Raw genomic sequence first — 128,367 nt, 5'->3', positions numbered from 1 at the left:
CATTGATCCGTGTCCCCTGGGGCAGGGCCCAGGTCCCCAAACACTTTTTATGACAATAACTTGCATATAAGCCTTTAAAATTAGCACTTTTGATTATTCATGTTCGTGTCCCATAGACTTTAACGGTGTTCGCGTGTTCAAACTAATTTTTTGCCTGTTCGCAAGTTCACCTGTGAACCGAACAGGGGGGTGTTTGGCTCATCCCTAGTGTGCAGTAGCATTGAAGCCCAGAGAGAGGCAATAAAAGAGAAGACAACAGACTTAATGCTTTTATAGCCTAAGATGAGGTTCAAGAAGATAATGTGTTTTTCAAAGAGAAACCAGGAAATGTTTAAATTGTGGTACAATTGGGCATCTTGCCAAGAAGCGCATATACCAAAGAACATTGTGAACAAGATGATGGAATAACAGAATTGCAGTTGAGGAATCAAATCTACAATAGCCTTTGTTTGGCTGGTGATTTTATGGTTGCAGCCATCTCTGACCCTGCTGAGATAAATTACATTAATAGGTTTAGTGAGAAAGATGAGGAGCAAACGTTTATGCTCATCTGATGCCAGAGACCAGCAACATGAAGAAAAAGATGGCGACAAAGACAAAGATGGGACTGGTGCCAGTACTTTAGCATTAAGTTCAACTGAGAGGTGTCCAATTTGTCTGAACAGTCTTTCCCTGGAGGTTGGCTTTCCAAAAGATTGTTGTCATGTTTTCTGTATATCCTGCATTCTTAAATGGTGTGAAACCTCCTCATCCTGCCCTGTTGACCGCAAACCCTTTCAAACCGTGTATAAAATAGATCCGGTTGGTGGATGTACCAAGATCCATGTCATGGCAAGAACACCAAAAGAAAACTGCAGCTGCAACCTGTGCCAGTGGTGCTGTACAAAAGGGAAGATATGTTTTAGAACAGATGTTATGAAGAAATATGCAAATTAAACCTTGAAAAGTGCAAGGACAAAACATTTGTCATCAGCAAGGCTGATAGCAAGTATGAAGCAATCCTGCTTGAATTATTAGAAATACAAGTGAAAACATGCACTACAATCAATCCTGCCAGCGTTTTCCTAGAGAGCAAAGAAGACCTCGAAGAGGAGGGTGACCACATCTGCTTTAAACTCATGGAAGAAGAAATGCAGCAAATCTCCCCAGTAAAGGACACTCTTCTTGAAAATTGTGATCTGATCCTGTTTGCAGAGGGTTCACACCTGTACAAAGAAGAGTCCCAAGAATGGCATATGCGGTGACAAAATTGGAGGAAGTGATTGAGACCCAACTACTCCCTTCATTACTTTCAGCGCCGGCTGCCAAAGTGGTAGCCCTCACAAGAGCCTGTGAGACCGCAAAGGATCAAACAGCCAACATCTACACTGATAGCAAGTATGCTCTCGAAGAAGTCCATGATTATGAACCCATAAGGAAGAACAGAAGATTCACTGCTGCAGGAGAACCAATTCAAAACTGGAAATATGTTCAAGAACTTTTTGAAGCAGTCACCCTCCCAAAGGAAGTAGCCATCCTGATGGTCAAGGCATATACTGCCAGAAAGACTGTTGAAACACCAACGGAAGCAATCGTGACCTTAGCTACTGATTTTGCAAAGGAAGAAGAAGAAGCCCGTAAAAAATTGAAGGAAAAGAAGAGAACAAATACTGAAAGTAAAAGAGCTGATTAAGAAATTGCAAGAATCTGTACCTGATGATTGGAATGAAATAATGGAAAGGGACAGGAGCAAAGAAGGACCAAGATGGAATCTTGTGCAAGGAAAGTGGAATATGTGTTTCACCTCAAACAGATGATCATGCAACTAGCCCATGGCCCAAGTCATGTAGGCCCTAAGGCAATGGAGAGAAACATAAACAAGGCTGGTTGGTTTATTCAATACTCCAGAAATGCAAGTCAAGACTTTGTTGAGGGATGCATAATTTATGCTAAAAATAACCCAGGAAAACCGACCAGAATAACAGAAAGACATTTGGCCAAGCCACTTTTCCCTTTCCAAGGACTTCAGATTGATTAAATCCAATTGCTCAAATCAGGCCAATATCAATATGTTTTGGAGTGCATAGACATGTTTTCAAGCTGAATAGAAGCCTGCACATTGGCTAAAGCAAATGCCAAGACAACAGCAAAGAGGCTCTTTTCCAAAATAATATGCCGCTTTAGAGTCCCTGAAACCATAGAGAATGACAGAGGGACACATTTCACTGGACAGATCATGCAAATTATATGCAAGGACTTGGCAAGTGAGCAGGCCTTCCGTGCCCCTATCATCCTCAGGGTTCAGAGAAGGTAGAAAAATATAATAGAATCATTGAAGACAGGCTAGCTAAATTAATGCAGGAAAAGGGAAAACGAGTCAGTAAAGAAACAATGGTCAAAACTGTTGCCTCTGGTTCTTTATAACATCAGGGTTACCCCAACTTATAGGTTAGAGAACTTGAACCCTTATGAGATTTTGCTTGGGGGCCCACCTAAGACAGGGTTGTATTTTTCACATCAGACTGCTGTTATGTATAATGATTTTGTTTGTTATGCACATAGGCCAGACAGTTCAAAAAAGACACATACCTAATACCCATTTAATTTCATTTTGAGTTTAAGCAATACAAAGCTGCCCAAAATACCAGTATGTCTAGAAATACCACAAATGTTCTATTATTGTGAAAATACATTTTATGCTAAAAATAACTTAAGGCCTTTGGGAATATCCCCTTGTTTAGTAAGGGAAAGAGATATACAATCTGACATTATGATAGGAAATATGACAAACTCATATTACACTTTGTTTAGAAATGGCAGATTCATATGATGCCGAGATGAGTGATACGAATGAGTAAAAATATGTATCCACATACACCCTAAGAAGTACTTTACTCCACTTAGATGTGAAGTAGTACTGTGGACCCTCTGGTATCATACTAGGTAGGGAAGATATGGTAGTGACCCCTCCATGGGGGTCAAGAGGAGGGAAATGAGTGGAATTATATATATAAAAATAGAGACTATCACTTTAAGAATTTGTAATGCACTTGTTTTATTTTTTTAGACACAGAGTTTTCAGTCTATGATGACGTTCACCGCCAGATAAGAAGCGACAGTCTACTCCCTTTTAGCTCCAAGAAATGGACTGTCTTATCTAGCTGGTCTGATCCAGTATCATCATGGCGGCGCCCATGTTTTCTTTCACTTTCTATCAGTCACATGATGTAACCACCTACTTAACTATTCCCTTGCTGTTAAGAAGATATGAATGCTGATTGGACTAAACTATACGGTCACACCTATAACACGCCTAGACCTTATGCATAGTCATACGTATAAAATTGTATAGCCTGTAGATGTAACCTCAGAAACACTATCGCTTTACTTGCTTTATTGAGAACTGTGTATTGTGTTTCTCCACTGCAGTGAATAAAATTGCACCTATCTAGATCTACTATCTCATCTGAATGTCTTGTTTGGAGACTCCCTAACCTGATATAACACTTCAAACTGGGATGTTCCTGGTCCCACAGTTGCAGTCTTACCTGTTGTGCCTCAGAGGAGCTCTGGAGTTATTGCACTGTTCTCCCAGCTTGATGCATTGCCTTGGACTCACTAGCCCCGCCTGCTGCCAGATGCGGACAATGTGTTTGTTTGGACTTGCTCCCTGGGTGTAGTGATAGCCCTGTGATTTTGACTATTGTGTATTGAGCCTCTGCCTGAATTCTTGACCTTCTCCAGCCTGCTGATTTGGTACTTCACTGCCAGCTCGTGTATGACCTCCACCTGCCTTACCATTCTTTGGATTTCGATTTTGTACTGCTTTGCCTGATCTGCTGCCAACTGGACCTGCCTGACTACGTTTCCATCTGAATCCTCAGCATACTAGCTCCACTTCGGACACTACCTACCACAGGTATCTTACAGGTATTGAAAGGTAGAAATTTCCATATGATGAGTACCTCCCAATCTGACTGATGTTTGGTTCTTCTGCAGTTGGGAAGAAAAACATTCAATACCTTAGCAGTCGTGTGTCCTCACCCTCCTTGGTCAAAACAGGACTCTTTGCTAATAGGGATAAACACCAATCTAGTGAGAAGACTACTCACCCAGGTGGGCCATTCCTACATTGGCCATTAAACAAGATAACCTCAGCTCTCTCCCTGACAATTGGTGGAAGGTTCCCTTGTTGACCTCAGGTGTCAATGAGCTCTATTTAGGTCTATGTACCTGCTAATTGATGTTCATCTCAAAGTATTTATTGCCCATAACATCAACTTAACTGGAACAATGTGCTTGAAGGACTTTGTTCTATCTTTGGGGACCAAAGAGTTTTGGGGGGAATATGTAGCCAGGTGCTGTGCTACAAAATGGAGATGGAGACATTGCCCTTTATTCTCCCTGCCTCTGCTGAAATACTGATATTATGCTGCACCATCCTCCTCCAGCCAGCAGGGGGAGAGCTAAAGCCAAGCAAGCCCATAGACATCTATGCAGAGTGATGGGAATCCTGGGAGCTGTAGTTAGAGACAGCAGCCATATAATGGCTGCGCTATAATGGTTACACTGCATTTCCCAATATACATTGTGCAGTAGAAGGAGTGGAGGGAAGATTTTTATTAAACTACCCAGGAAAGTTCTTCCTCGTGGCATTGAGGGACTTAGAGAGGGAACACCTCTGTCTAAATATTCACCAGCCAGTTAGAGACCAGACCAGTGGAGATGTGAGCCTGAGACTGGGAGTGAGGACACCTGGGCCCGAGCAGCACTGCTCACATCCTATACTGTAACCTATATGCAGTATAGGTAACTGGGCTGTCATTAAGTTCACTGATGCTCTTAAAGGGCCCCAATGATAGCTGGAAGAAGAACATCTCTTCAGTTCACTTCCCGTAATAATTATTCTGCAAGCTCCCTTTTGTTCCCCTGCCCCCAGGGCCGGATTTGCCACAAGGCCACCGAGGCCAGGCCTCGGGGCGGCAGTGGTGCAGGGGCGGCGCCGCTCCTGCGGCGACTTTGCGGCCGACCCCCCTTTCAGGCTGCCCGTTAATGTCCATTAGGGGCACCGGTGCCCGTAGAAAAGATGGCCGCGAGCCGCCCACTACTGCGCATGCGCCGTTCCGAAGCTGGACGGGCTCGGGAAAGCTCGTACGCGCTCGGCCGGGTGGCGCATGCGCAGTAGCATGATTGCGCCGCCCGGCACCATTTTTGAAAAGATAGGTCTCCAACCTGTGTGCCGCGGCGCCTTTGCTGCCGAGCGGCGGAGGAGACCAGTAATGTCAGCGGGGCAGCGGTGGGGGAGAGAGATGACATCTCTCATTGCCCGCACCACTGTTCCGCCCTCCTCCATCTGGTGGCTGCCAGACAGCGTGGCAAGTGACATCTCCATCTGGTGGCAGGCATAGTGGCAAGTGACATCTCCATCTGGTGGCAGGCATAGTGGCAAGTGACATCTCCATCTGGTGGCAGGCAGCGTGGCAAGTGACATCTCCATCTGGTGGCAGGCATAGTGGCAAGTGACATCTCCATCTGGTGGCAGCCAGGCAGCGTGGCAAGTGACATCCCCATCTGGTGCAGGCATAGTGGCAAGTGACATCTCCATCTGGTGGCAGGCATAGTGGCAAGTGACATCTCCATCTGGTAGCAGGCAGCGTGGCAAGTGACATCCCCATCTGGTGGCAGGCAGCGTGGCAAGTGACATCTCCATCTGGTGGCAGGCATAGTGGCAAGTGACATCTCCATCTGGTAGCAGGCAGCGTGGCAAGTGACATCCCCATCTGGTTGCAGGCAGCGTGGCAAGTGACAAGCGATGGTGGCAAGTGACACGCTCAGGGCTTCCAATTATTCTGCATTATGGTGAGTTGAACTATTTCATTTTATATTACAATGTAATGATAGAAATAATGCGTTTCAATCATCCTGACACCATACCAACCATGGTGCCGGGGATGATTGAAGCACTAACACCAGCCATTGCCCTCAAAAATTGCCCGCGAAAAATCCTTACCCCTCGCGGGGGGGCGGCAATAAAGGACCTGGCCTTGGGGCGGCAAAGGGAGTAAATCCGGGCCTGCCTGCCCCCACTGCTACCATCCTCCTTTACTTTTGGACAGTGCATGCTCAGTCAGTCTAGGACAGTGATGACGAACCTATGGCACGCAGGCCACAGCTGGCACTCAGGGCCCTCTCTGTGGGCACGTTAGCTAAGTCGCCGGATCGCTACCCGAGTCACATTTCTCTAGCCGGGGCGCCTGTGATTGGTGCGCTGACACAGGCGTAGCGCAGTAGGCCAGAGCCCGCCTCAGGAAGGGGAGGAGGGGGGAGTAAGCATGTGCCGAGTCCGCAGCCTCTCACCTCAGAAGTATTCTAAGTATGTACAGTGGGGAGAGGAGCCCCAGAGAGCAGAGAACCGACTGCAGCATGGAGCTCTCCGCCGCCTAGGGCAGCCGCTGCGAGTGCTGAGGCCACTGGGGAGGAATGGCCGATCCTCTGTGGAGGACTCTATCCAAACTGTGGGGAAATAGAACCAAGAAGGGGCCACTGGGGGGGACTGGAGACTAACCGAGAAGGTAAGGGGGGGTGGAGGAGGGGAGTGAAGAAGACCCTGACTGGACAGGACAGGGGCTGAAAGATGAACTATCAGAGGTGAGCGCAGGGACAAATAGGAAGTTCTATACCCAGGAAGAGGAGGACCATGACAACTGAAATATGTACTGTCAGAGCTGCACAAGGGATGGACAGAGTGCTGGGAGAGATGAAAAAGGACTGAGCTATTCCCTGCTGAGGAGAGCAGAACAGAGTTCTATTGAAGAGTGCAATATAGCGAGAGAGTGCTCAGAGATTGGAGAGTGCAGTATAGAGTTCTCACTGCTGCCCCTAGAGAATGGGGATAACTGGGGGCCTTCCCGGGCGAGCAACATATGGTGGGGTAAGCGGAGTTATGTCCTCAAACCCCCCCAGACACGGTCACATGACTCCTGACACACCTCTCTGTACAGCTGTTGCAGTTTGTGCACTCGGGCTGAAAAAGGTTCGCCATCACTGGTCTAGGGACTAGTATTGCTGCCGTAAATGCACTCTCACAGTATCGTTTCTGCACTCGGTAGATTCAACTTTTCTACTGCTCACTGCTGCACTTGAGGTAGCCTTGCTACTGTTCATGCTGATCTGGATGCCAAATATCATCTTATGCCTAGTCCTATTAATCACTTTGTATGCTAAATTGTGTTATTATCATTGTTAATCCATTTTATGCTTGCCTAGTTGTCAGCCATATTGGATGACAAGATAGTTCCAATATATTAAATTTGTCTTTACTACCCCTGGTTTGGTGCCTGTTTTCTTTGACATAGCCCTACTATTGGGTCCTACGTTTTACCTTCAGTGATTTCCTGTGATATTGTATGTTTGTACACTCAACCTGGTGTGTTAGAGTGGCTGAGGTTTTTTGGAAAAGGTTGAGGCAAAGAACGGAGGACCCATTCTAATCAGTGGCTCCTATGGGGCTAGTGCTACAGTTAATAAACTGCCTTTTCTCTAAGAGCTTTTCACACAGTGAAAGACCGTGATGTGTAAAGGCAGGAAATGTCATCCTTTATTAAGTGCACACCTATACGTGTAAAAAATGGGCAGATTTAAAGGGTTAGCTCACCTTTACCAAAACAAATTGGCTATGCAGGTAAGGGACACTTGTAACAGTTTGTCCCACAGTAAATACCTGTTTACCTTTTCTCATGTTCCTTATATTTAATTTTACCAATTTGAGTGATATTGATGGTGTATATAGAATGGACAATAATCGAGAAGAAATCTCTTCCCTCCCCCCACATCCAAGTGCTAATGTTTTTCCCAAGTGTAAAAGTTGCTGGCTGTGCCATGTGCAAATTTAGTATTCGGTTTTATTCAGTTTGCTGTGAAGAGATGCTACATCCCTGAACAGCTTTGTTTGATGACTTCATGTCCATCTGTTGCATGATTTCAGTATTATTAGACTCACTGACAACCTATCAGCAGCTTCCAGCAGATGTAAGTGTGTATCCAGCCGTGGTTGTATGCAGGATGTTCTGGCCCTTACCTTTGATCAATTCTCAGTACTTGCTTCCAATAGTTATACTGAAGTCATACAGGCATACTGTACTTATTCCTCACTACAGTATGTATTCAGGGACACATTCAAGCCTATTCATTTATAAACTGGTGAAACTGACTTTCAGGAACATAATGTTTCAAGTAGTACATTTGGGTAGAGTTGGAGGCTTCAGGAAAGAACACCAGAAACATATTAGTAATGAATTATCAACAATGATTGTATTATGTTAGGTGCAACTATTTATGAGGAGAGTTGGAGGATTTATGACTTGTATGGACCATGTTCCAGCAAATTATATCACACTAAGAACTTTATATATAAGCATTGTTCTTTAATGGATTATTCATATTTTGAATTAATGCACTTTAAACTACACATAAAGTACAGTTCTCATCAATGCATTTTTTACAGTCCTCTTAAAATGCACTTTTTATGCTAGTAATGGGTAGTAACTCATGTAAAATTCCCTATATGTGTTTTAAAGGATTAATTCATGTTTTAACAAAATAATAATAATGCACATAAGTTTGCAGGTAAAAAAATGTGCATTTATTATTTTTTTTAATAGGAACCTGGAACAGCAGATCGCGGGTGCAATGCAGGTTCCCTGCAGGCTGTCTGTGTAAGCTGTCTGCTCGTACCTCATATGAGCAGGCAGTTACACAATGTCAGGAAGAAAGAATGAACTACATAGAGTGCTCAACAGCGCTCTGGTAGTTCACTGAAAATTACAAGCAGTCAGCCACAAAGGCTCACGGCAGTTGTAGTGTTTCCATTCACAGAACTGTGAATGAATAATGCGGCCGGGCAGGTGGAGTTCCACGAGGACAGGTACTTTTTTTAAATTGTGACAGCGAGTTTGGGGGGAGAAGATTCCTGGCTCTCAGTCACTGGAGGCGGCGGATCGGGGAGAGGCTGCAGCAGCGGAAACATATTACGCGTTCCACCCTAAGAACGGGGGGAAGAACATGTAATATGTTCCCAAATGTGAACTTATCCTTTAATTAATGGAGATGCACACCACACACTCTTCATTGAAATGCATGAGATAAAAGCATGTGAAATGTATCAAAAATACAGCATAACACATGAAAATAGTATGCTAAAGATACATGCATTTCTATGTGAGGAGGAAAGAATGGACCCAAATTCTATTAAGCAACTACATGGTTCACATACATAAATATTTTAGGACAAATGCAAAAGTTCAAATCACGTAAGAGATTAACACATTTAGGAAAATTGTCTGAGGAAAGCAGCAACATAAGATTTATACCCATAAAGTAAGCATTATTATCGGGAACAGTAAAGCAGGAAATGATACAGAGGTCATGATGGCTGAATTAGTCAAGCGGGATCTGTAGAGGTCCAAAAGCTGAAGGATTACTCCATTGCTCCATCCAAAGCCCAGCTGAGAAAGGAAATAAAACAGCCTGGTAAAATAATCTGAATTACATACTAATGCAGTGCAAAGCTTTGATTTTTAAAAGTAATATTTTAACAAAAATGAACGACAAAGCTGTTAAATTTGCATGTATGTATTTTTTTGAAGTGGATGGTATTAGCTTCCTCGCCATTACTAGAAGCTAGGGTGCCCACGTGTCCCGGATTGCCCGGGATTGTCCCTTATTTCAGATTTTCGTCCCGTGTCCCGGGCACCTTCATTCCGGGACAATACAGTGTCCCAGAATGGGAAAAAAAAACACACCGCCAGCACCAGTCCGACACCGCCACCCTTATAATAATAAACCGTGTAACAGTAAAACACACACATCATCATATGCTTTACAGTTAACTGGTTGCTAGGCTAGGGCCGCCTTCCAGTTTAGTGTAACTTTACACTTACAGTGAGCAGTGCACACTCCCCCTCCGTTCTGCTGCTGTCCCCCCCACCTTCCTCCATTCTGCTGCTGTCTCCCACACTCCCCTCCGTTCTGCTGCTGTCCCCCCCACCCCCTCCATTCTGCTGCTGTCCCCCACACTCCCCCTCCGTTCTGCTGCTGCCCCCCCCACCCCCTCCATTCTGCTGCTGTCCCCCACACTCCCCCTCCGTTCTGCTGCTGCCCCCCCCACCCTCCTCCGTTCTGCTGCTGTCCCCCACACTCCCCCTCCGTTCTGCTGCTGTCCCCCCCACCCTCCTCCATTCTGCTGCTGTCCCCCACACTCCCCCTCCGTTCTGCTGCTGTCCCCCCCACCCCCTCCGTTCTGTTGCTGTCCCCCACACTCCCCCTCCGTTCTGCTGCTGTCCCCCCCACCCCCCTCCGTTCTGTTGCTGTACCCCCCACCCCCCTCCGTTCTGCTGCTGTACCCCCCACCCCCCTCCGTTCTGCTGCTGTCCCCCCCACCCCCCTCCGTTCTGCTGCTGTCCCCCCCACCCCCCTCCGTTCTGCTGCTGTACCCCCCACCCCCCTCCGTTCTGCTGCTGTCCCCCCCCAACCCCTCCGTTCTGCTGCTGTCCCCCCCACCCCCCTCCGTTCTGCTGCTGTCCCCCCCACCCCCCTCCGTTCTGCTGCTGTCCCCCCCACCCCCCTCCATTCTGCTGCTGTCCCCCCACCCCCCTCCTTTCTGCTGCTGTCCCCCCACCCCCCTCCATCCTGCTGCTGTCCCCCCCACCCCCCTCCGTTCTGCTGCTGTCCCCCCACCCCCCTCCGTTCTGCTGCTGTCCCCCCCACTCCCCTCCGTTCTGCTGCTGTCCCCCCCACCCCCCTCCGTTCTGCTGCTGTCCCCCCACCCCCCTCCATTCTGCTGCTGTCCCCCCACCCCCCTCCTTTCTGCTGCTGTCCCCCCACCCCCCTCCATCCTGCTGCTGTCCCCCCCACCCCCCTCCATTCTGCTGCTGTCCCCCCACCCCCCTCCATTCTGCTGCTGTCCCCCCACCCCCCTCCATTCTGCTGCTGTCCCCCCCCCCTCCATTCTGCTGCTGTCCCCCCACCCCCCTCCATTCTGCTGCTGTCCCCCACACTCCCCTCCGTTCTGCTGCTGTCCCCCCCACCCCCCTCCATTCTGCTGCTGTCCCCCCCACCCCCCTCCATTCTGCTGCTGTCCCCCACACTCCCCTCCATTCTGCTGCTGTCCCCCACACTCCCCCTCCATTCTGCTGCTGTCCCCCACACTCCCCTCCATTCTGCTGCTGTCCCCCACACTCCCCCTCCATTCTGCTGCTGTCCCCCACACTCCCCTCCATTCTGCTGCTGTCCCCCACACTCCCCTCCAATCTGCTGCTGTCCCCCACACTCCCCTCCAATCTGCTGCTGTCCCCCCCACCCCCCTCCGTTCTGCTGCTGTCCCCCCCACCCCCTTCCATTCTGCTGCTGTCCCCCCCACCCCCTTCCATTCTGCTGCTGTCCCCCCCACCCCCCCTCCATTCTGCTGCTGTCCCCCCACCCCCCTCCATTCTGCTGCTGTCCCCCCACCCCCCTCCATTCTGCTGCTGTCCCCCCACACTCCCCCTCAGATCTGCTGCTGTCCCCCACACCCCCCTCTATTCTGCTGCTGTCCCCCACACTCCCCCTCCATTCTGCTGCCGTCCCCCACACTCCCCCTCCATTCTGCTGCCGTCCCCCCCACCCCCATTCTGCTGCCGTCCCCCCCACCCCCCTCCATTCTGCTGCTGTCCCGCCACTCCCCTCCATTCTGCTGCTGTCCCCCCCACCACCCTCCGTTCTGCTGCTGTCCTGCCACCCCCCTCCATTCTGCTGCTGTCCCCCCACACTCCCCCTCAGATCTGCTGCTGTCCCCCACACCCCCCTCTATTCTGCTTCTGTCCCCCCCACCCCCCTCCATTCTGCTGCTGTCCCCCACACTCCCCTCCATTCTGCTGCTGTCCCCCACACTCCCCTCCATTCTGCTGCTGTCCCCCCCACCCCCCTCCATTCTGCTGCTGTCCCCCCACCCCCCTCCATTCTGCTGCTGTCCCCCCCGCCCCCCTCCATTCTGCTGCTGTCCCCCCACACACCCCTCCATTCTGCTGCTGTCCCCCACACTCCCCTCCATTCTGCTGCTGTCCCCCCCACCCCCATCCATTCTGCTGCTGTCCCCACCACCCCCCTCCATTCTGCTGCTGCCCCCCCACCCCCCTCCATTCTGCTGCTGTCCCCCCCACCCCCCTCCATTCTGCTGCTGTCCCCCCCACTCCCCTCCATTCTGCTGCTGTCCCCCCCACTCTTCTCCATTCTGCTGCTGTCCCCCCCACTCCCCTCCATTCTGCTGCTGTCCCCCCCACTCCCCTCCATTCTGCTGCTGTCCCCCACACTCCCCTCCATTCTGCTGCTGTCCCCCACACTCCCCTCCATTCTGCTGCTGTCCCCCACACTCCCCCTCCATTCTGCTGCTGTCCCCCACACTCCCCCTCCATTCTGCTGCTGTCCCCCACACTCCCCATCCATTCTGCTGCTGTCCCCCACACTCCCCCTCCATTCTGCTGCTGTCCCCCACACTCCCCTCCAATCTGCTGCTGTCCCCCCCCCCCCTCCATTCTGCTGCTGTCCTCCACACTCCCCCTCCATTCTGCTGCTGTCGCCCACACTCCCCTCCATTCTGCTGCTGTCCCCCCCACCACCCTCCGTTCTGCTGCTGCCCCCCCACCCCCCTCCATTCTGCTGCTGTCCCCCCCATCCCCTCCATTCTGCTGCTGTCCCCCCACCCCCCTCCATTCTGCTGCTGTCCCCCACACTCCCCCTCCATTCTGCTGCTGTCCCCCCACACTCCCCCTCAGTACTGCTGCTGTTGTCCCCCACACTCCCCCTCAGATCTGCTGCTGTCCCCCACACTCCCCTCCAATCTGCTGCTGTCCCCCCCCCACCCCCCTCCATTCTGCTGCTGTCCTCCACACTCCCCCTCCATTCTGCTGCTGTCCCCCACACTCCCCTCCATTCTGCTGCTGTCCCCCCCACCACCCTCCGTTCTGCTGCTGCCCCCCCACCCCCCTCCATTCTGCTGCTGTCCCCCCCACCCCCTCCATTCTGCTGCTGTCCCCCCACCCCCCTCCATTCTGCTGCTGTCCCCCACACTCCCCCTCCATTCTGCTGCTGTCCCCCCACACTCCCCCTCAGTACTGCTGCTGTTGTCCCCCACACTCCCCCTCAGATCTGCTGCTGTCCCCCACACTCCCCTCCATTCTTCTGCTGTCCCCCACACTCCCCCTCCATTCTGCTGCTGTCCCCCCCACCCCCCTCCATTCTGCTGCTGTCCCCCCCACCCCCTCCATTCTGCTGCTGTCCCCCCACCCCCCTCCATTCTGCTGCTGTCCCCCACACTCCCCCTCCATTCTGCTGCTGTCCCCCCACACTCCCCCTCAGTACTGCTGCTGTTGTCCCCCACACTCCCCCTCAGATCTGCTGCTGTCCCCCACACTCCCCTCCATTCTTCTGCTGTCCCCCACACTCCCCCTCCATTCTGCTGCTGTCCCCCACACTCCCCTCCATTCTGCTGCTGTCCCCCCACACTCCCCCTCAGTTCTGCTGCTGTTGTCCCCCACACTCCCCCTCAGTTCTGCTGCTGTTGTCCCCCACACTCCCCCTCCATTCTGCTGCTGTCCCCCACACTCCCCCTCCATTCTGCTGCTGTCCCCCACACTCCCCCTCCATTCTGCTGCTGTCCCCCACACTCCCCTCCATTCTGCTGCTGTCCCCCCCACCCCCCTCCATTCTGCTGCTGCCCCCCCCCACCCCCCTCCATTCTGCTGCTGTCCCCAACACTCCCCTCCATTCTGCTGCTGTCCCCCCCACCCCCCCATCCATTCTGCTGCTGTCCCCCACACTCCCTGTGCGTTCTGCTGCTGTCCCCCACCCCCTCTGTTCTGCTGCTTTCCCCTCACCCCCCTCAGTTCTGCTGCTGTCCCCCACCCCCCTCCATTCTGCTGCTGTCCCCCCCCCGTCCTGCTGTAGCCCCCCATTCTTCCTCCGTGTCCCCCTCTGTTCTGCTGCTGTCCCTCTCCATTCTGGTGTCCCCCTCCGTTCTCCCTCCGTGTCCCCCTCCGTCCTGCTGCTGTCCCCCTCTGTCCTGATGTTGTCCCCCTCTGTCCTGCTCTCCCCCTCCATTCTTCCGGGGGGGGGGGCGCGGGGGGCGGGGTGTCCCTGAATGGCAGTTTGGAAATGTGGTCACCCTACTAGAAGCAGAAAGGTAGAATTACAGTTCAAGCTACAGTGGAGAAAATAATTATTTGATTCCTTGCAGATTTTTTAAGTTTGCCACTTACAAAGAAATGAAGAGTCTATAATGTTTATCATAGGTGTATTTTAAATGATAGAAACAGAATATCAACCAAAAATCCAGAAAAAACACATGATACACATGTTATAAATTGAGTTGCAGTTCAGTGAGTAAAATAAGTATTTGATCCCCAAACAAAACATGACTTAGTACTTGGTGGAAAAATCCTTGTTGGCAAGCACAGAGGTAAGACGTGTCTTGTAGTTGGTTACCAGGTTTGCACACATCTCAGGAGGGATTTTGGTCCACTCTCCTTTACAGATCTTCTCTAAATCCTTAATGTTCCTTGACTGTTCACTTGGCAACTCGAAGTTTCAGCTCCCTTCATAAAGTTTCTAAAGGATTAAGGTCTGGGGACTGGCTAGGCCACTCCATGACCTTAATGCGCTTCTTCTTGAGTCATTCCTTTGTTGCCTTGGCAGTATGTTGTGGGTCATTGTCATGCTGGAAGATCCATCCATGATCCATCTTCAGTGCTCTGGCTGAGGAAAGAAGGTTCTCATCCAAGATTTTACAATACATGGCCCTGTCCATTGGCCCCTCAATGTGGCAAAGTCGGCCTGTACCTTTAGCAGAGAAACAGCCCCAAAGTATAATGTTTTCACCTCTGTGCTTAACTGTGGCGATGGTGTTCTTAGGGTCAAAGTCAGCATTTTTCTTCCTCCAAACACAGCAAGTCCAGTTAATGCAAAGAGCTAAATTTTGGTTTCATCTGACCACAGCACTTTCTCCCAATCCTTCTCTGAATCATTTAGATGTTCATTGGTGAACTTCAGAGGGGCCTGTATATGTGCCTTCTTGAGGAGGGGGACCTTGCAGGCGCTGCAGGATTTCAGCCCATGGCAGTGTATTGTGTTACCAATGATTTGTTTGGTGACTGTGGTCCCAACAGCCTTGAGATCATTCACAAGCTGCTCCCGTGTAGTTCTGGGCTGATCCCTCAGTTTTCTCATGATCATCCTTACCCCATGAGGCGAAATCTTGCAAGGAGCTCCAGACCGGAGGCGATTGATGGTTATTTTGTATTTCTTCCATTTGCAAATGATTGCTCCAACAGTTGTCTTCTTCTTCTCCTTCTCATAAAGCTTCTTGCTGATGGTCTTGTAGCGCATTGCAGCCTTTACATATCATGTGAGGTTTGATATTCAGCAAATTGCTCGCTTTGGACACTATACATCCAATGCAGTTCTAGATTCAATCAACCAATTAATCTCTTCCTCAGGGATAGTCAGATGTCCCTAAATATGACAAGATATACCACTTCTCAAAATGCTCTTTTTCTCACTCTCCACTTGCATATGGACAGGGGTGGTCCCATGCAAGGATCATAGGTCTCCCAACAAGAATCTGGCTATCGTATATATATATGCTGGGCCCACTTTCCACTCTCATTTAGTCCAGCAAATGTCATCCATGTCTGTCCTCAAGCACATCACTCATGATTGTGCCTGACGTCCTTTGACAGCTCCTTGGTCTTGCCTATGATGGTGAGGTTTGAATGGAAGAAAGAGATTCTGTGGACTGGTGTCTTTTATACACATAACGAGTTGTCCTTAGGAGCACCTTCTTAAATTGACAAAACAAATCTGTGTACCACATGAGCACATACTGTATGTAGCCAGTCTGTGGGAGCCATAATTATTGTTGGTTGGTAGGGGATCAAATACTTATTTTACCCACTGAACTGCAACTCAATTTATAACATTTGTTTCATGTGTTTTTTCTGGAGTTTTGGTTAATATTTTGTCTCTATCATTTAAAATACACCTATGATAACAATTATAGATCCTTCATTTCTTTTGTAAGTAGGCAAACTTACAAATTCTGCAGGGGATCAAATAATAATTTTTCCCAATGTAGATGACCTCCCTTCTTCAGGCATGGTGGAATTACTATACTTATGCCCTGTACACACGACCGGTTTTGCCGTCGGAATAAACTCTGAAGGTTTTTACGACAGAGTACCAAAGGAATTCCGCTCAAGCTGTCTTGCATACACACGGTCACACCAAATTCTGACCGTCCAGAACGCGGTGACGTACGACGGGACTAGAAAGCGGAAGTTCAATAGCCAGTAGTCAATAGCTTCCATCTCGTACTTGCTTCAGAGCATGCATGGTTTTTGGTGCGTCGGAACAGCATACAGACAAGCGTTTTTTCTGATAGTAATTTGTTCAGTCGGAAAAATATAGAACATGTTCTCTATCTAAGTCCGTCTGAATTTTCCACAGAAAAAGTCCGATGGGGCATACACACGATCGGAATATACGATGAAAAGCTCCCATCTGACTCTTTCTGTCGGAAATTCCACTTGTGTGTACGCGGCATAAAGCATACCCAAGTTTTTTAAAAGTTAGCATTTTTAACCTTGTAACATGTCACTGGCAAATGCTCACATTCAGCAGACAACTGGTGTATCATCTTGTATTTTGTAGAATCCTTGGTGCTACCAAACCTCTCCTTTTCCACACTCACCTTTGTTTGTTTGAAACAAACAGTGTACATTAGTTGCTGTCACATGCATTACTCTATGCACACTATAAATCCAATAGTCAATAGTCCCTAGTCCACCTTGGAAGCGAGCAAGAGAGGGGGCTACAATTCTATTTACAGATTGAGAACAAATGTAGCCACCCTCTAACCTCATGGAATCAAATATATTTTTCTTTAAACCAGAGTTTAGTGTCACTTTAAGTATTTGGTACTTTTCTTAAGCAAGTAGAAAAGAAGAAGATAGCGGCACTTCCAGAGAGTAAAAACAGGTCTTTTATTGTACAACCATGGGAACGAAAGACATGCAACACACACACTCTACCCACGGAGGGTCAGCAGATGCGTTTCACACTCCTGTGCTTAATCCTTGCTAACTTTTCATAAGCAGGCCATACATAGGTCGAAATGTGGCCGGTTCAGCAGGGGCTGGCTGAATTTCAATCCATGTATGGGCAGACTGGTTGTATGAGATAAAAATTGACTTGTGTATAACCAGTCTGCTGAGTTTTCCCTGAACAATCAATGACGCCGACTGCAGCCGGAAACAGTGATCATTGTATTCTGATGGTGTCAGAATACAATAGCACATCAAGAAGTACACCCCCATCCACACATCCGAGGTTGAATGAAAAAAAAAGAATCATATATGGCCAGTGTAACTACTTCCCAGCCGCTCTATAGTCAAACTATGGCTACAACGCAGTCTTCCAGTTCTGGAAGGGCATCCATGAATGTCCTCTCTGAACCCCATCTCCACACGTCCCCTGGGGTGTGCATCCGGTGTACTCTGTGACCGATGTGTACCTTCGAACACAGATGATCACAGTAAAGGGCCAATCACAGCACCCCTTTACCTTGTGATCAGCTGTGTCCAATAACAGCTGATCACATGTAAAAAGACTTGCCAGTTATTGGCAGTCCTTTCCTCCCATGCTGTGTCTGTGCGAGGAAAGAAGAGCCATTAACCAGCATGTCAGTACATTGTTTACACTGATAATCAGGACACTGACCATCAGTACCCTGATTATCAGTGCAGCCCCATCAGTGCCAATCAGTGCCCATCAATGCTGCCTATCAGTTCCCATCACTGCCGTCTATTAGTATCTCTTCTCTCTTCAGTGCCACCTATCAGTGCAACCTCATCAGTGTCCATCAGTGCAGCCATCAGTGAAAAATAAAAAATGACTTATTTGATACATTTTATAACAGAAACGAAGAAAAATGTTTGTTTGTTTTTTTCGGTCTTTTTTTGTTTGTTTAGCAAAAACTAAAAAACCCAGTGGTGATTTAATACCACCAAAAGAAAGCTCTATCTGTCTAAAAATTTCATATGGGTACAGTTTCGCATGACCACACAATTTTCATTCGAATGCAACAGCACTGAAAGATGAAAAATGGCCTGGGCAGGAAGGGGGTGAGAGTGCCCAGTACTGAAGTGGTTAAAGCCAGCCATATTCAGTTTGAATCTCGGTCGGTCCAGCAGGGACTGTCTAGTGATTCAATTCCTAACCTCCTTTCCTCAGTGTGGATGGGCATGTTGTCCCTAAACATGGGCCTTTCCCCTCTGCTGACAAATATCCATTGCTACTTGTTTGTTCAACATGATAGATGTGTAGGAATCCAGGCAAACACCTAAATATACAGTTGATATATAGTATATATGTGTGTGTGTTTAATTTTGCTTTGCCATTTTATGAGTTACATATTGCGTTCATTATGCACAACTACCTCTTGGTTGAGCTTTATGCCCCATTCACACCTGAGAGTAGCGTTTTTGTGCGTTTTTTCCGGCATTTTGTCGCATGTTTTGTCGGACATATTTGCGCGTTTCCATGCAGCGTTTTCCGGCGTTTGCGAGCTTTGGTGTTTTTTTATTAGCCAATAGGAAAAATGATCATCTGTTTCATCATTTGTTGCTATGTTTTTAGATTTTGTCATCTGCTTCCTGCTCCAAAAACGCCCAAATATGCCCGATTCGAGCGACAAAAAAGGGTCCAGAACTTGTTTGAGCTTCAGGCGTAGGGCTTCAGGCGACTTGGAGTGGAGATGTGAACCATCTCCAAAGAGAATAATATATTTTTTCCCCTCAAGCGTTTTGTAGCTTGAGGCTTCAAGCTACAGAACGCTCAGGTGTGAATGTGACATTACTGTTCCTGAATTGCTTCCTTAGTAACTGATATGCTGATTCATTATTGTGTTGAAAGCAAGAAAACCCAGCACATAAACCCCAATTAATATCTGGATAATTATATCCCTGTGACCTGGGCTGCAAGCCCAAATATTAGAGATGGTTCATAGACTTTAAAAGTATAACAACAACTTACTTTGAAGAAAACATAAAAATCTAAGATGACTGGTGATATAAGGGTTTTTGTAGTTTCAAATATGAGGGTTTTACCTGGACTTCATATTCTCCTCCTCCACCTGGTTTACCATCACCTTCAACATCATACTGTTGAAAAAAAGTGTTAAATATACAATCACCATATATTGATGCATACATTTAGTTTGGATTTTGACATTATTATAAATAATTATCGAAGTTCAGGCAAAGAATAATGCCCTGTACACACAGTCAGACATTGATCGGACATTCCGACAACAAAATCCATGGATTTTTTCCGACGGATGTTGGCTCAAACTTGTCTTGCATACACACAGTCACAAATCCGATCGTTCTGAACGCGGTGACATAAAACACGTACATCGGGACTATAAACAGGGCAGTAGCCAATAGCTTTTGTCTCTTAATTTATTTTGAGCATGCGTGGCACTTTGTGCGTCGGATTTGTGTACACACGATCTGAATTTCCGACAACGGATTTTGTTATCGGAAAATTTTATAGCAAGCTCTCAAACTTTGTGTGTCGGAAATTCCAAAGGAAAATGCGTGATGGAGCCCACACACGGTCGGAATTTCTGACAACAAGGTCCTATCACACATTTTCCGTCTGAAAATCTGACGTGTGTACAGGGCATTAATGTTATTACAGAATATTTGCTTTTGCGAGATGTGATTTCTGCTCCTTGTGCATACTGTAGATAGTCTGTGTTTCTAGACTTTAATTCAATAATAAAGACATGTCCATAATTTAGCCACTTGCATGCCTCCTAAATTGTATTTATTGGGTCAGAAAACTAATTGTTGAAGTGTTTAGTCCATCTTACATTTGCTATAATGATTGGTTATAATACTCGTAGTCATCAGCCCAGAGACCTGCCTATATCTGGGCAAGCAAGGATGTGAGGATCTGAAATGGAAATGCCAAATGGACAAGAACATAAGGTTCAGAAGAGAGAGACGGAAGTAAGAGTAGCATACAACAGAGAGCATAAATAGTCCAGTCTGAGGAACAAGGCATATGTCAAGGATGAAGAAAGGAAAGCTGGGGACAGGTAAGAATAATTGGATTACAGATAATCACTTAATAGAATTATCCCATTCTCTTAAACCACAGTCACCAGTATTAGCATAATGTCTTCAGACAAATCAAACCCACAACCATACAAAACACATTTACAAAATAACTTCAGACATTAAATGAAAAAAAGTATTCTGGTGCTCAGAACCGGAATGTATCAAAATAAAAAAAAAACAATGATCAAAGTGTATGTTAGCTTTCCCAAAAAAAATGTCTGCCCTGAAAAAATGATTTGCTAACAAGGAAGTAAAAGACTAGAAATACATTTAACATGGAAAACAGGGAATTCTGAAGGGATTAGACCAATAAACTCAAATTTTAAAAATCTTAATGTTTATAAAAATCTATACTAAGAATACTAAGCATATTCTTTCTATAGCTGGCCACACACTTACCAATCTGATCATACAGTCTCTCTTATGGAAGGCAATTTTTAAGTTTGAGTTTAAAAGATTCAACCAAAGAATATCAGGCTCTACAAAAGAGCATTACAAAAGATTATGGCGTGGAGTGAGAGAGAGCTGAGAGCACTTCCTGAAAATTCAATTAGACTTTTCTCTTCAATGAACTTCCATGGGGTGGAAGTCGTCTCCCCCAGCAGTCTGCTTCCTCTGAAGGTCATCCATCCATCCGCTGTGGATCCGCATATCACCTTACAGCCACGGTTGTCCCAGATGGAACCTACCACCAGTGCCTTCCAGCAAAGCACCCCTGGGATCGATTGATCCTTAAAGCTCGTATGACACTCCATTGTATGGTGATTGTGTCCACCTCTTCCGGTAAGAGTATTTACTTCTGCCATTTATATATTGATTCCGAATACATGAAGATTTCTCTCGGAATTGGAAGCATCATTCACATTCGCCTCTTGTCTTTTTTCACGAACACTGCACCGCATATGTGGATGAATTTTTATATCACCATGGACACTTTTGTCAGTTGTTTGGGACTGTCTGTTTATTATGTTTATTTTGGTTTATAAACAACACTTGTAGTAACCACCATACACAACATTTGTATACAGGGTATGAGTTTATCATCCCCTTATTCGTTTTATTTAGCGCTGAATTTGTTAACTACTTACATCTCTTCATTGCACAGTTCACCACACTGTTTAATGCTGGCAGCTATAAGTTTATTATTTTATTTTTTGTAGTAGCGCAACTATATATTAGTTTTATTAGACCAATAAACTCAAATTTTAAAAATCTTAATGTTTATAAAAATCTATACTAAGAATATTAAGCATATTCTTTCTATAGCTGGCCACACACTTACCAATCTGATCATACAGTCTCTCTTATGGAAGGCAATTTTTAAGTTTGAGTTTAAAAGATTCAACCAACGAATATCAGGCTCTACAAAAGAGCATTACAAAAGATTATGGCAAACTTTTGACAGACTTTGACCAGTGAGCATTGATAAGTTGCAGCAGATTTTTATTGATTGGTTATTATTGACAGTATACATGTTTTTGAAATGATTGACATTTCACAATCATCACCAACGTAGTGGTAAGAATAACATAAAAAAACACTTACAGGAAAATTTGACTTCACATAGGATACTTCAGACCCTATCACTTTGACCAGTGAGGGTTTAGTGTTGGTGACTATAAAAAGTAAACAATACCTCCCAAACATTGCCATACAACAAGTTAACATAAAATATACACCACATCAGGCAATGCTGCCATCCCAATGTTAACTGCCTATATAGAGCTTCACATAGTTAAGTGTCTATCACATGTTTTATGACCTCATGTGTGCTGCATCGAACAATTATTCTTTCAATGGACAGATGGTCATGCACTAGTGATCTTTAAGAAACCAGATCAGAATCACACTATTTTTGCCTATCATTAAATGTACTATCACAATGTAATACAAGGACCTGCTAGAATCTAAATGGGATGGATTATATAATTTGTTTACAAATCTAACAAGGACTGTACAAGCAGATCATAATATATATGGCCAGCTTTAGAAACCCACCCTGTTCTTTCTACCCAAATTTTGTATAAAACATTTTCAGAGAACTCAGTTTTCTTAAACTACGCACTTACCTTTTCAAACATGGCATTGTACTTCTTGAAGGCTCTAAAATTGGATGTGACCCACTTTTGGGCTAGTTTGAAGGCTATTTCCTGTGCTTTGGGAGACTGTGTCTTTTCCAGCCCTACCGGAAACAATACATATTTTAAGTGTGCTGCAGAGAATGGATGAGTAACACATTGCTGTGTTTGAAAATTGATTGATGAACCTGAAAATCCATTGCTGACTAAAGGAGCTTCAGAGGGCTGGGTGTCTTCTGCAGTCATGGTTGTATTTTCTACTTTAGCTTCCATGGGCCATTTCCATGATCAAAAAGCTGTTGGGAGGAGGGTGGTACTACATGGGGGAGATTTTTTCTTTTTTACTTTTCCTTTTCCCCTTCCTTCTTCCATATGGAAAATATGCAGAAATCAGGGGTAGGAATGAGGAGGGTGGAAGGCATAGGGTGTATTCACTGTGCGTATCTGGGTCGGACTCAACAGTTTCTAAAGCTAAAAACATACATTAAGTATCCATGACAGCTTTATCATTGCACTCGCCACAGTTTTCCAAGTAAAGTATGTAGTATGTAAAAAGCCAATAATAGTATTTGGAAGTGTTAAAATCTCTGTTTTTTTATTGCTGGGAAGTAGAAGAAAGGTGTGGGGTGCTGGCTTTCCTAAAGCAGCAGGAGTTCTCATTCATGTCTTAAGCAATGTAGAGGGAATGAGTATCCTTAGGCAGAGCTCACAGGAATGGTAGCCAAAGGTCAATTAACTAATAGAATGGAAGGGTTTTGTGGGATAATTATTAGGAGCGCTTTATATGCCAGTTAAGCATTTAGAGTGATTATATTTTGTTCAATATTACAAAGCCCAGATGAAGTGGGGCCCTTTTAATCCCCGAAATGCATTTGATTTCTATGATATAAGAGTCTGAATAAAAATGAATCAGGACTTAATACCATCTGCTTTTGGTGCCTTCCTTCATGCACTCTTAGTCGCTACTCTTATGTTTTTGTGCTGTCCGTGGCTCTCTGTATGTGGTAGTGTGTGGGTTATGTAGGACTTACAAGCACAGGGGCAAAGGATTTGGTGTGACTGATGTCAGACTGCCATCATCAATCAAGACCATGGCTCAAAAACAAGGTAGCAGGCCTATTAAAGTTACAATACCCCCATCTCCCTCCATTTTTGGTCAGTGTCTGGACCTGCCTCTGATCTGTTTCATGGGCAGCACAGTGGCTAAGTGGTTAGCACTTCTGCCTAGCAGCAGTAGGGTCATCAGTTTGAATCCCAACTATGGCACTACCTGCCTGGAGTTTGCATGTTCTCCCTGTAGCTGCATAGATTTCCTCTGGGCACTCTGGTTTCCTCCCACATTCCAAAGACATGCTGGTAGGTTTTGGCTCCTGTCTAATGCCGCATACACACGGTCGGACTTTCTGGCAGGAAAAGTCCAACGGAATTGTTTCATCGGACATTTTGATCGTGTGTGGGCCTCATGGGACTTTTTTTCTGACGGACATAGAAATAGAACCTGTTTTAAATCTTTCCGACGGAATCAGTTCCTTTCGGGATAACCGCTCATCTGTATGCTGTTCCGACGGACCAAAAACGATGCATGCTCTGAAGCAAGTACGAGACGGCAACTATTGGCTACTCGCTATTGAACTTCCTTTTTCTAGTCCCGTCATACGTCACTACGTTCTAGACAGTCGGACTTTGATGTAATCGTGTGTAGGCAAAACAGTTTCAGCGGAACGCCGTCGGAAAGTCCTTCAGAGTTTATTCTGATGGAAAGACCGGTCGCGTGTACGTGGCACAAATTGGCCCTAGTAAATATGTGAGTTAGGGGCCTTAGATTGTAAGCTCCTTGAGGGTGAATGTACAACATATGGGTAAAGCCTTGTGTAAATTGATGACGCTATATAACTACCTGTAATAATAATGAAGGGAAGAGAAGTTGCCATTATGCATTTGGTGTACTTGAAACATATGGCAGGCTCTTTTGTGAATTTCATATTTTATTTTGGGTGCCAAAACAGGAACTGTGTTACATCAATTCAATGATGGAGACAATAGTGCTATTCAATGGAATCCACGTGAGCAGTACGAACGCAGTAAGCGGAAAAGTAATTCAAAGAGATCAGCAGTGGAGCAAGTGTTACATTTCATATTTAACCCTTACCTTCAATTACCATGTGTTGTAAAGGTGGCCAGCCATTAGGGAAATCCCACTGCTGTCCAGAGTTTTTGAAAGAAGTTGGAAGACCATTTTTGTAGGTCAATGCTTCACTTTTCTGAAACAAAAAACAGGAAATTTTAACCTGCATAGTGAAGATTTTGTAAATCCAAAGTGTTTAATGTATTGCATATATATATATATATATATATATATATATATATATATATATATATATATATATATATATTAGAGAGAGAGAGAGAGAGAGAGAGAGAGAGAGAGAGAGAGAGGGAGAGAGTACTTTTGCTACATTGCTTTTTGTATTTTTGTGATTCTGTATGAAGCAGTGGGCTGCAATCAGCTTATCTGCATCTTATTAGAAGTGATCTCCAAGCACCGAGTGTATTGTCGCTTCCACTTGCTATTTGAGCTTGTTCCAGCAGGCTGTGCTAGAGAGGTTATATTCTATGCTACAAATGTTTAATGGCCCAGCCAATCAGCAGGCTTGGAGGGCCTGGTGATGTATGCTGGGGGAGCTGTCTAATATTTGGCACACTCTCTGTCCTGTCTCTTCTCTGATGGGTTTTTACCTTGTGAGGATATCACTTGCTCTGTCTCTCTACTCAAGCCTTTGTGTCTGGAAAGAAGCAGAATCTCACCTCTGAGGAGGTAATCCTGAAGATATCAGGTGCTGGAGGATTAAGAAGTGGTGGCCTAGAGCAGGGGTAGGCAACCTTTTGTGCATAGCGTGCCGAAAAATGTTTTCAATTCAACGGAGAGTGACGGTTATATAAAAATAAATGTCAACTTCACACTTTCAATCATGAAAGGAATTGTTATAAAGTAAATGCTGTAAACTACTTGAATATTAATAAGAAATTAATGTTTAGCTTTCAAAGATCAATGGTAAGTGCTACAGGAAATGGTAATCAGAGGTCAACAGAGTGCAATATTTTTTCAATATTCCTGTCATATGTGAGAATATTTGCTCACACATATAAGTAGATCCAAATGCACATAACATTGCCAAGGCTACCTTCACCATTTTTTTTATCTTCACACCTCGGATAAGCCCAAATTCTTCACCTTCATTCAGATCTTATGTGAGCCCCAGTTTCTGCATCTTCACATCCCAGATCAGCCCTAATTCCTTTACCTTCACGTCTCAGATCAGGCTAAGTTTCTGCACCTTCAGATCTTAAATGAGTCCAAATGTATGCACATTCACACCTCAGCTCATGCCCAATTTCTGCACCATCAGATCTCCTTTGAGCCCCAATGCATGCTCCTTCACACCTCAGATAAGGCTGAGTTTCTGCACCTTCACACCTCAGATAAGGCCCAATATCTGCACCGTCACAGCTCAGATCAGGCACAGTTTCTGCACCTTTAGATCTCAAATGAGCCCCAGTGCATGCACCTTCACCCCTCAGATCAGAACCAAATTCTGCACCTTCACCCCTCAGATCAGAACCAAATTCTGCACCTTCACCCCTCAGATCAGAACCAAATTCTGCACCTTCACCCCTCAGATCAGAACCAAATTCTGCACCTTCACCCCTCAGATCAGAACCAAATTTTGCACCTTCACCCCTCAGATCAGAACCAAATTCTGCACCTTCACTCCTCAGATCAGAACCAAATTCTGCACCTTCATCCCTCAGATCAGAATCAAATTCTGCACCTTCACACCTCAGATCAGAACCAAATTCTGCACCTTCACACCTCAGATCAGAACCAAATTCTGCACCTTCACACCTCAGATCAGAACCAAATTCTGCACCTTCACACCTCAGATCAGAACCAAATTCTGCACCTCATATGAGCCCCAATTTCTGCATTAATATAACAATATTTCACAGGCTCCAAAAAAAAAAAAAGGAAGCCATAATGTTCTCACTGAACATGTAATCAGTAGTTTCCTGTGAAAAATTGTTATGCACAAGTACAACAACGTAGCCCTATTTATAAGTACAAGAGGTGTGTATGGCTGCTGCTTAATGCAAAATTCATACCTAACTAAAAGCCAGCTACTACAAAGAGGGCTATATTTTCAGGTGCTGTGGGATAAAAGAAGCATCTGTGACAGTGGCATCCCTGCCCTCTCATATCTCCTTGTCCACTCACAACAGGCCTTTTTTTTGACAGGATACAATGTGTTCTGTGAATGAAGGAAGAGAGATCATGTTGCACCCCCATCGTTTCCGTTCTCCATTCACAGAATGAAATACCTTGTATTCAACTTGAGCAAGGAGATGGAAGGACCTCTGCCGGGTTAGCCTCCCAATATCCAAATTTTTGAAAAAATCTTATGCAATTTGTTAGATCATTGTTAGATCAGGTTAGATCAAGCGTTGTTTGCGTTAGATCTCACACAGAAGAAGCATTATTAACAGTTATTTGCTGGGGGGGCTAACCCGTCATCAGCCCCCCTTATCAAAAAATTGACCAAACAGTTAGCTTTTTTGGAAGCTATTTGTTGGATCCGGTAAGATCAAGTGGTTTTAACGTTAGATCTCACATATTTAGAGACTTATTAAGTGTTTAATGAGGGGGGGCTGGTCCCCCCTTATCAAATTTTCTGGCCAAAAATCATTCAGGCTAATAGATATTCATTAGATCCGGTAAGATCAAGTGGTTTTAATGTTAGATCTCACATAATTTCAGAGATATTCCACATCAAAATAGAGATATTAGGTGGTGATGTCACGTACCTTTCAGTGGAGTCCGAAATGACGAGGGTAGCCTCTTGCACAGTCCCGGTCCTAGAACCCCTGGAGGTTGAGACAGGGCTGCTAGGGCAGCGGAAGGGTGCAGGTGCCTGCTGGCAGGATCAGGAACACCGGAGCCTTCGTGGAGGAGGTGGGATGCTGATCACAGGATTGGTTTAGGAAAAGTCCAACAGGAACACTTGCAGAGTCAGGGGCAGGCAGAAGTTGGCAACGTGCTAGCAGTAAGGTACACGAGCAGGCAGGCTCGTAGTCGCTGACTGGTGGTGGTTGGCAACAGGCTAGCAGGAAAGTACAAGATTGGGAGACAGAGCTGTAGTCAGAAGTCCAAGCCGGGGTCGGTACAGGAAGCAGAGGCAGGCAGAGATGCAGGGGTAATCATGGAAGCCAGAAGTTCAGGATCAAGGTGACTCAAACAAGGCAGCAGCAAGGATACAGGAACGAGTTGAGACAATCCAGCACTGACATTAGTACACTGATCATTTAAATAGGGAGCCTTGCGCCGTGATTCGTTGGCGTGCGAACGTGCCCGCGCTGACGTGCACTCGTTCATATGGGTGCGCCAACGTGCGTGCCTGGTCCGGGGCTCGCTCATTCTTGCTGTACGTTTGAATTAGAAGACCGAAGACTGCTGGCTGGCGCACGGGAACGAGTATTTGTTGCGATGGTTCTCTGACATTGCCCCCTCCTTATGGGCAGCCTCCGGATGCCCATCTGGGACCTCCTTTCAGGATGAGAGTGATGAAAGGCTTGTATAAGTCGTGGGGCATGGAGGTTTGTCTCTGGTTCCCAGGAATTTTCTTCTGGACCAAAACCTTTCCACTTAATTAGATATTGATTCTGTCCCTGCCTTCTCCTGCAATCTACAATGGTCTCAATCTCGAACTCCTCTCCATCCACCATTATAGCTTCTGGGGAAACCATATCACGACCCGGAAAGGGATTAACCACATCGGGTTTCAACAGGGAGGCATGAAACACAGGGTGGATCTTAAATGAATCGGGAAGTTCAAGTTCATAAGCCACTGGGTTAATTTTTCTCTTGACCGGAAAAGGTCCCAGGTATTTAGGTCACAATTTCCTGGACGGACAGGCCAATTTCAGATTTATTGTTGAAAGCCACACATGGTCACCAACTTTCAAATCCAGTTCGCCTCTCCTCCTCCTGTCGAAGAACCTTTTATTATCTTCCTGTATCCTGGAAATGGTCTCTCTCAGCACCTGGTTATTAGTAGCAAGAAAGTTTAGTCTGTCCTGAACAGCTGGCAAAGGAGAATCCGGACTCAGCATTGTCAAGAAAGGGGGATGAAACCCATAGTTTGAGAAGAAGGGGGATTTATTGGTGGCTGCATGGGCAGAGTTATTAAATGCGAATTCCGCCAAGGGCAGTAGTGAGGCCCAATCTTCTTGGGTAAAGGAGTTGAAGCAGCGTAGGTATTGCTCCAGCGTTTGATTGATACGCTCAGTCTGCCCACTGGACTGGGGGTGGTAAGCCGAAGAGAAATTGAGTTTGCTGCCCTGCGCTTCCTATAGTGCTTTCCAAAATCTTGATGTGAACTGCACTCCACGGTCTGAAATAATGTCACTAGAAATTCCGTGCAGTCTGACAACCTCTTTAATGAAAACTTTAGTAGTTTCTGTTGCTGATGGGGCCCCTTTCATGGGGATAAAATGTGACATCCTGGAGAGGCGATCCACCACCACAAAGATGGATGAAAACCCTTCAGATGGAGGGAGATCTACAATAAAATCCATCGCGATTTTATCCCAGGGTCTTTCAGGAATGGGTAGTGGTCTTAATAAGCCCCATGCTTTGCTTTTGCGGTTCTTATTCCTATGGCAGATTGAGCAGGAACCAACATATTTCCTGCAATCCCTTGCTAGGCTAGGCCACCAAAAATGTCTCTGGATCAAATCCATGGTCTTGTATCCCCCGAAATGGCCAGCCAACGGGTAGTCATGGCATACTTGTAGGATGGTAGTACGCAGATTCTGTGGTATGAAAACTTTATTACCCTGCCAATAGAGTCCATCATTTTTCTGAAGGTTCATATCTGGGGGCAGAGAAATTCCCCTGGATGCTTGACGAATCTGTGACATTAGGTCGGCTTGTGTAAGCAGAAAATTTCCAGCCTGTAGGATGTTATCCGTTTGGGGTGAACATACGCGATAGCGCGTCAGGTTTCGCATTCTTGTACCCGGGCCGGTAGGTTCTATGGAAACTGAAGCGTGAAAAAAAAAGAGCCCATCTTGCTTGTCTGGGTCTGAGGTGTTTGGCGGTCCTGAGATATTCTAAGTTTTTGTGATCCGTGAAGATCAGTATTGGGTGTGTTGCTCCCTCCAAGAAGTACCGCCACTCTTCCAGGGCTGATTTTAATGGCAACAGTTCTCGGTCTCCCACATCATAGTTCCTTTCTGATGGCCCTAATTTCTTCGAGAAAAAGGCCACAGGGTGCATTAGAGCCTTAGGTCCTTGGTGCTGGGACAAGATGGCCCCTACAGCACTTTCTGAGGCATCCACTTCCAGGATGTATGGAAGAGCGGGGTCAGGGTGCTTCAGTACTGGGGCAGAAGTAAAAAGTCCCTTTAATTTGTCAAAAGCAGCTTGAGCTGCCTCTGTCCATTGAAAACAGTTCTGTTTCTTGGTGCGTTGAGTGATGGGCACGATGATACCAAAGAAGTTTTTAATAAATTTCCTGTAGAAATTAGAGAAACCGATGAACCTTGTCCCCCTTTCTTATCAATTGGAGATAGCCAGGACATTATAGCTGCAACCTTTTGAGGATCCATTGCCATATCTCCCGTAGAGATTACCAGTCCGAGAAAGTGAATGGTCTGCCATTCGAATTCACATTTCTAGGCCTTGGCATAGAGTCCATTTTGTCTTAATCTAAGAAGGACCTGTTTCACATGGTCACGATGTAGTTCTAGAGAGACCGAGAAAATTAGAATGTCGTCTAGGTAAACGATCATGAATAGGTCTAGGAAGTCTCTGAAGATATTATTTACAAAATGCTGGAAGGTTTCCGGAGCGTTGCATAACCCGAAGGGCATAACGAGGTACTCAAAGTGGCCAAAACGAGTCCGGAAGGACATTTTCCACTCATCTCCCTTTCTGATTCTGATCAAGTTGTAAGCACCTCGTAAATCCAGCTTAGTGAATATCCTTGCAGAGCGGAGTCTCTGGAGCAGTTCTGGAATTAAAGGCAAGGGGTAGCGATTTTTGACGGCAATCCGGTTTAATTCCCTGTAATCCACACATGGACGGAGTGAGTGGTCTTTCTTTTCGACAAAAAATATTCCTGCCCAGGCTGGAGAAGTAGAATGTCAGATGAACCCTTTCTTGAGATTCTCATTGACATAATCTTTCAAGACCAAGAGTTCAGGCTCTGAAAGGGGGAAAATCCTTTCTGCCCCTGGTAAAAGTTCAATCGGGCAATCATAGGCCCGGTGGGGGGGAAGAGTGTCTGCTTTCTGCTTATCAAAAACATCCAGGAAATCATGGTACACGGATGGAACAAGGTCTTGGGATTCAGACACTGGTTTGAGACAGCCAGCAACTGGGGCCGTATGGTGGAGGGTCTTGAGACAGTTTTGGAGGCAATAGGAAGACTGGAAGACCGCCTTGCCTGTTGTCCAATCTATCTGTGGGTTGTGTGCTTGCAACCATGGCATCCCCAGAATGATCGGAAAAAGTGGTGAGGAGATAACGTCCAGGCACAACAGTTCTTGTTGGTTAGGTAAAATGTCAGAGGGCAAGGGTTGAGTTTCCCAGATTTGATGTTGGACCCATCAGCTAATCGTATGGACAGTTTCTGTTGCTTAGATCGCAGAGGAATATTGTGTTGCAGGACAAAGGCATGGTCGATGAAACAGCCACAGGCACCTGAATCAATTATGGCCTGGACCTGAAGTACCCCTCCTGGAAGCAGTAGGGAAACAGCGAAGACTGCTGGCTGGCGCACGGGAACGAGCATTTGTTGCGATGGTTCTCTGACAGGTACATATGGACGGGTTAGCCCCCCCTTATCAAATTTTCTGGCCAAAAATAATTCAGGCTAATAGATATTCGTTAGATCCGGTAAGATCAAGTGGTTTTTAACGTTAGATCTCACATCATTTCAGAGATATTCCACATCAAAATAGAGATATTAGGTGGTACATATGGACGGGTTAACCTCCCCTTATCAAATTTTCTGGTCAAAAATCATTCAGGCTAATTGATATTTGTTAGATCCGGTAAGATCAAGTGGTTTTAACGTTAGATCTCACATCATTTCAGAGATATCCCACATCAAAATAGAGATATTAGGTGGTACATATGGATGGGTTAGCCCCCCCTTATCAAATTTTCTGGTCAAAAATCATTCAGGCTAACAAATATTCATTAGATCCGGTAAGATCAAGTGGTTTTAACGTTAGATCTCACATAATTAGAGACTTATTAAGTGAATAATGAGGGGGGGCTGGCCCCCTTTTCAAATTTTCTGGCCAAAAATCATTCGGCCTAATAGATATTCGTTAGATCCGGTAAGATCAAGTGGTTTTAACATTAGATCTCACATCATTTTAGAGATATTCCACATCAAAATAGCGATATTAGGTGGTACATATGTACGGGTTAGCCCCCCCCCCTTATCAAATTTTCTGGTCAAAAATCATTCAGGCTAATAGATATTCCTTAGATCCGGTAAGATCAAGTGGTTTTAACGTTAGATCTCACATAATTAGAGACTTATTAAGTGATTAATGAGGGGGGCTGGCCCCCCTTATCAAATTTTCTGGCCAAAAATCATTCAGGCTAATAGATATTCGTTAGATCCGGTAAGATCAAGTGGTTTTTAACGTTAGATCTCACATCATTTCAGAGATATTCCACATCAAAATAGAGATATTAGGTGGTACATATGGACGGGTTAACCTCCCCTTATCAAATTTTCTGGTCAAAAATCATTCAGGCTAATTGATATTTGTTAGATCCGGTAAGATCAAGTGGTTTTAACGTTAGATCTCACATCATTTCAGAGATATCCCACATCAAAATAGAGATATTAGGTGGTACATATGGATGGGTTAGCCCCCCCTTATCAAATTTTCTGGTCAAAAATCATTCAGGCTAACAGATATTCATTAGATCCGGTAAGATCAAGTGGTTTTAACGTTAGATCTCACATAATTAGAGACTTATTAAGTGAATAATGAGGGGGGGCTGGCCCCCTTTTCAAATTTTCTGGCCAAAAATCATTCAGCCTAATAGATATTCGTTAGATCCGGTAAGATCAAGTGGTTTTAACATTAGATCTCACATCATTTTAGAGATATTCCACATCAAAATAGCGATATTAGGTGGTACATATGTACGGGTTAGCCCCCCCCCTTATCAAATTTTCTGGTCAAAAATCATTCAGGCTAATAGATATTCCTTAGATCCGGTAAGATCAAGTGGTTTTAACGTTAGATCTCACATAATTAGAGACTTATTAAGTGATTAATGAGGGGGGCTGGCCCCCCTTATCAAATTTTCTGGCCAAAAATCATTCAGGCTAATAGATATTCGTTAGATCCGGTAAGATCAAGTGGTTTTTAACGTTAGATCTCACATCATTTCAGAGATATTCCACATCAAAATAGAGATATTAGGTGGTACATATGGACGGGTTAGCCTCCCCTTATCAAATTTTCTGGTCAAAAATCATTCAGGCTAATTGATATTTGTTAGATCCGGTAAGATCAAGTGGTTTTAACGTTAGATCTCACATCATTTCAGAGATATCCCACATCAAAATAGAGATATTAGGTGGTACATATGGATGGGTTAGCCCCCCCTTATCAAATTTTCTGGTCAAAAATCATTCAGGCTAACAGATATTCATTAGATCCGGTAAGATCAAGTGGTTTTAACGTTAGATCTCACATAATTAGAGACTTATTAAGTGAATAATGAGGGGGGAGCTGGCCCCCTTTTCAAACTTTCTGGCCAAAAATCATTCAGCCTAATAGATATTTGTTAGATCCGGTAAGATCAAGTGGTTTTAACATTAGATCTCACATCATTTTAGAGATATTCCACATCAAAATAGCGATATTAGGTGGTACATATGTACAGGTTAGCCCCCCTTATCAAATTTTCTGGTCAAAAATCATTCAGGCTAATAGATATTCCTTAGATCCGGTAAGATCAAGTGGTTTTAACGTTAGATCTCACATAATTAGAGACTTATTAAGTGATTAATGAGGGGGGCTGGCCCCCCTTATCAAATTTTCTGGCCAAAAATCATTCAGGCTAATAGATATCCGTTAGATCCGGTAAGATCAAGTGGTTTTAACGTTATATCTCACATCATTTCAGAAATATTCCACATCAAAATAGAGATATTAGGTGGTACATATGGATGGGTTAGCCCCCCCTTATCAAATTTTCTGGTCAAAAATCATTCAGGCTAATAGATATTCATTAGATCCGGTAAGATCAAGTGGTTTTAACGTTAGATCTCACATAATTAGAGACTTATTAAGTGAATAATGAGGGGGGGCTGGCCCCCTTATCAAATTTTCTGGCCAAAAATCATTCAGCCTAATAGATATTCGTTAGATTCGGTAAGATCAAGTGGTTTTAACGTTATATCTCACATAATTTTAGATATATTCCACATCAAAATAGCAATATTAGGTGGTACATATGGACGGGTTAGCCCCCTCTTATTAAATTTTCTGGTCAAAAATCATTCAGGCTAATAGATATTCCTTAGATCCGGTAAGATCAAGTGGTTTTAACATTAGATCTCACATAATTAGAGACTTATTAAGTGATTAATGAGGGGGGCTGGCCCCCCTTATCAAATTTTCTGGCCAAAAATCATTCAGGCTAATAGATATTCGTTAGATCTGGTAAGATCAAGTGGTTTTAACGTTAGATCTCACATCATTTCAGAGATATTCCACATCAAAATAGAGATATTAGGTGGTACATATGGACGGGTTAGCCCCCCTTATCAAATTTTCTGGCCAAAAATCATTCAGGCTAGTAAATATTCGTTAGATCCGGTAAGATCAAGTGATTTTAACGTTAGATCTCACAAAATCTCTCCTTAGACCAACAAGCTTAAAGCGGAGTTCCACACAAAAATGGAACTTCCGATTTTCGGAACCCTCCCCCCCTCCGGTGTCACATTTGGCACCTTTCAGTGGGGAGGGGGGTGCAGATACCTGTCAAAGACAGGTATTTGCACCCACTTCCGGCATAGACTCCCATGGGAGTCTACGCCTCTTCCCGTCCCCACCGCGCTGTCTCCTGGGAACACACAGCTCCCAGCAGAGAGCGGGGACCACTAGGGACGCGCAGCACGACTCGCGCATGCGCAGTAGGGAACCGGGAAGTGAAGCTGCAATGCTTCACTTCCTGATTCCCTCACCCAGGATGGCGGCGGCAGCTGCCGAGAACCGAGCGGGTTCTCGGCGTCCCCTGCCGACATCGCTGGACCCCGGGACAGGTAAGTGGCAATGTATTAAAAGTCAGCAGCTGCAGTATTTGTAGCTGCTGGCTTTTAATATTTTTTTTTTTTGGCGGTGTGGGTGAACCCCCGCTTTAAGTCTTTAGCTAGCCCCCCTTCTTGCAAAGCAGGCTGGGCTTGGTAGTTCCACCCTTTGTGGAAATCAATGGGGCTGTATTGTGGGCCGTGGTCCTCTGCTGCTGCTTGATTGGCTCCCTCTCCCTGCCAATAGGGACACAGGAAGAGGAGAGGGAGGGGGAGAAATCCCCCACAGGGACTGACAGGCGTGTCAGTGTCTATCCAGTCCGGCGGTCGCTGGCAGGAATGGCGGGAGGTGCAGGACCACGGGTGATAGAGTATTCCCCGCTACACGCTCCCCCCACCAAAGAACCTTTGGTCCGCCAAGGGAGGTAAAGAGTCTATGACCTGTTACATGCTTTTGATATACACACGGAAAAAAAAACAGGTTAGTGTGCACAGGAAACCATACAATTAATATCTGCATAAAACCCTGGCAGAGGAACATCCCACCAATTAGCATAGGAGGGGAGGTTGTCCTGCCTACAGGCCACCTTAACTGGAATGACCCAGCTAGATGTGCCAGGGGGTGAGTGTCAGAAACTAAGAAATCAGGCCGAGACAGAAGTACAGTTAAATCACACTTGTTTAATAATAAAAGTAAAAAGAACAAACGTAGTCAAAACATAGCCAAAGTTCAGTAACCGGAAAGGATAGTCAGCCAAGCCAGAAGTCAGGGATCAATGTAGTGGAACAGCAAGCAGTATCTGGAGCCAGAAGGGATGTCAGCAAAGCAAGTCTTGAACAGGATCACAGGAGATTGTTTCTGTGATGTTGACCAAGGCAAAGGCAGAGATCCTCTGGACTGAACGGCTTAAGTAGGCAGGACTGACACCTGAGTGGCCAGCTCAGAGAAGGAAGGGCTGAGCCCAGCCCTGACAGTGAGTTGGGATTGTCCACCACCAAATCTGCAGTGGAAGGCTCAGTTTCTTCAAGAGTCATTTTTGCAATGAGAACGACCTCCTCAGAGCTTTCACCTAAAGTATCATATGTTAGTCTATAACCCTTCGCTCTCGCTTTCTTTCTCCTGCGTTCCTGTTGAAGACTTGCTAGGCTGATGTTCCTTCTGGCTCCTGATCCTGCTTGCTGTACTACTACGTTTATCTCTGGCTCTCTGACATTTGCTTGGCTCACCACCCGATCTGGTTACTGAACTCTGGCTTGTTTTGACTACGCTTACTCGGTTTACCTTATTATTATTATTATTAAACAAGTGTGATTTAACTATACTTCTGTCTCGGTCTGATTCACGGTTCCTGATAGTAGGGCAGTTAATACTGTCTCCGTATATTTTTCAGGTAGGAATAGCTGCCATTTTTCTTCAGGATCATCAGAGTGCCCCTTCGGTAGACCAACCCTCTGTGCACCTGAAACCGATCCCACTCTCGGTTCAGCAGATGGATTTCCTTTGGGGAGTCAGCGAGGAGCAAGTCAGGGCATTGGCTCTCCAAGGCCTTCAATGCCAAGCTACAGGGAGGGTCCTCCAACTGGTCCCTCCGCAGGTCTTTGACAGCTTGGGTAGACCTTCATCCCCGACTTGGGCGACATTGCAATAACATCTGGGGACACTAACGGCTGACACTCCAACCTCTTCGGTCCTGGATCCCACTCCAGGTTGATGTTCTGCTCCTTGACATAAGGCTCGTACCCTTCAGGTGTCAGTTGGGCCTATTCTTCTGGAGGGTCTCTGGAACAATGGGGCCTTCTTGACAAAGCATCAGCGTCTTGTTTCCGCGTCTTACCGGATCTAACGAATATCTATTAGCCCGAATGATTTTTGACCAGAAAATTTGATTAGGGCGGGCTAACCCATCCATATGTACCACCTAATGTCTCTATTTTGATGTGGAATATCTCTGAAATGATGTGAGATCTAACGTTAAAACCACTTGATCTTACCGGATCTAATGAATATCTATTAGCCTGAATGATTTTTGGCCAGAAAATTTGATAAGGGGGGACTAACCCATCCATATGTACCACCTAATATCTCTGTTTTGATTTGGAATATCTCTGAAATGATGTGAGATCCAGTCCCCCTCATTAATCACTTAATAGTTTCTAATTATGTGAGATCTAACGTTAAAACCACTTGATCCTACTGGATCTAACAAATAGCTTCCAAAATAGCTGACTGTTTGGTCAATTTTCTGATAGAGGGGGGGCTGATGACGGGCTAGCCCCCCCAGCAAATAACTGTTAATATTGCTTCTTCTGTGTGAGATCTAACGCAAACAATGGTTGATCTAACCTGATCTAACAAAGATCTAACAAACTGCATAAGATTTTTAAAAAAATTTTGATATAGGGGGGCTAACCCGGCCATATGTACCAACTAATATCTCTATTTTGATTTTGAATATCTCTGAAATGATGTGAGATCTAACGTTAAAACTACTTGATCTTACCAGATCTAACGAATATCTATTAGCCCGAATGATTTTTGACCAGAAAATTTGATAAGGGGGGGGGAGCTAACCCATCCATATGTACCACCTATTATCTCTATTTTGATGTGGAATATCTCTGAAATGATGTGAGATCTAACGTCCCCCCCTCATTAATCACTTAATAAGTCTCTAATTATGTGAGATCTAACGTTAAAGCCACTTGATCTTACCGGATCTAACAGATAGCTTCCAAAATAGCTAACTGTTTGGTCAATTTTTTGATAGAGAGGGGGCTGATGATGGGTTAGCCCCCCCCCCAGCAAATAACTGTTAATATTGCTTCTTCTGTGTGAGATCTAACGCAAACAACGGTTGATCTAACCTGATCTAACAAAGATGTAACAAACTGCATAAGATTTTTTCAAAAATTTTGATATAGGGGGGCTAACCCGGCCATATGTACCAACTAATATCTCTATTTTGATTTGGAATATCTCTGAAATGATGTGAGATCTAACGTTAAAACGACTTGATCTTACCAGATCTAATGAATATCTATTAGCCCGAATAATTTTTGACCAGAAAATTTGATGGGGGGGGGGGGGCTAACCCATCCATATGTACCACCTATTATCTCTATTTTGATGCGGCATATCTCTGAAATGATGTGAAATCTAACGTCCCCCCTCATTAATCACTTAATAAGTCTCTAATTATGTGAGATCTAACGTTAAAGCCACTTGATCTTACTGGATCTAACAGATAGCTTCCAAAATAGCTAACTGTTTGGTCAATTTTTTGATAGAGGGGGGGCTGATGACGGGTTAGCCCCCCCCCAGCAAATAACTGTTAATATTGCTTCTTCTGTGTGAGATCTAACGCAAACAACGGTTGATTCTAACCTGATCTAACAAAGATCTAACAAACTGCATAAGATTTTTTCAAAAAGTTTGATATAGGGGGGCTAACCCGGCAGAGGCTGCTGCTTTTATCCCCACAGCACCCGAAATACTGTGTGCTTTCTGTAGCAGCCAGCTTGGAGTTGGGTATGAATTTTATACTAATCAGCGATATCCACTTCTTGTACTTAATAATAGGGCTAAGTTACTGTAGTTATGCATTTTTTTTAAAACAACATTTTCTATTTATTTTTCCGTGTGAAAAAGAAGCCATATGTTCCCACTGGACAGGTGGTTAGGATTTCTATATTAATTTAGGACTGGTTCTCACAGGATTTCATAGGAATGCTTGGGTTCCAGTGTGATTCTTGCATGTTCCCATGTGGTGTATTTTGACAGTCCATTCATTTGAATGGGCTGCCAAATGAACCAGACCACACAGTAGTGCACCAGACTGTGCAAAAACGCACTGCACCAAAACCACATGGTACTGCAGTACCATGCAATTTGGTGCCCGCAAACGCACTTCATTTGCAATCTGTGATTAGGGTGCAATTAACAATACATTGGAACTCAGATGCAGACTGCAAGGGCAGTGCGTTGTAATGCTGTGCAGAAAATGCACATGGAACACACCTTTCCAGCACTGCATTCTAGTGTGAACTGACCTTTAGTCTGTGTTTTCTAAAAGTAGTAATTATCATTAGAAGTTCTAAAGTAGTAGGTACCAAACCCTGTTCTAAAGTATTGATTCCTGCTATTGGGACTATTCCTACTACTACTTTGGAACAGGGTTTGGTACCTACTACTTTAGAATTTCTTTTGGTTCTAAAGTAGTATTTCCCAATAGCTGTTCACGTAAAGATGTGAGATAAAGAAGCTACCACTGGTCCTCTTTAATGTTGCTGCTGAGAAAGAGGAATGGTCCTCAAGGTGTGAGCAGGCACACTGACATGGAAGGCTCAGGCTACAAAACTGCTGCAGTCCTGTAATTTCCTGTCCAAAGCAGAGCACAACAGTGGGCAGGCAGGGATGTCAGACCCAATGCTGCTTCAGGATTAATGCGGGCAAAGAGTGAGGTGTGCGGGAGCTGAAGTGGACGGACGGAAACAGAGGCAGAAGGGAACCATATGCGCTGCCTTCTCTGTAGGTGGGGGAAGCTAAGCAGGTGGGCAGAAACAGTAGCCAGTGGGAACCAATCCATCCATGTTGCTTTCTGTGTAGGTGGGCAGAAGCTAAGCAGGTGGGCGGAAACAGTAGCCAGTGGGAACCAATGCAACCCCTGGCCTAGAGGAAATAGGCTGTGACTATCTGCGGGGAATGACCAGTTGAGTGGGAAGTATACACAGGAACATTTTCCCTTCTGTTCTGCCTTAGAACATAAGGCCTCATGCACACTAGACATTTTTACAGCTGCCGTTTTGAGCATCAGGCGTTTTTTTTCTACACCCAGTAAACTCCCCAGCATGTTATCCTATGTGTCCATGCTCACATAGGAATTTATCAGAGTTTTTTGGCAGGGCCATTTTTAGGCTGGAAAAAAAACCCAGAACTACTGCGTTAAATGTGGTAAAATGTGGCTATCCAGCATATAGGTGCTTTTTTGAGCCTCAAGAGTATAGTTTTGCTAATAAACGCTAAAAAACGCAAACGTAGCAAAACACTAATGCAAAAATGTGGCATATCTTGCATTTTTAACACGGAATTCTACTAACTAACGCTACTGGCGTTTTAAGGACATCCAGTGTGCATGAGGCCTAAAGATTGAGAAACCACTAGAACTTCAGTTGCCAGGAAGCCAAAGAGGTAACTCTAGAAGGTACAAAGAGACTTCTTTTGTTTGAAGGGATTAGAGACTAGTCTGGTGTTTCAGACCATTCATGTTTTGAGGATATCCTGATTCACCTCTTACACTCTATCCTAAAGCTGTTCCTGTTCTGAGTTCACTAAAGTAACTGACACCCATTCTTTTTACACCCTGAGAAAGAACCATCCCTGGGATTAAATGTACCTTAGATCTTATTACAATGTACTGAAAGTAGGAAGGCTCACGACATTCGCAATTCACTGGTCATCTTGAAGTCAATATTTATTGACAATCAGTATCAAAAGCAATACATATGTATCTCTTTTTGACACCTGAATCAATAAAGTAAAGGAAGTCGTTCTATGACACAGCATGGCAGAGGCAATTCAAAGTGAGAGAAATACAAACATTCTTAATATTTGGACTAAAGTATAAAACATAGATATTAACATTTCTCTGTGTGCAGAAAGACCATATGTGATTGCACTGTTTGCTATAAATCAGGCCACCATATCTTGCATAAACCTACCGATTTCTCTCTGAAGCTCTGCTGTGTGCCAACTCCTCCCAGGATAATACCCTGGTGGTCACTGACTTTCTCTGACAGTGGATATGACTAGGGGTTACTAGTTTAACCTCTTTTCCCCTCACCACGTGATTATTACAGAGGAATGCTGAGAAATGTAGTTTCCCAATTTAAGTGATGCAATTGTGCAAAGACAAATTCAACCCTTACTGCCTACCTGGGACAAGCATAGTTTAACCAAGAAAGGAAAACATAGGACTATGGGAAGTGATTTTTTTGTCAATATTTCTTGACAGGCTCTAAACTACATAAGTATGTTTTTGCAGTGCCCACAGTTAAGCTTTACAGTAAATGGGCAGAATGACCCAAAAGGACTGCCAGTGCTGGACCAAGCTGGTAGTCAGGAATATATTTATAGTGTGGAGAGGGTAGGGTTGGTACTATTTTTTTCTTTTTTATATAGTAAGGAGGACCCAAAATATATCTTGGAGTTCTACTTTAACTGTCCATTCCCCATGACCGTGAAATTGTAATTTGGGTAAATAAATAAGTTTGGGGGTCTATAACAAGTACAGAATGTTAATTTCAACAAACTAAATAAAAAATAATAGTAAAACCATGTAACATACCTCCAAATATGAAACCAGTTTGTCAACAATTGTTGTGTCTTCATAGCATGCAGCCCAAAGTGGAGATAAGTTGCTGGGATAAAAGTTTTGATTCCTTTCCTGATGTTCTGTATTGTAGTCCAACCATACTCCTAGATCGGGGTCCCACAGCACAGCCTGCACAGCTTTGAGCCGCTGCTTTAGGGCCTCTGAAAACCTGGAGGCCATTTCTGGCATATCTTGGGACCAAGTAACAGAACATAGGAAAAAGGTTAAAATAACGGTCCAAGGCAAACAGATTACTTTAACCAAAGGCTAGAAATATTCAGAAAATGTGCTTAATATAGCAGACAGAATGCACACCTCTGTTCTCCATGAACACTTACTATCACCTTTCTTGAAAGACAGAATCTGTCTTGTTAGGACCAGAGCAGGTGATCTACTTAAAAGTGGGCATAGCACTTGTGAGTAGGGATGAGCAAATCTGCCTGGGTTTGATTCATGGCCAATTTTGTGAAACGACCTAAAATGTAAAAAAAAAATTAAATTTGAACTTTTCCCGGAACCCCCCTAAAGGCTATGGGGGTTTGGGGGGGATGGTGAGTCTTGATATTCAAATCAATTATTTTTGTGGGGCTAGTCAACAATCTGTTGTACAGCAGGAAGAGTGCCTTTGTACATGGCTTTGAGGGCTACATTGAAGATACACAAATCCTATAAATTACAGGTTTAGGGGATGTATTAAAGCTATATGTGGTGTTAGGAGGGGTAAGAGGGCGCATTGGTAATGCAGGCAGACAACTGAGTGCTCTGCACCTGGAAAGTTGTGAGTGTAGAAGGCTACCAACCATCTGCTGTGTGTGCTATGTCTGTATTGAGTGACCCATGACTTGCCATGCTCAGATGCAGGTATGGTCTTAACTCCTTTTCCCACAGTTTCTTGGGTTTCCGCATGTCCCTGCACTCCTAGGTGCACCTTGGGAATATATGTTTTCCACCCTCTCCAGCTCAAAGAAACCACACCTGATGAGGCAGAGGTGGCTGGGCTTGTGATCTGCAGCCAGGTGTGCAGTACTCCACTCTTAGCCCTGGCGTTCAGGCAGCCAGGCAGGAGCCCAAGAGAATGAAGCTTCTACAGAAGACCTAACAACTGCAGGGATAACTTTCTCTATTGCCACCAGGGCATGCAAATCAAGTGGGGTTGACCTGGGTCTTCAACCACCTGCCTATGGCACCAACCCTGGGACTCCTCCAGCCCACCTCACTTGTGGCGCCTGTTCGCCTGTGTACCCAGACCTACCCCGGACTTTACTGTGGGAGATGCTGTTGCAGAAGCTAAGCACAATTAGGTGTTAAAGTGGATGTAAACCCAATTTTTTTTTTTTTAATGTCATAATGTAGAGTATAAGATTTCCTATCATTTGAGCCCAGTCTTGCCACAAAGAGTTAATCCAGCTCTGAGCAAACCTCTTTTATTGTTCAGTGAGATAAAAATTGACAGAGAAAAACTTTGTCAAATCCTCCCCCTTGCTGTGAGTGACAGGTGATTTGCATATCTCGTGCACTAGCCTAAGACATGCCCCCCACTCCTTTCTTCAGCAGCTCTGCAAGGATTGGCTGTTCCACACCTCACCATGATTTGGCATGCTGAAGTCATGTGGTTAATTTCCTGTCTTTTCACTGGATGTTAGAGATCATAGCAGAAGTTCAGTTAGAAATACACAGGAGAAAATGCATGTTGACAAGGGGAGTGTAGAGGTGGGCGGGGAGTCTACTGACATCACGACTCCACCCACCGAGCTCCAGACAACAGACCCACCCACAAAATCTGCAGTTTTTTCGGGTCTCATAACAGACAGAGGGGAGACATTTGACAGGTAAAGATACATGCAGGAGGCATGTATATCCTTATAGATAACCCCTATGGCAGTAGTTTAGAAAGGATGACATTGGGTTTACATCCATTTTAATGTAGTGTACTGTTTACTAAAATAGTCACTCTCTAGTATCTGTGGCTACAGATCTTATAGAGACTGTACTGTATTGCCACCTAGTGTCCTTTCTGAGTGTCAACACATTGTTCTAATGAGCCCCTGTTTGTATAGCTTCATAATGACTTGCACACCCTTTTGTCATTTTGACCCTGTTTGCAATGTTAATCCTACTCTTCACCTGTTTAGTAAAGTTCAAGTTAATACCCTTTGTCTGATCATTCAACCAATTCCTCTACCTGTCATAAGACCATTTTGGGGAAAATAACAAATGTCCTATCTCTAGTTTGTACAACCCAACCACCACTATGTCCTACAGAACCTGCTCGTCCCCTACTAATTCCCAGGGCCGCTGATGGGAGGGGACCACCGGTCCTTCTGTAGGGGGCCCAGGCCCCGTCACTTATCAGGGGGCCTGGCTAGCCGCTTCAGACATCATGTAGGATGTCACTGTGTACAGTCATTCAGTGTACATACTGTCATATACTGTTCCTGCCAGAGTCCCGGGTATTTATATTCCCTGCTGGGCTGAGGGGGGTCCCCATCTGTTCACCTCTGAAGCCGGGAGACTTTAGATCGCGGTGACCGCTGGGGACTTTCTTTTAATTTTAGGACTTACACACACTTTCCTGTGATGTGAAGAAGTCCCGGCTCTAAGTCCCCGCTGCTGGCCTGCACACTGCCTGACTCCTTTAGCAAGTAAGTGCTCAGGGAATCAGGCAGAAGAAGAGTGCTATCAGGCTAGGGGCAGCTGGCTGGAGCCTGGAAGCGGAAACGATCAGTGCAGGGGAGACTATGTGTGATGTCCACTCAGCAGACAGTCCAGCAGTGCACACACAGAGGGATCACTGGCTCTGGCAGAAGTCACACAGGAAAGGTCTTCTCATGACATGATCACACACCTTTCCCCATGCTCTGGCCGTTGCCTATTTTCATTTACAGTATATATAGCAGGGAGCAGCCAAATGTGATCAACATTATCATTATGATGACAGTCACACTAACACAATGCAGGTGCTTTGAGCCAAAGAGAATTCCACATCCTTGCCGCTCTTATAGTAAAGAAACCTCCACGCAGTTTAAGGTTAAACCAGATGTCTTGTTAAACTCCATTCTGCAAAAAAGTTTTATCCCTTTTGTGGGGACACCAGTACGGTATTTGTAGATTGAAATCATATCCCCTCTCAAGCGTCTCTTCTCCAGAGAGAATAAGTTCAGTGCTCGCAACCTTTCCTCATAACTAATATCCTCCAGACCCTTTATGAGCTTTGTTGCCCTTCTTTGTACTGGCTCCATTTCCAGTACATCCTTCCTGAGGACTGGTGCCCAGAACTGGACAGCATACTCTAGGTTCGGCCAGACCAGAGTCTTGTAGAGTGGGAGCATTATCGTTTTATCTCTGTAGTTAATCCCTTTTTTAATGCATGCCAATATTCTGTTTGATTTGTTAGCAGCAGCTTGCATGCCATTGCTGAGTCTATCATCTACTAGGACCCCCAGGTCCTTTTCTATCCTAGATTCCCCCAGAGGTTCTCCCCCTAGCGTATAGATTGCATTCATATTTTTGCCACCCAAATGCATTATTTTACATTTTTCCACATTAAACCTCATTTGCCATGTAGTTGCCCACCCCAATAATTTGTTCATATCTTCTTGCAAGGTTTCCACATCCTGCGGAGAAGTTATTGCCCTACTTAGCTTAGTATCATCCGAAAATACAGAGATTGAACTGTTTACCCCATCCTCCAGGTCGTTTATGAATAAATTATATAGGATTGGTCCCAGCACAGAACCCTGTGGGACCCCACTACCCACCGCACTACCCACATGCAATCATTGCTAGCAGCTATTATAGCCTCTAGCAGTAATCGCTATGTTCTCCTGGCGGGGAGGCTACCTGCCCACATCCTGGCCCCCCTCCCCCCCACCCCACCAGGAGAACACAATAGCTCTGCAGGAGAGATTCCGCCATCAACACTAACTGTGTTGATGGGGTAATCAAGTGATTTTCTGTCCTTCAACCCCTGGTTGCAGCAAAGTAAATTGCATCATCTATGGCCTGCCTTAGTCCCCATCACACGGGATGGACTCCGCTTTCCTTAGCGGGAGATCTCTCCACTAATCAGAGCAGAGCGGGCAGATGACAGGTCCATGTCTGCTCAGTTTATGCAGAGCAGACATGGACAGAGCCCACTCTTCTCTATCGGTGGTTGTTTGTAAATAGACTGCATTGTCTATCTACATCCCAACTGCCCTCTGATCCGATCCACCTAGATGGAGGAGGACAGACCCCCTTCACTTTTTTTTAATCAGGCCAGATCGGAGGTAGGCAGGTGGAAACAGACACAAGTCCATTTACACCGTAGCTCCATAGTGGTGAATTGAGAGTCTGATTGGGTCCACAAAGGCCCACAAATAAGGGCGTACAATCGGGCCTCTTGTAGGGGATTCAGGCCCTGTTACTTACCAGCAGCTTCAGATTTTATATAGAAGATAACTATCCCTTTTTTAAGGCAGGTGGGTGGTGTCAGGGGTGGGGTCAAGGGCGGGCCAGGGGTGGGGTCAAGGGTGGATCAGGGGTGGGGTCAAGGTCGGGTCAGGGGTGGGGTCAAGGGCGGGTCAGGGGTGGGGTCAAGGGTGGGGTCAAGGGCGGGTCAGGGGGTGGGGTCAAGGATGGACTTTTGAGGATCCTATCAGGTAGGCTGTATGGGGCCCCATGATCTCTAACAGCGGCCCTAATTCCACACGCAGTATCTCCGCCTCCCATTTTAGACCTACCTCTCGTTCTAGTATTTTTTGGGAGGTGGATGGGATGCCTAACTTGTATTAAAACTATGGAGCTAGGGGATGAATGTGTGGTGCTTGTGATGCACCCTAATTACTGTACTGTAATTACTGTAGAGCAATGTGGCAGGGTGCTGCATACAGAAATCAGTTCCAATAACTGGTCTGCAACAAATGTATGCTGCACACTCTAAACTTAAAAAAAACTCATAGGAAGACAATCATAGTATTCCTCCACCTCAAAAATATTTGTTAAACCCAAAATGCTAACCACTGAAAATAAAAGCCCGATATTTTTTTTAACCCTAACAGAACTAACGTAAACAGAAAATAAAATAGAAAAACAAAAAGAAATAGAAAAAAAAATACTGATAAATCACAAAAGAAAAGCAAATGCTGCAAAAAGGGGTTGCACATAAGCTAGCAAGCAAGCAAACTTGCTACTGGTACAGAAAAAAAGAATCTAAAGAAGGACAGGTCTATGGAACTGTGAACAAAGAGTGTACACAAAGGTATGTAGCTCACCACACTGCAATCTACACTCTAGCACAGTATAGTAAAGTATCTCTCCCCACACAGATTTGTTAGCTTTCCCTAACCAGCTCCGACACACACTGACAACATGGCTGCTGGGAGCCCACCTTTTAATAGTGGGAGCTGGCATATCTATTATTCCAGATTATAGGCTCTCAGAAACCAATTTGACCAAGGACAAAGGGTTATGCAATGACTGCGGGCTCAGGCACCAATTTGGACAATAAATTCAGAGTTTCACTAAAGTGTGAGATTCACCTTAAACACATGGTGGATTTAATGCTGAACCTCATCCCTCACTGAAATGTTTGAAGTCTGGAACAAATGCTGTTCACCTGTAATCAAATCACTATTCTCTAGTCATTGTGTTTGTACAACTTGTAAAATTCAGCCCTGCATGCAATTGGCAAGTGTCGTATATTAAATCAGTTTGGATGAGGAAAGACAACAGATTGGTTTATCTTGCCTAGCACTGAGAACTGATATGGTAACCGTATTCTGTGCTCACAATAATTTTTAGGTCTATTTGGCCTCTGTTCTTTTTATGACTAAACTATAAAAGAGAAACATCTCTAGAGATAAAAGTTTAGCTTATGTCAGGTATTGATAGATAAAACTGTCAGCTTATTCAGCCCCAATACAATTTTGTAAATATCAGTCTCTCAGTGCAGACAATTGTATGTAGTTCTGGGCGTTGGGCCACCTGCTCTCTGAACACTCTACAGCAGGGTTTCTCAATCAGGGTTCCATGAAACTTTAGGGTTCCTCCAGGGGTTGCTAGGGGTTCCTTGAGCAATGAGCATTTTTATGCCTCCCAGATAAGTTTCCACTTACACAATTGATCTGTTTAGCTATCTGTAAGAGAGTAATTCTTCCCAATGACCACAAGTGTACGGAGCATTCTTCCCACTGACAATCACACTAATGTATCATGAGTTGCAGATATAATGTTTTTAGCAGGGGTTTAGGTCTTTTTAGAGTCTGGAAAGTTATTTCTGTGTTGAGAAGGTTGAGAAGGGCTGCTCTACAGTGAGGCTGGAGGGAGGGTATGAGACCACTGCAACAGTCTAAAGATTCAGTAATCAATGGCGATATTAGTTGGCACATTTTCTGTGATCATGGTGTAGTCTAGATAAAAGTCTTCACCATCCTTTACTTTTTGCCTGAGCATGAAAAAAAATATCCCCTTTATTTTCAGTATACTGAAGTGACTGGCACCACTTTTTCAATAGCAACAATGCACAGTAAGTATATAGGTATCTATCTGATCCTCAGAGATAGCAGTGAACTGCTCTGGGTGTAGAGCGTAGCTTGAGAATGTTTCAGTTTGTCTTTGCATTCAGCAACCTGCAAATATTTACCCACTTTGCTATTATAGCAAGGGTCCAAAAGTTTAGTTACCAAGTAGTCATCAAGCAATAATCCAGCAATGGTAGCCAGCTTGCCTTAGCCCAAGAAGGTCTTGCAGTGCAAATTGTAATCATGGTCAGCTTAATTCTGCTGCATCTGCACTACATTCTCTTCCTATTCCATTCACTCCCCTCTTCACACATATAACAAAGATTATAATCATAATTTACCCCCTGCACCCCCTCCACCTCTTCCTGGGCTGCTTCCTTCCTATATTGCTCTCAGTGATAAACCAGTGATAGCAACACTGTAGGCAGTTCCTCTTCCTTGTCCCTCTGTGTGAGATTGATTAGGGATGCCTCTTAACATAAATGCAATGACAATGGGTTGAGGGATTGAAAGGAAACACACCTCCTTGATGAGATACCACTGCCTGGGTTAGGCGCCCTGTTTTACTCCCATGGTTTACTAAATAGTCATTGATCACTTTCGTTGCTCATATAGCAATCTGAGCATGTACAAGGTGGAATCAAATGACTCAGTAAATATGGTACTGAAAGGGGAAGGGGGGTGTGGAGGCACCAACTCTGCTGACACTGTTATATGGTAAAGGTGTAATACATACACTTACTGGTAAGTCGGTTCAGATGGGGTGGAGATGTCCATCAGGGGTTGTGTTGTCCTGGGATGTGCTGGTGTGCAGGCTTCACTGGCGGTCACCTCAGGGGATGTTGGTTCCTGGTTGAAAGAGGCTTAACAGCGGTGTCCAGGGTGTGGAAGCTCCACGCTAACCACCCTGGAACGCGGAAGCAGAAGTGACGTCAACCAGGAACCAACATCCCCTGAGGTGAAGGACCGCCAGTGAAGCCTGCACACCAGCACATCCCAGGACAACACAGCCCCTGATGGACATCGCCACCCCATCTGAACCGACTTACCAGTAAGTGTATGTATTACACCTTTACCATATAACAGTGTCAGCAGAGTTGGCGCCTCCACACCCCCCCTTCCCCTTTCAGTGCTATGCTCACAGAGGCCATGGACACCCTCTGAGGAGGGCTGCCTCCTCTCTCTCTCCCCCTCTATTTTTGTTCTAACATCAATGTACTATCAGAACCATCATTATACCATTCCATTCCTGACATCACAAAATCTGAGCGCCGGAAAACCCCTCTTCTTCAAATCAGTAAATATGGTGAAGCTGTATTCACTTTCAACTCCCAATTGTGCAAGGAAAATTTAAAAATAGAATGTTTGCTAGCACATGATTGGATGATTGAAGTGAACACACGCCTACAAAATGTTCTACCCCAGTGTTTTTGCATGAGTGCCTATGGGCTGCATTCCAAAATCCAACACTGTTCACACTGTCCTAATGTTGGCACCTTTACATATGCTTGTAATGTCCCAAGTAATAATTGTAAGGTTTACTGTACTGAATATTTTTAGCAATTAATTAAAATTTAGAGTTATTCAACTTATAACAAGTTTGAAAGTTAAAAAATATCCTTTTGTGTTGGCCGCAAAACCATTATGGTATTGTATGAGGTTTTACACCTATATATTTAAGAAATTTGTAAATGTTTATTTATCATTATAAACCATTTTTATTTATCATTATAAACCAGTAGCCTGATCTCTATTAGTAAAAACATTGAGTAAATATATTGGACTGTTTCTAATATCTCACCTAGATCTTTGTAGAATTTGACCAGTGTTCTCTCCACACGACACAAGATGGCATTCAAGTCCACAGGAACAACACAGCTGGTTTTTGTGTCTAGCAAAGTATTTGTGGAACCATTGAACCAGCGGGTAGAAAAGTCCCAACCAGACTCCGCAGCAGCTGCAATGTCCGAATACAACAACTCTTTTGCTTCTACATATATAAAAGGAAATTTTGTTAGTATACAGGGCTTTTCTGACATGACATCAACAATAATAGGAGAAAGACATAAACAAATTCTTTCATACCTGTTGCTGTAAGGTTTTCAGCAAGCTCAAAATCTTTAGAATAAGACTCGGGCCTGTAGATATTAGAATTTTTTTATTATTAGAGATTTATACCTGAATGTTCTGCTACTACTGTAAAACAAGGTTTCTGTTCAATATGGTAATATAGGATGTACGGATGTACAAGAAACTAAAAACAACTCAAAACAATCAGACATTTAATGTCATACAATTCTCTGCCAGTTTTGCATAGGGAAAAGGTTTTCCTTACTGTGGTCTCATAGGTATAATAAGGGGGTGGGGGTGGGGGTGGGGGGGGTTGCAGGAACCAGAACACCTGCTGGGGGGCACTATGGTCCCGGAACTTCTATAGTTCCAATGTGCCCCAGTGGAGTAGTCATCAAGTCTCAGCTATTAGCCACTGTAGGATATTTTATAATATATATATATATATATATATATATATATATATATATATATATATATATATAAAATCACCTACAGTCACCACCTAGTGCTGGCTCCTTGCAGACTGTTTAGCCGCACCTCAGGAGCCACACAACGTCTCATTTTTTTAGTGTACTTTGGATCTGTTGCTCTATGAATCTGCTACCCGCTCTGGCCCCCATTTCCATCCTGTCTTGCGCCCTGTTACTATATACTTCTGCCTGACCCTTGTCTATTTGATTTCCCTTCTCCTTTGTTTATACATAGATTGTTAGGTAGTTTTCTATTTTTTATGTGTATTTACTGGGTTGTGTATAGGTTGTTGCATGTATGTTTTATGTCATCTGTGTTCTTGCATCGATAATAAATTGTATTTCTTAACTTTGAGTTAAGAAGTTTGAGTCTGATTTCTGTGTAGCTCCTACTTAACTGGTCACACCAGCACTGTAGGATACCAGCATGAAGAATCCTGACCTGTTCTGAGGTTAAACAGTTAATAATATTTTTTGAAGGATGCTCATGAGAGATTATTGGTGGCTGCCAATAATGAGCTCTCCTTTGAGAATGCTAGTTCCTATGCTGTCATTCTGACACAGTACTTTGACTTCAGTGCTTTCACTGACCCAAAACAAGTATAGAGAAAACCTGACCTGATTAAAATAGCACAGATGCTCAGGACAGCTTAAATCCTCACTTTGCAGCATTCTTTGATTTGGTGGTTCACTTGATGCTTATTTAATACAGTTAACCATGAATATTGGCTCTAGATGGATCCTTCCCCAGCAATGTAGAAGTGATTTGATGGCTTTACATCCACTAAAATCACTTCTACTAGAAAATGTACATGGGGGGGGGAGCGGGTACCTGGTTTTGAAGGGTACCCACTCCAACCAGAAGTTTGACCCCCCTCCTTCCCCCATAGTCTTCTGGAACACATCACAGGTCCCAGAAGACTACGGGACCATTCACAAGGTGCAGCGCGGCTCGTGGATGCTGGCCGTAAAGCCGCAAGGCTTCACTTTCTGTTTCCTTAGTAGAGATGCTGGTGCCTGCACCCGGAGCCTGCACCCGGAGCCAATTGAGGAATCAGCTTGCGTGACAACATCCCTGGATCCCTGGACAGGTAATTGTAGTTATAGTAAAAGTTAGCATCTACAGTATTTGTAGCTGCTGACTTTTAATTTTTTTTAGGGGGGGGGGGGACCAGAAACTCCTCTACAAGATGTTAAATAAGTCTAACATTACAACCAGAATCTTCTCACCTTGGCTCCCCTACTGGTACATAGTAACGATTTAGCGTGTAATTGTTTCCATTGAGTGACACCGATATACTCCGGTTATTCATCCAGAAGTCATACTCTTTCAGCAACAGTGGGATGGCTTCTCTTTGTGAGAGAAAGATTGACAGAATTTAAGTTTATTTTCTCTACTTCCACTAGGATAAGTCATACCAGTAGTAATCTATAAAGAATGTACCTGAGAAAGGTGAGGTTCTTTTGGCTTTCCATGTAGCTTTCCATCATTAAAGTAAGGAATGGTGGCTGGCTTCTGCGAATGTAATATATTCTCCCTCCATTAGGGATCATTCCATATCTGTGATTAAAAGTAAAACCTTTGAAACCGCTCTCTACACACATACAGTATATTTCCCTTTCTGCTCTCCTAATATTTGCTTCTTATTTTGCCACTAAACCCAGTTTAATTTCCCCTCACTCAATCTTGGTTTTTGGTGGCATTATTACATGGCTCTAACTTTGGATAGATAGATTTGGCCCAACTCACCGTTGTACCATATAAAGGAAATTTTCTATCATCCCTCTGGCTGTCTGGGTCATTTCAGAGAGAATAAGTCCATTAATCACCCAATACGAATCCCTAAAGCAAAATAAATAGCATAAATCTTAGATTACAAGCTCTTCAATTGATTGCATGAGATTATCAGATTTATTAAAGGTGAACTGCTTATTTTTTACTCACCAGTAGTAAAATTCTCGGAATCTACCTCCAGGTACTATCAGTGGATTTGGAACATAGATTAGCGAATATCGATCCGGTTGGGTTTTTACTTCTTCTTTGATCTGTAACATAATGAGGTTTAATTCTTCTATGCCAGATATTTTCAAATAATAGTTTACAGTCACTGTTAAAGGCATCTTTAAATGTACTATTTATTCTTACCTTTCTACCCAATGACTTCCAAAGGGAATTAAGATTTAGGGCCCACTTGCGAAGTTCAGTATCAACAATACCAGTTAAGAATTTGGGGCTGTTAAAAATATCCGCATTAGGAAAAGAAAGCATTTCCAGTGAATACAGTATTTTGAGTTATTATTGACAGTTTACTTTACAATATTCACATTTTGGTGGCTGTTTGTATGTCAGACATGTGCAGCTAAAATTCTTACTATAGGAGTGTAGATATAATGGAAAATTGTTATCAAATATTTACCATAATTTTCCTGTCCTTGCTACCTCCATGGCAGCATGTGAATGGTAGACTCTACACTCATTCCTACCCCATAGTACCCAACTACCTTAAATTTTGAGACTGATCCAGTCCCCATGTTTCATAACTAACCTACTCAAAATAAATGGGAGGGATCCTATGATGCAATGGAATTAACCAGGAAAGGAATGTCTTTTGCTCAATTTTCTTTGTTCTTCTAGAAAAAACTTTTAATTCAGTTACCATGGGGAAACTGCAATGTCTCTTTAGGGGTTCTTGAAATACATTTGCTGCTTTGCAGGGAACTCTACAGCACCTTCCAATTTATAGCATCTTAACTACCTTACAAATGAAGATACAAGTTTGAAATCAAAACCAGTATATAGAAAGTGGGTTATAGAAAGGCTCTAAAACTGGCTGACCGGTTCTAGAAGAAAAACTGCACATTGCTAGAATAAATGATCCCTGCACAGGGTGAGTCTAAACAAACTCTTGACAACTTGCTTAATGAGTGTAACATCCTGTTGGCCATCATCCTCTTTACCCTTGGCTGTTTGAACAAAACAGGATTCATACAGGGCTTTGCTAAATAACAGTTATGCCGCGTACACACGACCGGACTTTACGGCATACTTTGCCCAGCGGACTTTTCGGCGGACTTTACGACGGACTTTCCAAATGAACGGACTTGCCTACACACGATCAACCAAAGCCCGACGGATTCGTACGTGATGATGTACGACCGGACTAAAACAAGGAAGTTCATAGCCAGTAGCCAATAGCTGCCCTAGCCTCGGTTTTTGTCCGTCGGACTAGCATACAGACGAGCGGACTTTTCGACCGGACTCGAGTCCGCTGGATAGGTTTGAAACATGTTTCAAATCTAAGTCCGTCAAACTTTTGATAAAACAAAGTCCGCTGGAGCCCACACACGATCGAATTGTCCGACGAAATCCGGTACGCCGGACCAAGTATGCCGTAAAGTCCGATCGTGTGTACGCAGCATTAGTCAGTTTTCCATATGCCTGAGAGAAAAAATCAAAACTGAAAGAAGCCCCTACCTTCTTGGCAACGGCTGGCCACAAGGATGAGGTGACAAACTCATGGTTTAGAACAGTAAAGAAATAAATAATTAAAGAAGTAAAGAAATATTTTGGAAGGAAATTGGCAGTAAGAAATACAGAAATACAAGGAGGCAAAGAGTGTACAGCTTTAAGTGGTCCACAGAAGGATTGTCAATCATCCAGTTACAAATATCAGTAAGGTCCCATCAGCTTTTAACTTGAATCAGAGCAGATATAGCATAAAAGAATTAGACTGCCAGTTGCACAAGACAATAAAAAAACAAATCCCTGTGAAACACAGATACTGGGCAAGTTTAAAGGAGAATTTCACATTGTTAAGAAAAGTAATATACCATGAACTTATTCTCTCTGGAGAAGAGACGCTTGAGCAGGGATATGATTTCAATTTACAAATACCGTTCTGGTGACCCTACAATAGGGATAAAACTTTTTTGTGGAAGGGAGTTTAACAAGAAATGTGGCCACTCATTAAAATTAGGAGAAAAGAGGTTTAACCATAAACTACATTGAGGGTTCTTTACTGTAAGAGCGACCAGGATGCTGAATTCCCTTCCACAGGCGGTGGGCATCGATAATTTTTTCAACCTCACCTACTATGTAACTATATGTAACTATGTAACTATGTGCAAGTGCAGTTCAAACCATATAGTAATTTAATGATACAAAAAATTACTTTTCCTTTTCAAACTGCTGTAAGTACAGTGGGGCAAAAAAGTATTTAGTCAGCCACCAATTGTGCAAGTTCTCCCTCTTATAAAGATGAGAGAGGCCTGTAATTGTCATCATATGTATACCTCAACTATGAGAGACAAAATGTGGAAACAAATACAGACAATCACATTGTCTGATTTTTGAAAGAATTTATTTGCAAATTATGGTGGAAAATAAGTATTTGGTCACCTACAAACAAGCAAGATTTGTGGTTCTCACAGACCTGTATCTTCTTCTTTAAGAGGCTCCTCTGTCCTCCACTCATTACCTGTATTAATGGCACCTGTTTGAACTTGTTATCAGTATAAAAGACACCTGTCCACAACCTCAAACAGTCACACTCCAAACTCCACTATGGTGAAGACCAAAGAGCTGTCGAAGGACACCAGAAACAAAATTGTAGACCTGCACCAGGCTGGGAAGACTGAATCTGCAATAGGCAAGCAGCTTGGTGTGAAGAAATCAACTATGGGAGCAATAATTAGAAAATGGAAGACATACAAGACCCCTGATAATCTCTCTCGATCTGGGGCTCCATGCAAGATCTCACCCCGTGGGGTCAAAATGATCACAAGAACGGTGAGCAAAAATCCCAGAAACACACGGGGGGGACCTAGTGAATGACCTGCAGAGAGCTGGGACCAACGTAACAAAGGCTACCATCAGTAACACACTACGCCGCCAGGGACTCAGATCCTGCAGTGCCAGATGTGTCCCCCTGCTTAAGCCAGTACATGTCCGGGCCCATCTGAGGTTTGCTAGAGAGCATTTGGATGATCCAGAAGAGGATTGGGAGAATGTCATATGGTCAGATGAAACCAAAGTAGAACTGTTTGGTAGAAACACAACTCGTCGTGTTTGGAGGAGAGAGAGTGCTGAGTTGCAACCAAAGAACACCATACCTACTGTGAAGCATGGGGGGTGGCAACATCATGCTTTGGGGCTGTTTCTCTGCAAAGGGAACAGGACGACTGATCCGTGTACATGAAAGAATGAATGGGGCCATGTATCGTGAGATTTTGAGTGCAAACCTCCTCCCATCAGCAAAGGCATTGAAGATGAAACGTGGCTGGGTCTTTCAGCATGACAATGATCCCAAACACACTGCCCGGGCAACGAAGAAGTGGCTTCGTAAGAAGCATTTCAAGGTCCTGGAGTGGCCTAGCCAGTCTCCAGATCTCAACCCCATAGAAAACCTTTGGAGGGAGTTGAAAGTCCATGTTGCCCAGCGACAGCCCCAAAACTTTACTGCTCTAGAGGAGATCTGCATGGAGGAATGGGCCAATATACCAGCAACAGTGTGTGACAACCTTGTGAAGACTTACAGAAAACGTTTGACCTCTGTCATTGCCAACAAAGGATATATAACAAAGTATTGAGATGAACTTTTGATATTGACCAAATACTTATTTTCCACCATAATTTGCAAATAAATTATTTCAAAAATCAGACAATGTGATTGTCTGGATTTGTTTCCACATTTTGTCTCTCATAGTTGAGGTATACCTATGATGACAATTACAGGCCTCTCTCATCTTTTTAAGTGGGAGAACTTGCACAATTGGTGGCTGACTAAATACTTTTTTGCCCCACTGTATTCTCAATCAAAAGACAAGCGTCAATATGACTTAGTTGCAATAGGAATTTAGTTTGTTTGGTATGAAACCCCCAGAGGGTTTACTTATATTAAAGGGATGCTGACATGGCAACTTCAGCAAACAATCTGAAAAGGAAATGAAACAAATAGTCTTCTGCTCATAACAGGAAAAAAAGGTAGGAATCTGTAATAAAGTTTGTTAAAATTCTGCAATGTACATAGATCATCCAGATAGGATATTATTTTTTTTTAACAAAGGTGTTACACTTTAAACAGCCACTAGGTAGTGTGGTGGAGGAGGCACCGAGACATCATAGGAGACTCATCACTTATATATTGTGTCTGCAAAAATTATCATTGCCAAGTTCTGGAAATCGGTGGTCATACCTTTTGATCAGCTTAAGTACAAACTCTCCTGGATTATGATAAATGGCTATCTTACAGGACAAAATGAAGCTGTTTGAGAAGGTGTGGGATCCAAGGATCTGACTACTGATCCCAGAACTTTGATACTTAGATTGCCTATTAGGTGGTGAAGTTTGGAGCACGGAGTTCCTTACCCCCTTTCCCTTTCTTCCCCCTTTTTCTTTCTAGGCCATCTGGCCCCTTTTCTCCATTTGTAACTATACTTCTTCCTATTGTTAACTAAGGGAATAGGCTACTATTGGTAGCTTACATGATGTGATCACCCCCCCGTGATGGAGGCTGATCGTCATTGAGAGTTTGATAAGAAAATTCAGGTATTGACACATTCTTTATTACAATTATATAAGGTACAGGTGACCTGTTTTGGTGTGGCATTTTGGAGACTGATTACCTTCAACCTGGGAGTGGGCCACAAAGTGTTACAAAAATATGGAAATGTACCTCTGATACTTGAATACTCTATATTCAATACCAATGGTATTGAATATAGAACTTCTTAAGTCTAACCAGACTATTGGTATACTTCTCTCGCTTCTAGCATTAACTATACCTAGGTGCTCTCCTCAACAGGTCATGTTTGCTTTATCCCATGTGTTTTCCTTATACGTATATTTTTATAAATGGAGAATTTGTTTACTTGTCAATTCTACTGTCTTTGGATTGTTATTTGTAACCTGTTTATTTTTCATCTATTTTGTAAAATTTTCAATAAAAACGATTGAAAGAAAAACAGGCCTGCATTTAGCAAGGCAACAATTTAAAATGCCAACCACAAACACCCATGAGCCTTCAGCCTTACTTGAGGTCCAAAAAGTGGGTCTTCACCTAGGGTGGAACAGGTGGAACAGCCACAACTTTATTGTAGCTACAGTAGGTAAGGGGTGCTGCTTGCACAGCAATTCTTGATGGGGTCTGCGAGGTAAGGAGGACAAAATAGAAATCCAAGGACTGGATCAGCCTGAAAATTTATGGGAGTCGGTGCTATGGGGTATGAGCGAGGGCGGAGTTTACCATTCATCATTTTTCATGGAGTTAGGAAACTCCTGGATTAAAAAAAATGTGTTGTCTGCTGGGACATAAACATAAACTGTTTGAAAATATATTTTTTGCCTTACATTAATTTTAAAAGTCATCAAAACAAATTTTTTTCTGAGTACCTTTCATTCCAGTCTGGTGGGTCCCACTGTTCCAATTCTGTGCCAGGATGATTGAAGGATGTGTTCACCAATGTGATCAATTTTTCCCTATCCACTACTCCACTAGGGCGGCTCAGAAACAGACTCTGAAACTTTTTAAATATCTTGGCTGAAATGTAAATAGTTGCAAAGACATAGTTACAAAATTAGGATGAAAGTATACACTTCTCCATTGAAATCTATAAAAGAAGAAACACACAGATTTCACATTTTTAGAGCTGTAACCGTAAAGAGTCAGTTCTGTATATGAAGTTTTATCTCCTTTTCCTCCAGTCACAAAGAGTGCCTTTGTGACTTTTAGGGGTGCCTTAATGTGAACAAAATCCCACTAAGTTTACTATATGGACCTTTTCTTTATCTATACTAGGTGATCATATCACCCCTTTATCACCACTTCTCATAAATGTTGGAAAACAGCTATTAAAGCGTTTGTTAACTCTAAAAAAATTAAAAATAAAGATCCTGCTCCTTTAAAGCATTTTATACAGCACAGTGATTGTGCTGTGTCATTTGGACCCCTATAACACCTGAAATACCTGGCTGATCCTGACAGTTTCTGCCCTCCCCTCTGTACGCTGACCACGGTATATCAGGGCTGCTGAGCTGTGGTCAGCGTAGTCCCTCTATCAGCCCTGCTCTCTGCTATCATGTGCCTCCCTTTGTCCTACTCCCTGTCTGTCAGCTCTGTGTCACGGCCCGCCCCCCTCCTGTTGCCTAAATAACTGTTAATGCTTTGCATAATCCTCTTGGTTTCATAAGCATGTGTCCCCCTGTCTCTGTGTTTTATTAAAAAAAATGCTGTAAATACCGGATTTTAATGCGTCACTTGGCGATCACGTGACCGGCTGGCTGTCTCCTCTCTCCTCCCCTCCTCCCGAGTGACATCAGTGGAGGATTTTCGGCCCCTCTCGCTCTAGCTATCAGATGGGGAGAAGAGAAGGCCGGCTGGTCACGTGATCGCCGAGCAGTGCATTGAATTCTGGTATTGAAACCATTTTTTTTTAAATAAAACACAGAGACGGGGGACACAGACTTAGGAAACCAAGATGATTATACAAAGTCATGTGGGTTTACAACCACTTTAACTCAACATTTGTCTTTTTAAAGAAAATTAGTTTAGCATTGTGTTAATGCGTCAGCATGTGCTGAGTCACACATTGGGGTTGACTGCATTAGGGCAGCCCATTCATTTTGACCAAAAAACTGACACACAGTTTAACTGACGCAGTGCACCATAATGATACATAGGAGTGTAATACTGTGCATTGTGATGCATTGTGTTTTGGAATTGCACTGCTTTAGTGAATTGAGCTGCCATTCAAAATAAATGGCATCATAACATGCTAACGCAGATATTGTGTGTTAGCATGCCTTAATGCAAGACACCCCATCTGAAAAGTGCAAATGGACTCTAGAAGTATAATATCAGCCTAAACACTTCCTGCTATCTAAGGCTCCATCTGAAATTTCCTCTCATTTACTATTCTGGTGACAGTGTGAGGGAAAATCTCCAACAGAAGCACAGGCACTAATGTGTATTTTTACTAGTGATGCATTGATACCAGTTTTTTAAGACCAAGTAAGAGTATTGATACCTTTTCTGAAGTACTCAACGATAACAATTACCGATACCTATTTTGCCCTTTGATGCAATTATTTTTTAGGGGTCAAACCAGTGTGATTTGTCATGCCATTTGACAGTTCAAAATTGCATGACCAGTTGCACCCCCTTTGCGATTTCATTGCAACTTGCATCAACTTCTGTTAAATGAAGTCACAAGCCGCAATGAAATCAGAGGTCTTATATGATATCACACTGATCTGTGGCTTTGAAAGTGCACTGAAGTAGCAATTTGGACCTCCAATTTCATTGAGGCTTGCGACTTAATTCAACAGAAGTCAATTCAAGTCACAATGAAATTGCAAAAAGGATCAGTTTAAATATCATAGCATTTGCACTCCTGCAAATGGTTAGTATTGGCACAGAAGCCAGTATCAGTGCAATGCTAATTTTTACCATATTGATATCAATAAAATGATTTATGTTTTATTATTAAAGCAGCCTTCTTTATTTCACACTTGTGATGCAACATTTTGAGCCTTTTTGGATTTCTTTGGGGGGACTATCTTGCTTCATGATTTGCTTGGTACTCTGCCCCATATAAAGCTTTCTCAGGAGCTGGTCTCCAGCTTTGAATGCTGGGGGATGTAATGTTATTACCCATATAAACGTAATTCAGCACTGGAGGCCCACTGAAGATGGTCTATAGGCTGAAACACGTATTGGGGCAGAGACTTTAGTGCTGACATCACACCGTTGCATGATATCGGTCAGCAGCGACTTTCTATCTTTAACCACTTCAGCTCTGGAAGGTTTTACCCCCTTCATGACCAGGCCATTTTTTAATGCTCTAATTTAACTGTACAATGCTGTACCCAGATTTATATAATTTTTTTTTACACAAACAGAGCTTTCTTTTGGTGGTATTTGATCACCACTAGGTTTTTTATTTTTTGTGATATATAAATAAAAAAACACCGAAAATTTTGAAATAAACAGGATTTTTTACTTTCAGGTTTAAAACACACCCACTAAAAAAATTGAATTTCGTCATAAATTTTGAGATGTGTTATTTTCTATTATTCCAGAACTCTGCTTTAATATGTATGTATAGCATATTTTTTGTTTTGAACAGAGTAGGAAAGAGTTAAAATGCCTGCCATTTTTTGCTGGCCTCTTCACTTAATGTTCCAGACACACATCAGGACGTTAGAGGAAATCTCCCAATGTTCCCTTTTTAAACAGGTGTCCCAAGACTGGTGTACCCAGTGGAAGATTTCCTTCATCTCTTGTTCTGTAAACATCTCTAAAATGTGTGGTTTTCCCTCACTTTCTCAGTGACAGTACAAATAGAGTGAGAGAACCTCCCCAATGGGAATACTGACAACAATAAAAACTTGTATACCACAAAAACGAATGAACAAAATTATATCTGTGATTCATAAACAAATACATTCAATCATCAAAACTGTATATATTATATATATATATATATATATATATATATATACACACACACACACACACACACACACAGTGGGGATGGAGAGTATTCAGCCCCCCTTAAATTTTTCACTCTTTGTTATATTGCAGCCATTTGCTAAAATCATTTAAGTTCATTTTTTTCCTCATTAATGTACACACAGCACCCCATATTGACAGAAAAACACAGAATTGTTGACATTTTTGCAGATTTATTAAAAAAGAAAAACTGAAATATCATATAGTCCTAAGTATTCAGACCCTTTGCTCAGTATTTAGTAGAAGCACCCTTTTGATCTAATACAGCCATGAGTCTTTTTGGGAGAGATGCAACAAGTTTTTCACACCTGGATTTGGGGATCCTCTGCCATTCCTCCTTGCAAATCCTCTCCAGTTCTGTCAGGTTGGATGGTAAATGTTGGTGGACAGTCATTTTTAGGTCTCTCCAGAGATGCTTAGTTGGGTTTAAGTCAGGGCTTTGGCTGGGCCATTCAAGAACAGTCACGGAGTTGTTGTGAAGCCATTCCTTCATTATTTTAGCTGAGTGCTTAGGGTCATTGTCTTGTTGGAAGGTAAACCTTTGGCCCAGTCTGAGGTCCTGAGCACTCTGGAGAAGGTTTTTGTCCAGGATATCCCTGTACTTGGCCGTATTCATCTTTCCCTCGATTGCAACCAGTCGTCCTGTCCCTGCAGCTGAAAAACACACCCACAGCATGATGCTGCCATCACCATGCTTCACTGTTGGGACTGTATTGGACAGGTGATGAGCAGTACCTGGTTTTCTCCACACATACCGCTTAGAATTAGGGCCAAAAAGTTCTCTTGGTATCATCAGACCAGAGAATCTTATTTGCCACCATCTTGGAGTCCTTCAGGTGTTTTTTAGCAAACTCCATGCGTGCTTTCATGTGTCTTGCACTGAGGAGAGGCTTCCGTCGGACCACTCTGCCATAAAGCCCCGACTAGTGAAGGGCTGCAGTGATGGTTGACTTTCTACAACTTTCTCCCATCTCCCGACTGCATCTCTGGAGCTCAGCCACAGTGATCTTTGGGTTCTTCTTTACCTCTATCACCAAGGTTCTTCTCAACGATTGCTCAGTTTGGCCGGACGGCCAGCTCTAGGAAGGGTTCTGGTCGTCACAAACGTCTTCCATTTAAGGATTATGGAGGCCACTGTGCTCTTAGGAACCTTAAGTGCAGCAGAAATTTTTTGTAACCGTGGCCAGATCTGTGCCTTGCCACGATTCTGTCTCTAAACTCTTCAGGCAGTTCCTTTGACCTCATGATTCTCATTTGCTCTGACATGCACTGTGAGCTGTAAGGTCTTATATAGACAGGTGTGTGGCTTTCCTAATCAAGTCCAATCAGTATAATCAAACACAGCTGGACTCAAATGAAGGTGTAGAACCATCTCAAGGATGATCAGAAGAAAATGGACAGCACCTGAGTTAAATATATGAGTGTCACAGCAAAGGGTCTGAATACTTAGGACCATGTGATAATTCAGTTTTTCTTTTTTAATAAATCTGCAAAAATATCAACAATCCTGTGTTTTTCTGTCAATATGGGGTGCTGTGTGTACATTAATGAGAAAAAAAATGAACTTAAATGATTTTAGCAAATGGCTGCAATATAACAAAGAGTGAAAAATTTAAGGGGGTCTGAATACCTTCTGTCCCTACTGTATATATATATATATATATATATATATATATATATATATATATATATGTATGTAACGCTGGTAGATTTGCGATCTACCATATGTTAGGTAAATTTAGTAACTTGTTCGTTAGGTAGGTTAGGTTTGCCTCTGTTCTAGCTTGGCTGACGTTGTGTGTGTCTCCAGACTGATCGGTGGGTGTCGCTGTTATTGCTGGTCAGTGTTGGAAAGGCAACGTGTCGAAGCGTATGGATGCTCTTCTGTCCCGGAGACAACTCGGTGGAGGTGGTCCTCCGAGTTGCATTCTGGGCGAGGGTATTTATGGGACAGACGCCATATTGTGGGTTCTTTTTACAGCCACCTGCTGGACCTCCTGGCCGACAGGTATGCCCTAGAGAGCAATCTCGTGGTCCTCCGTTCCGGAGGCCCATGTTGCTGCGGCTCATGGGTGGGCCCAGAAGCCTGTCTGGGGCCTACCACAGCAGCCAAGGAATGGTCCTGAGCTGTCTATCCAGAGTGAAGAAGCTGGACAACCGAGGAGATCACAGGGGAGGACCCGTCATGGAAGGATCACGCAGCGTGCTGGTCTGGAGAGGGGCCTGGTGACTCGGTTAGAGGACGTATCCTAAAGTAACTATACAGCATAGTGTTGCTGGGTTGGCTTAAAGGTTCAAGCACTGTGACTGACGTTCATTGCAGAAAGACCAATACATCCTGTGGCAGAGGATAGTACAGGTTTATCCCAAACAAGTCTGTGGCAGAGACTTTTGTGCGTGCTACAGACTGGCTGCTAGGCAAGTGAGAGAGGCCTATCCAGGCGAGCAAAGAGTGTGTCCCATGAGGGAAGCGCATTCTATTGTAATATCCAAATCCTACCAGGATATTTGTCAAGAATCTTACAAGAAGATATTTGAGTTTTTTCTGCAGTTTCCCTTCTGCCTCTTTCCTGCTACTTCCTTAGTAAATTGTTTAATAAAGTATTGAAAACGTCAGAGCTTTCCCCCAACGCCCCACTATGGTCAAACCCCAACTTACCACATATCTTTAAGCTCACAGACCCCCAGGCATGGACTAAATATGGTATTAAATTAATTTCACAAGTGGTGTCACAGACCTCATTGCTTTCTTTTGCCCAGTTATCTTCAATGTACAATCTCCCGAAACATTACCAGTTTCGTTATTTTCAGCTAGCACACGCATTTGCGGCTCAATTTCCCCACGCATCCTGCATCCTGACCCAATCCGAGCTGGAGAAGACGCTCAGATCCGGCTGCGCTGAGAAGCCAACATCATCTCTGTACGCGCACCTGGTGTTTGTGTCCCTACCACCTCTGGAAGGGCTCTGGTCCCGTTGGCAACGCGACATTCCTGCGTTGGATAATGATGACTGGGATGACGTCTGGGATTTCCCCTTCAGGTCACTTGTTTCCATAAGAGACAGAGTAGTACAATTTAAAATTGTTCATAGGGCTTACTTTACCCCACATAGACTACATTTGATGAACCCTCAGCATTCTTCGGAATGCTGGAGATGTGGTCTAACCCCAGGAGACTTTGCACACATCTTCTGGCGCTGCCCAAAAATACAGCAATATTGGGGAGAGGTACTCGACTTGACTAACAAGGTGGCTTCAACTAATTTATCACCGCTGATGGAGATATGCATAATAGGTTTACTAGAAAATATTGTTCCAACCATAGCCAAACGCACGTTGACCAGTTTATTACTTTTCTATGCCAGGAAGTGCATCGCAATACAGTGGAAAAAACCTAACCCCCCCTCAATTACACAGTGGAAACGTTTGGTCAATGAAAGCCTCCCACTATACAAAGACACATACGCTAACAGAGGTTGTCCTTTGAAATTTGACAGGGTCTGGTGCAAATGGATGGAGGTTCTGAATATTTCACATTGAACACAGATTCACAACAGTCCTCAGGTTAATATATTGATCAAAATACTATGTTTCTAGGCTTAGATATCTGAAATCTCAGGCGTAATTTGTCATGGTATCTAGCTGACTAATTCCCTCTGAGGAGAACCATATGTATACCTTGATTACTGTTAATTTAACCTAGCAACTCACGTTGTCATATGTTCTAATTAATCTGGCGCAGACTTGATGTACTGTAACAGCCATGTGTTATTGTATTGTTTGCTGTTTGTCTCAAAAAATCTAATAAAAATATATATAAAAAAAAAAAGTATTGAAAACGTACTCAAGTGTTGGTGCGTGTATCGTCCAGAGGTAAACTCAACGGAACCCTAGACCCGGTGCCGGTAAAACAGAGGGAAGGAGAGTGAAGGTAACAAGCCCGCATAAACCAGCAGCTCCGCCGAGAGTTATTGCTACATAAATATTGTGAAAAATGTGAATATCTGATCACAAAAATTTGAAAAATAAAACATGTGTTTAATAATAGTCCCAATAATCCTCTTCACAAGCTGATTATTCAAATCCCACTTGCGCAAATTCTCATCCGTGGCTTAAAAAACTTTTCACCAATTCATGAAACACCACCAACTTCTGAAATGGACATTCACCAGAAACCAGAAAATATTCCGCCTTTGGTTTATACAGGGTTAACCACTCCACTCTTACGCCGCTTTCTGATGACACTGATTGTATGCGAAATGCGTAGAGGCTTATGGGTAAACGCCGACGTCACTTCCTGACCTAACCCGTACCAGAGCGAGGCTTGAACCGCACGCCAATCCCAGGAGACAAAGCAGCACGTGTTAGCCCCAAAAACACATTGCTGGAAATATTTAGTTCAGTCTTAAGGCACTACATTTGTGACTGCACATTTTATATATTTACCGTATTGATTTAATTAATACATTTTAAAACATGTTGCGCAATGATGGATCTCTGCTTTTTATGAGATATCAAGACTATGTGGAGGTATAAGGAGAAACTATTGGCAACCTATTTGGAAAATCCCAGATAAACCCATAAGAGTGGAGTGATTAACCCTGTATAAACCAAAGGTGGAATATTTTCTGGTTTCTGGTGAGTGTCCATTTCAGAAGGTGGTGGTGGTTTCACGAATTGGTGAAAAGTTTTTTAAAACACGGAGGGGAATTTGTGCACGTGGGATTCGAATAATCAGCTTGTGAAGAGGATTATTGGAACTATTGTTAAACACATGTTTTATTTTTCATTTTTTTCCATCATACACAGTTTTGATGATTAAATTTATTTGTTTATAAATCACAGATATAATTTTGTTTAAGTTTTTGTGGTAAAGACATATGAGCATTTTAGGATCTGCGCAGCTACACTTTTACTGCAACATTACTAACCCCCCAACACTGGTTAGGGGACTTATAACTGCAGCAGATCTGACATTTTTCCTGCAACAGACATGCACTAAATATTTGTATTATTTGCGCTGGTGACACACCTTTTCTTTAAACAATAAAAACTTGACAGACTGTTGAACCCTTCTCTAAAAAGGTTTTGCCTAGCGATGCACTTACAGTAAATATTTCTACATTTAGGCTAACAAATGAAATGTATGTATGTTTTTGCTTTCAAATAACAAGTAAAATCAATACACAAGAGCTACATTTAAGTAATTTAATCCAAGTCTTTCACCAGCATTTCTATTTAGTTTATTATGTAGTTTAGTTGTAACATTTGTGTCTAATACTAAATTATAATTATATAAAACATCAACCTTATTGACAAAAATCAGAAAGAGAACTCACTAGGTGTATCACGGAGGCCCATGTCAACAAAATGTTTATCATCTTCAAAAATCTTGGCCATCTGGACATGGTGAAGGAAATTTCCCGTGCAATAGATCTGACTGAGAATTAATTTGATGACATTTATTTTATTTATCTATTACAGGTACTTATATACTTATATAGAACTGTCAATTTACGCAGGCCTTTACATATATACAGTATTATACATTCACATCAATCCTTTCCCTTAAAGTTACTTACAATCTAAGATCCCTTATTCACATGCATACACATAATAGGGCCAATTTAGACAGGAGTCAATTAACCTACCAGCATGTCTTTGGAGTGTGGGAGGAAACCAGAGTACCCAGAGGAAACCCACGCAAACACACATAGAAAATACAAACTCCAGGCAAATAGTGATTTACTAAAACTGGAGCACTCAGAAGCTGGCGCAGCCGTGCATGGCAGCCAATCAGCTTCTAAAGTCAGCTTGTTCAGGTAAGCTTGAAAATAAAACCTGGAAGCTGATTGGTTTCTATGGAGAGCTGCACCAGATTCTGTGTGCTCCAGTTTAAGTATATCCCCCCATAGAGAGGGAAAATCTCCCTAACGGGGGCACAGACAGCAATAAAAACCTGATAGGCATTCTAATCTCTTTCCACTATATCCTTAATACTTAAAATATCAGGCATGCAACTAGAAAATCATAAAGTTGCTTTAAGCAGTAATTAAAATATGGCTGAACATCCATCGGGTAAAAATAGGGGCAGATTTTGAACAGTAGGTACTATTTTGGACTAATTGCAGTTTTGGCAAGTAGACATTACTCTTTAGATAAAACTGGTTTAACCAGCTTAGTGTGTCTTTACCTCTATAAAACTTTTAAAAAAAAATAAAAAACAGAAAATGACAGAATGACATTAGCATACTTGCTATCATGGTGTTGCAATTAATTAAAATGTTAGTTTTTTTCAGAATAATGTGGACCAGTAAAGATTTAGTGTATCAATGCATTTTTTCCTAGTACATATGAGTATACATTTTTGGTAGGCCTGTACAGACACACCTATACACCTATAAGTGTGCATGTATAAATGCTGCTTTGTGTAAGATTCAGGATCCTGTTCTGAATTCTTAGTCAAATGATCCACATGCCAGAAAAAGGCATTAAAGATTAATCACAACAATCTTAAAATCTAAACTGATGACATTTAAAAGAAAACGCAGTACAAACAAAAATGTCTGCCAGCTGTATTCTTGCAATAATAATGTTATTGTGACATATTGCAGGTTTCCAGTTTAACCAATGCACGATATACGTTGGCAGAATGGCACAGCTGCTCAAATGGGTGTACCCGTACGTCCCTCTGTCATCGCAGGCTAGCGGGTGCACGTCGCCGGCAGCGCGTGCGCCCGGCGCGCGCTGTGTGAGCGCCCCCATGGGTCCCGCAGACTCGATGTCCGCTGGTGGCCTGTGATCGTGACACGGAGAGGCAGAATGGGGATATGCCTATATAAACAAGGCATTTCCCTGTTCTGCCTAGTGGCATGACAGGGATCTACTGCTCCCAGTGATCAGGAGCAGTGATCTCTGTCATGTTCTAGTGAGACCATCCCCCACAGTTAGAACACACTGAGGGAACATACTTAACCCCTTGATCGCCCCCTAGTGTTTAACCCCTTCCCTGCCAGTGACATTTACAGTGGATATAAAAAGTCTACACACCCCTGTTAAAATGTCAGGTTTCTGTAATGTAAAAAATGAGACAAAGATAAATCTTTTCAGTTTTTTTCCACCTTTAACCACTTCAGCCCCGGAAGATTTGGCTGCAGAATTACCTGGCCATTTTTTGCAATTCGGCACTGCGTCGCTTTAACTGACAATTGCGTGGTTGTGCGACGTTGTACCCAAACAAAATTGGCGTCTTTTTTTCCCCACAAATAGAGCTTTTTTTTGGTGGTATTTTATCACCTCTGCGGTTTTTATTTTTTTGCGCTATAAACAAAAAAAGAGTGACAATTTTGAAAAAAAAACAACAATATTTTGTACCTTTTGCTGTAATAAATATCCCCATTTTTTTTAATAAAAAAGATAATTTTTTCTCAGTTTAGGCCGATACGTATTCTTCTACATATTTTTGGTAAAAAAAAAATCGCAATAAGCCTATATTGATTGGTTTGTGCAAAAGTTAGCTTATACAAAGTAGAGGATAGATTTATAGCATTTTTATTATTATTTATTCTTTACTAGTAATGGCGGCGATCTGCGATTTTTATCGTGACTGCGACATTATGGCGGACACATCAGACAATTTTGACACATTTTTGGGACCATTGGCATCTATATAGCGATCAGTGCTATAAGAATGCATTGATTACTGTAAAAATGTCACAGGCAGTGAAGGGGCTAACACTAGGGGGCGATCAAGGGGTTAAATGTGTTCCCTGGGAGGTGATTCTAACTGAAGGGGGAGGGGACTGACTAGAGGAAGTGACAGATCGTGGTTCCTAGCTAATAGGAACACATGATCTGTCACTCCTCTCAGAACAGAACAGGGATTTGTGTGTTTACACACACAGTTCCGTGTTCTGTCTCTGGTGCTTGCGATTGCTCGTGGCCAGCGGTCAGCGCAACCGTCGGCCACGAGCATCGGTCGCCCCCGCTGTGCAGCGGGTTCATGCTTGCGCCTGCTATCCAGATCCTGCGAGCTGACATATAGCTATGATGGTTCGCGGGATCATGCCAACCTACCGCAGTATAATGACGGCGGCTGGTCGGCAAGCATTTAATGTGACCTATGAACTCTACAAATCAGTTGAACAACAAACAGAAATATTTTAGGTGGAGGGAAGTAAAAATAAAAAATAAAATATGGTTGCATAAGTGTGCACACCCTTACACTAATATTTTGTTGAAATACCTTTTCATTTTATTACAACACTCAGCCTTTTGGGGAGTCATTATGAATCAGTATGGCACATCTTGACTCTTCTTTGCAAAAACATTCCAAATCTGTCAGATTGAGGGGGCATCTTCTGTGCACAGCCCTCTTCAGATCACCCCACAGATTTTCAATCAGATTCAGGTCTGGGCTCTGGCTGAGCCATTCCAAAATAGAAGCTTCTTATGGTGCAGCCATGCCCTTGTTGATTTGAATGTATGTTTTGGGTCGTTCTAATGCTGAAAGATGAAGTTCCTCTTCAGGTTCAGCTTTCTAGCAGAAGCCTGAAGGTTTTGTGCCAATATTGACTGGTATTTGGAACTGGTCATAATTCCCTCTAAATTGACTAAGGCCCCTGTTCCAGCTGAAGAAAAATAGCCCCAAAGCATGATGCTGCCACCACCATGCTTCACTGTGGGTATGGTGTTCTTTTGGTGATGCGCAGTGTTGTTTTTGCTCCAAACCTATCTTTTTGAATTATAGTCGAAAAAGTTCAACCTTGTTTTCACCAGACCATAACACATTTTCCCACATGCTTTTGGGAGACTTCAAATGTGTTTTTGCAAAATTTAGCCAGGCTTGGATGTTTTTCTTAGTAAGAAAAGGCTTCCGTCTTGCCAATCTACCCCATAGCCCGGATATATGAAGATTAGGGGAGATTGTTGTCACATGTACCACACAGCCAATACTTGCCAGATATTCCTGCAGCTCCTTTAATGTTGCTGTAGGCCTTTTGGCAGCTTCCCTGACCAGTTTTCTTCTCATCTTTTCATCACTTTTGGAGGGACGTCCAATTCTTGGTAATGTCTCTGTTGTGCCATATTTTCTCCACTTGATGATGACTATCTTCACTGTGTTCCATGGTATATCTAATGCCTTGGAAATTCTTTTGTACCCTTCTCCTGACTGATACCTTTTAACAGGGAGATCCCTCTGATACTTTTGAAGCTCTATGCGAACTATGGCTTTTGCTGAAGGATGAGAACTAAGGATGAGGACTAAGAAAAAGTCAGGAAAGACCTACTAGAACAGCTGAACTTTATTTGGTTTTAATCAGAGACACTCTAAATGATGGCAGATGTGTACTGACTCCTATTTAACATGAGTTTGAATGTGATTGCTTAATTCTGAACCCAGCTACAACCCCAATTATAAGAGGGTGTGAACACTTATGCAACCACATTATTTAATTTTTGTATTTTTTTTTCCCCTCCCTAAAAGATTTCAGTTTGTTTTTCAATTGAGTTGTACGGTTTATAGGTTACATTACAGGTGGAAAAAGTTCTGAACTTATTTATCCTTGTCTCATTTTTTTACATCACAGAAACCTGACAATTTAACAGGGGTGTGTAGACTTTTTATATCCACTGTATACAGTAATCAGTGGCTATTTTTAGCTCTGATCGCTGTATAAAGGTCAATGGTCCCAAAATAGTGTCAAAAGTGTCCGATCTGTCCACCGCAATGTCGCAGTCACAACAAAAATCGCAGATCGCCACCATTACTAATTAAAAAAAAAATTATAATAAAAATGCCATGAATCTATTTTGTAGACGCTATAACTTTTGCGCAAACCAATCAATATACGTTTATTGTGATTTTTTTCCCAAAAATATGTAGGAGAACACATATTGGCTTAAACTGAGGAAAAAAAAATGTAATTTTTTGGGGGGAATATTTATTATAGCAAAAAGTAAAAAAAAATTTTTTTTTTTCAAAATTGTCGGTCTTTTTTTGTTTATAGTGCAAAAAATAAAATCGCAGAGGTGATCAAATGCCACCAAAAGAAACCTCTATTTGTGGGAAAAAAAAGGACGTCAATTTTGTTTGGGTACAACGTCGCACGACCGAACAATTGTCTGTTAAAGCGGCGTAGTGCCATATCGCAAAAAATGCTCTGGTCATTAAAGGGGTAAATTCTTCCTGGGCTGAAGTGGTTAAAGAGAATTCATCTCCAAGAAAAGGGCACTTGAGCATTCAGCAGTGTCTCTCTGTGTTTATTAAAGAATATGTAAACCTGATATTTCATATTCCTGATACGTGCCTGCTGTACCATGTACTTTTAGGAGAAAGTGTCCTGTTCTCTTTGTATTGCTTCCTTTATGTGAAATCCCTAGTGTTCCTGCCAGACCCACTGCTTTCCTACTAAAAAACTGACCACACTAAGTATGAAAGCACATTGTTGTCAGTTTTCTAGCTGTGCTGAGAACTAAGGCCTGCTCTCCTCCAAAATTCAGACTTGTCCTGACATGCCCCCTGCATGTACATTCACTTGGAAGATCAGGGTGTTGCTGTTTCTCCTCCCCCAGCTCTCTAAGCTGTTTTTCCTCCCCCAGCTCTCATATAAGCATATGTAGCTGACAATAGAGGGAAACCACTTATAAAAAAGAGGAAAAATGTATTTATGATTTTTTTTTTATATATATACACAAATGTTTTGCCTTTCATTTCTCTTTTAACCATTTCAACTCCGGAAGGTTTTACCCACTTCCTGACCAAGCCATTTTTTGCAATACGGCACTGCGTCGCTTTAACTGACAATTGCGCGGTGGTGCCATGCTGTACCCAAATAAACTTGAGGTCCTTTTTTCCCCACGAATAGAGCTTTATTTTGGTGGTATTTGATTGCCTCTGCACTTTTTATTTTTTTCGCTATATACAAAAAAATAATTTTGAAAAAAAAAAATGATATTTTTTACTTTCTACTAAAGTAAAAAAAAAAATTAACAACACAAATTTCTTCATCAATTAAGTCCAATATGTATTCTTCTACATATTTTTGGTAAAAAAATCCCAATAAGCGTATATTGATTGGTTTGCGCAAAAGTTATAGTGTCTACAAACTACGGGATAGATTTGGGGACTATTTTTGTTTTTATTTTTTACTGGTAATGGAGGCGATCTGCACTTTTTTTAGCAGGACTGCAACATTGCGGGTGACAAATCTGACACTTTTTGGGGACCAGTGACACCAATACAGTGATCAGTGCTATAAAAATGCACTGATTACTGTATAAATCGCACTGGCACGGAAGGGATTAATACCGGGGGCAATCAAAGGGTTAAATGCTCCCTACGGAGGTGCTTACAAACTTGGTGGGGCAGTGTCACACTGAAGGAAAGGAGAGATCCGCGATTCAGCTTAGGTGAATCACAAAATCTCTCTTTCCCTTCTTGACAGATCTGCCGTTTTGTTTACACAGGCAGACGGCTGATCCGTCTTTCTTGTGAACGTTCGGCGGGTGCTGGTGGCCATCTCAGCCGCCGGACATGCTGATTGACTCCCGCTGTGTCCAATCACAGAGGGAGTGCCTCCGCCAACAGTGCGAGCCCTAAACCGCATGTACAAAATCACGTATAGGTACTTGATTTTGTGCAGCCAGGCCGCCCTGCCGCAGTAAATGTATGTGGGGCGGTCTGGAAGCGGTTAAATGGAATAGGTTGTTTTACAAGGGGAGGATTTACGTATACTTTAAGGATGAATGAAATTGAAAGAATTAATTTCCTCAAACTTGTGGCAAAAATCAGCAAATTTTGCTAAATTTTATCATTTTGGAGAAATGCATTTGAATCAGTAGGAAATGGAAAACTAAGGTGGTTTGAATGTAATGGGCTTTTTTATGGCTTCAGACTAAAGCTCCTTGTACAAAGCTCCTTATACAAATACCTATAAATAACACCAAATATTTAAGCAGCACGTTACATATTGTGTATGTTCATCCGCCCCTGTCCTAAAAGAATCTACAATCTAATGTCTGGTGTCACATGCAAACAAATAGTAGAAAGGAATGGAGCCAATAAGTCTACCAGAATATCTTTGGATCATGGGAGGAAACTCACACAAACACAGGGAGAACATGCAAACTCCATGTTTAACCACTACCCCACTGTGCTGCCCACTTTTAATCCCAGACCTGTTTTTTTTTTAAAATACCCCTATATTATTTTACATTTTTTTACATTAAGAAAAATAGAAAAAAGTGAAAAAAAATAAAATACAAAATTAAAAGTAACAGTGCAAAAATAACATTCACATACACAAAAAAGGAAAAGGCACAGATACAAAAGGACACTAAATAAACTAAATGACCCAAAATACCACCCCACCCAAAATACCCTCCAAATAAATTTTAAAGAAGATTTCTTTTCATCAAGCCAATCTCAGGTAAACAACTCAGTGAGTAAAATTAGGAGCTTTCACTTTGTTCTTTTCACTTTTGCAGTGAGCTGGTGTTTTTTTATACTGCTTTACTAGAGAACACCATCATCTTTCTCTACATGAGACTAGTACACATGCAATGAAACGTGTTGCCTCATGAGAGTGCTACAAATGAACACAAGCATCATAGACATCTACTATTATTATTAGATAATGTATTTCGTAACCCAGTAACATGTGAACACAGTGCAACCACTCCCTTTTAATCTACTTTTCCCAGTAAAACTGGTTGGAAAATAAAAATGTAGATGCTACCTTGCTATCACACTATGACATTTTACTGCAGTAAAGTTGTATTACTCTGTTAAAAATTAAAAAAATATAACAGTGATGTGCATGTTTAAACATAAGTCATATAGAACATAATATAGAGAAGGATGATGACCTACTTTTACTAGTTTTGGTGGTAGTTTTGGTGGTATTTGTTCAGTATGTTACATTAACAAAGACAACAACGGGTAATAACACTTTTTCTATGCGAAATAGGAATAGAGGATGGTTGCGCCCATAACAAATAAATCAATATTGATGAAAGTGGTCCATAAACTTAACAGTTGAATAACACCACAGTGACTCCACACCTATGAGAGAGTGCCCAACCACCGTATAAATTGCCTGCTTACCGGATAGTAAGCAGAAAGAGGCGTTTGGCTATAACCCAGCCACGGCCTTTGTCTTTCCAAGGATGACTGCTGGATACACACAGGGAATGGACCCAACAATGGCAACCCCCTAAGTGTCTCCTTGATTTGTAGCCATACGGAGATGTACTCAGAATAGGCTCAGAAGGAAGAGAGACTGACCATAGCGTGATACAGTTTAAGCAATTTATTAAAAGAAACAAAGTGGTAATACACTTACATATGTGGAAGTAAAAATCGCATAAAATCAATGCCAGCAAGCAAACACAGGAGCCCGTCCTCCTCACAACAGCGTGGTGACGTCAGTGCATGCCCTCCCAGATGCGTTTCGTCATAGGTGATGTTTTCATTGGGGATCAGGCAATGCAATGACACACCACAATATATATAGCCAGACCTCGTTCTGAGACATAAGAGTCGGGCCGCAAGCGCCATTTTAGTTATGGGCATCTAATACTCTGATACCGCTAATATCTCTGATACCTATCTAATACCACAAACACCATTTTGGTTATGGGCATCCGATACTTTGAACCAGTATACATAGATCGAACGGCTCGACACCAAGCCATAAGATCCATTTAGATAGTGGGCAACTATTCCAAAGCATTAGACATAAACCCAACAGCCAAGGAAAGCACTAGCCTACCAAACTATATTCCGTGTTGTATAACTAATGGCAATAGATACTGAATACTTTTTCTATGACTTAGTACTGCCAGTTGCATAAAATGCATCAGAAACTATTGTCTGTTGTCTTACATTTTTAGCAGCTACAAAGTGCGAATGATTTCCATGGCATGCACTTTGGTGTTAAGCAGACAGACTACTGCTCCGATTACTTGAATTTTTTATGTCAGAATGAATGAGGACTTACACTACAGCAGCCTAACATCCCTTCACCTTACCTGAACAGAATACAGCCTGAGAACAAAGGCCAATAGTTCAGACTGGCTTGTCAATTTATCTTGTACCATTAATGTTCATATGGCCAACTTTGGGATATAAAGATTACAGTAGTATTAACATTAATGGATGTGTGTTGATGAAAAGACTAAAGCAATGTTTGCTCTAACAATTGCAGAAATGTTCCCTCTTACTAGAATTTTGGAAATTAGAACATAACATTGTTCATAAAAGTAACATTTAGCTGAGCCATGAAGATGGCATTCGGTAGTGAGCCTTGTGTTATTGCATGAGCCCAAAAAAGATATGGTCCCCTACCAAATATCAAAGAAAAATACCTAAGATTACATGTTTTCGTTTTCCCAAGTTATGTACAACAGCATGCAAATTGGTTGTAAGAGCAGGAATCAATTGGTCGGACAGCAGAGAAGAAAATGGAAGGAAACAACGAGATATAACTTATGATTGGAGGAAGATTCCATTATTAACATTAATTACCGCTTGTTGCTCTATATAAAATGAATTATGACCTTCCGGCGAACCACCCTCTGTTATCTACCCTTACAGGTTTTAAACAGTAATGTGTTCAAAGTGCACTACACAAGATTTTGATCTTACGTTTATAAAAACACAATTTATACTCTGGTATATATTGACTTCTTCTTAGTAAGAAATAATTTTAGTGATATGACCCCTCAAATCACCACCCATATAAATTCCCCAGCTGTAGCTGGTCTTAGAATGTTATACATGTTCATTTTAGTTCCTTTTTAGTGTTTCTTTTTCAATGCCTTCCCTTTAGCAACTCTGTAAATAAGACATTAGTAGGAACTAAAAGGCCAACAGTACAGTATACCCTCAGGTTGTAAGTAGTTACATAGTTGTTATGGTTGAATAAAGACTCCAATCCATCCACTTCAACCTGAACATGTTTGTGTGTGTGTGTGTGTGTGTGTTTATGTCACTACCTTTTTCCATATCCCTGTATATTGTATTCAATTAGAAACCCATCCAAAAGTTTTTCAATTTAACTACACTCCCTGCTAAAACCTCCAACTGTGGAAGGGAGTTCCACATTCTTACTGCTCTAACAGTAAAGAACCCCTTATACAGTTTAAGATTGAGCCATCCAACTTCACTGTGTAGCCATGTGTCTTCTTTATAGACGTAAGGTTAAATAGTTTCCTCACAATGCAATATGTAGAATATTTTAATCCTGAGATTTGAGATGAAATGCATGTGTTATATTGATAAATGTGCCTTTCAATGTAGTCATTTCATGCTAAGGAAGCATTAATATTCAGAGTAAATATAAAGTTAACTGGTCCTTATAGCACAGAACGGATGGGTAAAACATTTGCATTTACTTACTTTTGGGAAAGGCCATAACTATGAATCATGCCCCCCCCCAAGCTAACTCTGTAGCATTGATATTAACATGATGTATGCCTAAATCAAGGACAGGCAGCAGGAGAGCTCTTACCATAGTCAGTACACCACATGGGACCAGAGCTTTCAATAAAAGTTATAGATGTATTTGCAATAATAACAAAAGCCATCATGATATTTTATATTATGACAAAATGATAATGCTCTTGCACACAATTACTCTACAACCCTTAACTTTTTTTCAACTCTAGCATTAAACTTTTTTGTAGAATTACAAACCTCAGCTATCCTTAAGGGCCCTTAAGGTTTTGACTGCATCAGGCATAACGGGTTAATTTTAGCCTGAAGTAGAAGTTCAGAGGGCAATGTCACTGATAAGACAGATAAGCAAAGGCTTCTTACTGCACAGAGGGGATCTGTGACTAGGAAAGACTGAAAAGCTGGCTATAGATGGGTCAGTGTTCTTCTTTGAATAGGGGGTTGAATGAAAAAAAACAGAGGAGTTGGATGGGGAAATCCTCCTCGCTGAGTCATTGTATTTTGACAGCGGGAAGACTTCCCCCCATCAGAATATACAGATCAGTGTTAGGGGCTATAGCCTACAGCTTTGATTGTGTGGAAATTTTCCAGAAGATTGACTTCTGTACAATCATAGTGCCCACACAGGGATCGAAATTCATCTGGTCCCTGCTGAACCAGCTGAATTTCGATTCATCTATGGGCAGCTTAAGATATGACTTTCAGTCATTCTATGCAGTAAATAACACTGTTTAGTTTCCTTAACCCCTCTAATGGGGACCCCCTCCTATCTCAGGCCCGAAATCAGCTGCATGGGCTGCCATGGCTATTGTTATACAACTGCTGTCAGGCATGAAAATTCAATAGCAAAAGAGGAAAAAAGGAGAGCAAACAGGGCTCAATAAAGTATTAAAACTGGAAAATATTAATGAGAGATTAAACAATTCAAATGCATAATCTTCATCATGAAATTGCCTGGCACTTGGCTCTGTGGATGCTTTTCATGCTGAAGCCTACTTACTTGAATGTGAGTCTGAATTATTTATTCTCTAAATAAAATTATATGCAGTCTCCCTTTTCACATGTTTTAAAATGAATTTAATGCTTACCTGTCACATGGAGTGGAAAAGTTTCCATTGACACATTTCTTCTGTAAAACACAGAATAGGGCAATGAATGTCACCCACCAAGCTGAAGAATTCATTGTATGTCGCAGTGAGTAAAACAAACCAAGTGACTGCTCAAAGTTCCACAAGAAGACAGAGTTCGGACAAGGGTTAATGAGTCATTAATAGTCTATTCTTTGGCATTCTGCCATGTTTTCTTCTTACTACACCCATGTATCTTATCCCATTAACTGCTTACATTCTGGGACTTTTGGGCTTGGGTTGCAGTTACAGGGTTAGTTAAGGTGAATGCAGCAGTCAGTGACAGTTCCGGGTCTCCCAAATATAGTAGCATATCATCCGCATATAAGGACACTCGTTCCTCCAGACCCCCAACCAACAGCCCTTTGATGGTATCCTGATTCCTAATTTTAGCTGCAAGGGGTTCTATGGCTAGAGCAAATAGGAGAGGAGACAGGGGACATCCCTGTCTCGTCCCCCTACCGATCTTAAAATTATTTGATATGAGCCCATTCACTCTAATGCCCCGTACACACAATCGGAAATGCCGCCAGCAAAATTCCGATGAGAGCTTTTGGTCAGAAAATGCGACCGTGTGTATGCTCATTCGGCCTTTTGCTGGCAGAATTCCAGCCAGCAAAAAAATGAGAGCAGGTTCTCTATTTTTCGGTCGGAAAAAGTTCCTAACAGAAAATGCCATCGTCTGTATGCCGACGCACAAAAAACGGCGCATATTCAAAATCAAGTACGAGACGGAAGCGATCTGGCTGGTAAAACTAACGTTCGTAATGGAGATAGCACATTCGTCACGCTGCAGATTATAGGATCTTTTAATGCAGCGCATTCTTTTGTTTTTTATAATGCTAGAAGAATGAATTTGTTTTGCTGCTGATATTCACAGAGTTATGACAAACTTATTTCTTTATTATTCCTCGTGATCTCATGAATAATCTTTCCTGGTGCTCCGCCCCGGACTCCTCCCCTCAGGATAGTTAATACATTATAAAAAAAGACAACTCTACCCCCCAATAGCATTCTCCTTTTTTTCCTCATACCTGATGGATAGTGTTCAGTGCGGGTCCTTTGCTTCTGCCTTAGGCAGCTTCCGTCTGGGTTCAGGCCTCTTCCAGATGCGGTCCCCTGTCTTGGGCTGCTAACAGCGCTGAAAAGAGGGGAGCCCCTTCTAAGGGTTTTTTGGGGCAGCAGTGGTTTCCTAATTTGGAACAACAGCCCTGCATTTTTTTGTGTTAAGCTGATTTTCACGGTGGGGGCAGGTAAGGGCTTCCTTTTTTCATGCCTGTATGTTTTCTGTGCTCCGGTTCTCTGTCCCTTTGCATTCTGCGCCTTTCCTGCTTCCTAGGGTGCTGAGCGCCATGGCGCGAACGCGCCGCTGTGGACACTATTTTCTCTGGCCGGCATAGCTGCCGATTGGCCGGGCGACGATCCCGGCCGCTCAGCGCATGCGCGGGCTTCTGACGCTTGCGCCGCCATCTTGTTTGTGGGCAAAGCATTGTAGGATTGCCCTTACTTGGGTTAGAAGTGTCAGGAGGTGGCCTGGGGGGGGGTGTTCCCGCCCCTCCTTTACATGATTTAAGTTCTCAAGGTTTTCATTATATCCTTAGGCTCTCCCCAGCAGGTCCAGCCTCTTGGATGCTCCTCCAGTATAGCTCGTGTATGGTGAGTACTCGTTTTTTGAAGAAGTCCCCAACCCTTTTTAGGACAATACCATGCATATTAGCCTTTAAAATTAGCACTTTTGATTTTGAATGTTCGAGTCCCATAGACTTCAATGGGGTTCTAAAGTTCGCGCAAACTTTCGGTCCGTTCACAGGTTCTGGTGCGAACCGAACCGGGGGGTGTTCGGCTCATCCCTAATAGGCTACTAACATTTGTGAATTTATATGTTCCTCCTCCCTTTTCGCTAGCTCATTTGGATGACATGATAAAGGACACATATGAGATAGCGGAGGGGAAGGTATTCATTTTAGATGATTTCAACTCTGTGTCTGATCCAGTTTTGGATAGACTGGGGGCGACAATTGGCACTCCAGCCCCACTGGCGGGGTGGATGTCTACTAATGGATTTAGGGAGTATTCCTGTTATTCGGAAACGTATAAGACACTCTCCAGAATAGACACTATCCTGACTGAGGGGGAGGGGATGACATTGTAAGAAGGTTTCTTACTTGCCCAGAACCTATCTGACCACTCCCCCATGCTGCTGGAACTTAATCTGGGACCGAAACCTGGTTTGCCCCTGTGGTGGATGGAGGCTAGTTGGCTTCAAGAGGAGTATGTAAAGATTAAGTGTACAGAGGCTATTAAACACTACTGGGCTGAAAATGGCAATTCCGGGTCTTCTCTTCTTCAGTGGGAGGCCTTTAAGGCCACGCTGAGGGGGGGTATTTATAGCAGAAGTGAATGGGTTTAAGAAACAGTTAGCTTCCACAATACAGCATAAGGAAACAGAGGTAACCCTGGCGGAGGCAGAATATATCAGGGACCCCACTAGTGAGCGGTTGCTGACTTTGCGGATGAGAACCAGGGAGTACAAGACAGCACTAACTGAACATTCTACAAAGCTAAGCCTGGCCCAACGCAGGTGTATATTTGAATTTGAGGACAAGAATGGCAGATTACTGGCATACTTGGCACAGCCGGAATTTGTGTTGGTGTGTATTAAGTCGGTCTATGATAACTGCAATTCTCTCAATTCTATAGAGAACTATATAAGTCTTGTGCTCCTCTGGGGATGGAGGCAATGGGAACTTACATAGCTGACATTGATCTACCTAAGTTGACGGAAGATGACAGCGCTGCTCTGGAATCCAGCATTACGGTAGAGGAGATGGAGGAGGCGATTGCCTCTTTTCCCCCTAGAAAGTCCCCTGGATTAGATGGTCTCCCCTCGGAGTGGTACTGCACTTTTCGATATGGGCTGGCTCCTCGTTTGCTTAGAGTGTACAATGCGGCTAGATCGGACGGTAGGTTACCTCCCTCTATGAGGGAAGCCTTAGTTGTTCTGATCCCTAAAGGGGGGAAGGACCTCCGAGAGTGTGACTCCCTATCACCCGATCGCCTTGATGAACATTGATACAAAAAAAAATATTGGCAAAAATACTTGCAGGTAGGTTACAGTCAGTCATCCCCAAATTGGTAGATGCGGATCAAACGGGATTTATCCAGGGAAGATGCACACAGATGAACATCAGGAGGCTCTTTGTGAATCTCCAGACTGCTCACGACAACTCCGGGACTAGAATAGTGGCCTCCTCAGATACAAAAAAGGCCTTTGACTCCGTGGAGTGGCCATATCTGTTCCACCTATTGGAGTCCTATGGATTTGCCCCTGTTTTCATTTCCTGGGTACGGCTCTTGTACACAGATCCACTGATCAGACTAAGGGTTAATGGTATTGTCTCAGACCCCTTCCCTATTATTCGGGGCACCAGGCAGGGGTGCCCAATTTCACCCCTCCTGTTTGCCCTGGCCATAGAGCCCTTAGCAGTCCAACTAAGATCTACTCCAAAATTGACTGGTCTGAGGCTGGGGGAATTTGAAGAGCGAGTGTCACTCTATGCAGATGACATGTTGTTATATCTGCAGGACCCTCGCTCTTCCAATTGATTCAGGAAGCCTTACGATTGATACTCTGGATTTCATATAAATTGGAAAAAGTCCTCCCTTTTCCCCATTGATGAAGCGGTGGATATCCTGCCATATTGTCTCATTCCTTTATCCACCTCCTTTAGGTATTTGGGGATTGAGATTCAGCTTCCCATCTCTAGGTTCCTGGAGACCAATTTGTCACCGATTGTGGGGAATTTTCGAGAGAGGGTTCAGAGATGGCAGAATTTACCGATCACCTTGATGGAACAGATAAATCTGTTTAAGATGATCTTTCTCCTTAAGTTTCTCTATATCCTCTCGAACTCCCCAGTTTTTGTGACATTACGGGTCTTCAGGCACATTGACTCCATTATTGTAGGTTATTTATGGGGCTCCAAAGCTCCCAGGGTGTCTTTAGCGATATTGAAGCTACCAGTTACAATGGGAGGGATGGCCCTTCCTGATTTGCGCTTCTATTTTTTGGCCTCACAGCTATCTTTTCTGCACTGGCGGCTTTCTCCACAGACGCCCAATGCCCCTACCTTGTTGGAGGCAGCAGTTGCCACCTCACAAGAAACCCTCCAGAACATGCTCTACAGGAAAGGGATCCTGGGGAGAAAGGTGGGTTCAGTTATGGCACTACCTGGGAAAGTATTTCACCTGTGCTCTCAACGGCAGAGGGATGAACCCTTGTGGCTATCTCCAAATAGTCCTCTATGGTGCAACCGATTCTTGGGGGAGTTTCTAAAACTATCTGATGGGAAAAAGACCTGGGCAAAATATGGCATTAAATATCTACATCACATTTGTCAGGATGACCGTCTTTGCACTTCTGCCCAGTTGAGGGAGCAGTTTGAAGTACCCAAGACTTGGTTCTTCCGATATGTACAACTGTGACATGCAGCAATTGCCCAGTTTGGGGGGCCTGAGATACGGGTACAGAATACAGATCTAGAAAAGATTTTGATTGACCCGGATACGTCTAAGCGGATTTCTAGATATGGGGCAGTGGTCCCGGGAATAATGACCTTAACTTAAAGTCCAGGACGCGGTGGGAGATGATTGTCCCAGAGTTGTCGGAAGAACTGTGGCAGGAGGCACTGGACACATACTTGGTGTCTGTTATCTCCTCTACGGATAAAATGATCCAGTATCGCTATCTTCACCAGCAGTATTATACACCAGCTAGACTTTATCGAATGCATAGGAGGGAGTCTGCTATCTGTCATAAATGCGGGAAGGAGAAAGGAACTTTTTTACATATGGTGTGGGAATGCACAAAGGTGAGACCATTATGGTCGCAGGTGACTGAATTTATATCGGATAAGTTTGCTTTACCAAACAACTGCTCTCCCCTACGATGTCTACTCAGGGTTTTTGATCAAGAAGAGATAAATGCATACACTAAACTATTCCTTAGGATCCTATACTTTGGAGTGAGGAAACTCATTGCTAGACGTTAGATACATGATGAGCAACTGACTCTGGGGATGTGGATAAAAATAGTAAATGCAGATGTGATGATATATAAAATGACTTATGAAGCTTGGGGGGCTCTCAAGAAGTTTAGGAAGGTATGGTTCCGGTGGGTGGACTCTGAGAATACACTGGATGAGGAGGGGTCCTAGACCATTAGATAGGTAAGACCTATTGCTATTACCAACTAATGGCAAAAGGAGGATAGTTGGCCTGATCCCTTCACTACAGACAGGCTAGGCCTTCCTGTATCTTAGTAAACATAACACTGAATATTGACATCCCGGGGGGGGGGGGATTTTGTTTGCTTGTTTGTAATTTTTTTGACTGGTTTTTGGGGAAAAAAAAGAAAAAAAGCACATATATACTTAAATATATGGTAGGCTCTGTGACCCAAATGGCACACTTAGGTTACAGAGATATTTGCAATACTAATGCTGTGTTTACAGAGATTTAAATGTTGATGTAACCCCTATCTGATGTACTGTATGATTAATCTTTATGTGCACAATAAAAAATATTTAAAAAAAAAAAAAAAACCTCTAGCAACCAATCAACGAACAGTAGTGATCTGATTTAATCTCTAGCAACCAATCAGTAAGTGGTAATGATGTGCTGTAACTCCTAGCAACCAATCAGTGAGCGCTAATAAAGTGCAATAACCTCCAGCAACCAATCGGCAAGCAGAAATTATGTGTTGTAACCTCTAGCAACCAGCCAGTGAGCAGTAAGGATAGGCTATAACCTCTGGCAAACAATTGCAATCGCTGCGTGATCTGCTGCAGTAAACTGATTTTGAGTCTACCTGTTATTTTTTGTATGTCTCAGAATGGAGGGGGGGCCCAAGAAAATGTTTGCCTAGGGCCCAATCAAAATTAAAGACGGCCCTGATTGTGTCCCTGCGTTTTTAAGGAGGAATGGGCAGCCTTTGGCTATTCCTGCCCTTTATTTAGTCATTGCTATAAATGCTCCAACATGGAGACTCTGAAAGATTAAAGTTAGGACTGCATTTTACAGAGAAGCATTGAAGAGGCCGTAATGATCTCGCACAACAGAGATCTTTTCTCCTATTCTGACAACTGCCACCAGGGTGTCCTCCGTCCCAACGTAAGTTGTACCTATACGGGTGTTCCGCATCTAGGTCTGTGCATCTCTGTGATAGTATCACACTCACAGAGGGGGGAAGAGGAAAAAAACCTCCGATAGTGTAGTATGTCAGAATAATCAACTAATTTTATTAAATCTAGTAGATTGGACTCTTACATCAATAACAAGGTTTAAAAGCATAAAAAATGTGGCGCACTTCTGGCCACTCCCTACGTGTTACGTCATCCACGTGACTTCATCAGGGGAAGAAATCCCCTGATGAAGTCACGTGGATGACGTAACATGTAGGGAGTGGCCGGAAGTGGATGTAGATCGAATACCGGAAGTGACGTGAGAACGGCGAGAATACGCCACATTGTTACATTTTTGGACGTCGGAAGCCTCAGTTGGGGGGGAAGGAAGCCTTGAACGAAGACTGGAGAGTGCTGGCCTAGGTTCATTCTGTCCTGGCAGAATATGCAGTCTGTCATAGTACCACAGCCTGGGTACATAAATGTCATAAATGGGTACATAAATGTCAGGGGCTGCAGCCCCTGATCTCAGGGAATCCTGGACCTTCTTGAGCTCCCTATTATAAGTGCTCCTCATGCCACCAATTAGGGCCTTCAAATAGGGGATGTCTGCCGTGGGGATCGCCGGCTTCACAAATTCTACCAATTAATCCAGCGCTCCCTTCCTCTTTGGTTTATTGTTATAAAAGGGGCATAAAGTCCTAGTTATTGAATAGATCCATTTTCTCTGCAAGACACAACACAAGACAAACCCTAATGTCAGGCTAAACTCTCCTAATCTTGACCCAATATAGGCCTCAATCTATAAGTAGTATAGGCCTCTGATGCGCCAACTTAAAATTGTACCTTCGTTATAACGATCGTCGGTCCCGTTACTTCATCCTCCGCTCACAGATCGTACCTAGGACGCACGCGTGTTACGCTTTATATACACTGAAACTCCACTCGCGTCACCCGCCCCTGACCTTCTTTCTAAAATATTCCCTGCCCCCTCTCTTTCATCACAGTGGGAGAGGAACATGGCGGAGACACAGCAGGTGCTTAATAGCAGTAATGAAGAGGAAAGCCCGGAGCAAGAAACGTCTCGATCCAGGAGGAGATTTAAGGCCTCAAATATGTCCTTTGAAGAGATGGTGGAGATGGTGGACATATTGAAGAGGGCCAACTATGATGGGAAGTATGGACCTTACCTAAACCCAAATGTGAGAAAGGCCAAGATCATGACTAAAGTTGTGAAGAGTCTGCGCCGGAATTTTGGGGTACGACGATCCAAGGAGCAATTGTGGAAACTCTGGTTGGACCTCAAATTAAGGGAGCAGGATAAGTACAGAAGGATCAAGAAAGTGCTTCTAAAAAGTAAGTAGTTGTCCTGTGTTCCTATTATTATTATTACTTGCATGCTGCTCCATGTGCTTTTCTTTACAGTTGTACAGTTTAAAATGGCGACTTTCATGTTCGTGGGCACAGTAATCGATTGTAGTAAACATCGTTCTTTTGCCAACTAAATATAATGTTTTTGCCAGATACAGGGTTAACTACATTTAGTCATGATAATTTGTATAAAAAGAAGTTTAGGACATTGTTGTCTAGATATGTTTGAAACTAGAATGAATTGCAAACTTGATTCAGTGTAATGTAAGGAGAGGCTACTGTTTACACATATGGACTCAGGAGCACTAGTATGGGGCACAAGAACAAACTTTTTAGGGTGTCCCACACCAGTGCTCCGATGGATACTAGGGGTGTCTACATGTGTGAAAGTTTTCCAAAAAAAGGTAAGTATTCCAGCTTTGTTAAGGGAATAAATCATGTCTTCAGCTTTGAACAAAACAGACAATTATACCCCACTTCCAAGCAATGTTTCATATTCCTATTTCTGGCCTCAAATATCGGTGTGCTAAGTATACCTTTTGTTTCATTCTCATAGGGGAGAAAAGACTCAGAGGACACCACTCAGAGGACACCAGGGACCCCCCACCTCCTGAAGAAGGGGAACAGAGGTCACAATTTGAGGATGTGGAGGAAGGAGAGGTGGTGGAGATTGTCACCACAGGTGAGTGTCTGACACCACAGATTCAGGTAATAGATGTATGCCTGCATATTTTTAATACATGGTGTGTATTTTTTATTTTAGGTGATGTGCAGTTTGTGGAAGAACAATCACATCATTTCACCAGTGACAGTGCCCAAATGCTAATCCAGGACATCACGTTTTGTAGTCGGGATTTAGACTTTATAAAGCAAAAAAACAAATGAGATAGAACAAAACCTGAAGAACATGATTGATCTACTAGGAAGAATAAAAATACCCAAAAAATTGCACCATTTTTGATATTTGCAGACACATTTTTTACACATTTTAAAAGCCAAATTTTGAAGCTGCACACAGTGTGTCAACATGTGCTATCTGCCATCAGGGGATATCAATGTACGCGTTTTGTGGCTGCAACCCCTTCCTCAAAACTCAAGTAGGTAAGAGTAAGGGGTTGCACCCCCAAAACACGTCCATTGATCCACCATGATGGGAGATAGCACATGTTGACATTAGGCATGGGATCAGGAGGGAAATCCCCAGTTTGACTCCCAATTTGTGTGCATCTTCAAAATTTGGCTTTTACAGGGGTGACTTCACCCCATCTGATGAAGGCAATATCAAGACATTTTGGACACTATAATGTCTGTCTGATATTGCCTTCAGTTTTTCAATGTTGAACTTTGTAAGTTCCAGAGTTATGTTATGTTTTGAAACATGCCTGTTTATGTACCCTAAAAAAAAAAAACTCAAAATTTATAAAACCAAGAAACCAAGAATTTGGATTTTGAACCAAAAAATGTTTTACAATGCATATGTGCATGTGCACGGAATAAAAGGTTTTATACTCAACAATGTGTGGCTTCTTCTTTCAATGATCAATACCAGTTTTTGCGTTAAGTTGGTGTTTACGGTGACAATGGGTGTTATTTAGTAATGGAAAAAGCACTTGGCACTACAAGTGCACTAGGAGAACCTAGGAGATAGACGTCTGCAGTTCGTTTCGTTCCGAATCGAAATTCGGACGAATTTTTCATTATTCGGAAATTCGGATGCATCCGAATTTCCGAATTAGAAAAGTAAAGAATTTAAACGAATCTGAAAAAAAACGAACGAATTCGAAAACATATTCGTATCGAATTCGAAAACATATTCGAATTGAAGACAAATTCGAATCGAATTCGAAAACGTATTCGAATCGAAGACAAATTCGAATCGAATTAGAAAAAAATAGAAAACGTTTTTCTAAAAAAACCAATATGATAGAATATAAAATAATAAAGCAATAGAATGAATATATATATATATATATATATATATATATATATATATATATATATATATATATATATATTTTTTTTTTTTTTTTTTTCATTATTCTCTTCTATTTTTTTTTATGCTTTTCTTTTCTATTATTTTATATTCTATAATTGTCTTTTCAATTCAAATTCATTCTATACGAAATTCGAATTTCGGAACATGGCTTCTGAAGTTTGAATTTGAATAATAGAAAAGAAGACTAGAAAAACAATAGAACAGAATAGAAGAAGATATAATATATGTATTATATTTTCTTCTATTCTGTTCTATTGTTTTTCTAGTCTATTCTTTTCTATTATTTTCTATTCTATTCTAATCTTTTATATTCAAATTTGATTTCGGTCTATATGAAATTCGAATTTTGGAAGATGTTTTATATATATATAATTTTTTTTCTATTCTGTTTTTATTGTTTTTCTATGCTATTCGTTTCTATTCTATTCTAAACTTTTCTATTCGAATTTGAATTCATTCTATACGAAATTCGAATTTCGGAAGATGGCTTCTGAAAGTGGAATTTCGTATAGAATGAATTCGTATTTGAATAGAAAAGATTAGAATAGAAAATAATAGACTAGACAAACAATAGAACAGAACAGAATAAAATATAATATATATATATTTTATTCTATTCTGTTCTATTGTTTTTCTAGTCTTATCTCTTCTACTCTATTGTAATCTTTTCTATTCAAATTCAAATTCATTTTATAAGAAATTCAAATTTCGGAAGATGGTTATATATATATATATATATATATATATATATATATATATATATATATATATATATATATATATATATATATATATATATGGTTATACAGAAACAGAATGAAATAGAATAATAGAATGAAATCGAATTCTAATAGAAAAGACTAGAACAGAAAAACAATAGAACAGAATAGAAAAAAATATATATAAAAAAATATATAAAACCATCTTCTGAAATTCAAATTTGGTACAGAATGAATTCAAATAGAAAAGATTAGAATAAAACAGAAAATAATATAAAAGAATAGCATAGAAAAACAATAGAACAGAATAGAAAAAAAAAAAATTCTATTCTAATCTTTTCTATTCAAATTCATTCTATACCAAATTCCAATTTCGGAAGATGGTTTTATATATTTTGTTATATATATTTTTTATATATAATAGAAAAGATTAGGATATAATAGAAAATAATAGAAAAACAATAGAACAGAATAGAAAAAAATATAATATATATATATATATATATATATATATATATATATATATTATAAAAAAAACATCTTCCGAAATTCGAATTTGGTATAAAATGAATTTGAATAGAAAAGATTAGAATAGAGTAGAAAGAATAGACTAGAAAAACAATAGAACAGAATAGAATAAGATATATATATATATATATATATCTATATATATATATATATATATGTATATATATTATATTTTATTTTATTCTGTTCTGTTCTATTGTTTTTCCAATCTATTCTTTTCTATTATTTTCTATTCAAATTCAAATTCATTCTATACGAAATTCGAATTTCAGAAGCCATCTTCCGAAATTCGAATTTCGTATAGAATTAATTCAAATTCGAATAGAAAAATTTAGAATAGAATAAAAAAGAATAGCCTAGAAAAACAATTAAACAGAAGAGAAAAAAATATAATATATATATTATATTTTATTCTCTTCTGTTCTATTGTTTTTCTAGTCTATTCTATTTCTATTATTTTCTATTCTAATCTTTTCTATTCAAATTCGAATTCATTCTATACGAAAATCTAATTTTAGAAGCCATCTTCCGAAATTCGAATTTCGTATAGAATTAATTCAAATTCAAATAGAAAAGTTTAGAATAGAATAGAAAAGAATAGCATAGAAAAACAATGGAACAGAATAGAAAAAAATATAATATATATAACCATCTTCCGAAATTGGAATTTGGTACAGAATGAATTCGAATTCGAATAGAAAAGATTAGAATAGAATATATTATATTTTTTTTCTATTCTGTTCTATTGTTTTTCTATGCTATTCTTTTATATTTTCTATTCTATCCTAATCTTTTCTATTATGATTCGATTTCATTCTATACGAATTTCAAATTTCGCAAAATGGTTATATATAGTTTACTTTTTCAAATTCAGTTAATGTTTTTTTTGAATGCGGTAGAATTTTTTCGAATTTTATAGTTTTTTTTGAATGTGGTAGAATTTTTTCGAATTTGACAGTTTTTTTCGAATGTGGTAGAATTTTTTCGAATTTAACAGTTTTTTTCGAATGTGGTAGAATTTTTTCGAATCTGACAGTTTTTTTCGAATGTGGTAGAATTTTTTCGAATTTGACAGTTTTTTTCGAATGTGGTAGAATTTTTTCGAATTTGACAGTTTTTGTCGAATGTGGTAGAATTTTTTCGAATTTGAAAGTTTTTTTCGAATGTGGTAGAATTTTTTCGAATTTGATCATTTTTTTTCGAATGTGGTAGAATTTTTTTGGATTTGATAGTTTTTTTTCGAATGTGGTAGAATTTTTTCGAATTTGATAGTTTTTTTTCGAATGTGGTAGAATTTTTTTGAATTTGATAGTTTTTTTCGAATACGGTAGAATTTTTTCAAATGCGGTCGAATTTTTTCGAATTCGAATACGAAACGAAACGAATTCCGAAAACAAATGTAATGAATGCAACGAATTTAACTAAATGAATTTAGTTAAATAACGAATCGAAACTAAACTAAACTAAACAAATTTTTTCATCCTGCACATGTCTACTAGGAGACATCAAAAATAAACCCAAGCAGTAAATAAAAATCAATATTTTATCTGATAAAAGAGAAAATGTATCACAAATTTGCTGGCAAAGCAATGGCCCCCCTACCCATAAAATATTCTACATATTTTTCTCGCACTTCACAGGCGCTTTGGGGGGGGCAAGCCAGGACGACCAGCTTCCATGGTCATCATTGTTTCCTGAAGTCCAGCCTCAGGCCCAACTGAGGCAATATAATTAGGATTATTGCGTTTTAAAAAGTTATGCAGGATGCAGCAACATAAAATTATGTGAGTTTGTACTCCGCCATATTTATGGCTGTTTGAAATAAGCGGAACCGGCTGGCCAGTATCCCAAAGGCATTCTCCACGACTCTTCTGGCTCTAGCCAGCCGGTAATTAAAAACCCTCTTCTCCGGGGTGAGGGTCCTCTGGGGGAATGGCCTCATCACGTGGTCACCCAGACCGAATGCCTCATCTGCGACAAAGACAAATGGCAGTCCTTACACGTTCTCCTCCGGAGGTGGCAATCCCAAGCCACCACTCTCGAGACGTCGGTAGAACTCAGTCCGGGCAAATACTCCACCATCCGACATCTGGTCATTCCTCCCCACGTCCACATATAAAAACTCATATGTCACCGACACCACCGCTATCAACACAATACTATTAAAGCCCTTGTAATTATAATAGTATGACCCCGAATGGGGTGGTGGAACGATGTGGATTTCCCCGCCATCGATTGCCCCTCCGCAGTTAGGAAAGTCCCACTGCTGGGCATATTGGGAAGCCACAGTCTGACATTCCTGTGGTGTGGAAGGAAACTGTGGAGTCAAACAAGAAAAAAAAATTGTCATTTTGCACATAAACATTGCAAGCAGATTAGACACAAACATTCTTGGCCAACATCAGTATAACATTTATTTTAAGGATTATTTAAAGGCAAAAATATAAGGTCCACTTATCAGATTCCTCCCCCCCTCTGATGGCCCCTTGGAAATATTTTAAGGGGGGTATGTTTTGGACAGGTAACCCTCTCCACTTCATTGAGAGCTGAATGTATAAATAATGTGTGTTACTTTGGCCAACCCCTCCTTACTTACACTACTGGCAGCCCACTGGACAGGTAAGAAGTGTCATAATCCAAAAATATAAATACACACTGTACAAATGGAAGCACATTTTTACTTTCTGCAATTACCTATCAAGATAATAATAGGAGAACAAAACTTTAAACAGTACCATTTGAAAGTATTCAGGCAGGCCCTTGCACTACATGCTTTGGGGAATTCATCCATAAATCTGAACACAAAAGAGGTAGGTATAGTGTGTATGGGTTTGGCAAAGTCAACAGATAGAGGATTGGTATAGGTTGATTTAGCGGTTGGGGGGGAGGGAGGGTTCCAAATGAGTTTGGGCCCCCCAAAAAAAAGCCTCTGGCACTCTGCCTGAATTTAAGGACACAAATAACATTTGGACACATTTTAGGGAGTATTTAGGGTAAGCACTACAATGGAGCTGACAAAATACATTGTTAAGTGACTAGGCTAGGTGGATATGGGCCCAGGATGCTGGGGAGGTTAGTGAAGGCAAATATGCATGTAGGCCAAAAAACAAACTTTTAAAAATTCCAGCATGCATGGGAACAAAGGGGACATTCACAGCATATTACAATCAAGGTAATTAGGGAATGATGAAAGAAATACAATATATTAGCAAACATTAAATACATATAATGTGATGTTAAAGGAGAAATCTTACCTTAATATATTCCTTCTGCAGGACCTGGATGATGGCAGAACAGGTCTCTGGAATAATGATCCCCAGAGCCTGGGGGGAGATGCCTGTCGAGAACTTGAGGTCCTGCAGGCTTCTCCCAGTCGCCAAGTACCGCAACGTGGCGACTAGCCTCTGTTCGGGAGTGATGGCTTGCCACATGCAGGTGTCCTGCCTGCTGATATAAGGGGACAGCAAAGCCAACAAAGGGTGAAAAACGGCGTCATCCAGAGAAAGTTCCTGAAATCATCAGGGTTATTCTCCTGGATCTCCCTCAACAAAGCATATGAGAGAATTGGTCACGCTAGAGCAACCAATTCTTGGTCCATGAACTTGGTCCTCCACACCCTGTTTAAGGACTGGGCTTGGGTCAAAGCTAGAAGCCCAACACCAAGCCCCCACACAGCACGAACTCTACGATGAGCACATACCAACATGGCTTCAAAACGGTCAGCTGGTCAAAACGAACTAAACAGAACGCACTGAAGAACAGCAAGGCCTGTGAAGAGCGAGCTGAAAATCAGTAACGAGCGGACAAGAACGCACTGAAAAACAGATATGAACTGACTTCACGCACTGAAAACCAGACACAAACCCACAAGCACAAACTGAACAGCAGTAAAACGATCTGAAAAAGCACGAAAAGAATGTCTGAAAAGAACAAATTGTCTCTCACCAAACTTCTACTAACATGAGATAAACACGAGATTAGCAGAAGGAGCCCAAAGGGTGGTGCACTGGCTATTGAACTTCCCTTTTATAGTCCCGTCGTACGTGTTGTACGTCAGCGCATTCTTGCCGGTCGTAAATTGGTGTGACCGTGTGTATCCAAGACAAGCTTGAGCGGAATTCCGTCGGAAAAACCATCGTAGCTTTTTCGGACAAGAATTCCCATCTTGTGTACATGGCATTAGTCATTGTGTGAGAGGCTAACATTCTCTGAAGCAAAATAGAAACAGCAGAAACCTAACTGAGAGCCAAATGCTGTTCCAGACTCAACCATTCCCACCCTCCATCATTATTTTCTTTGTTTTTTTCAACAATATTTCAAGATTTACAATTTTTAATAGTTTTATTTTTTTAATTTAAATGTATTTTTCTTTTTACGGCTGCACCTGCCTTAGCCAACCAAACAAGGGCAGAAACAGAAAGGCTGTAACTAAAACGCCTGCAAGCAGTCATATTTATGGACTACTGAGGGTCAATGATGTACCACTGGCTGAAGGTGGTGAAATATGCGCTTGGGGTAGAAGCCTACCCTGTTGCACGTTTTATGTTAAAGAAGGCCTTCACTACAACAAGGGGAGGTTTGTGTCTGACATTTAATAGCCTGGGGCAAGGTGCACAGCATTTTTACTTTTCTTTCCCAAAGGATGCAGTGAGGTTCTGCAAAAAGGGCAGCTTTTTAACAGAATGTTAACAAATGCCTGATGTGCTCTTATCATCCCAAGCTAAAAGTTATAATCTAAAAAAAAATGGCCAGCTGCGGGCCAATTTTATTAAGGGAGAATTTCTGAAGCGTACTAGCAACAGAGAATACAGTTAGTGTATTACTGTAAGAATTAGGATAGAGCAGATGACATAGCAGTGTAAAATTGTCCTGCAGCAGATCAATATTAAATAGTAAGGTTAACCAAGTTTACTAGAGACAAAGAGCAAAGGCTGTGGCTAGACTACAAGAATTAGGATACTACAGAGGACGCAGTCACATAAAAGTGTCCAGCAGCAGGACAGTTTCAATTAGGGATAATAGGTCTAACCAGTCCAGTGCATGCCTAAGATATATTTTATCTATGGAGACAGGGGGTGGCGTGCATGTGAGTGATACAGTGTGAGGTGGTTTAGGTGCACATAATTCTTGCATTTAGTTTTTTTTCATTCAAACAATGCAACAAAAAAGAATAGACCCCATTTAATAAAAAAAAAAAAAAAAAGGTGCCATTAATTGAAAAGCTAGCTATCGATCAGTTGTTGCAGACAGATATTGGTCCTTAAAGTGATTATACACTATTTTTTTTTTAAATAATAAACAGGTTTATATTTACCTGCTCTGTTTTATGGAATTGCACAAAGTGGCCCTGAACCTTATTCTTGGGTCCCCCTCCAGCGCCCCTGGCTACTCCTTTTCTTGGCATGCCCCCACAGCAAGCTGCTTGCTATGGGGGCACACCTGCTTGCTCACTCCAGAGCCGTGCTGCCTGCATCTATAGACGTAAACAGCACCGCTCGCCCCCCACTCCCTCTTCACTGGATTTGACTGCATTCCTTGCATTAAGGTAAAAAATCTTTACGTAGCAGTATGCTCCCTTATCCCCCTTATACTTACCTGAACTCAAACTCGATCCAGCTCTGTGCACGTTTATAGTGGATCACTGTAGTGCATGTGCACAGGTACATGCTGTAAAAAGTATGTGAAAAACCAATTGTAGCCTGCAACAATTAGAAAATATGCCCTGTGAAAAAACACATGCAGCCAGCTATGACTGTAGTGCATGTGGAAAGAAACAGGGATAGACTGTAAAGAAGCTGCAAGACATCAGCAGCATTAAGATGTAATAATCGTTCCCTTCCCTGCTGCCAAATTCTCCAAGATACACAGAATTTTGCTACCTACAAGACATTCGCTAAAGGTTTACATTTACTTTAAGAGACCAGTGCCTAAAAGTTCTACAATAATCTGTCCCTATGCACCTTATTAACATTTTCTAAGCTTTCCTTATAACATTTAGCAGCCAAATGGGCTATTGCTATTAGGCTTCTAAAAATACAACCTTCCATAGTAGAGTTGCTAACTTATTCATATCACCCTTATTGGTCCTTCCTAACCATCTGGCCTAAGTTCAAAGGTGAGGAAGTGCATTATTGGTAATTGATTGCTTTGACTGCTACGGCAGCAAAATCACAGGTCTGTTAACAGGCTGGGTTTAGCTCAAACCCATGTTAGTCCTGAACCTGAATGTCATCACTATATTACACTAGCAAAAATTGGCCAGTTTGTATTGTGCAAAGGATCTAATGAAATCTCTAACATCCTACACAGATTCTCATATCATTGTATTGTCAACTGTTAAGGACACTGCTATTCATATTAGAAAATCATAGTCCATATACTTCTCAATATTTGATCAACGTTGTTAAAAAATATATAAAATATTAAACAATGTAACTTGGGAAATATTTATAACAACTGCAGCAATGCAGTTTAATTGACTCTAGCTTTCATTTGGAACTGCATGCCTTCACCACAACTCCAACCATCCCAGCACCATCCTGCTTAGACAAACCAGGGTTTGGTTTTCCCCAGCTTTGAGTTTAACCAAGGACTGAAGAAAAAGATCTATATAAAGACAGACATATACTCCATATTGTTCCCCGCAACCTAACCAGTTGTACGTTCTATACCTCTTCCCTCCACTCACTTTCTTGTTTTCTATGCCCACACACTCTCTAATTGACTTTTGAGAGTGATTGCACATATAGCACCATCCAAGCAGCACCTCAGTTCTCCTAAAATAGGCAACAAATTTTACAAATTTTGTTGGTTACAGTATCTTACAAAAGTGAGTACACACCTCCCATTTTTGTAAATATTTTATTATATCTTTTCATGTGACAACACTGAAGAAATGACACTTTGCTACCATGTAAAGTAGTGAGTGTACAGCTTGTATAACAGTGTAAATTTGCTGACCCCTCAAAATAACAGCCATTAATGTCAAACCGCTGTAAACAAAAGTGAGTACACCCCTAAGTAAAAATGCCCAAATTGGGCCCAAAGTGTCAATATTTTGTGTGGCCACCATTATTTTCCAGGACTGCCTTAACCCTCTTGGGCATGGAAGATTTGACTTCCGCGCTTATGGTGCAAATGGAAATTAAACGCAAAATATGTGAAGAGCTGCAGCCTCTATCAATAAATTTACCCTAAGGTAAATTTAGAAAAATGAAAAAAGGGGAAGGATAGATATTTGTAATTTGCAACCTCTAGATACTTGAGGGGTGTGTATACCACGGGTGCATATAATGCAAAAAGTGAAAAAAAAGTGCAGAAAATAAGAAATGTAAAGGATATCCTACTGTGTAAACTTCCTGATCGCTTATTTATAATGCATACTGTTAGAAGCTATGTGCATTTAAACAAAAATAAAATTAAAAATTAAAATGAAAAAACAAATAGAAAAGCGCTAACTTTTCCTCTGTTAAATCCACAATCCTGTGCAAAATCTGCAATTCAAAGTAACATTTCTGTGCCAAAAAAATACAACATATATGACTGGTATATAGTATTGTTGTGAAACTGGGCTCAGAAACATGCATATGCCGTCCTTAAACCCTGGTGTATAACAAAAAGTCTAATAATAAAGTGACAACATGCTCCTTCAGATTGTTCTGTGCTTCTTAGAAAACAATGCCCCATAAAAAACGCACTCACCGCTATTATTCACCCCACAAGGAGATATTTAATTTTCACAGTATGAGCCACTGTGCAGCCTGTGGAGTAGGAAAATTTCCTGTCCTGTATCCTCCAAGTGCCTCCTTGTCTGTGATGTGAGTGGTCTCCTTCCTATTAACCTCTTAAATTTTGCCCACATGTAGAGAGGAAAGAAACTCCATAGTGTGATACAGTACAAATTTCCAAATATTTCTTTGGCTCCAGTTGACGTCCCAGTGATGAATCCGGTAGGGCGGGACTAACAGCGTTATTACATCACTTCCGGTTTAGAGCTGTGGAGCGAAGATCGCTCCAGCTTCCTGATTGTAAACATTTTTTGCCTTAATGATTTTTATTAAATGTGAGTACCCATCAGTATTACTAATAAATATTTGGAAATTTGTACTCACTTTTGTTTCCAGCAGTTTAGACATTAATGGCTGTGTGTTGAGTTATTTTGAGGGGACAGCAAATATACACTGTTATACAAGCTGTACACTCACTACTTTATATTGTAGCAAAGTGTAATTTCTTCAGTGTTGTGACATGAAAAGATATAATAAATTATTTACTAAAATGTGAGGTGTGTACTCACTTTTGTGAGATACTGTATATTTTGGAGTAAATACATGAATTACCTAAATTTACACAGTGAGATAAAATGCATAGAAAAAATACATTAAAAATGTATAAGGTGTAAAAGGAACACAGGGACTTAAAAAATATTTGGAGGTTATAGAGAGAGTATAAAAAATGTGGGGTTTAAGGTGTGAATCAGGACATCAGAGTGCAGCTTTCTTTTTTTTTAAAGAGAGAGCGGGGGGGGGCTTTATTTTGACTTTTCGGGTCCAGTTTTAACAAGCTTTAGGGGTGTATTTGTAAATGCGCATATCTGTTTGTCCAGCAAATGGCAGGTAATTTAGTTCTGAGCGAACAGGGCGAATGTTCTCCAGCTATATTTCCTGCAGATCAAATGGGTAAATAGTAAAAATACCGCAATATGGCCACTAGATGGCACTGACTATGATATGAAATTAGGATGCTCCTTAAGTCCATCTAGTGGCCATAATGCAGCACCCATTCACATATTCAATCTGCAGGGATATAGCCTGAGAATATTTAATTTAGCCTTATTTGCACACAACAAATTTAGTTTTCTTTAATGAACAGCTATCCAAGTTGCTTTAAGAAATTCACCCCTAAGTATCAGTGTTGCCAACCACCCCTGTTTTTATGGGCAGCCTGTAAAAACGGGGCCATTTTTTAATGTCCGTGAAAATCCATGAATTCAAAATCTTGCCGGTAAAAATGACGGTCCCCGGCTTGGAACTGTGCATGTGCAGGTCCGAAGCATGCCGAGAGTCTCCGATCATCTATCTGACACTGCTGCTAGTAGCTACTTGTTTTGTACCCTCCCCCTTCCTTCTGCAGCGCGCCTTATTTGATTTCCGTACAGGAGATGCTGGAAGGGGGAGGAGTGGAGTCAGCCCGCAGTGTGGAGCTGGATGGACTTCAGCCCAGCAGAGGCCAGGGTAAGCTAGCTATTAGCAAAGCTGAGCAAAATACAGTTGTGTCATTGCCTTGTCTTAGTGGGCAGGAGAGAGGGAGGGCAGAGGATGGGCTTGTGTACAGTAGTAAATCGTTTTTTTTTGTGTGTCAGATGAGATCTGCTTTGCTTCCAAAGGGAGGACGTTTCCTGAGATCTCCCCCAATCTCTACCTATTGCCTGCAGTGCTCACCAGTCCAGTACAGGCAAAGCCTCCCCAGTCCTCTCCAGAGTTACCACCTCATTTGTCTGGGGCACTACAAATCCAAGCATGCCAGGAAAGGGGAGGCAGCAGCAATATGATTTAATGAAAGAAAAACAAATCAGCACAAAAATGTATAAAAAGCAAATAGCTGTTGAACACCAGGGTCAACAATCACAAATCCCTGAAAATAATACAAAACAGATGGTGCAGCACTATGATATAAATACTAAAGGCCATAAAAGAAACAATGAAAGACTGTATCCAATTGGTCAGCAGTGATGTGGCTTCATGCAAAAAACTCAGTGGGAATAAGTGATCCCTCCCCTCCACCAATATTAGAAGTGGCCTCTCACCTCAGCGCAGGGACCCTTTAGTTACAGAGGGTCAATATGCGCTTTCCCTTACGGGTCAATGAAGACAGTGAGCAGCAGATCCAGATCAGTCAGGTAACGGCAGGAGACCAGGGGCTATGCAGCACGGATAATCCCAGGAAGCATGTGTCATGTGAATAAAGAAGGGTATAACATAGTGCTTTCCGTAGAGAAACTTTAATAACGAGCAATAAGAAAAACACTTACAAACAATGCACTAATCCAGTGCCAGATGACAAAGCGTGTGGATGAGGATGCAAAATGGCCGCGGGTGACGTCACGATGCTTCCTTTCCGAACGTGTTGCATCCCTGTGGGCGGGGACTTCATCAGCGGATACAGAAGGTGCATGGTCACCTGCACTACACACACAAAAGGTCCCCATAGCAACCAAACGCTGCATCAATCAGCGCAGCGTGAGAGCGGGGATCACTTGACAGAGACGTAATCCCGGAAGTGTTCCCACTTGCTGATATTGACAAAACGGAAACATTTGAAATAAAAAGGAATAATAAAAAATTAATAAGAGATATATATATATATATATATATAAACAAATAAATATATGCTCATAACCTGCATAACTTAAGGCCACAAAATGTGTCTCAATATGCTTACAGGCATATATAATATTACAAAAAAGAAAAAGAAGAAGGTATATAAAAAATTATAAATCGATAATTACATAAAGATCTTGTGAGCCACAAATGGATTGATGCCTATAAAGTGAATCCAAATGCTTCAATCAGCTGCACACACTATCCACGTTTCATATCGTGTATGTGACAAAATCAAAATAAGTAATTGTGTATGCGCTAGGTAAAAATAAATACCGTGATAAAAATATGGATAACACCAAAAATTAATATCGTAGCGTAAAATATATAAATCACATTACAAATATACAATAATAATCAGTGCCATTCATTTGTGAAAACCAATAAATGAATATATATATAAATAATCTATAAATCACGTTAAAAATATTCAATAATAATAAGTGCTATTCATTTATAAAAACCAGTGAATAAATATATATAAATACAACATGCAACATGCAAAACGTGAAAAAATCCAAGTGATGATGAAAAAAAATTAATATTATTGAAGTGTCCAAAAATTCAATAAAAATAATCAATAAAATATGGTATATAAAGTGCAGGCATTAGTGTCCAAAAAAATATATATAGGCATTCCTCATGTTCTTCCTATATGGTGTGCGAAATACGGCATGCTTTGGTGCCCTCCAGTGACCCCCAATAGCTCATGCGCTCACCTCTGAGCATGTGACACAGTGATTAAACAGTGTCTATACACGCAGTGGAGCCACTCCTGGGCTCATATAGGATCTGTTGGGAATGATCTGCACCTCTCTCAGATAATCATCAATGGTAACATATGTAGGAAAGAAAGAAACTCCATAGTGTAATACCGTCAGAGATTTATTAAATTATAAAACCACTTCCCTCCAGGAGGGTACTCACAAGGTATGGGTGCGTCAGTGCACCATCCTATCCATAGTGTAATACACAGGGATACAGGAATAAAAGTCTGGCGTGCGGTGTGGTGTGTAATCCTCTGCTTGTCTGTAGCTCCGTCCTGCCCCTGCGTCTTCGGCACAGGGATAGCGTGCCTTCATCTGGGGGATCCAAAGCATGCCGTATTTCGCACACCATATAGGAAGAACATGAGGAATGCCTATATATATTTTTTTGGACACTAATGCCTGCACTTTATATACCATATTTTATTGATTATTTTTATTGAATTTTTGGACACTTCAATAATATTAATTTTTTTTCATCATCACTTGGATTTTTTCACGTTTTGCATGTTGCATGTTGTATTTATATATATTTATTCACTGGTTTTTATAAATGAATAGCACTTATTATTATTGAATATTTTTAACATAATTTATAGATTATTTATATATATATATATATATATATATATATATATATATATATATATTCATTTATTGGTTTTCACAAATGAATGGCACTGATTATTATTGTATATTTTTAACGTGATTTATATATTTTACGCTACGATATTAATTTTTGGTGTTATCCATATTTTTATCACAGTATTTATTTTTACCTAGCGCATACACAATTACTTATTTTGATATAAAAAATTATATTTAAAACCCATACTGTCATAAAAGACAGAGCATAAAAAGTCATCCGCGATCATCTGCTGCATTCAACGAGAGATATAAAATATAAAAAATATAAAAATGTACAAGAAAATTCTTAACGATCAGTAATAAAACAATTAATGTCCAAATTGACATTAAGTCCATCAGGGCAAAGAACATGGGTTTCATGTATCCAGTAAGATTCTCTCCTGCTTAGTTGGCTTATGAAATTCCCTCCTCTCCAGTGTTTGGTGACCCTCTCAATGCCCCAAAATTTTAAACACTACGGGTTCTGTTGATGAAATAATTTAAAATGTTTGGACACGTTGTGGGTCTTGAGACCCTTTTTGATATTATTGACTATGTTATACCCTTCTTTATTCACATGACACATGCTTCCTGGGATTATCCGTGCTGCATAGCCCCCAGTCTCCTGCCGTTACCTGACTGATCTGGATCTGCTGCTCACTGTCTTCATTGACCCGTAAGGGAAAGTGCATATTGACCCTCTGTAACTAAAGGGTCCCTGCGCTGAGGTGAGAGGCCACTTCTAATATTGGTGGAGGGATCACTTATTCCCACTGAGTTTTTTGCATGAAACCACATCACCGCTGACCAATTGGATACAGTCTTTCATTGTTTCTTTTATTGACTTTAGTATTTACAGTGGCTTGCGAAAGTATTCGGCCCCCTTGAACTTTTCAACCTTTTGCCACATTTCAGGCTTCAAACATAAAGATATAAAATTTTTATTTTTTGTGAAGAATCACCAACAAGTGGGACACAATTGTGAAGTGGAACGAAATCTTTTGGATTTTTGAAACTTTTTTAACTAATAAAAAAATGAAAAGTGGGGCGTGCAAAATTATTCGGCCCCCTTGCGTTAATACTTTGTAGAGCCACCTTTTGCTGCGATTACAGCTGCAAGTCGCTTGGGCTATGTCTCTATCAGTTTTGCACATCGAGACACTGAAATTCTTGCCAATTCTTCCTTGCAAAACAGCTCGAGCTCAGTGAGGTTGGATGGAGAGCGTTTGTGAACAGCAGTTTTCAGCTCTTTCCACAGATTCTCGATTGGATTCAGGTCTGGACTTTGACTTGGCCATTCTAACACCTGGATACGTTTATTTGTGAACCATTCCTTTGTAGATTTTGCTGTATGTTTGGGATCATTGTCTTGTTGGAAGATAAATCTCCGTCCCAGTTTCAGGTCTTTTGCAGACTCCAACAGGTTTTCATCCAGAATGGTCCTGTATTTGGCTGCATCCATCTTCCCCTCAATTTTAACCATCTTCCCTGTCCCCGCTGAAGAAAAGCAGGCCCAAACCATGATGCTGCCACCACCATGTTTGACAGTGGGGACGGTGTGTTGAGTGTGATGAGCTGTGTTGCTTTTACGCCAAACATATCGTTTTGCATTGTGGCCAAAAAGTTCGATTTTGGTTTCATCGGACCAGAGCACCTTCTTCCACATGTTTGGTGTGTCTCCCAGGTGGCTTGTGGCAAACTTTAGACGAGACTTTTTATGGATATCTTTGAGAAATGGCTTTCTTCTTGCCACTCTTCCATAAAGGCCAGATTTGTGCAGTGTACGACTGATTGTTGTCCTATGGACAGACTCTCCCACCTCAGCTGTAGTTCTCTGCAGTTCATCCAGAGTGATCATGGGCCTCTTGGCTGCATCTCTGATCAGTCTTCTCCTTGTCTGAGCTGAAAGTTTAGAGGGACAGCCAGGTCTTGGTAGATTTGCAGTGGTCTGATACTCCTTCCATTTCAAAATGATCGCTTGCACAGTGCTCCTTGGGATGTTTAAAGCTTGGGAAATCTTTTTGTATCCAAATCCGGCTTTAAACTTCTCCACAACAGTATTACGGACCTGCCTGGTGTGTTCCTTGGTCTTCATGATGCTCTCTGCGCTTTCAACAGAACCCTGAGACTATCACAGAGCAGGTGCATTTATACAGAGACTTGATTACACACAGGTGGATTCTATTTATCACCATCAGTCATTTAGGACAACATTGGATCATTCAGAGATCCTCGCTGAACTTTTGGAGTGAGTTTGCTGCACTGAAAGTAAAGGGTCTGAATAATTTTGCACGCACCACTTTTCAGTTTTTAAAATGCTAAAAAAGTTTAAAATATCCAATAGATTTCGTTCCACTTCACAATTGTGTCCCACTTGTTGGTAATTCTTCACAAAAAAATTAAAATTTTATATCTTTATGTTTGAAGCCTGAAATGTGGCAAAAGGTTGAAAAGTTCAAGGGGGCCGAATACTTTCGCAAGCCACTGTATATCATAGCGCTGCACCATCTGTTTTGTAGCAATACGATTTGGCTGATTTTCAGATGAAAAGTGCTGCTGTATATTGTGTTTGTACAGTGAGTCTGCATAGTGTGTGTATACTGTATGGTCAGAATTTAATTGATTATGTATTGTGCTTGATGGTCTTGAGGTGTTTATTGATATATTTTTATCTGAGTAAGTAGTGAGTACATTTGGTCTCCTGTAGTATGTCCGCTACCTCTGACCATCTCCTGTATCATGTCCGCAGCCTATGACCGTCTCCTGTAGCATGTCCGCAGCCTATGACCGTCCTCTGTAGCATGTCCGCAGCCTATGACCGCCTACTGTAGCATGTCTGCCTCCTGTAGTATAAAACCAGAGCCACCAAGCTGGAGCCATCTGACTGAGCCCTGTACGGTGTACCTGAAAGGAGGTCAGTGACAGCGCCACCAGGCCAGTCTGAGGGGGGGTCACAGATGTAAGGGGGCACTGATATAAAAGTTTCCCCCTTATTTTAGTAACCCCCCTTACCTTAGTGTATTCACTCTACGGAAGGTGGTCTCTGGTCACCAGATACCCCCCACATCAGAGTTCCTGGTGTTTCCCTTTACATCAGAGTCTGCAGGATTCCCCCTTACAGTGCAAGGGGGAACTCAATCTGCGGACCCTGATGTAATTGGGAACTCTGATGTAAAGGGAACACAGTGGACTCTGATATAAGGTAGTCTCTGGTCACCAGAGTTCCACCTTAGATCATGATTTGCAGCGTTCCCCTTTACATAGGAGTTTTGCTTCACTGTAAGGGGGAATCCTGCACACTCTGATGTAAGGGGGAACTCTGTGCTGGCTGGGTTCTAGTAACCTGACCTTCATGTCAATGCAGAAATATGTTTTTTTACTTTTGTTTAACTTAAACACATTGCTAATATCACTAGATATATGTTTATAGTTTAAATATTGATATTTGCACTGTTTAGCACTGAAAATTGTAATTTTAGGTACTTTTTTGCAGTGCCAATAAAAAATTGGTGCCGTTTGTAAATGTTTCTCATTTTGCCAGTAAATTTCGCTTTGGAGGGTTGGCAACTCTGTTAAGTATGCACACACATAATCAGATCTTGCAATCTTGTAATAATCAGATATGAAAAAAAAACTTAATTTCAATGTTAACACCTCCAGGCATCTACACGTACAAACATCCGCACAAAAACTTCCAAAGTATCTTTGTATATTTTCAATGCATTAACATGTTTGATTTTATATTAGCAGATCATTTCCTCTTGTTCTTAATATTGCTTAATTAGGTGGTTACATTTTGGTTGTCATATTTTATATTACTTCTCTAACAGCAATGGCCCAACCAGTTGCTTTTGAAGAAAACTTGGCCTTTACAGGTTATTGTAATGAACATGAATTAGAGGCTAGTGTTTTTTTGTATCCTGGGTTGACTAGTTGTTGTTAATTACATTAACCTGAGCTTTTCAGGCCCCTTTCACACATGCGGACAGTATATCTGTATTTCATCCATCCGTTTTCGGATGAAATACAGACATACATGCATCCCTATGGGATAGCGGGTGTCAGCGGATGTACATCCGCTAACACCCGATGTCATCCGGCTCCGCTCTCGTCCGATTCTGCAGACGGAAGAAAATCCTATTTTTCTATCCGTCTGCAGAGCGGATCGGATGAACATGGACAGACGGTCCGTGTTCCTCCAATCCCCCATAGGGTAGAGCGGAGATCTGACAGGGCGGTCCCTGCACAGTGTGCGGGTCCCGCCCTGTCATCCGCCGGCTCAGCTGGGGAAAACGGAGCGATTCCCGCTGAGCAGCGGATGTTCACGGGGCGGATCAACACGGATCCGTCCCGTGTGAAAGGGGCCTAAGAATGCTAAAGACACTTCATCACTTCTCCAAGTGTCTTCCTCAGCTCAGATGTGTATGGGGAATACACCACAGCATTTATACCCACAAGTTGCCTGCAGAATCAATTGAAACCATAGGGAATGTGAAGATGCATGCACTTGACAAATGAATGAATCTATGGCCAAGTATGTTTGTTTTTGGCCCTTTGTCTCAACACCCCCTCCTTCGAGAAATCTGACTTTAGATTATGATTATAAAACATAAAGGAATTTGATTAACAGCAGAAGACATCATTGGATGGGCTCAAATTGCACCGTAGTAAATCACATGTGAATTGAATAGGAATGGGCTGAATGTTCCTGTGCGATTCATTGTGCAAACTGAGGCTAAATCTACAAAAGCATGTTTCTCATTGCACAGTAACAAACACACTTCACTGTCCAGTCATAATTTTTGGTTCTGCTACATAAATCACCTCCAAATCTCTTACTGAATTCAGTGTTTGTTGTCAAAGCTTAAGTCACTCCCAATCCACATAGCTAGAATTATCCTCAAGCTCAATGGTTTAACTTTAAAGGTGAATTAGTCACTTTATAGACACCTTTATCATATCACCACATATGGAACTTTTCCTTATGTGTTTGATTAGATCTCCCATTAGGTTTAGGCACTTTAACCACTTCAGCCCCAGAAGATTTGGCTGCTGAATGACTAGGCCATTTTTTGCGATTCGGCACTGCGTTGCTTTAACTGACTTAACTGAGCTTTCTTTTGGTGGTATTTGATCGCCTCTGCGGTTTTTATTTTTTGGGCTATAAACAAAAAAGGAGCGTCAATTTTGAAAAAAACACAATATTTTGTACTTTTTGCTTTAATAAATATCCCTATTTTTTTTTTAAAAAAGCAATTTTTTTCTCAGTTTAGGCTGATAGGTATTCTTCTACATAATTTTGGTAAAAAAAAATTGCAATAAGCGTATATTGATTGGTTTGCGCAAAAGTTATAGCGTCTACAAAACAGGGGATAGATTTATAGCATTTTTATTATTATTATTATTTTTTTACTAGTAATGGCGGCGATCTGCGATTTTTATCATGACTGCGACATTATGGCGGACACATCGGACAATTTTGACACATTTTTGGGACCATTGGCATTTATACAGCGATCAGTGCTATAAAAATGCATTGATTACTGTAAAAAAGGGGTTAACACTAGGGGGCGATCAAGGGGTTAACTGTGTTCCCTGGGAAGTGATTCTAACTGAAGGGTTGGGGACTGACTAGAGGAAGTGACGGATCGTGGTTCCTAGCTAATAGGAACACACGATCTGTCACTCCTCTCAGAACAGAACAGGGAAGTGTGTTTACACACACTTGTCCCTGTTCTGTCTTTCCTGCTCGCGATCGCTCGTGGCACCCCCACTGTGCAGCAGGGGCACACGTGCGCCTGCTATCTCGATCCCGTGAGTCGACGTATAGCTATGACAGTTTGCGGGATTGTGCCGACCTGCCGCAGTAAAATGACGGTAGTTGGTCGGCAAGCCGTTAAAGGATGTTCAAACCCAGCAGCAAAAAATTATAAATTGCAACTTACCAGTCCTTAAACACATTCGTTTTCATATTTCAGTAAAAGAAATTGTCATCAAGTACAGACATTTTTTTTTTATTTTGCCAGAAATTTAGCTTCCTTGCAACTTTGTGTAAATTGGACTGAAAGCATAATCTTTTTTTCCTTCCTAGCTATCTTATGTAAAGTACAAATTCTCCTGGAATCCATGTAATTGATGAAAAGTAGAGAATGTGTTTGTAGTTCAAATCAGGTGGGCAGCCTACGTGACAATACTCCTTCTTCATAGATGCAGTGGACTGAGAGCTGCCACTCTAGGACAGAATTATGTTATTTGCAGGATCACCAGGCAAATATAAAGGAAAAAGCATAAAAAAAAGACTGGTAAGCTGCAATTGATTGAATTTTTTTGCTTAGGTACACTTAATAGAAGTACTTGCTAGCATCCTTCTTTCATTCATCCAAACAAAACTGTAAGATGCCATTGTGAACAGGACAAACTTGATGTAAAAGCTGGCACTTCATCTTTCCAGATGGCACAGCATGGGATTTTCTTGTCAGTGTCTCATAGTTGTGAGCATAAAAAGCTATTCACTTTCATATAGGTTCTATTCTTTTAAATATAATATACTGTACAACCGAATTAAAACTAAAACGATAAAGTTTACTCTCATGTTTCTGGTTGTGAAAATCAACCATAAGAGTACTTTGTAATATTATACAATACAGAATACTCAGGTATTCAGACACTCTCTAAATAATGCTGTATGTAGCCAAGGTGTATGTATCTATTTTATGCAAGATTTCAAATATATGCAGATAACAAGAATTTCCTAAAGAATACGCTTGGGCATTTTTTTATTGTCTTTCTAGTGTGATAAAATAAAATTGATTCAAAACATTTGAGTAGGGGCGTGGCATAAACAGACACGCTGACTGAGCGTGCTGCTCAGTGATCCCCGGGCTCCAGGAAGATAGGTGGTGTTCAGCAGGCTCCAGACCGGCTAAAGCATGTCCACACAGCTGCACTACCGCCCGGTGGTGGTGGAAAGAGCCAGGCTAATGGGCTTTGAGCTAACCTCTTGGCGGTAGAGTGCGGATCCTGGGAGCGCAATTAAAGGAACCCCAGTCCAGGAGGGAAGGAAGTTCGGCTCCCCTGATATGAGGGGGGGACCAGGGTGGGTCGGATGCGATTCCCCCCGTACAGGGCCGAGGAGTGACAGGCTTTGGAAGGGGTGTTGCAGCACATGGCAATGGCCAAATACTTCTGAGCCCAAAGCAGAGTTGTACAACCCTGGAAAGGAATCTCCCAGGAAAAGGGAGAGACACCTCGGTTTATGCCGGTGGAATAGAGGGTCCGGAGGGGGAGTGTATTGGAGGGGACCCGAGTATTCTGGAGGTGGAAGGAATAACAGGAGGGATGGTTGAATTCCTGGAAGTTGAAAGTTGTGGTACTACAAAACCCAGCAGTGAATCAGCAAAAATCAGCAAAGGACTTGTGATGAATCCAGAGACAGCCTCTACTGGGCAAGTGCAGTATGTTAATCCTTTGTATGGTGATCTTAATAATGAACTAAGTGCATCTCAATCAGAGTTAATAGTGGGTTGGGACTTAAGAGAACATTTGAGAGCACTTCCTACAAAGAAAGACATTCAATTACTTAAAACCGCTGTTGAATCATCCTGCAAACAGGCCGTGGAGGGGTTAAGGGAGGATATAGGGGCACTGGGGCACAGAGTAGAGGAAATGGAGATGGGCCAGGATGATATTAGACAAGGAGTGGCGGATATCCAAGATATGACAAAACATCATGAGGAAGTGTTGAATTCTCTGTTAGATCAAATGGATAATCAAGAAAATAGAGATCGTAGGCAAAATATACGTGTAAGGGGCCTGCCTGAAATAAAACAACATTTTGAATTGTTTCCAAAGGTGATCAGTCTGTTTCAGTAAATTCTGGGGCCATCTGCACCGGATAAGATTGAAATAGACAGAATCCATCATGCCCTGGCCCCTACCCCCCAAAATACAGAAAAACCAAGAGATGTCCTTTGTAAACTACATAGTTATCCAGTGAAAGAAGCCATCATGAAAGCCGCCCGCAATAAATCCATAGTTGATTTTGAAGGTGCACAAATAGCTTTATTTCCAGATTTATCATGTAGAACTCTTATGCAACGCAGAAAGATTAAACCCTTGTTGGAAACAAGCAGCTGATGTTAAATATCGCTTGGGATATCCCTTTAAGGTTGTAGCAACCCGGAATGGGAAAAGAGCAACACTTAAAACTAAAGATGACTTGCAACACTTCATAGAGGTGCTGGAGCTCTCCCTGGTGGACTTTCCGGACTGGAGCTTGAATAACTTCTAACCATCACTACAATGACCAGAACTATGGCAACAAGTGCCAGTTAAAGGTTGATGGAAAATTGATGTGGATAAGACAGGACTATAATCCGGTCATAGAAAGATATGCCTGAGTAGTGGTGTAAAGGAAACTCCGTCAACTGACAGACTTGTTCAATAAGTCAATAAGTGGAAGCACCAGATCAATCCAGCAAACCCCCTTACTACTTTTGAGGAATGGTGTGTTAAATTATCAGAGCCGGGTCATATGTTGTCTCGAATGTATAGGCTGGTTCTGAGCGCCCAAAATATGACAACTCCCTATTTCATTCGAGAATGGGAAAGAATTGGAAATAATTTTACATCAGAGCAAATTAAAAAGCTGATGGGAGCGACACACCATACTTTAATAAGTTCCCATACACAGGAAATGTCCTACAAGTTCCTGACAAGATGGTATCGTACACCGGCTCGACTGGCTCAAATATATCCATCGGCGGATGTTAACTGCTGGAGGGGATGTAACCAAAGGGGTTCATTTCTGCATTTATGGTGGTATTGCCCAAAGATTAAAGTTTTCTGGGAGGAGATAGCCCCTTGGGCTAAAAAATTGCATAGACCTATTGTCAGGGACATATCAGTGGGCGTCGGGCGAAAATGCGTGCGCGCAGGTGCACGAGGGGCCTTCCCAGGGCAGTTCTGCTGAAATCTTCACTAGGGGGCGCCGGAGCGCTCCCGTTCGCACGTTCGCGTGTGCGCGCCCGTTCGCGCTAGCGCTGTTTGGCGCCAAGGCCCCTTTAAAAGACTGTCAGATGCTTCTATCAGGTGCTGTTCGTCTGCAGCTCTGCACCTGAGTTCCTGTATCCTGCCTGTTGTTGTATTGCTAGTGACCCGGCTCCGTCTGACCATTCTCCTGTCTCCAATCCGACCCGGCCTGCCTGACCTCGCTCATATCTTGTGACCTGTTGCCGAACTCCTGCCTGCCTGACTATTCTTTGATTATCCTTCCTGCCATATACTTGCCTGATCTCCTGCCAAACGGACTGTCTGACTCTGCTTTGCCTGTGTCCTGTGACGCTGCTTCCAGCCTGCTCTGCCAAGCTCCAGGTTCTGCCGCTGCCATATCAGCCACCTGTCTGCTTACTGATCCGCTTCAGCCTACCTGCATCCGCAGCTCAGCCATCCCGGAGGGACGGCTTTCCAGTTCCAGTGTTTGCTACCGCAGGAACCTGCATCAGGCCCTCCTACCCACTGTGCTCAAGAGACCACTGTTCCCACTTCCAGTGGCTCCTGAACCAGTGTTTAAGAGAGGTCTCCTTCTACCAGTCGGGCTCAACTACCAGGTACCTAACAGTACGAACAGCCATGACTGAGCCCGCAGGAGAGACCTCCCCCATCAAGGAGATCTGTACGCACTTAGCGGCACTCACCCAGGCAGTAAAGACTTTACAAGACAACTACAACAGACTGGAGGGTCAAGTTCTGAACCTTAGTGGTCCTGGAGGTGTGGCCTCTGCCTCAGCAGCTGCTCCAGCACAGGCTGCTGCACCACCTTCTGTGGTCATGCTCCCACCTGAACCAAGGGTCCCCATCCCTGAGAGGTTTTCTGGTGACCGAACCAAGTTTCTGGCTTTCCGCAGCGCCTGTCAACTTTACTTCGCCCTGCAGCCACGGACTTTTTCCCTGGAGGCTACCAAAGTGGGATCTCTCATATCCCTTCTTCAAGGGGAACCCCAGACCTGGGCCAACCGCCTGCTTGAAACCAACTCTGTACAGATCCAGTCTTTGCCCGCTTTTTTTCGAAGCCATGGGCCAGTTGTACGAGGACCCTCAGTGGACTGCCACTGCTGAGGCAGCTTTGTTCGCGCTCCAGCAAGGCCGCAGGCCAGCCGAGGACTATGTTACGGACTTCCGACGCTGGAGCGCGGACACTCAATGGAACAACGCAGATTTACGTCATCAGTTCCGCATGGGGTTATCTGAGAGTCTAAAGGATGAGCTTGCTCGGGTAGGGATGCCCGATACCCTTGAAGAACTCATTACTCTAACCATCCAGATTGACCGACGCCTTCGTGAGCGCCGGTCTGAACGCTCTTCCCAGCAAACGCGCCCTATGTGGATGACTGCAAGAGCTCCGGTTCCTGCCTCCCGATATCTACCTTCTGCCTGCCCAAGTCCGGCCACCCAAACACCTGATGCTCCCGAGCCAATGCAACTGGGACTTATGCGCTCTACTTTGCCCCCAGAAGAACTGGCGCGCAGACGCCAGCTAAACCTCTGCCTCTACTGTGGTGGGGCGGGCCACTACGTGAACAACTGTCCGGTTAAGACTCGTAAGTGTTTTCCTTCTACTCCGGCCAGTTTATCCGCCTTAACCGCCAATGCAATTCAACTTGCTCTCCCTCTCTCATTTCAGCTCCAGGGAAGAACAATCCAGGTCAACGCCATTATTGATTCCGGGGCATGTAACTGCTTTATTGACTCTGCTTTCGCTACTCAACAAAATCTTCCCCTAAAAGACAAGACACACAAACTCTCAGTTTTTTCTGGCCGATGGGTCCCACATAAAATCGGGACAAGTCTCTCAAGAAACCCTTCCTCTGTCTGCCACCTGTTTATCTCAACATAAAGAGATCCTAACTCTGGACGTTATCTCATCTCCATTATTTCCGATCATTTTGGGCATGCCCTGGCTCCAGGCCCATAACCCTCACGTTAACTGGTCTACGGGTGAAATCACGTTTCGGTCACATTGCTTACCTGAACCCTCTAAGCCTGCTGCTACTTTACTTTGTATGGACGTTGACCAAGACCTGCTTCAAACCATACCAGAGGCCTATCGGGAATTTGCAGATGTATTCAGCAAGAAGGGAGCGGACTCCCTGCCACCCCATCGTTCCTATGATTGCCCAATTGAGCTGCTCCCTGGGGCTGAGATTCCTTTCGGGCGCATCTTCTGTCTGAAAAAGAACAAGAGGCACTTAAGATATACATAAATAAAAACCTCGAAAAGGGCTTTATTCCACTTTCTACTTCCCCAGCTGGTGCCGGAATATTTTTTATCTCCAAAAAAGATCAGACTCTTCGTCCATGCGTGTACTATCGGGAGTTAAACAAGGTTACGGTCAAAAACCGCTACCCGTTGCCTCTGATACCTGAACTGTTCCAGAAGTTGAGGTCTGCCATCATCTTCACCAAGCTGGATCTAAGAGGGGCCTACAATCTGGTCCGCATTCGGGCCGGAGATGAATGGAAGACGGCTTTCCGGACCCATTTCGGACACTATGAGTATCTGGTCATGCCCTTCGGCCTATGCAATGCTCCTGCCATTTTCCAGCATCTGGTCAACGACGTGTTCAGAGATTTCCTGGACATCTTTGTAATCGTCTACTTGGATGACATCTTAATCTTCCCCAGTTCACTTAATCAACATAGGGAACATGTCCGTAGTATCCTGGACTGCCTTCGTTTGCACGGACTGTATGCTAAAGCGGAGAAGTGCGAATTCGAACAAGAAGAGATTCAGTTTCTGGGGTTAGTGATCTCCCCAACCGGCATCAAAATGGACCCTCAGAAGGTGTCCGCTGTGCTAGATTCGCCAGCTCCTCTGGACAAGAAGGGCGTGCAACGCTTCATCGGATTTGCAAATTTTTATAGGAAGTTCATTAGGGGGTTTTCTGCCATTATCTCCCCCATCACGCAGCTAACCAAGCAGAACTCTCGTTTCCACTGGAGCCTTTGAAGAATTAAAGAGACATTTCACTTCAGCTCCGATCCTTAGCCATCCTGACCCATCCTTACCTTTTATCTTGGAGGTTGATGCTTCCGAAGTGGCCGTGGGTGCTGCCATTTCTCAACGACAGGGCAACAAGGACCTGATGCACCCCGTAGGATTCTTTTCTAGAAAACTCTCGCCGGCTGAGCGGAATTACGATGTGGGAGACCGGGAACTACTTGCTATCAAGACAGCTTTAGAAGAATGGAGGTACTTGTTAGAGGGCGCAGTCCATCCGGTGCTAATATATACTGACCACAAGAATCTCGAATACTTAAGATCTGCTAAGAGACTGAAACCCCGACAGGCACGATGGGCTCTATTCTTTACACGTTTCTGTTTCCACATCACTTACCGGCCTGGAACTAAAAACGTAAAAACAGACGCGCTGTCGCGCATGTTTTACAACCCTAAAGACCTTTCAGTACCTGACATCATTCTTCCGGCAAATAGCTTCCTACTTCTTCAAACAGATCTCCTGTCCATGATCAGAGAAGCATCACCAGAACCTTCAAGTCTCCAGGGATCCTCTTTAACACCCCGAGATGGATTATTGTGGAGAGGAAGTCAAATATTCGTACCGGAGAGCGCCCAAGTCAAGGTGCTGACATTATTGCATGACCACCCACTTGCAGGACATTTTGGGGTTCGCAAGACCCTTGAGCTTGGGCAACGCACATTCTGGTGGCCTAACCTGAAGGAATTTTGCAGAAAGTACGTTAACTCTTGTTCTGTTTGCATTCAGAATAAAACTTCCAGGAACAGAGCTTGGGGATTGTTGAGACCGTTGCCTATACCAGATAGACCCTGGAGGATGATAGCAATGGACTTTATAGTTGAACTACCATGCTCTGAAGGATGTTCGGCGATCTTTGTGGTCGTCGACCGGCTGTCTAAAATGGCCCACTTTGTGCCCCTAAAGGGAACACCTTCTGCTGTTGAAACGGCCCGTGTGTTCATCAAGGAGATTGTTAGGCTGCACGGAGTCCCCACAAATATAGTGTCCGATAGGGGGGTGCAGTTTACTTCACGCTTCTGGAAAGCCCTATGTGAGATCTTGAAAATTGAACTAGCCCTGTCCTCAGCATACCATCCCCAAACGAACGGGCAAACTGAAAGGACAAACCAGACGCTGGAGCAATACATTAGGTGTTTTACATCTTTTGTGCAAGATGATTGGGTGTCCCTGCTGCACCTAGCGGAATTCGCTTATAATAATGCTAGTCACTCTGCCACTGGTCAATCTCCTTTCTTTGCCAATTATGGTTTTCATGTATCTTTTTTACCAGATTTTCTTCCAGAGTCCTCAGTTCCAGCGGTCCAGGACACAGTACAGTTCCTCAGTCATAATAACCGGATGTTACAAGAAGCGGTATCCAAGGGACAAGCAGACAGCAAGAGGATCTTCGATCAAGGAAGAAGAGGAGATCTAAACCTTCAGCTTGGTGATAAGGTATGGCTGTCTACTAGGGATGAGCCGAACACCCCCCGGTTCGGTTCGCACCAGTACCTGCGAACGGACCGAAAATTCGCACGAACATTAGAACCCCATTGACGTCTATGGGACTCGAACGTTCGAAATCAAAAGTGCTCATATTAAAGGCTAATTTGCATGGTATTGTCCTAAAAAGGGTTTGGGGACCCGGGTCCTGCCCCAGGGGACATGTATCAATGCAAAAAAAACTTTTAAAAACGGCAGTTTTTTCGGGAGCAGTGATTTTAATGATGCTTAAAGTAAAAAAAAAAAAAAGTGAAATATTCCTTTAATTATCGTACCTGGGGTGTGTCTATAGTATGCCTGTAAAGTGGCGCGTGTTTCCTGTGTTTAGAACAGTCCCTGCACAAAATGTAATTTTTAAAGGAAAAAATCTCATTTAAAACTGCTTGCGGGTTTAATGTAATGTTGGGTCCTGGCAATATGGATGAAAATCAGTGTGACAAACGGCATGGGTACCCCCCAGTCCATTACCAGGCCCTTTGGGTCTTGTATGGATATTAAGAGGAACCCCGCACCCAAATTAAAATAAGGAAAGGTGTGGGGCCACCAGGCCCTATATACTCTGAACAGCAGTATACAGGCGGTGCAAACAAGACAGGGACTGTAGGTTTGTTGTTAAGTAGAATCTGTTTGTAATTTTGAACTGGTACATTTTTAACGTGTTTAGCTCCAGCCAAAAAATCTTTTTTAAGCTTTTTGGAAAACATAGGGAAGGGTTATCACCCCTGTGACATTTGTTTTGCTGTCTGTCCTCCTCTTCAAAAGATTTCACCTCACTTTTTGTCCCAATGACAAATGTTTTTTGAAAATTTGGGGTTTTTTGTGGAACAAGGATTGGAAAGCATCAGAGGAAAGGAGAAATGTTTTTCCCATATTAACTCTTACAGGAGAGAATTTCCCTTCCTAGGGGTAGATTTCATCTCACTTCCTGTTGTCTCCTTCCGTTTGCAAGTAGGAGTCGTTTGTAAGTTAGATGTTTGAAAGTAGGGGCCTGCCCTATATACTCAGCAGAAATTTAGGCCTTAGGTGTTGTTGTGGCCACAACACTGTAAGCCCTCACAGGGCCCTGCTGTGAAATATTAGATCAAGAATTGTAATTACATGCCCCTGTTGAGCAGGGGCAGAAAAATTGGGCCTTTGGTGCTGGTGGTGGTGCTGGTGCCACAACACTAAGTCCTCACTCGCTCTTGGTGGGCGCAGAAATGGGCCCTGCTGTGAAATATTAGATCAAGAATTGTAATTACATGCCTCTGTTGAACAAGGGCAGAAAAATTGGGCCTTTGGTGGTGGTGCTGGTGCCACAACACTGTAAATCCTCACAGACACTCTAGTTGGAACACAGGAACGAGCCCTGCTGCCAAGTATTGCATCAAAAATTGTAATTACACACCCCTGTTAAACAGGGGCTGAAAAATTGGGCCTTAGGTACTGGTGCTGGTGCCACAACACTGCAACCCCTCACAGATACTCTAGTTGGAACGCAGAAACGAGCCCTGCTGCAAAGTATTGCATCAAAAATTGTAATTACACGCCCCTGTTAAACCGGGGCTGAAAAATTGGGCCTTTGGCACTGGTGCTGGTGCCACAACACTGCAACCCCTCACAGATACTCTAGTTGGAACGCAGAAACGAGCCCTGCTGCAAAGTATTGCATCAAAAATTGTAATTACACACCCCTGTTAAACAGGGGCTGAAAAATTGGGCCTTAGGCACTGGTGCTGGTGCCACAACACTGCAACCCCTCACAGAAACGAGCCCTGCTGCAAAGTATTGCATCAAAAATTGTAATTACACGCCCCTGTTAAACAGGGGCTGAAAAATTGGGCCTTAGGCACTGGTGCTGGTGCCACAACACTGCAACCCCTCACAGAAACGAGCCCTGCTGCAAAGTATTGCATCAAAAATTGTAATTACACGCCCCTGTTAAACAGGGGCTGAAAAATTGGGCCTTAGGCACTGGTGCTGGTGCCACAACACTGCAACCCCTCACAGATACTCTAGTTGGAACGCAGAAACGAGCCCTGCTGCAAAGTATTGCATCAAAAATTGTAATTACACGCCCCTGTTAAACAGGGGCTGAAAAATTGGGCCTTAGGCACTGGTGCTGGTGCCACAACACTGCAACCCCTCACAGATACTCTAGTTGGAACGCAGAAACGAGCCCTGCTGCAAAGTATTGCATCAAAAATTGTAATTACACGCTCCTGTTAAACAGGGGCTGAAAAATTGGGCCTTAGGCACTGGTGGTGGCGCCCAGAACCAAAAATGTTCTTACAAGCTATCAGCGTGATCATTGAGGAGGAAGAGGATAATTACTCAGGGATAGTCACTCAGCATCAGCATAGGCAGTCTTTGAAGGGATCTGAAAAAAATTATTCGGTTACATCAGCATCAGGTGCTTGGTAGCTGGTGGTGATCCAAGACTGATTCATTTTTATGAAGGACAGTCGATCGACCGAGTCGGTGGACAGACGCACCCTGTGGTCGGTTACAAAGCCTCCAGCAGCACTGAATGTGCGTTCCGAAAGAACGCTGGATGCAGGACAGGCCAGTAGCTCAATTGCATACTGTGCAAGCTCTGGCCAGTGATCCATCCTCAAGACCCAGTAACCCAGAGGATTTTCGGTGGGAAAGGTGTCCAAGTCAGATCTTGCCCCTAGGTATTCCTGCACCATGTAAAACAGACGCTGGCGATGGTTGCTGGAACCGATCATACCTTGGGGCTGCGGACCAAAACATTGTCTGAACGCATCGGTCAGACGGCCACCTTCTCCACCGCTCCTTCTTTGACTGACCGAAGCCTCAGCAACACGTTGTCCAGAAACAGGAGTTTGTAACCTCCCAGTCTCTGGGAACGCATTGCACAGACCTTTCTGCAAGGCCTCCCGAAGATGTTTCATCCTCTGCTCCCTCTGCGATGGCAAGATAAGGTCCGCAACCTTACCCTTGTAACGTGGATCAAGGAGGGTTGCCAGCCAGTATTGGTCCTTCTCCTTGATACCACGAATACGAGGATCCTTACGCAGGCTTTGCAGGATCAGGGAGGCCATGCAGCGTAGGTTTGCTGAGGCATTCAGTCCGGAGTCCTCTGGGTCACTAAGGACGACATGGTCCGCAGCCACCTTCTCCCAGCCACGTACAAGTCCATGTGTTTCTTGGGACTGATCCCTTAAAGACTGCTGCTGATGCTGAGTGCCAGGCTCCACCTCCATACTGACACAATCTTCCACCTCCTACTCCTCCTCGTCCTCTTCCTGTGTGATCGGCGTGCACGCAGGAACACTGTCTGGATAAAGGGGGCCTTGAGAGCTAAGGAAGTCCTCCTCTTCCTGCCTCTGTTCTGCCTCAAGTGCCCTGTCCATTATTCCACGCAGCGTGTGCTCCAACAGGTGGACAAGGGGGACAGTGTCACTGATGCATGCACTGTCACTGCTCACCATCCTCGTGGCCTCCTCAAATGGTGACAGGACAGTGCATGCATCCCTGATCATGGCCCACTGGCGTGGGGAAAAAAAACAAGCTCCCCTGACCCTGTCCTGGTGCCATAGTCGCAAGGTACTCATTGATGGCCCTCTGCTGCGTGTGCAGCCGCTGCAGCATGGCCAACGTTGAGTTCCACCTGGTGGGCATGTCACAGATTAGGCGGTTCTTGGGCAGGTTAAACTCCTTTTGGAGGTCCGCCAGCCGAGCACTGGCATTATATGACCGGCGGAAATGCACACAGACTTTCCTGGCCTGCCTCAGGACATCCTGTAAGCCTGGGTACCTGCCCAAGAACCGCAGCACCACCACGTTAAGGACGTGAGCCAAACAGGGCACATGGGTCATTTGTCCCTGTCGGAGGGCAGAGAGGAGGTTGGTGCCATTGTCGCAAACCACCATTCCTGCCTTAAGTTGGCGTGGCATCAACCACCTCTGAACCTGCCCCTGCAGAGCTGACAGAACCTCTGCCCCAGTGTGGCTCCTGTCCCCCAAGCACACCAGCTCAAGCACCGCATGGCATCTTTTGGCCTGCGTACTTGCATAGCCCCTTGAACGGCTACGGAGCACCGCTGGTTCTGAGGACAAAGCACAGGAAGAGGCCATGGAGGAAGAAGAAGAGGAGGGGGTGGAGGAGAGAGGTGTGTCACAATCATTAGTAGTGGCATTTTGGAGGCGTGGTGGCGGAACAACCTCCAACACTACTGCACCTTGTCCTGCATCCTTCCCAGCTGCCAGCAGAGTCACCCAATGCGCGGTGAAGCTTAGGTAACGTCCCTGTCCATGCCTGCTGGACCATGAGTCAGCGGTAATATGCACCTTACCGCTGACCGCCCTGTCCAGCGAGGCATGGACATTGCCTTCCACATGCCGGTAGAGAGCCGGAATCACCTTCCGTGAGAAAAAGTGGCGTTTGGGTACCTGCCACTGAGGAACCGCACATTCCACAAACTCACGGAAGGGGGCAGAGTCTACCAACTGAAAAGGCAGTAGTTGAAGTGCTAGCAATTTTGCCAAGCTAGCATTCAACCGCTGGGCATGTGGATGGCTGGAAGTGAACTTCTTTCGGCGGTGCAGCAGCTGGGGCAGGGAAATTTGCCTGGTACAATCTGACGTCGGTGTACCGAAAGCAGATTGCCCACAAGTACTTGGCTGTGACACACCTAATTCTACACCTTCGTTCCTCTCAGTGCAGGTCTCAGAGAGGACTGAAGGTATAGTGGGGTTGGAGATCTCAGCTGATGAGGAGCAAGGAGAGGTCCTCTTTGGTGTGGGTCTTTTAGATACGCTTGCCAATGAACTGCATGGCAGGTCAACATATGTCTGGTCAAGCATATGGTACCCAAGCGGGAGATGTTTTGGCCACGCGAGATACGCTTGAGACATATGTTGCAAATAGCAGCGGTGCGATCTGATGCACTCCTCTCAAAAAAGGCCCACACCAAAGAACTTTTTGAATAACGCGCAGAGACTGCAGCGCCCTGCACATGTGGAGCTTTGGGGTGTGATGCAGTCAATGTGCTGCCCTTAGGCTGGCCCCTGGAGGGAATCCTGCCTCGTTGGTGATGTGCCGCCTCCTCCTCCTCTCTCCTATCAGGCACCCACGTTGAGTCAGTGACCTCATCATCCCCTCCCTCCTCATCACTGGAGCAAACCTGGCAGTATGCTGCAGCAGGGGGAGCATGACTGCCAGATTGCTGTCCTTCTTGGGCACCCCCTCTGTCCGTGCTCATGTTACTGCCTTCATCGAGCTCAGTATCATCGTCAGAGCCTTCCAAACGCTGGGCATCCTCCTGGAGCATGTACCCAACACTGTGGTCAAACAGTTTGAGGGACTCCTCGGGAGGACATGGTGGGGCTAGGGAAGGAGTCACTGATGACATTGAGGCAAGGGAAGAGGCCGCTGCTTTGCCAGACAAAGTACCCTGAGCATGGGTGAGAGAGGATGAGGAGGATGAGGATGGCTTGGTCATCCACTCGACCAAGTCTTCCGCATGTTGCGGCTCAACACGGCCAGCTGCCGAAAAAAAGGCCAAGCGTGTCCCATGGCCACGTGCTGATGAGGATGCACCGTCTCCACGACCAGCACTAGACACAGAGCCTGCATGCCCTCTCTTATTGGCTTGTGACTGTCTGCCTCTCCTTCTTGGCCTTCCAGACATACTAATGGCCTGTAGCTGCACAAAGCTGGGATATATATATATATATATATATATATATATATATATATATATGTCCTGATACTGCAGCTAGCAAAATCAACTGCCTGCCTGTAGTATGAGAACACCACCAACCTTCTACAGGTAGCTTTAGCTGAACACTGTGCAGAGCTCGCAAAAAAATAAACTTGTAGGTTTAGCTGAACACTGTGAGCAGGACGCACTGCACTAACTTGTAGCTTTAGATGAACACTGTGCAGAGCTCGCAAAAAAATAACTTGTAGGTTTAGCTGAACACTGTGAGGAGGACGCACTGCACTAACTTGTAGCTTTAGATGAACACTGTGCAGAGTTCTCACTACACTAACTTGTAGTTTTAGCTGAACAATGTGAGCAGGACGCACTGCACTAACTTGTAGCTTTAGCTGAAAACTGTGAGGAGGACGCACCACACTAACTTGTAGTTTTAGCTGAACACTGTGAGCAGGACGCACTGCACTAACTTGTAGTTTTAGCTGAACACTGTGAGGAGGACGCACCACACTAACTTGTAGTTTTAGCTGAACACTGTGAGCAGGACGCACTGCACTAACTTGTAGCTTTAGATGAACACTGTGCAGAGTTCTCACTACACTAACTTGTAGTTTTAGCTGAACACTGTGAGCAGGACGCACTGCACTAACTTGTAGCTTTAGATGAACACTGTGCAGAGGTCTCACTACACTAACTTGTAGTTTTAGCTGAACACTGTGAGCAGGACGCACTGCACTAACTTGTAGTTTTAGCTGAACACTGTGAGGAGGACGCACCACACTAACTTGTAGTTTTAGCTGAACACTGTGAGCAGGACGCACTGCACTAACTTGTAGTTTTAGCTGAACACTGTGAGGAGGACGCACCACACTAACTTGTAGTTTTAGCTGAACACTGTGAGCAGGACGCACTGCACTAACTTGTAGTTTTAGCTGAACACTGTGAGGAGGACGCACCACACTAACTTGTAGTTTTAGCTGAACACTGTGAGCAGGACGCACTGCACTAACTTGTAGCTTTAGATGAACACTGTGCAGAGCTCGCAAAAAAATAACTTGTAGGTTTAGCTGAACACTGTGAGGAGGACGCACTGCACTAACTTGTAGCTTTAGATGAACACCGTGCAGAGGTCTCACTACACTAACTTGTAGTTTTAGCTGAACACTGTGAGCAGGACGCACTGCACTAACTTGTAGTTTTAGCTGAACACTGTTAGCAGGACGCACTGCACTAACTGTAAATAGTCTAGCTGCCTGACTGTGGTACTAATAGGATCAAAAGAACACCAGAAATTTTCTTCAGGTAGCTGTAAATACTGTAACAAGACAAGCCTGCCTGTCAGTAAGAAGATAACAGGAACGGATCTAGCTAAACTGATTACAGTGTATATGTATATATATGCAACACCTGGGATGCATATATATATACACACAATACACTGTAAGTGCAGCTAACTCACTGATTGTCCTGCCTAATCTATCTAACTCAAATGAAATGACACTGTCTCTCTCTCTATCTATCTCTCTTTCAATGCCGGAACACACACTACACAGGGCCGTCGTGCGGGCGGCCTTATATAGTGTGGGGCGTGTTCTAAACCCCCTGAGCCATAATTGGCCAAAGCCACCCTGGCTTTGGCCAATTACAGCTCTCTCTACCGACGGCGCTGTGATTGGCCAAGCATGCGGGTCATAGTGCATGCTTGGCCAATCATCAGCCAGCAATGCACTGCGATGCCGCAGTGAATTATGGGCCGTGACGCGCCACACGAATTTGGCGCGAACGGCCCATAACGTTCGGAATTCGGCGAGCGACCGAACAGCCAATGTTCGAGTCGAACATGGGTTCGACTCGAACACGAAGCTCATCCCTACTGTCTACCAATAATATTAAGTTGACTTATCCTTCCAAAAAGCTTGCTCCTAAATTTATTGGGCCCATCCCTGTGAAAAGGAAAATCAACGAGGTATCCTATGAACTGTGTTTACCTGACTCACTTAAAATCCACCCTGTGTTTCATGTGTCGCTTTTGAAGCCTGCTGTAGATGATCCCTTTCCTGATAGGGGCACCAGGGTCCCTGAACCTGTCTTGGTGGACGGAAATGAGGAATACGAAGAGGAGGTCATCCTTGATTGCAGAAAAAGATCTGGGCAAGTACAGTTTTTGATTAAATGGAAGGAGTATGGTCCGGAAAATAACTCATGGGAACCTGACAGTAATATTCATGCTAAACGTTTGATCCATGCCTATTTCTCTGCTCATCCTGAAAAAAGAGTTATCTGGGCATCCGGAGGCTGCCCGTTGGGAGGGGGCAATGTCAGGGACATATCAGTGGCCGTCGGGCGAACATGCGTGCGCGCAGGTGCACGAGGGGCTTTCCCAGAAGGAGTTCTGCTGAAATCTCCACTAGGGGGCGCCGGAGCGCTCCCGCGCGCTCCCGTTCGCCTGTGCGCGCGCCCGTTCGCGCTAGCGCTGTTTGGCGCCAAGGCCCCTTTAAAAGACTGTCAGATGCTTCCATCAGGTGCTGTTCGTCTGCAGCTCTGCACCTGAGTTCCTGTATCCTGCCTGTTGTTGTATTGCTAGTGACCCGGCTCCGTCTGACCATTCTCCTGTCTCCTATCCGACGCGGCCTGCCTGACCTCGCTCATATCTTGTGACCTGTTGCCGAACTCCTGCCTGCCTGACTATTCTTTGATTATCCCTCCTGCCATATACTTGCCTGATCTCCTGCCAAACGGACTGTCTGACTCTGCTTTGCCTGTGTCCTGTGACACTGCTTCCAGCCAGCTCTGCCAAGCTCCAGGTTCTGCCATATCAGCCACCTGTCTGCTTACTGATCTGCTTCAGCCTACCTGCATCCGCAGCTCAGCCATCCCAGAGGGACGTCTTTCCAGTTCCAGTGTTTGCTACCGCAGGAACCTGCATCAGGCCCTCCTACCCACTGTGCTCAAGAGACCACTGTTCCCACTTCCAGTGGCTCTTGAACCAGCGTTTAAGAGAGGTCTCCTTCTACCAGTCTGGCTCAACTACCAGGTACCTAACACCTATAGAATTCTCTCCATTACATTTTCTTTTTCATGGGATGCCATCATCTGCTAGGTTTTATAAGAGAAGCGTTACTCCCCATTTGCTAAATGCAGCCAAAATATTGATACCTAGATTTTGGAAACAGTCTGGATGTCCCACTATAATGGATTGGAAAAGGGTGGTAGAAAAAATAATGGAAGCAGAGAGATGGATACATATGGTTAAAGACCAACAGAATAAATTTAAAGATACATGGGCAGGATGGCTGTATTACTCCTCAGAAATAGGGGTGGATTAAATCCTTTTGGGGGCAATGCTGCATTATAGATAGGATAGTCTGTGGGATGCATCTGGTGGGGGGAAATTGGGAGGAGGTGGGGGTTTTTTTGTGTTGTTTCTTTTTTCCTCCTCTGGGAGGCACAGTGGAGAGATGATTGATGTCATTAAAGGAAGAGGATACGTTATAATAGTAAATTAGGCATGGGGTGGGCAACACGTAATGGAATCACATAAAGAAGGGTAGATTGAAATAAAAGGTAGGGTATGTATGTAAGTGTGGTGTATGTTAATGAAAAGATTTATATAGATATATTGTGCAATGTGTATTTCTATGTTGTATGTTGTTTAAGTAAAATAAATAAAAAAGGAAAAAGGGTGTGCATTTTCATGTGTTATTGTGTATCACTTGAAGGGAACCCATTCATGTTGTGCGCACTCCACATAAAAAAATGCACCTGGTCCTTTTTTGTGAAAGCACCACATGCCAGTACATATTAGTACATTACTGTGCTTTGCAGCATGCAGCAGAACAGATGTGTTTAATATGTTAAGGTGCCATTGGAAATAAGGTATGCATGGTGCAGTATACAGTGAGGGAAAAAAGTTTGATCCCCTGCTGATTTTGTACGTTTGTCCACTGACAAGGGAATGAGTAGTCTATAATTTTAATGGTAGGTTTAATTTAACAGTAAGAGACAGAATAACAACAATATCCAGAAACACACATTTCAAAAAAGTTATAAATTGATTTGCATTTTAATGAGTGAAATAAGTATTTGATAACCTATCAATCAGTGAGATTTCTGGCTCCTAGGCTTCTATACAGGTAACAAGCTGAAATTAGGAGCACTCTCTTAAAGGGAGTGCTTCTAATCTCAGCTTTTTATCTGTATAAGAGACACCTGTACAGAGAAGCAATCAATCAGATTCCAATCTCTCCACCATGGCCAAGACCAAAGAGCTATGCAAGGATGTCAAGGACAAGATTGTAGACCTACATAAGGCTGGAATGGGCTACAAGACTGTCGCCAAGCAGCTTGGTGAGAGGGTGACAACATTTGGTGCGATTATTCGCAAATGAAAGAAACCCAAAATAACTGTCAATCTTCCTCGGTCTGGGGCTCCATGCAAGATCTCACCACTTGGTTTCAATGATCATAAGAACGGTGAGGAATCAGCCAAGAACTACATGGGAGAAACTTCTCAATGATCTCAAAGCAGCTGGGACCATAGTCACCAAGAAAACAATTGGTAACACACTACGTCGTGAAGGACAGAATTCTACAGCGCCCGCAAGGTCCCCCTGCTCAAGAAAGCACATGTACAGGCCATTCTGAAGTTTGCTAATGAACATATAAATGATTCAGAGGAGAACTGGGTGAAAGTGTTGTGGTCAGATAAGACCAAAATAGAGCTCTCTGGCATCTACTCAACTCGTCTTGTGTTTGGAGGAGGAGGAATGCTGCCTATAACCCCAAGAACACCATCCCCACCTTCAAACACGGAGGTGGAAACATTATGCTTTGGGGTGTTTTTCTGTTAAGGGGACAGGACAACTTCAGCGCATCACAGGGACGATGGACGGGGCAATGTACCGTCAAATCTTGGGTGAGAACCTCCTTCCCTAGCCAGGGCATTAAAAATGGGTGAGAATGAGTATTCCAGCATGACAATGACCCAAAACACACGGCCAAGGCAACAAAGGAGTGGCTCAGGAAGAAGCACATTAAGGTCCTGGAGTGGCCTAGCCCATAGAAAATATGTGGAGAGCCTTCCCAAAATACTATACTCATTTATGGTTCTTCCTATCCCTGTTCCCCTTCATATCCTTTGTATCTTGAAACGCTGTATCTTGAAATTTACTTGGGGAAGAACTAGACCACGGCTAAATAGATGCCTTCTGTACACCACGAAAGTCAGGGGAGGGTTGGGTGTCCCCAATTATACCCACTATTATAAAGCTGCCCAGATCGCTCCCATAGTCCAACTACAGGTGAGTAATTCGGCACCCTTATGGACTCTAATGCTGTGTAAACACGAACGGAATTTCCGACTGAAAGAGTCCGATGGGAGCTTTTCATCGTATATTCCGACCGTGTGTATGCCCCATCGGACTTTTTCTGTCGAAAATTCAGACGTACTTAGATAGAGAAAATGTTCTATATTTTTCCGACATAACAAATTACATCGGAAAAAACGTTCGTCTGTATGCTGTTCCGACGCACCAAAAACGACCCATGCTCTGAAGCAAGTACGAGACGGAAGCTATTGGCTACTGGCTATTGAAGTTCCGTTTTCTAGTCCCGTCTTACGAGTTGTGCGTCACTTCGTTCTGGACGGTTAGAATTCGGTGTGACCGTGTGTATGCAAGACAGCTTGAGCGAAATTCCGTCGGAACTTCGTCGTAAAAACCTTCAGAGTTTATTCCGACGGCAAAACCGGTCGTGTGTACAGGGCATTATAGATGTCTTGGATGTTGACCCAATCCCTCTTTCTTCCGTACCATGGATTCCTCTCAAATCTCTAAATCTGATTTTGGCCTACACCCTCTTGGTCTGAGATTCCATTAAATATTCTGCTCTTCTGATATCCCCCATCTTCCTCTCTTACCCCTGCTTAACTGTCCTTTGTTCCTACCTGGGTTAGAAAATTCCCAAAGTTTTCAATGGTGGAAGCAAAAGGGTCTTACCTCGGTTCGTACTCTGCTCATGGCCAGAGGAGTCTGTTCATATCAACACTTACAGGACTCTCACGAGATCCCTATCTACAAATCCGTCACTTCATGGAGTCCCTTACGAAGCATCACAAACGCCAATTATTGTCCACTGACTTCGAGACCAGATGTTGAACCAACCCAACTACTGCTCAGGGTTTAATTTAATTATTATATTCCTCCATATTGAACAATACTGGACCACAAATCCTTATGTCTTGTGACAAATAGATTAAAGACTTTGGTTCTGACCCACAGCCAGGCGACTGGCATAAAATGTGGGAGGCCCTGTTTAAATCTTCATAAAATGTCCTGACTCTTGAAAATTCTTTCAATGTTATGTCTCAATAGTATTTTACCCCAGCTAGGATCTAAAAATATCTACCATCGTTCCCATCCAACTGCTTCTGAGGTTGCCCAGATTTGGGAAATATGAAACATATATGGTGGACCTGTCCTAAAGTCTGGAGGTTAGGGATTAGGGTATACACTTTGGTCGATATGGTTCTCCATGTGAACATATGGAGTGACCCATGTGAGGCACTTTTACATAAACCTATCGCAGATGCTACCATACACTTCTTAGCTTTGAAGAGGTTAAGAACCAGGCTCATTAACGAACGATTGATGGCGTTCCTTGAGGACAAGTATGACAAATTCCAATGGACTTGGCAGCCCTGGATAGACCATTTCCTGCCTTCTCAAAGGAACTCACGTTTTTTAGAACTATAACAGTTCCATGTGGAACAGTTTAAAAACCCCTGGGGTACCCGTCTTTCTTCCTTCTCTATTCCTCTTCCCTCTCTTGCTTTTTCTCTCTCCTTGTCTTTTTTCCTTACCAAGCTTCTCTCCCTCATCATTGAGAACCTGTAGGCTCCGGATAAACAGTATAGGCCATGGCCATCTATATTCCCCCCCCCCCCCTTTTTTTTTGGCCAGACCTTATATCTTCCATTTGTGCCTCAGAAACTTGAAGACAAAAGTGGTTCAGACTGCATGATATTGCCTCGATTGCCTTGATGTTGTTCTTTTGCCATTTTCCGTGAACAAATGACCTTTAGACGCTCAACTTATTTCACAAATTGATGTCTCGTATGTCCTGTCTTATCCATGTTCTGTTGCAGTATCAGATTGTTGCTGCTCTCATTTTGCTTTTGGGGAGCAATGCTTGTACAAAGTGTATTGATATTTTATGTGTACACTTCATTTCTGTACTGCTTAATTTCTCTTGTTATACTCAAAAACTTTAATAAAATCTCAGTAAAAGAAAATATGTGGAGGGAGCTGAAGGTTCGAGTTACCGAATCTCAGCCTCAAAACATTAAAGTGATTGTAAAGTCTCATTTAAAAAAATAAAAAAATATCAAACATGTCATACTCACCTGTTCTGTGCAGTTGGTTTTGCACAGAGCAGACCGGATCCTCCTATCTAGTGCCCCCTCAGCCAGCTGCTCTCAATGGGGGAACCTGAGCTGAGTCAGAGCTCCGTGTATCCATTCAGACAAGGAGCACTGACCTGGCCCCGCCTCCCCCTGATTGGCTGACTGACTTTGATTGACAGCCGCTAAAGCCAATCAGGAGGAGTGGCCCGGATGGCTTAGACACTTGTGGACATTGCTGAAGAGAGATGGGGCTCGGGTAAGTAATTAGAGGGTGCTGGGGAGGCTACACACAGAAGGTTTTTTATCTTAAAGCATAGAATGCATTAAGATAAAAAAACTTTCTGCCTTTACAACTCCTTTAATGACTTTGAGAGGATCTGCAAATAGGAGTGGGACAAAATCCCTCCTGAGATGTGTGCAAACCTGGTGGCCAACTACAAGAAACGTCTGACCTCTGTGATTGCCATCAAGTACTAAGTCATGTTTTGCAAAGGGGTCAAATACTGTATTTCTCTCAATAAAATGCAAATCAATTTTTAACTTTTTTTAAATGGGTTTTTCTGGATTGTTTTGTCATTATTCTGTCTATCACTGTTAAAATAAAGCTACCAATAAAATTATAGACTGAACATGTCTTTGTCAGTGGGCAAACGTACAAAATCAGCAGAGGATCAAATACTTTTTTCCCTCACTGTAGTACATTACAGCAACACACATATTTCTGCTAAGAAAAACTGTGAAAGCAGTCTGAGAGTTTATGGTTTTTTATACTAAATGCTGTGCTTTCCATAATAGTTTTTTTTAGTCCATTTGATGTAATTTCTTTTGTTTTCTCAGTTGTGGCACCACAGATGTTATACGAGTCCAGCAGTCCAGGTTTAGGCAACAGAATCCATGTTTTTCCTTGCCCTCTGATAAACAATGTTTCTCGAATGTATAGATGTTCCTCACTTGCCAGTGTTTCAGTTATACAGAAATCTAATTTGTGTAGTTTTGTGCATTGTGACTTATTATCAGCATAACCTAAAAAAACAAATCTCTCAAGAGAACAGATTACCGGTAATTTAAATTCACAATTACTGTTATTTAAGTCAAAAGCAAAGTAGTAAACACTGACTGCTTCTTCTGGTATCTGTAAATGCACCTTTCAATTGCCATTCACTTGCATGAAAGATCATTGGTGCCTCATAAGTCCTGAATGATGATTAATTTTCTCTATTGAGTTTTAATTTAAACAATTTTTCCTGAACTTCATTAACTTTGTTTTTGTATCTTATTGTGCAGCATTTTCATTTTCTCATTTTTTTAATCAAAGTTTTCAGAAAGTTGTTTTAGGTATTAGCTGTGAAAATGATATCCAGGGTTTGGACCTCTCCCTATTTTCTTGATGTGGTAAATCTTTGTTGACTTTATCTTTAACCACATCCAGTCTGGGCTTTTCTGGTACTTTTTGTTCACATGTAACAATCAGTATTTTTTGCTAGAATATTACTTAGAACCCCCAAATATTATATATATTTTTTAAAGCAGAGGCCCTAGAGATTAAATTAGTGGTTTTTGCAACACACGGTAATTGCGCACAGGATTTTCAAACATAATGTCTTAGGAAAAAATACACTTTTTTCAATGTAAATGCAAAAAAACACAATACATAACCCAATTTTTATGTAAGGTATAAAAGATGATGCTATCCCGAGTAAATAGATACCAAACATGTCATGCTTAAAAAAAAAATTTTTATCACTTTTATTGCCGTCACAAGGAATGTAAACATTCTTGTCACAGCAATAGGCATGTGACAGGTACTATTTATGGAGAGATCTGGGGTGTATAAGACCCCAAATCTCTCCTCTGCACTTAAAAGTATTCAAAGCACTAAGATTTTTTTAAATGGAGCCAATAGTTTCCAGAAATACCGGATGTCATCATCATCATCATTGCTTCCGGTTTACTATTATGAACAGTGATCAAAGCTGGTCCTGGTTTTGCTTGGCTGACCAGCCAGCTGGCAGACATGCTGGCTGGCCACATGCATCTCACAGTGGGACAGGAGA

The 128,367-nt window shown here is 42.9% G+C and overlaps 1 protein-coding gene across 2 annotated transcripts; it reads right to left on the bottom strand.

Annotated features, from left to right (window-relative positions):
• Positions 1 to 8,381: 8,381 nt before the first annotated feature.
• Positions 8,382 to 77,281, bottom strand: TREH (trehalase). Of its 2 annotated transcripts, XM_073602508.1 has the most exons (15): positions 77,094 to 77,281; positions 65,885 to 65,985; positions 57,425 to 57,572; positions 52,181 to 52,268; positions 51,980 to 52,080; positions 51,785 to 51,877; positions 51,479 to 51,595; positions 51,265 to 51,387; positions 49,577 to 49,629; positions 49,293 to 49,481; positions 40,965 to 41,182; positions 24,420 to 24,531; positions 22,262 to 22,374; positions 19,173 to 19,226; positions 8,382 to 9,482 (listed from the first exon to the last, which is right to left on the bottom strand). In XM_073602508.1, exons 1-15 carry the CDS (start codon positions 77,186 to 77,188, stop codon positions 9,342 to 9,344), a joined length of 1,746 nt encoding a protein of 581 aa, XP_073458609.1. In that variant the 5' UTR covers positions 77,189 to 77,281; the 3' UTR covers positions 8,382 to 9,341. The 2 variants fall into 2 exon arrangements, with proteins under 2 accessions (XP_073458609.1, XP_073458610.1); XM_073602509.1 differs by lacking the exon at positions 65,885 to 65,985.
• Positions 77,282 to 128,367: the final 51,086 nt, after the last annotated feature.

Source organism: Aquarana catesbeiana, linkage group LG10, assembly GCF_042186555.1.
Source record: "Aquarana catesbeiana isolate 2022-GZ linkage group LG10, ASM4218655v1, whole genome shotgun sequence".
NCBI lineage: Eukaryota > Metazoa > Chordata > Amphibia > Anura > Ranidae > Aquarana > Aquarana catesbeiana.
The sequence above is the reverse complement of the archived record's forward strand: the minus strand, read 5'-3'. Positions and strand labels throughout refer to the sequence as shown.

Bases quoted from the DNA above. Each gene is read 5' to 3' on its own strand.
- TREH (XM_073602508.1), bottom strand. From the start codon at position 77,188: ATGAATTCTTCAGCTTGGTGGGTGACATTCATTGCCCTATTCTGTGTT. The intron at 65,986-77,093 runs GTAAGCATTAAA...ATTAATTCTCAG, and splicing joins TTTTCCACTCCATGTGACAG to TCAGATCTATTGCACGGGAA. The intron at 41,183-49,292 runs GTGAGATATTAG...CTTGGTCCCAAG, and splicing joins CAAATTCTACAAAGATCTAG to ATATGCCAGAAATGGCCTCC.